Source organism: Microcaecilia unicolor, chromosome 1, assembly GCF_901765095.1.
Source record: "Microcaecilia unicolor chromosome 1, aMicUni1.1, whole genome shotgun sequence".
NCBI lineage: Eukaryota > Metazoa > Chordata > Amphibia > Gymnophiona > Siphonopidae > Microcaecilia > Microcaecilia unicolor.
Genome location: NC_044031.1, coordinates 225,699,701 through 225,843,879, shown reverse-complemented (window position 1 = coordinate 225,843,879; position 144,179 = coordinate 225,699,701).

The following is a 144,179-nucleotide window of genomic DNA, read 5'->3' as shown; positions in this document are numbered from 1 at the left end:
AAAATACAGGACAGCAAGCAGTCATGCCATGGGTGTAATAAAAGAAAGTGCAATAAGAGAGGGGAGAAGGGGAAAGGAAGGTGGGCAAACCTAAACCTATATAGCTGGTAATTGAGTCACACTGTTGTCCGTAAGCTATTTGAAAAAGTCAAGTTTTAAGTTCTTAAAATTCCTGAAAAAGAAATCACTATGGAGAGTTAGAGGGAGAGTATTCCAAGTGTGGGATGCTATTAAAAAAAGGCACTATGATGTGTAGATTCCAAGTAAGTGAGCCTCAGGTTAGGCAGAACTAGATGATGGTCATTTAGAGTATGTAAAGATCTTGAGGGACAGTAGGGAATAGTAAGTGATGAAAGGTACATGCACTAAGAGGGGAAGTTCTCAAGATGTGGTAAAAGCAAGCTTTCGCACACCTATATTTACCATAGAAGTCACCAACCTGTGGTATCTCAGGGCCAGATGTACTAAACTTAACAAGCCTTTAACGAGCCATTAACGAGCAAGTAGTAAACCCTGGCATGCACTAAAGGCTTCTCCGAGCGGGGGCGGGGCTGCGGGAAGCTGTAATTTCAATGTAGGGGGGAGGGGGGAGCGACAGCTATCATGGGGAAGGGACGAAGGACGTCCATAAATGATGTCCATAGGCATAGCTCATCTTTTTTAAAAATATATAGTGAAGGACGTCCATAAAGGACGTCAATAGGCACAACTCATCTTTTTTTATATATATAGTGAAGGGCGTCCATAAAGGATGTCTTTAGCATGCACAGAGCAGCCAGCAAATCGCTTGGCTGCTCTGCACATGCTCGACCGGCCAACTGGCTGACTGTTTAACGATGGAATAGAGAATGCAAGTGAGCTACAACGAGCAGCTCATTTGCATTCCTATCCCTTGATGCATGCCCGTTCCTTACCGATTCGCTAAGGAATCGGTAAGGAAAGGGCTTTAACGAGTCTTTAGTGCATCTTGCCCTCAGTACCATAAGTTGCTGAGTCCTGTGGTAGATGAATAACTCTGCTTGTGAGCCACTTCACAAGGAGCATTTTTCCAGCAGCCTGGGAGCATTGGGTCCTATAGCCACAGCCCAGTGCTTCCGGGTCAGAGCCTAAAGTGGTAATGGTGCCATCCACCCTCCCCCAATCACAACCCCCATCCCACAATCACTCCTTACTCCCGGATCACAACTCTCCAGCTTCTGATCACAGTCCCCACCCAGATCACTTCCCCCACCCTCCAAAGAACCCATCTCCATCATCAGGGGCCTACTGGCCATAGGCATCCCATACAAGAGGATTGGGAGACTACTTTCCCTTCCTTGTGGCCACTTGTGCTCCTGCCATGTAGCCGTCTTCTCAAGTCTGAATGCACAGTGCTTTCGAAGCTTGCAAGTGGTATATAAGAAATTAAAATAAATAAAACAAATTCCTTCTTGCACTCAGATCCTCCAATACTCCCCTGGCCTAGTGGTCAGTTCAGTGACCTAAAAATCTGGGGAACCAAGTTCAATTCCCACTGCAGCTCATTGTGACTCTGAGCAGGTTACATAACTATCCATTGCTCCAGGTACAAAAGAATATCTGTAATATGTAAACCATTTTGTATCCACAGAAAGGCAGTATATCAAATTCCATTCCCTTACCTAGGATATCCCTGATGGCATTACAGGATAAGAAGAATCCCTGGGTGCTACTGCCCCAACAGCACCACTTTCTAAACTGGCTCTGTTTGCCACCTAGCAATAAAAGTACCATGGGACCACTCCTTATGAACCCCATGCCATTTGAGATTCAATAAGAACTGGTTTATGATTGAAAAAGAAAAAATGTATTTTACACTGGACTTTGTTGCAGTATGATAAGGACTCTCATGTTCCTGGAATTTCTCTTTACTATTTGTTATGCAATATCGGTGCATGTTTTAATGTTGTGTCAATGTGAAGTGTGCTCATTTGTTTTATTTTTTATGTCTGATGTATAGTTTTAATTATTTTGTAAATGGAAGTGAGCAAGTACTTAACACTGGTGGGTTATAAATCCACTAAACAAATAGCACTGCATTTTGTCCCATTTTCTAGATAGGGAGGAATTTTATGAAGCCTTTTCTGCATGTTAAGCCTGTTTAACATGCAGAACAGGATTTTTAGAAATTGCATGACAGCATATATATGAAAAGAAATAGGCATGCAAAAAGAGTGAAACTAGTAGGTGAAAATTTGCTGGAATGGAGTCATGGTTGCAATATTTGTGCATACTGCATAACGTAGGTACACATGTGCAGTACATATTTGCATCTGTTTTGGAGCAGCTGTAAATTGATGCATGGGCATTTGTGTGCTGTTGCAGATGATTCTGGAACCCTATTTTATAAAGGCACATAGGAATCTTGTTGCCTTTTTAAAATTGGTTTAAAATAGATGCCTCTTTGAATATTGACGTATTCTCCTCGTGATAAAAACAAATCCACTTACACCATCCTAAGGGGTCCTTTTACAAAGGTGCAGGAAAAGGTGGGCTTAGCGTGACCTTATGTGGGTCTTTCCCACGCACTTACACTGTTTGTTTCCACAACCAGGAAATGGCCGAATTCCAATTTCCAGCAGTAATGGCCGTGCGTTAATGGTGTCATTAGCATGTGACCATTAAAAAAGATTAGCACGTGAGCCCTTACTGCCACCTCTTTTGTGGGAGGTAAGGGCTCATGTGCTAATCAGCACATCGGCATTGCTGACACGCGAACTGATTAGCATGGAAACACCCACTCTCTACCCCCAAACACACTCCCACCGTGAAAAATATAAAATATATTTTTCAGCATGTGGTGTGCATGCATATATTGCAAAATTGCCATGGGACACCTCAGCAGGTCCCGTGGTAAGCCCTTTCAAGCTGTGGTAAGCACACACTAGCGCTGACCACAGTTGGTAAAAGGATCCCTATATGATTGTAAGTTGCTGAAACACATGTCAGAAACAACTAAACATTCATGGTAATGCTTATTTAATTTAAAGCTAACCTCAGCCTTTATTGATCTAGAGTCTACAGTTATTTCATGTATTTTAATGACTTCCACAATTAAATTATGAACAATTTCCTGCTCGTTCTCTGCTTACAATTCAGTCGATTACCAGCATGTGCTCTAGGACTTAGATGTAACAGAATTAGAAAGACAAGTCTAGCCCATGACAAGATGGTTTTTAAAATATAGGTTGGAATCAAATAAGATGTCTTTAACTATCTAAAGGCATTATACTGAGCAGATGAAAGGTCTACCATGTTTATTTATTTATTAAGATATTGTTTTTTTTTCTTTCCATTAGTCATACGCTTGGGCCCTGATAGGCTGATAAACATGATAGCACATGCCCTGCCAGCTCCAATTGGACTGTTTGCTAATAAAAAGGAAGTGAAACAATCTGATTTCTTCAGGTTCTAAGGAACATTGCCCTTACTACAGTAGAAATCAGAATTATGTGCAGTTATTTCCCACAGTTACACCCTACAGACAGATGAACTCCTTACCTCGCAGTCCAAGTTACACAGGACGCTTTCCCCTCAAGGTTAGCCGGATACACCCTGGACTTGGGTCCTACCTCCTTTGGAATACTTTTTTTGTATGGCATTTTGTTTTTACAGAAGTTGCAGGGAAATAAAACTCTGTGAAAACAAAACAAAACTCACCTATGGGCTTTATGCATCTTGTCTCCCAAGGTATAACTCTTGAGTCTAGGGTCCAGGATCACATTGGTATCAACAACTGTCTTTCACTCAAGGACAAAATCACAGTTAGAATGTTAGTGTTAATACTGCAGTCTGCAGTTCCTCAGATCAATAAATCTGCCAGAGTCCCCCGCTCTCCTGTCAGTAAAACACAGCACTTTCCCATCATATTCCCAGCTCTAGGGGGACAGGGGGAATGACAGAAGAAATAAGGTTGTACAGCTTTTGGTTGTTGAACAGCTTTTGGTTAATTATTTGTGTGGCTAGACTATTAATCTGCTAAACCTCTCCTTCCCACTGCTTTCAAGTAACAGCCTCCTGACTGTCCTTCAGCTTTTAATAAGCAAAGTACAGCCACGGGAATTGATGCTGGCAATGCAAATCTAATTCATCATATGAGCTGGATCGGAACCAGCTTGGCAAATAGGACAGAAATCTGTTTTACAAACACCTGATTTGAGCTGGGATATGAACTGTGACACATCAGCCTTGCTGATCCCTACCTCAAACTAAGAAAGATGGAAAAGAGCCAGATATAAATAATGGCAGTGGAATAAAACATTAATAATGAGTCTCGCTTGATCGGTTGCATAGTCTGTACTTCTGCTTTCATAAAGAATGCTTAAATTTGTTTTTGTTTTTTTTAAATCATATATTACAGTAAAGAAATATAAGAAATAAAACAGAAGCACCATTCTACTCACCCCATTACAGAAAAATTGTTCCCACCCAAAATCATTTAAATACATCAATTACCAGGTCTACTCCACAATATAATATGGAAAGAAAATATAAAACTGTTATTTGGCCAGTTTATCTGACAGAAAAGCTTCAAGGTGAACAGGATCGTAGGAAGCATTACTCTGGTTCTGATAGCTAATATAACATTTACAAGGATACTTTAAAAAAGAAAGATGCCCCTATTGACAATGCTTGAGATTTCAATTGAAGAAATGAATGCCTTCAGGCCTGTGTTGCTCTAAAAACATGAGGAAAAACTAAGATCTTTTGTCCACAGTACAGAACATCTTTTTTTTTTTTTTTTAGAGAAATAAGCTTTCAAAACTTTCATTTTATGAGCTACAAGAAACTACGAAGGTTGCTCCAGAGGAGCCTCCAGAAAAACAGTTAAGTAGGATTTTCACTCTCCAGAACAACTCCCTCTTTTACGTTTTGGGAGTGCAAAATCTATAATGGCATCTGAGCACCCCGATTCCTTTACAGAATGCTAGCATATGTTGGTATTTATGCACTAACCTTTAGACATGCCCACTTATGCCATGTCTATAGTAGGTGTGAACACACACACTTACTGTACCTGCGGCACTTTCGCACATAAATGGCAATACATAAATGACAAACACGAAAGTACCTAAATCTGCACTACCCAAGCTGCAAAGGACTCAAATACAAATCAACCTACGCATCCAGTTTTTCCTACGTAAGCACACAACTGTGGAACGCACTACCAAGAACCTTGAAATCTACAGACGACCACCTAAACTTCCGGAAAACACTAAAAACCATCCTGTTTAAAAAGGCATACCCTACCGATCCAACATAAATGTCTGATCTCTGCAACACAACAAAACTAAAGAACGTAATGGACATAACACAAATCTTCCATTAGACGATGCCCTAATGTGATTGTGCCACATGAACTTATACCACAACATCACATTGTATTTGTTCACACCGGAGTCTGCAAACGCCTGTCCAGTACTATGTAAGCCACATTGAGCCTACAAATAGGTGGAAAAATGTGGGATACAAATGTAACAAATAAATAATAAATAAATAAATATTCTATAACCTATGCCCTGCCCATGCGCCTCCCTCTGTGCACGCCCCCTATGCTACTTGAGCACTTAGGAGCCCTTTTACTAAGGTGCATCTAAAAGTGGCCTGCGCTGGTGTAGGCACGTGTTTTGGATGCGCGCTGGTCCATTTCCTCAGTGCGCCTGGGCAAGAAGGCATTTTCTTTTGTGCTGGAAAATGGACGTGTGGCAAAATTAAAACCAGTGCGCATTCATTTTCGGCCTGAGATCTTACCGCCACCCATTGACTTAGCGGTAAGGTCTCATGTGATAACCAGGCTGTAAGTGTCCAATGAGCGTCAACTGCCGATTACCGCCAGGTAAGCGCCACGCGATAGAAAATATTTTTTTTACTACGTGTTTTGGGCATGCGCCAAAAATGGAATTACCGCCAGGGGCACACGGTAGCTGGACGGTAGTGCCAATTTTATGCATGTTGGACATGCGTAGGCACCTACGTGCCTTTGTAAAAGGGCCCCTAAAGTTCTAGAATACCACTAAGTGTTCACCTAGAACCCTAGAACGTACGTGTGTGAATGCTAGTATTGGCTCTTTACATTTAGATGCTAAGGTTCTAGAATTGAGATGTTTGTGGATTAGCAACAGAAGAAACACTTTATGATCTCAATGGAATCAAAATTAGGCAACTCCACCACGTCCTTAAAATAATTTTGTTACAGAACAAGTGGAGAAAGGTAGCGAGTCTCTGGAAAATTAAGAAATTTGGAGGTTGATATTCAAAGCAATTTAATCAGCCAGAAATGGTTCCTGGCCAGTTAAATCACCTGTATGGGACTAACTGCTAATTTTCAGCAGCACTTAACCAGTTAGACATGATCTGCATCCACAAAAATTCTATCTCTGCCCAACATCAGATGCAGATCAGAACGAAAACATTTCTCCATGTCATCTGAGCAATAGCAATATAAATCTATCCTCTACCAGGCACATTGTGAAAGAAAACAAAACTAGAAAAAAATACTCCAAGTCAACATACATAATACAACAGTAGCACTAGCCCTATGAGTCAAACAGCAAGAACCTTACCTATAAATAGGCAGCACTACAAATATTACAACAGGTAAAACAGAACAAGCGGGTCTGCTACATATCTCTACACAGAAACTACATGCAAACAGAATACTGTATCTCAGTCACATACAAAACACAGACCCTCACCAAATACAGACCAAAGGATCACAGATAGGAATATGAAGACAAAACAATTGAAATTGGAACCCCAAGAAATCAAACTTGCCATGTACTGCAACACTGGGTAATAAAAGCAGATATGCATTACCTTTTGTACTGAACACAATACCTTGCATCTACTAGTTAATGCTGAACCAGTGGCACTGAATCCCCTGGGAGTTTGCTGTTCTAGGAGCTCTACTCTAAATATAGCTAACAGTAACATGGGCAGGAGGTGAATTAAAGTAAGACCTGTGCACTAGTGGCTTAGCTTGTGTGTTAATCTAGTCTGACAAGAAATTAGTATGTCTATATTAAAATAAATGAGGTAGATTTTCAGCCATTACCAGCATTTAGCTTAATCAGATACTCAGCATCTCTATACATTACAGCAGTAGTACTGAATATCAGGATAGTACAATCACCATGCTGGCACTATCCATTTACCCCCAATAGTGAGCCTTCAGTGATCAGCAAATCCAAAGGCAATGTCCACCATGGCTTGAACCTCACCCAGATATTCAATGGCAGGCCCCCCCCATCCCACCCCAGACACAAGAGGTTGAAGGTCCGGTGGATTTCCAAAGCCCCCCCTCCCACCCCGGGCAGAAAGGACTAGAGGGCTGGAGGTCCAGGGGACCTCTAGCTCCCCCAGTGGTCTAGTGTTCTTCGAACTCCCCTGTACCTTGAAGACAGAGAAGGGAATACCACTCCCTCCTTCCAGCGCTGCCTCCAAAATGGCAGTGCCCGGCCCTGATGCGCTGGGTGGAGCTTCCCTACCATATAAGAGAGAAATTCTCTTCAGCCCTCTAGCCCTCTCTGTCAAGGGGGGGGGGGGGGGGTATGTTTGACAGGTCCGGGCTTTTTTCTAGTTTTTGACAGCCCAGATCTGTCAAACAACTTCTGTTGGAGAATTGTGCCTTGGGCGCATACCCAGGTTTAGTCTTCCCATAGAAGTACTCCCATTATCAACGATAATAGCGCATATAAATTTCCATTGCTGTTAGCTTCAGTCGTAGTGGTGTTATTTCCCTGCGCTGTTCCTGCACTAATTTTACAGCGCTGTTTGGAACAGCGCAGTGAAATTGATCATCAGGGCCTGAATATTGCTGCTAATGTGGTGGAGTCCATCTCTGTCCTCAGATTACCCCAGCACTAACTGGCTAGTGCTGCAGTGGTCAGAGGAGATATTCCTCAGTACTGCCTGATTAATTGCCGCTGAATATCCCCTCCCAGCCTACTCAGCATGGTTTAACTAGTCATTTGAGGGACCTCTTGGGTGCAGTAGAGGAGTAGCTTAGTGGTTAATGTAGCAGACTTTGATCCTGGGGAAGTCTGTTCAATTCCCCCTACAGCTATTTTTTAATAAAAACAGCTTAAAATGTCTGTTTTAGTCTTGGACATCTTTGTTTTGTTCCATTATTGCTGAAAGATGTCCTTGTCTTAGGAACGCCCAAGTCCCACCTTGACCACACTCCTGACATGCCCCCTTAAGATTTGGATGTCCTTCTGACGGACGTCTGAGAAAGACGTCCAAAAAGAGGTTTTGATAATACTGATTTGGACGTTTCTGTGAGATAAACATCCAAATGCTGACTTATGTCACTTTTTGGATGTCTATCTCTTTTGAAAATGAGCCTGATAGGGTCCCTTTTACAAAGTGAGCCATGTCTGAGCACTGGCATTGAATATGTGGGTCAGCGCAGATACTAGGAAATTACCCAGGCATTGAGACTGGTGCCCAGATAGCTCAGTGGATAAAGCTAGGACAGTCTTTTACCATCCTAACTTCCCTTTCTAGCAAACTAATGTCCAATACGAGCTCACCACTCACTGCCACAGCAGCCCGGTGGTAGTTCCCACCCCCAGCAGCCGTACGCTGCATAGTTACTGCTGGGTTAGCACAGGAGCCTTTACCACCATCTCAATGGGTGGTGGTAAGGGCTCCCCCCCCCCCCCCCCCGAAATGGCCTCATGGCAAGTGCTTCACTTGCCACTTGACTATTTCTTTAAAAAAACAAAGATCTACCTTTTACCCGCTACAGTAAAAGGGGGCCTCGGCACTCGTCAAAACATGCGCCGACACCAGCGTAGGCCTCTTTTTGGCTGTTGTAGTTGGTGATTCGATTATTAGGCATGTAGATAGCTGGGTGGCTGGTGGACATGAGGATCGCCTGGTCACTTGCCTGCCTGGTGCAAAGGTGGCAGACGTCACGCGTCACCTAGATAGGATTTTAGATAGTGTGGGAAAGAGCTGGCTGTCTTGGTACATATAGGTACCAATGATATACCAAAATATGGGAGAGCGGTTTTGGAAGCCAAATTTAGGCTCCTAGGTAGAAAGCTGAAATCCAGATCCTCCAGGGTAGCATTTTCAGAAATGCTCCCTGTTCGATGCATGGGGCCCAAGAGACAGGCAGAGCTCCAGAGTCTCAATGCATGGATGAGGTGATGGTGCAGGAATAGGGTTACCATACGTCTGGATTTACCCGGACATGTCCTCTTTTTGAGGACATGTCCGGGCGTCCGGACGGGTTATGGCCAGCCCGCCCATTTGTCTGGATTTCTGGGCTGACTCTGATGTGCGGGCGGGCGGCGGACCTCCCCTCCCCTTACTCATGATCTTCCCTGGTGGTCTAGTGAATTTGGGGCAGGAAAGAGCCCCCTTTTTCCTGCCCGGCATGCTGCTCTGCATCCTGTATGCTGCCTGTGACGGTCTCGGCGAGATTCAAAATGGCCACCGAGAATTGAAGTCTTGCAGTTCCTTACGAGGCAATCCACTTTTACAGCGTTAGGAGGTCCCGCTGATCTTTCGACGCAGGGAGGCGCCGAGATCCAGGGAATTGACACATCGTTGTCTCCCCCGACACAACTCCCGCCTTTGCAGCCGGTGGTACTCGAATTTGCGGATGGATTGTCGACCTCGGAAGTCGGGGAAACGAATCTGCCACTGGGTCAGCAAATTGGAGTTCTTCCTGGATCTCCCACAACAACGGAGTCGAAGGGCCTTGAGCCCCTGCAAGGGAAGCCCCAAACATCTAAGGCTTCAACTGCAAAGGTTACGCTGGAGGCAATATGGGAGGTGCTCCAGCGTCTGGACAACTCTGTGAAGACTTCAACAGGCAAGATTGACAATTTATCTGAAAATTTACAGAATTTAAAAACTGCATTTACAACTATGAGTAACGAGTTGACTGAGAAAGTAAATCTTTTAGAAGCTGATTCTGTCAAAATGAAAGAGGTAACATCGAAATTGATTCAGGACAATACACAGATATATAATAGGTTGGAATACTTTGAAAATTACAACCGAAGATTAAATCTTCGATTGTTAAACTTTCCTTGTACTGAGGTGTATTCCCCCTTGGACACATTTAAGAGATATTTGATGGAAAATTTAAAATTTACCTCTGAGAATATTCCTCCTCTTAATAAAATATATTACCTACCCACAAAAAAACCAAGTGGATCTTCACAAACTCCTCAACAGCCTCAAGGAGATCTCAATGTCTCAGACCTGTTGGAAACATCTTTGTCTTCAATAACAAATAGGCAAACATTGTTGGTCTCATTTGTATTCCAGCAGGACTTGGAACTGGTTAGGAAACTAGCTTTAAGGAACTTACAACTTCCATTTTATGGACAAAAGATCTGGGTTTTCCCAGATGTTACTAAATCTACACAAATTAGAAGAAAAGATTTTCTAGCATTGAGACCAGCTACCTTGGCGCTGGGGGCTACCTTTAATTTAAGTTACCCATGTAAATGCAATATAAAATATTTGGGTGTAAAATACGTTTTCTTTAATCCTGTTCATTTGAAGCAATTTATAGAATTGAAAAAATTGTCATGAAGCCTGTTGGATAGTAGCAGTATTGACCTTATGGAGAAATGGAATAATTATAAGTGGATAAAACTGTTAAGCATTTCTTTAGTTTTTGTTGCATATAGACCTCCCGTGTGAAAACGGCTCTTGTCCCCTCTAATTTGTGGTCTAATATATGATGCATAATTATGTTTCTGGAACTAAAATATTTTCTGTAATTTTGTTTTATTTATATCTGATTTTCCTTTACAAGCGTCATGAAGGCTTGTAATTAAAAAATGATAAATAAAGAATTAAAAAAAAACATTTGGTGGGGTTGCTTGGGGAGGGGGTTAGAGTGGATGAAGAGATGCTGGATGAGGGGTGGGGTTCTTGTGCCTATCCATTTGGGCTCAGGCCTACCCCACGATTAATTGTGCGATTAAAAAAATGTTTAATATTAACATGTTCATTATGTGTTAAATGCCCACCTCTACTGTGTATCATTTACTTTGAGCTCTAAATGTTGAAGGAAATGTATAAACATAGAAAAAGAATGCAAAGGAATGCATTTCTCTTTTTTCTTTTTTAAAAAACTTAAAATCAAAATTACAGTTGAAGAAAATGCGATTTGCTTTCATGAAGCATGGAAATCTATTGTGCATTTTATGACAGGAGCCTCAAAAAATCTTTCAGTAAGCAGTTTTTTTGTGCTGGTCTGTTGTTCAAACAAACTGTTCATGTATTTACATCAAATTGTTATCAAGACAGATTTATTAATACTTATGCAGTACCACCAACTGCTGACTCAGTCATGTTGAGGATCATGAATAAACAAATCTTTGGTGTGTATTATCCACTGTACATACTGATTGTTGCCTGAAAAGATTTACAGTGAAAATTGGACAATGTTAGACCTTATAAAAATGCAGGAGCCAATCTGTCTGTTCATAAATGCACTAAAATAAAAACTGAATTTGATATGTGTTGTGTAGCTTACAAAGTTACAACAATGTTATCTCTAATGGGACTTACCATGAAACCTAATTTTGCTTTAATAATTGAGGGGCCCTTTTACTAAGCCGCATAAGCTTATACGTGTGCCCAACGTGCACCAAAATGGAGTTATTACATGGCTACTGTGTGGCTCTTGTGGTAATTTCATGTTTGGCACATGTCCCATACGCGTGGCTGAAAAAGTTATTTTCGGACACGTGTATCCGATGCGTGCCAAGTGACATTTGACGCGCATAGGTCATTACCACCCGGTTACCGCGTAAAGTCACAGATCCAAAATGGACATGCGGCAATTTTGATTTTACTTATTTATTTATTACATTTGTATCCCACATTTTCCCACATAGCAGTAGGCTCAATGTGGCTTACAGGTTCCGGAGAGGAGAGTACCAACTCCGGGAATATATACAGAGTGGAAAATAGAGTAACAAACAGTAGGTGCAAGGAAGCTGATAAGGTTCCGGAAAAGAGAATACAACTCTGGGACAAATATATAGTAACATATAGAGAGAAGAAATCCCAATGAGGCTGATAAGTCTCCGGGGATGGGAGTACAGCTTCTAGTCAGCAATACAGAGTGGGATAAGGGTAGAGGTACACTTAATTATAACTGGAGTGGTAAAATTCATGCAGTTTGAAGTAATAGGATTATGTGGAAGGGGTATTGTTCATTTCTCATCCATTTTCTGCAAAAATAAAAATAGCCTTTTCTACAGGCACGCTGAAAAATAGATTGGCGTGCGCGCCAAACCCATGCCTACACTACCAGAAGCCATTTTTCAGCGTACCTTAGTAAAAGGACCCCTGAGCATCCTAAGAACAGAACACTGGGAAAAATGTCACAAAGCGCTAAAATAGCCAGGTACTTTGACCCTGCCATACTATGAGTCTGTTATATATATCTACTGAGGGGTTAGAAAGGATAAACTATTCCAATTGCACTCCCTATCACATGAGTGCTAGATTTCCACCCAGTCAGGTTCTCTTCCTGGAACAGATATGCTGTGTCTGAAGTGCAGATTTGGAACAGCGTTTGCTCCACCCACCCCAGTGATGTCACTGGAATGTGTGGGTGAATATAAGCCCAGGCTCAGCACCCAAGAGAGAACTCTATACCAGTTTGAAGGCAATGCTCCAGTTGTGCGCCCTACCATCTGAGCGCTAGATTTACACCCAGTCAGGTTCTCCTCTTGGAACAGCTGTGCTGTGTCTGAAGCCAGACCTGGAACAGATCTTGCTCTGTCTCCCTCCCCCTCCCCCGTCCCCGGTGACTTCACTGAAATGTGGCATATAAGCCCAGGACCAGCACCGGAGGCATCTTTTGCTGAAGTAACGAGCACCTCCTTGTCCCACTGATGAAGGAGCACTTCTTCGTACATTTCTTTATGCGGATTTTGGGAGGACTTTGTGAGGTCTAGGATATTGCTTATAAGTAAGCTATACCTTTTAAATGTTTAAGTTGTGAAATTATTAGAATGACAATTTGCTCATTCCTGGTTTGGTCTGGATCAGGTTGTTACAGGGAGTTATGTAGACCAAGAGAGACGAGATGTTTAAGGAAAATACCTATTGATGATTTAAAAGTGATAACTCAATATCAATCTTTTAAATTCATTTTAGTTAACGTACGGTCAATGAGGAATAAGCTAGGTTTGTTGTCTGATGTAGTGAAAGATAGTAACACTGGATTTGTCTGTTTTAACAAATCATGGCTGATTCTGTTATTTTGAAGCAGCTCTGTTCACCAGGGTATATGATTATATCTCAACCATGTAACAAGAGGAGAGTTGTGTGTTTGTGGGGGGGGGGGGGGGGGGGGGGGGGGGAGTTACACTATTCAAATATTTGATTCTGTTTTCTAAAATTGAATCACTTGGATGGGCATTTTCAATATAAAATCTGAATCTGATTTTGGGCATTTTGATGATAATGTCCAAAAACCAACTGGCCATTTTCAAACCTGAAAAATGTCTATCTTTTTGTTTAAAAAATGTCCATTTCCTAGATGTTTTTAGACATCTTGTGCTTAGTGCATTTTTCTGTTGTAACTATTTGAAAGAAAAAAAAAAGTCTAAGTGAAAAACTCACAAAACCAAGCCATTGGGATGTAGCAGGAAACAGAATTTGTGGAGGGGCATAATCGAACGGAAATGCCTATCTCCATGGGCGTTTATCTCCGAGAACGGGTCCGTGAAGGGGCGAGCCGAACCGTATTTTCAAAAAAATGGACGTTTTTTTTAGCGATAATGGAAACTAAAAACGCCGAGCTCAAAAACGTCCTAATCCGAGCCATTTGGTCATGGGAGGGGCCACGATTCATAGTACACTCGCCCCCCTGATATGCCAGGACACCAACTGGGCACCCTAGGTCAGTGCGGTGGACTTCAGAAAAAGCTCCCACATGCATGGCTCCCTTACCATGGGTGCTGAGCTCCCAACCCCCCTCCCCCAAAACCCACTACCCACAAATGTACAACACTACCATAGCTCTTAGGGGTGAAGGGGGCACCTACATGTGGGTACAGTGGGTTTTGGAGGCCTCCCATTTACCAGCACAAGTGTTACAGGTAGGGGGGAGATGGGCCTGGGTCCACCTGGCTGAAGTGCACTGCGGTACACACTAAAAGTGCTCCAGGGACCTGCATACACGCAGGCCTCTAGGACTTGTTACTGCTGTATAACATTGGCACACCAGTTTACACCTGAAGACTAATCTCTCCGAAAACGTCCTTTATTGGAATAAGCACGCTTACTCACAGTTAACTGCAGATCAGAGGTTGTGCCCCACCACTGGCAACGAGTCTCCCTGGTACTGAGATTAGCAGGTCAGAGCTGGCAGAATGCTGTACAATGCCCTCTTTCAGCCACATTCAAGGTAAGAACTAAGTTCTCTAACGTGGCTAACACATGGAAGGGATCTAAAACTGGCTAACAAAAATGGCCACTACCTCATGGACTACCGGAAACACAACAGGGCACACTCTGACTCAGTAGGCAGGGGGAAAAGCACCATGGGAGAAGAGCCTACCAACTACCAACATCGTGAGACTGTAACACAAGCTAATGAAATCACGCAGCCCAATACCCTACACCCACCACAATGCAATGCTGATGTGACCCTGTAGTGCACCCGAGAGCCACATCTGACCCAGGGAAAGGCTGTGAGAGGATCGAACATATTCTGCTGTCATGGAGGTGGGTATGGCATTTGAGGGTGGCATATAGACTGGGAAAAAAGTTTGTAAAGTGGGTGTTTTTTGGTGGGAGGGGGTTAGTGACCACTGGGGGGAGTCCGTGGAGGTCATCCTCGATTCCCTCCAGTGGTCATCTGGTCAGTTGGGGCACTTTTTTGGGACTTGTTCGTGAAAAAAAAGGGTCCAAAAAAAGTGACCCAAAATCACGGTAAAAACGCCTTTTTTTTCGATTATCAGCTAAAGACGCCCATCTCTCCTCAGCTGCTATCCACACCCCAGTCCCACCTCCGACATGCCTCTGACACGCCCCCATCAACTTAATTCATTTCCACGATGGAGTGCAGTTTGAAACGCCCAAAATCGGCTTTCGATTATACCTATTTGGGCGCCTTTGCCAGAAAAATGCCAATCTCCCGATTTGGGTCGCAATATAGGCATTTTTCTCTTTCGATTATAAGCAGGATAGTGGACTGGTCACACAGTCATCCCAGCAGAGCAGTGGGGCACTGCAGTGGAATTCATATAAAAGGTCCCAGGTACACATTTCACCCTTACCCCATTATATTGTATGGTAAGCCCTCCAAAACCCACCAAAAACCTAGTGCATCCAACTTTACACCACTACAATAGCCCTTATGGCTGAAGGTGTCGCTTTTATGTGGGTACAAAAGGTTTTTGGTGGGGTTTGGAGGGCTCACACTTTCCACCACAAGTGTAACAGTTAGAGTGGGATATGGGCCTTGGTCCCCTTCTCCTTACTGCACTGCACCACTAGGCTGCTCCAGGGACTTGCTTGCTGCTCTAGTAGGAATGGCCATAACATCTGACAAAGTCATAGAAGCTGGAATGTACTGTTTCTTTCACATCTTTGGGGGTGGAGGTTGGGAGAGGGTCAGTGAAGACTGAGAGAGTTATAGGAGGGGGTTATGCCTTAATCCTCCAGTGGTTATCTGGTTACTTAGGGCACCTTTCTATGATTTAGTCATGGTGGAAACAGGTCCAGACCAAAATGTCCAACTTTTAGCCCTGGACATTTTTGCTTTATTCTATTATGGCATAAAAATGTCCAAGTTGTTGGAACGCCCAGATTCCACCCCTGACATGCCTCCTTGTGATTTGGATGCACTGCAGATGAACTGCATAGAAAACGTCTAAAAAATGGACTTCGAGAATAGCAGTTTGGATGTTTTGGAAGAAAAACCTCCATGTGCTGCTTTGTGCCACTTTTTGGATGTGTTCTCTTTCAACAATAAGCCCACAAATATAATAGGAATTGAAACTTCAAATCTAACATCAACTGTGAATCTGATACTGTTTTATTGCGTTCCTGGAATTTTAAATAATAATATTTCTTGTATAATTGAATTGCTTTTGGAACTTAATTTGGAACCAATTAATACAGTTATTATTGGAGATTTTAATCTTCATGTTGATAATTACAATAAAGATGAAACTATATCTGATTGTTTTTTGTTTGTTTTGCTTTTAACTTGCTGGGCTGGCAACAAATTGTGCAGCAGCCTACCATAAGGATAATCATATTTTAGATCTTTTCTTTGTTGATAAAGAGATTTTCTACAGAGGGAGCAGTTGTGCATGAGATTAAACCCATTATTTGGTCTGATAACTTTTTGAATGATTTTAATGTGAAATTTATACAGACTAAAACTGAATGGAAGAATTTTGACTGTATATGAAAAGCATGATCCTTATGGAATTGAAGCTTTATAAAAGATTGTAGGATCAAAATTATATTGTATTAAGTCAATGAATGTACAGTGTTCTAATTCAGAAACCACTACTACTACTACTTAACATTTCTAAAGCGCTACTGGGGTTACGCAGCGCTGTACAATTTAACATGGAAGGACAGTCCCTGCTCAAGGAGCTTACAATCTAAAGACAATCTAAACAATCTAAAGACAAGTGTAGAGTCCATCTGATAGGGCATACTATATTTCTCGAAAGGTTAGGTGCTGAAAGCAGCATTGAAGAGGTGAGTTTTAAGCAGAGATTTGAAGATGGGTAGGGAGGGGGCTTGGCGTAGGGGTTGAGGAAGATTATTCCAAGCATAGGGTGAGGCAAGGCAGAATGAGCGGAGCCTGGAGTTGGCAGTGGTGGAGAAGGGAACTGAAAGGAGGGATTTGTCCTGTGAGCGGAGGTTACGGGCGGGAACATAGGGGGAGATGAGGGTAGAGAGGTAGTGAGGAGCCGCAGACCGGGTGCATTTGTAGGTAAGGAGGAGAATCTTGAATTGTATGCAGTATCTGATCGGAAGCCAGTGAAGTGACTTGAGGAGAGGGGTGATATGAGTATATCAGTTCTGGTGGAATATAAGACGTGCGGCAGCGTTCTGAACGGATTGAAGGGGGGATAGATGGCTAAGTGGGAGGCCGGTGAGGAGTAAGTTGCAGTAGTCAAGGCGAGAGGTAATGAGAGTGTGGACGAGAGTTCGTGTGGTGTGCTCAGATAGGAAAAACCCTCTCTCAGATGGTGTTCACAACAAGGTCTTTATTCAAATCGATAAACTGAACTCATAGATCACATTACAATAATCAACACATGCAAGATTAAGTGTCTGAACAATTAACTTTATAAGCATATTAAATGAGCTCCTCACTAGCTTGTTTGCTTGCTATTGCATTGTGAGTTGACTATCAATCAAGACTCCCAATACTCTAGTAAAGGTTTCAAACTTAAACTCTTTCCCATAAGGAAACAACAACTCATTTCTCACATTTGCTAATGGAGCAAACCACAAAAATGTTTTTCCTTATTCAGTTTGAGTTTACGAGAGCAAACCCAATCTTCACTAAAGTCATGCAACCTATCCTAATCATTGTCTCCCAAAGGAAGTAAAATGCAGATATCATCTGCGTAAATAAAACAATCTGCTTTAATTTGTTCTAAAACCTTTTCCAAAGACTGCATCGCAACATTAATTAATATGGGAGACAGTAGTGAACCCTGCAGTACACCACACTCTGCATACCAGAGAACAGACAAAACTCCATCCTTTATAAGTGCATTTGGTAAAAAGCTCAGAAAACCACTTTAAAATGAATCCAGAGATACCTATTTCCTCCAACTCATTAAATAGCATTCTATAATCAACCAGGTCAAACGTGGTTGACAGATCGAATTACACAAGCACAGAATTTTGTCTCATAGCAAGCATGCGTTTGGTTCGGTTGATCAAAGAATAAACTGCTGTCTCTGTACTGTATCCCTTCTGGAAACATGATTATGAAAAATGTAAAATATTAAAATCTTCCATAAACCCAACCTATTGAATACTGACCCATCCCTCCAAAATGTTTGTAAATAGTGGTATGGATACCACTGGGTGATAATTAACAACATCCTGTGCACTCCCACATTTATTTTTCAGAATTGGGGTAAAAAAACAAATTACCCTCTAGTGTATGAAAATTTCCTTTTGATAGCTCAGTATTCAACCATAATCATATTATCTCTAAAATTGAGGGTGGACTATTCACCATAAGATGTCTTAGACACTTATCAAGACAGCTATGTTTCTGTACAAACCTTTTAAATAACCTCAAAATTGTTTCTAATGATGCTTTCTGAACTTGAACCAAGTTCTATCTGCTGGTATATCATTATCTAACAAACAAATATCTAATAGTAAAATCTTCTCTTCAACAAAACCCTTCCTTAATTTCTGTATCTTAGAGTGAAAATAACATGCCAATTCATCTGCAGCAGGTGTATCTAAACTATATACAGTTAACAGATCCTCAAAATTAATAAAGTGCTTCACCACAGTAAATAGCCTTTTACTATCTATGTTCTCTTTACCAATTAATTTAGTTTAATATTCCTTCTTAGTAATTGTTAATTTAACTTTGTAATCCTGAAGGTTTTTTTTCTCCATTCTAATTTATAGTCATCACTATTCACTTTCTTCCACTTCTTTTCCAACTGTCTAAACTCCCTTTTTATTTGCAATAATTTGTTGATCTATCAACGGTCTGATTTCCTCACAAATCGCTTTTTTTCTAAACATGGGTGATATATCATTCAATATATCATCACTGAGTGTTCCATTATCTTATCAAATCTACACTCAGGGTGGTAACATTTACCAATTTTTCATTCCCATATTTCCCAAAATTATCCTGATCAATTTTATCCCATTTCTTTATTAATCTTTTTATGTTAGAATTCTCACAACAACTCATCTCCTGCCAATGGAGTGTAAAATCCAACATGTAATGATCCAACTAAGGAATCTGATTTAAAGAATTGAATTGCATGGAAATATTACCTAATTGAATCTTTGTAAAGGTTAAAATATCTAATTGATGCCCCTTATGATGACTAATATAAGCATGTGGCCAACTATAACCTAACGGCTCCAACGTTTGATAAAAAATCTTTCACTTTGGGGTCTTGAACTTTATCCAGATGTCCCCCAACAATAATCTCTATTTGTGATGAAAGGAGTTATTTTAATTATGACTTCTAGAAATTGCAACTGAACATCATCTCACTACCTTGTGGACAATAAAATAAAAACAACATAGATTTTCCCATTGACCTCCATGCAGAGCAGTCCTTTTCCCTTTTTGTGCCCTTCTCAAAACCCACTTGTTCTCTCAGGCCTTTCCCGCCCTGGTCTCAGCACAATAAGGTTTGGCCATCTGCCCTGGTACGTGGTGTTTTGTTTTGTTTTTTCTCTTTGCTTTCCTATGATTTTTGGAGTTCAATTCCATGCTGAATAATTTGCTCTTTGTAATTGTACACTGCTCTGGTATGACTGAAGGGTGATATATCAAGTTCTAATAAACTATACTAAACTAACCTCCAGGGGTGGAGAAAAGTTTGAAAGGTACACGAGGGTGGGAGGGGTTGACAGATGGGACAAGATTCTGGGTCATGGGCAGGAGGGAGGGTTGGGGGTTGGGAGTTCAAGAGTGAGGAAAAGATGCCAGTTTATAGGTGGGAGGGAGAGATGCTGGACCTGGTGGAGAAAGTGGGAGAGATACATGCTCAATAGTGTGTAGAGGGGGGGGGGGAGAGGTTGAAACCCAGAGGGAGGACAACAAGGAAGATAGAGGGATAGAGGTTGGATTTGGGGGAAGAGGACAGCAGGGGATGATGGGATAAATGCAAGATCATAGGAGGGGAAGAGAGGGAGAGATGCTGGACTATGGGGGGGGGGGGAGAGATCCTGGAAAGGGAAGTGAGGGGAAATAAGATAAGGGAAGGAGAGAGATGGGATACTGGACATGGAATTGGACAGAGTGGGGAGATGCTAACTATGGGAGAAAAGGGCAAGATGGAAAGAAGATTACTGTGGTGTGAAGGGAAACATGGGGAGGGGAGATGCTGGGCATAGAGAGAGTGGAAGATGTTAACTATGGAGGGGGAATAGAAAAAGAGAGATAGGAGATGCTGGGCTACCTAGATAGAGGGAGGGAGAGGAAGGGGAGATGCTGGACATGATGGAACAATGAGAGAGGCACCATAGATGTTGTGAAGTTGATGAATGAGAAGAATATTGTTAATACAGATAGTAGAAGTGTGTTAAAGGGGAGTAAATAACAGAAGGAAAAGAAGGCTGGAGAAGGAGTGAGACAGTAAATGGGAGAGCTATGGACTAAGCAAAGGATGTGGAAAGTTGATAGGTAGGTCAAAAATGAAAAGAAGAAGGTAGAAAATTAGGGGGGGGGAGAAAGAGTGAAATTTGAGAGGTCAGAGAGGCAGAAAAGAAAGGGAGGGAAGAGTTAAAAGGGAAAGACCAATAATTCTAATTCTGTGTATATTTCACTGAATCTCATGTTGGTTTGAAGTGGATTACAAAAGAGCAGATGTGAGGGAATGGAAGAAGACAGGAAGAGGGAGGTGAGAGGACAAATGGACAACAGCCACCTGAAAGACTTGGCAAAAAGACAGGAAAGCAAGAGAGAGAGATGGAGACCAACATGATTGGAAAACTATAACGCCCAGAAAAAAGTGTTTTATTTTGAATTTAGTTTTGGGAAGTGTGCATCACGGATGTCTTTGTATTTTGTCCAGTAGAAGAGAAAATTAATTTCTGTTTTTATTTCTTCAGTATTGTGGTATTTGCCATGTTTGACTTTTTAGGGTTCCCAATTCAATTTTTGTTTTTATATTTCTATTTCTAATTTGTTATATTTATTTGGTGAGGATTTACCTGTGCATAGGCACTTACATTTTATAGGGAGGTAATGTCGGACTATGGAAAGATAGAAGGAAAGGGGAGGGGAAATGCTAGGGTCGGGGTTGGAACTTGGGTGAGGTTTGGGGCACAGCTTGCCCCCCCAAACAAAAAGGTCCTTGGCTGATACAGAATATAGTCAATATATATGGGGGCTGCTGGTGGAGATAGGGAGTTTGGGAACCAGTCTTAGCAGATGACTGCTTCTACAAACGTCTCCTTAAGGCCAAAAGTACCTAAGACCTCTTATTCTCAGCATCCTGGTTCTCTTCCTTTTTTCATCCTTTTCTAGTTAGTTCTTCATTTCCCCAGTTTGTATGGTGGTTGGCTTTCTCCTACTTGAGTTATTGCCAGCTCAAATGCCTGGTTCCTCTGATCTCAGGCCTGAACAAGCACTCAGAAACCAATCGTGGATTTTTTGAAAAGTCTCATTAGCAGTCCTATTTTAAAACAAACTGAGGTAGGCTTCAAACTTTAGTCAAGATGGAATGTATGTGACATTAGAGAAGGAAGGAGGATGTAGAAGGGAGAGGATGTTCTGAGAAAATGTAATTGAATTTTGTATTAACTTGTTTTTCTGCTAAAAGTTTCTTTGTAAGACTGATAAGGAGGTGCCTGTTGTGTGGCTGATAAAGAAAACAGCTTACTGTATATAACAAGAAATAACTATATAAACCCTTGCTTTGTTGCTGTGAAGAGCTCTCTCTCTCCCCTCCCCCTCCCCCTCCCCCCCTCTCTCTCTCTCTACTGCATGAGGAAATTCCTGTTAAGTCTGAGAGATTTTCTCTCCTCAGATTCCAATATGCAAAGAGAAATATCTGGATAACTGTGACAGCTATCTAGATATGCCCTTTAGTTGTGAATATCTTTGTAGACCACCTTGGCACGATCTGGATAGTGCCAGGATGGTGCATAGGCAGGGCATGGATGGTACCCAAAGTTATCTGGGGCCTCCCCCTTAAATCGCCTGGGCAGGGCCAGCTTGACCTATGGACCAGGTGAGGCTCTGGCCCAGGATGCTTGAGATAAAGGGTGCCAAATGCCTGAGGCTGTGATGTCACTAGCCTTGCAGGTTAAGCTGGCCCAGAGTTTACCTGGTGGCAATGCGTGTGCAAGGAAAAAGGAAGAGCTGGCAACCCCCTTCTTTCTATTTCAGGTCGCCTTTCCCCACCTATCTTTAAAGACAGTTTTCCCTTCCCAAAGACAGACAGCATTTCACCTAACACTACCTGCATCAGCCCCAGTGTCTTCCTTCTGCCGTGCCCTGCCCCTCCTTTAACATAACATCTTGTTTCCAAGAAGTTATGTTAAAGGAGGGGCAGTAGAGGGAAGATATAGTGGCGCAGTAGGGAAGATATAGGGGCTGATGCGGGTAGAATTAGATGAAACGCTGCCAGTATTCAGGAGAGTGAAATATCCTTTAAAGGTAGACCAGGAGGGAAGATGGCCTAGGAGGAGGGGCATGCCAATGGGAGGGTGCCAAACCAAAAGCTGGCCCAGGGCACCACAGTTCCTGGAGCTGGCTCTGCCCCTGGGGCTGCCTAACCCCCAATATTCAGCTGCATTAAATCAGGTAATGTCGCTGAATATTGCCTCTGACCGCCACCAAAAAAAATGGGCAGCTCGGGGTGGAACAGGGAGTGGCATTTCGGAGCAATATTCAGTGCATGCACTCCCATGGCTAAGCAGGTTAATTTAGGACAACTCAAAAGCTGTCCTAAATTAAACCGCTTAGACTATCCACCTTATTTTCGAAAGAGAAAGACGCCCATATTTCGACCCAAATCGGGAGATGGGCGTCTTTCTCCCGTGGGCGTCCAAATCGGTATAATCGAAAGCCGATTTTGGGCGTCTTCAACTGCAATCTGTCACGGAAACGGCCAAAGTTGATGGGGGCGTGTCGGAGGCGTGGTGAAGGCGGGACTGGGGTGTGTTTATCAGCTGAGGAGAGTTGGGCGTCCTCGGCCTATAATCGAAAAAAGAAAGGCGTTTTTAGCGCGAATTTGGGTCACTTTTTTGGACCCTTTTTTTCACGAACAAGTCTCAAAAAAGTGCCCTAAATGACCAGATGACCACCGGAGGAAATCGGGGATGACCACCACTGACTCCCCCAGTGGTCACTAACCCCCTCCCTCCCAAAAACAACAACTTTAAAACCTTTTTTTTTTTTCCAGCCTATATGCCAACCTCAAATGTCATTCCCAGCTCCATCACAGCAGAATGCAGGTCCCTGGAGCAGTTGTTAGTGGGTGCAGTGGACTTCAGCCAGGTGGACCCAGGTCCATCCCCCCCCCCCCCCCACCTGTCACACTTGTGGTGGTAAATGGGAGCGCTCCGAACCGCCCCCAAAACCCACTGTACCCACATCTAGGTGCTCCCCTTCAGCCATAAGTGCTAAGGTAATGGTGTAGAGTTGTGGGGAGTGGGTTTTGGGGGGGATTTGGGGGGGCTCAGTACCCAAGGGAAGGGAGCTATGGACTTCAAAGGTAGTTAACTTTTTTTTTAATTGTTACAAGTGCCCCCTAGGGTGCCCGGTTGGTGTCCTGGCATGTGAGGGTGACCAGTGCACTATGAATCCTGGCCCCTCCCACGACCCAATGCCTTGGATTTGTTCATTTTTGAGCTGGGCGCCTTTGGCTTCCATTATTGCTGAAAAATGATACCGCCCAGCTCAAATCCGCACAAATCCGATGCATTTGGCTGGCACAAACCATATTATCGGAAAAAAGATGGACGCCCATTTTTTTCGAAAGTACGGTTTGTCCCGCCCCTTCACGTACCCGTTCTCGGAGATACACGCCCATGGAGATGGGTGTTCGCATTCGATTATGCCCCTCTATGTAGCCCCGGCACTGAATATGAGCCAGGACCCACATCAAATTAAAAAATGTCCTTTCTCTCTGATCTCTTCACCCTAACAAGTTCCACAGGCCACTCTCATCCCCTCACGTGCTGCACACCTCCCTCAACACCCCCCACCTACTAGTCAGAGGAGGTTCCCCTGGGGCCTACCTGACTTCCCTGGTGGTCCAGTGGAGTGACGAGGGCAGGAGTGAACCCTCCCTCGAACCTGCCCTTAGCGGCAGTTTCCTGAACATGGCTGCCTGCAGTGGCGTTCCTAGGGTGGCTGACACCCGGGGCGGATCACTGATGTGCCCCCCCCGGGTGCAGCGCGACCCCCCCACCCCCGGCGAAAGGACACCCCCCCCGGGTGCATTTTTACCTGCTGGGGGGGGGGGGGGTGCCGTGCGCCTGTCAGCTTCGCTCGTTCCCTGCTCCATCTGCCCCAGAAGTAACCTGTTCCGGGGCAGAGGGAGCAGAGAACGAGCAGAGCCGACAGGCGCGCAGCACCCCCCCAGCGGCGTGCACCCGGGGCGGACCGCCCCCCCCCCCTTGGTATGCCACTGCTGCCCTGACCTCTCACAGCAGCCCAGCAAGTACTACAAGCACTGAATCAGGATGGACTGGAGGGAGATGGAACCCTAGACAAATTTGGCAGGCAAGCAGAAGGCTTATAACACTTAGGGGGAGGCTACTGATGTCACCAGATCCTTCTCCCTATTTCCACAAATCCTCCTACTGTTCCACAAGCTTCCAGAGGCTTCTCCACTATCTTTTTAGTTCTCTATCTCTCTAGAAATTCCTAGTGCCAGAACATCTTTACCTTTATCTTTATTAAAAATTTCTATACCTCTTATACTGATAACAAAATATCTGTTCAAAGCAGTTCACAATTTAAATATGTTAATAATCAAATTATAGAAAAACAAATTCTTATTTCCTGACAGTTGCAGGAAACAGCAAGTTCACAGAAGGCTACAGAGGAACACACTATCTGCTGAGTGATAGGGTCCTAGACAAATTTACTACTGCAAAATGCAGGCAGCCTCTTCCTAATACCCAGTGTACCTGAATGTAACTCACCTTGAGCTACTACTGAAAAAGATGTGAGCAAAATCCAAATAAAGAAATAGTGACTGGCAGGATTACATAGCCAACAATGGCAACTCTGAAGCTATGTAATCCTGCCAGCTACTATTTCTTTATTTATTTTAGAAAAGAACTAAAGACTTTCTTGTTCAAGAAATGTTATGCTTAATTCTTTTCTAGTAATGCTTTTTGTTAACTGCTTTGAACTACTATTTGTTGGGAGTTGGCGGTATAGAAACAACATATCATATCAAATTTATTTAATAACTTGCATGCTGTGCAGAGGCATCAGCAGGAGAAAAATAAAGGGAGCTCAAAATGGCACCACCCAAAATAAGAAATATACTAGATTCCACAGAATCCTCAAATCGTTCCTATTCAAACAAACCCTCAGAAAGAACGACCATATCTCAAACAATTAATTATTACCTGAATTGGTTATTACTCTATTTACCATTAACTTTCTCTTTGCTTCATGTACAATTTCTCATTCATGATAGATTTTCTAAATGTTAAATATCCATAGCTATCCCAGTGTGTTTATAATACTGTATTGTAATACTGGATTCTTATAACAAATTACTTTCTTATACATTATTCTTTGTTTTGTTTTGTATCCTATACTGTTTTTTTGTAAGCTACATTGAACTCAAACTTGTTTGGGATAATGTGGGATATAAATGTCACAATAAAATAAATAAATAAATAAAGGAAGGAAGGACCGCATAAATAGCAGTCCGGTTGAACCTAACTTATTAAGGGCTGAATATTGGCACTCATCCAGTTCAGTGCTGGCTGGTTGCACATACCTGAAGATTTAATGCCTGTACACAGACATAGCCTGGCACTGAATGTCAGGACATAGTTCGGTGATGGTGCTCAGTGTTGAAAAACCTGCTAACTGTTCCTGGTGAATATTAACCCCTTAATATCAAAATCCACTTGATCAATATTCAAGTGCCATGTTCCATATTTCATTACAATGCCATCCACTGTGTTTGAAGTTATATCTGAATATTACACTTTGGTCGATGTCTGGATATTAGCATTGACTATCTGGGTATATCAGCAACTGCAACTCTTATCCAGATAATGCTGGTATACAGCACTGCATCTGGCTAGTGAACCAGATAATTTAGGATAGCCTACAATGAATTCCAGAGCTTAATTGTTGGTTGAGGAAAAGTTCATAGGGGGTCTTTTACAAAGTGGTGGTAAGCCCAATGCGGGCTTACCGCATGCTAAAATGGATCTACTGCTGGCCCAGCGCCTAAAATTTACTCACAATCTGAAAAATGGGACATGGAAATGGGAGGGTCAAGAACATAATGGGGGTGTACCTACAATTAACACACTTTGTTATAGATTAATAGGGACACGTGCCTATTTAGGCACATATTTTTGCATCATGTTTTAGCTGGTATGCAAATGGCTGCACCTAAAGTTAGCGTATGCATGTTCTATAAACCGCACCTAACTTTAAGTGTGGCTTATAGAATAGCACTTTTTTGGCACTGATGTTTTTGGCGTCATATATAGAATCTAGCCCTAAGTGTAGCTTAGCTATTTGCTTTGGTTTAGTGTTGATTTTTTTTTTTTGCACTATGGGCCCCTTTACCAAGCTGTGGCAAAAGGGGTCCTGTGCTGGAGTCCCCCTTTTACCGCAGCTGGTAAAAGGTAGGTCTTTCTTTTCTTCAGGAAACGGCCATGCGGCAAGTACAGCACTTGCCATGCAGCCATTTCAGGGGGGAGCCCTTACCGCCACTCATCGAGGTGGTGGTAAAGGCTCCCATGCATACTGGGCAGCATGTAGCACTGCCCAATTACCACCGGGTACTACTACTACTACTTAACATTTCGGGTACACACCGGCACTACAAAAATGAAAATATTTTTGTAGCGCCGGATATGACGGGGGTGGGAACTACTGCTGGGCTGCTGAGGTAGCCCGGCGGTGCTTCCTTTCTAAAAGGAGCCCTATGATTCTTGCTACATCAGAAGTAATCATTGCACATATACAAATTCAGTGCTAAATTGTAAGTAAACCACTGTACGACTAGTGTTATTTATTAAATCAGGGTCATATGTTCAAAAAATTCAACTGTATTCATGTAAATTAACCCTGGATGTTTATGCATGCTGAAGAGCATGATGTGTGCATAATTTCCCTGTGGTAACGTTCAAAGCAGGTTACATGCGTATTTTTGAAAATCTGGTCAAGCCGACACAGAGAATATGATGTGCAGAGTTATGTTTGCACTTCATGACAAAGCATGCAAATGCTTGGACCTCACTGTATGTACTTTTTCCTAGACATTGGAGGAATGGTCCCAGCATAAGCATTTGCATCAAGGGTGTCCAACCTTGGCCCTCACCAGGTCGAGTTTTCAGGATTTCCCCAATGAATATGCATAAGGTCTATTTGCATACAATGGAGGCAGTGCATGCAAATCGATTTCTTTTTTTATTTTATTTTATTTATCATTTTACTTAATTACATTCACATTTATCACATAAATGTAAGGAAATACAGAAATTAATATAAAAAGGAAATCATTTTCTCTCAACAATATATATTTACATAATTGTCCACAATTGGAAGATCCAAGATCAGGAAAACAATCTTAAAGAAAATAAGAAAAACTCAAAATGGTTAATCTTACACTTCACATTTTCTGAGGGAGGAAGGTTAATCGGTTATTGCAGCCGGTACAGTGGAAACTGAAGGAAGGTGCTGCAGAGGATTCTTCATCTGTTTCCACAAACTCTTATAATTTCTTAGGTTCAAACAAATAAGTAATAAGGAAAATAAAACACTTACAAGGGAATCGTGCTAGGAAGGTCCCACCTAGGGCAATGATTCCTGGCTTAAAAGCCAAGACTTCACAGCTCCCAGTCTACGGTTCACTTGATGTGTCAGGAAATATATTAATCTTTAAACCCAAAAAACTATCAACCATGTATCGGAAATACAATTTCAAAACGTTGTTCCTACCTAATCAAAGACGAAAGTCACTAATAATATAACTCTATCTATAACTTCTGAATTTTCCAAAATGTCAGTTAAACTTACATTTTCTCTGATAAAGAAGATTTTAAAGGAAATATAATTTTAGTCACCAAAAGGTGGCTATCAGAAGGTATTAGCAAAGTATCAGAGAAATATTTTTTCAAGAATTCAGTAGCTGATATATAGGATATTATAGGTAAATTTATCATTCTCAAGTTATTTTCCCTGAATTGGTTCTCCAGAAATTCCAATTTTTACAAGAAAGATAACTATTCTTCATTACCAAATTATCTAATTTTCATAGAGAAGCCATTTCCGTAATCAAAGTCTCTATTTTTATATCTTGGACTTCCACTTTGTTAGATAAGTATTAATATAAATTCTTTAACTCACAAATAGTGAAAATTTTTAAACATCTGAAGAAGACAGTTATTCACATTCTGCTGCAGTTCCTATAGTACGTCCTTTATGACATTATTGGCTTCACCAAGTCCAATTTCTCTACAGAAACCGCTCCAGATATCTTCAGGGGGAAGAGCTCACTCTCCAATCCCCCAGTTGGTTTATTATCTGGAGTTGATGCTGCGTGAGGACCTCCTCAGGTCACATGAAAATCCTAACCCACTTCGGGCGTTTCCATTATTGACCTCCATAGCGAAGTATTACTATTTCCGGGTCTTGGAGAGGTCGTGCCAACAGGGGGACTCAAAGTCACTCCCTCCACTGAGATTCGGCAATAAAGCCTTACTGTTCCCTGAAGCAAGAACCGATATACCCGATGTTATGACCCCGAATGTGTCCAAAATAGACTGAGAAGTGGTGGGAACCCCAGCCGTGTTCGAGGAGGACAGCACTACGGCTTTGCCTTTTCTCTTCCCCATTCCCTGGGGAGCGCGCCCTCTTCTTCAGGCATTCTGGTGTAAAACGGGAACTCAACTAGTGTACGTCCTCCCTCAGCGCCATCTTGGATCCTCCAGGTTGGGACACTCTTTGTCTGGTTTCTCCTCAGAGGCCTGTCTGATATGGGTAACCCTACAGCATAGCCCTCTGAGTCATTGAAACACAGAAGCCCCTCCACCACTTGCAAGGTGGTGTCCCTTCGGAGGGGCAAATCGATTTCTGCAGCAAATAAAAGCCTAGTTTTTACTCAGAACCTTTTTTCTGTAGACCTATTTGTTTCTGTGTTCTAAGTTGGCTGCCATAAAAGCCCCTTGTATCTCCCTTTCATTAAAACCTGCTGCCTTGCTTTCTGCTGCTCTTTCTCAATTGTTAATTGCTAACAGCATGCCACAAACCATTGCTAAGTTTAAATTTTTTAAAATATGCAACCCCATTTTTGCTAAATTTACAGGAATTACTCAAATTCCCAGTAGTATATTCAAAGCAAATAGCTTGCTACTGAAACAGCCCTATTTTGCTTCCTCCTGCTTGTTTTCTCCTGGTTTGCAATATTGTGCTGCTATCTTGAAAAATGACAATGTCACTTTCCAATGTTTTTTTCCCCCAGTTCCTCACTATTCAGAAAATGGCTTCAGAATAAAGAAAAATAGTTTTACAAATGAAAGCATTGCATTTTTGGTTGCCAGTCAAGCACATGATTAGTCAAGACAGGACATTTCAGTCAATATTTAATGATATATTGAAGGGCATTTTCGATATGACATCTAAATCCAATTTTGGACATTTTGCGAAAAATGTCCAAAAATCCAGTATCAAGCATGGCTGTGTTTAAGCCACTAAAAGTCAAATGTTTTGTTTTGAAAATGGCCATTTTTCTAGATGTATTTCTGTTCAGTGCATCTATCAAGTAGAATCATTTTTGAAAAAAAAAGTCCAAGGTTAAAATGCACCTAAACAAACCATTGGGATGTATGGGGGCATTCTTAGCAGACTGGCCACACTGACATCCCAGCAGAGCAATGGAGCACCCTAGGGGGCACTATAGTGGACTTTACATAAAAGGTCTCATGCACAACTCACCGTTACCCCCTTATATTGTATGGTGAGCCCTCCAAAACCCACAAAAAACCTGTTGTACCCAACTGTACACCACTACAATAGCCCTTATACCTGCCTTTGTCACCTATATGTGGGTAGAATAGGTTTTTCGTGGCTTTTGAAGGGCTCATACTTTCCACCACAAGTGTAACAGTTAGAGTAGGATATGGGCCTTTTGCACCCTTCCCTATAGTGTACTGCACTGACAACTGGGCTACTCCAGGGACCTGCTTGCTGCTTTAATAGGACTGGCCATAACATCTGAAGTTTTCATAGAGACTGGCATATACTGTTTATTTCACATATTTGAGGGGTGAGAGGGAGTCAGTGACCACTGGGGGAGTGAGGGGGTCATGCCTTAATCCCTCCAGTTTTCATCTCATCATTTACGGCACCTTTTTGTGACTTAACATAAATTAACCAGGGGTAGGAAAACAAGTAGAAAAAAAAGAGTTTTGAGAACTTTTTTAAAGGCAGAGCGAGAGGGTTGATTTCTGTTGTGTAGTGGTAGATTATTCCAGAGCTTAGGGCCAACATAGAGGAATGCAGTGTGATGGGAGGTGGAGAGACAGAGTTGGGATGAGGAGGGCAGAACCAAGATATTATTGTCAGCTGATTGGTGAAGAGGGGCGTAATGGATGAAGTGGTTACTAAGGTAGGCGGATGATGAGAGAAGCCTGGATTGGTAAACTAGAAGAAGGATCTTAAATGTTATATGGGCAGAGACTTGCATCCAGTGTTCAGAAAAGAGAAGGAGGGTTACACGGTCAATTCAATGAGCATTATGAAGTAATTTCACTGCTATGGACTGGACTAATCGAAGGCGTTTGAGAGAGGAGAAAGGAAAGCCAGTACAGAAAGAATTACAGTAGTCCAGATGAGAGATGACAAGCACCAGGATGAGAGGATGAAGGGCAGCAGAAAGGAATAGTGAAAGAAGAGCGAAGGACAGAATCAATCTGTGGCTTGAAAGAAAAATGCGAGTCAAAGGTATCACCAAGAACCTTGACAGAGTCCTTAAAAGGAAGAGGAGTGCCATTAACTGAAGGAAAGGGAGATGAAGTGTTGCTAGCACATGGGAAGAAAATAGATTCACATTTGGCAGTGTTCAAGTAGAGAAGATTGTTTGTGAGCCAAGAGGAGACCTGTGATAAACATTTGTTCAGACGTAAGATTGAGGAGGCATTTAGGGCACCTTTTTGTGCCTTAGTCATCATTCAAACAGGTCTACACCAAAATATTTAACTATTAGCCCTGGATGTTTTTGCTTTGTTCTATTATGGCAGAAAAACATCCACGGTTTGGGAACACCAAACATGCCCAACATGCCCTGTCACACCCCTTTTTGATTTGGACGCACTGCAGGTGAACTGCATAGAAAAACATCTTTAAAATGTGTTTCCAAAATAGTGATTTGGATGTTTTGGACAAAAAACGTCTATCTGCCACTTTGTGCCGCTGTTTGGACATTTTTCTGTTTCGAAAATGAGCCCCGTTTTTGTTAAAATACTGGTACATTTATTTACTGTCACTGTTTCCAAAGATATACTTTGCATTTTGTTGGCAAAAGTCGTCAACATCTTTTAGTTTTGAATGTATTATTCAACTAGAAAGTCAGCAAAAAGAGTATATTTAATTGCACAATTAACCTGGCTTTTACAAAACCTCAGGGATTAACAATCAAGCAAGAACACTGTTATTCTATTGCCTTCCATGGCTTTTCAAGACTTCACTCACAGTCTGTGACAAGATAATCATTAAAGCAAACTACAGCTTGCACTGGAATAATTATGAGTGTTATGTATACCTTTACTAGGAAAAATAGCAGATGTGCTGCATACATTTATTGATGTGGAGAGTAATTTTTAATAGGTCAGGTGATGAAAATATGGTCCCCTAGAATTTCATTGGGATTTTATTAGCTTTGTGGCAGAGGGCCTTTTACAAAGGCATGCTGAAAAATGACCAGCGGTAGTGTAGACGTGTGTTTTGGGCAGGTACAGAATCATTTTTCAGCACACCTGTAAAAAATGCCTTTCAAATTTTGCCGAAAATGGATGTGTGGCAAGATGAAAATTGCCGTGCATCCATTTTGGGTCTGAGACCTTACCTCCAGCCATTGATCTAGTGGTAAGGTCTCACGCGGTAACCAGGCGGTAATGGTTTACGTGCATAAAATGCCGATTACCGCCCGTGCGCCAGAGAATACAAATATTTTCTGGTGCGCTTAGCAGATGCACGTCAAAAATGAAATTACCGCATGGGCCATGCGGTAGCTTGGCAGTAACTCAAAATTGATTCATGTTGGGTGCACGTAGGCACCTACAATGGGCCACTTAGTTTATAAAGTATCCAAATCTTTACCCTTTGATGTGTGCATGTAAGATTAATGCACACAGATTTGTGTGTGCACATTAGTATTTAATATGCATGCTCATGAGCATGTACTAGGGCATTAACAATATGGCAGCCAGAACAACTGATACCCTCCTTCTGGCACAGCATATGGTGGGGTGGCAACACTGGCTGTTCCCATCCAGGAACAGAAAACGGATCCAGAGAGGCAGAATGAAGCCTGGGCATACCTACTCTGCATTTTTAACAGAAGATCATCGTATCCCAGAGAGGTAAAAATCTACAAGTGGGTGCATTCAGGAGCCACACGTAGCCTTAGAAAATGGAAGGGAGAGGATGGACAGTAACTGGAAGGAAAAGGCAATGTGGCATGGACAAAGATGCTATACTATCAAGTACTCAGAAGAAACCACTTTCCCTGCGTATATGTGGAGCTGGCAGATGGGAATTCTCTGCCCTTGGTATCATCCTGGTGCCTTCCCCACTAGGAAAACTGCAAAGGCTTTTCTTCTAGAACAGCTAATACCTTTATCTACTGTAAATTTTTCTTATGATGCTTTCATTCTTCTGTCTCTTAATATGGATGGTAAATAAGACCAAAATTATTATAATGCCTCTGTATTGCTCCTTGGTGCGACCTCACCTTGAGTATTGGTTAGGGCTCTTCAGCTTGGAAAAGAGACAAATGAGGGGAGTTATGATTGAGGTCTACAACATCCTGAGTGGAGTAGAACAGGTGGAAGTAAATAGATTTTTTACTCATTCCAAAAGTACAAAGACTAGGGGACACTCAAGGAAGTTACAAGGAAATACTTTTACAACAAATAGGAGAAAATATTTTTTCACTCAATGAATAGTTAAGCTCTGGAACTCTTTGCCAGAGGGTGTGGTAACACCAGTTAGTATATCTGGGTTTAAAAAAGGTTTGTACAAATTCCTGGAAGAAACGTCCATAGTCTATTGAGACAGATATGGGGAAGTAACTGCTTGCCCCAGGATTGGTAGCATGGAATATTTCTAATTGGGTTTCTGACAGGTACTTGTTACCTGGCTTGGCCACTGTTCGGAAAACAGGATACTGGGCTAGATGGACCATTGGTCCGACCCAGTATGGCTACTTTTATATTCTTATGTAACATAAATCTCTCCACTATCAAGAACATTGTGAAAGAAACAAAAACTGGAAAAAAATATCCTACATGTATAATTTATTTATTGCATAAACATGTCATACAACAGTAGAACTCATTTCTATGAGTAGAACAAGAAGAACTCTACCTATGAATAGGCAACATTATAAATATCACACTTGGCCCTAGAACACCAATACACCACCTACTACTGGTACAGCAGAACAAGTGGGACAGCTACAGATATCTACACATAAGCTAAATGCCCACAGAATACTGCATCTGTGTCATACACAAAACAAAGACAGACCCTCACCGAATACAGTACAAAGGATCACAAATTAGAAATAGAAATACAAAGACTAAAATAGAACTGGGAACCCCGAGAAGTCAATTTAGGCATGGAAGAAATAAAACAGAAATGCATTTTCTCTTATTCTGAATATAATACAAAGACATCAACAATGCACATTTCCCAAACTAATATAATCTAGTTAATAAATTCAAAATAAAACACTTTTTTCTACCTTTGTTGTCTGGATATTTTATTTTTCCATCACGATGAACCTATTTTTCATTTCTGCTTTCTTGTCTGTCTTCTGCTAACTCTTTTTTCTAGGTGCTGCTGTCCATTTGTAATTTCTCTTATCTCCTCCTGTCTTATTCCTTTTCCTTATTACCTCTGTCTCTGTCTGACATATTGATCTTTCCCTTTTAGCTCTTTTCTTTTTTTCTTTCAACTCAAATTTTACCTGCTTTCTCATCCTCTCACCCCCTAGCTCTCCCAGTTCCTGTCTCACTCCTTCCCTGGCCTCCTAATCCCTTCTATATTTTCTCTACTTCACATTACTGCAATTTTGTCCTCTGTACTTACTATCATCCTGTCACTCTTCTCCATGACAACCCCACCATGACCTCTTGCACATGGTTCCACCATTCCAAGTTTCTTCTCTCCCTCCCTACCTCTCTCCACCTACCCACCCTTGTAGACCAGCATCTTCCTCCCTCTCCCCTACCCTTGTAGCCTGGCATCTGCCTGTTTCTTTCTTCCACCCTCCAGCATTTCCCTGTACTATCTCTCTCTAGTGCATTTCTTCTAGCAAAAAAGGTGCTGGTACTTAAATGTTAGGACACCCTTCAGGAGTGGGGTGATCACTGAGGGACCCACCCCATAATAGCCAGACCCCCTGCAACCTGTCACAGAATCTATGACAAGACTGAATTGGTGTGTAGAGCCTGAGCTCTTTCATTAAAACTTGGAGTCCATGGGTCAATTTTCGCAGACAATGGAACAGGTGCCGGTACTCAGTACCCCCAAGTACCTCCTCAAAAAAACCCTGTCTCTCTCCCTCTCTCATCTCTCCCTTCCTTCCCATATTGGCCAACATCTGTTCTTCCCTCTTCTCTCCTCGCACCCATGCATGTGTGCATGAAAGATTGTTTACTGTTCTTCCATGCTGGACCTTATAAGATGTGTAACCCTACCTGAATATGGGGGCTACTAAGGGGCTCAATGCCACCAAAATATATAATTCAATAAATGTACAAATTAGTGAGCCTCTTTTACAGAGGAAAAGGACCTCAAACACCTTTAAGCCACTGCTCAAATTTATCCATGTCTTTTAACCAGGTTCCAAACGTCAGTCATCGATCCTCAAAAAAACTTCCTTTTTTATACAATTATGCAATGCTCTACTTATATATTATCAAAATTATATTCAAAAATATTCTTAATCTTCTCTCAATAATCAAACCAGCCCATATTTCAAAACAACTGATTATAAAAACTACAGCACTCATCTCAATCCACCTGTCACCCATGTCCTGGCTTCATCAGGGGTGTACACTTCAAAACGGGTGTACTCTTAATTTTTTTAAAGAGTTTTCCTGAACATTCAGCTTCTAGCGGGCTGTGTAATAAACATGACGACACTCACTCTGCAGTTTGGACTGGAGTCTGCCACAGGAGATAAATAAATCCTTTGAGGATCTGCTGCTTTCCTAGGATACACTGCATGATGTCATCCTGGACACAGAGGTTGTAAGGCTGCCTTATTTTCTTGTTTGTTTTTAGGCTGGGTTCGTTAGTGAAAGACCTCTGGAAGTGAGCCAGGCTGTGACACTCTGCTTGTTAGGAAAGTTGTTCTAATTTTGATAATATACTGGTTGGTATTCAAAGAGGGGCATTTTTGAAAGGTCGTCCAAGTCTGAATTAGGATGTCCTCACGAAGTCGTCCAAAATCAGGTAGTTATAATCGAAAAATAGCATGGATGTCCTTAGACATTTTATTATCGCAGTGCGAAACGTCCAAATCAGGGACGCCCAAAGTATAGTAAAAAAAGAACGCCCACCTTCCAGAACCGCCAAAGGACGTTCCCCAAGACAAATGACATTCACTGTACTTGTCAACATTTGTCATCCTTTGGCGGTTCTACGAAAAAGACGTCCTTATTACTATACTTTGGACTTCTCTGATGTACCTGGTTGTTCCGCAAGTACAGTGCATGTAGTTGCGGACAGCCAGATACGGGAAATATAAGGAACATTCATAGTGCAAAGTACAGTAACAAGGATGTGTTTCTCACAGAACTGCCGAAGGACGGCGGGCCTGTAAGATGGATGTCCTTCGGCAGTTCTGTGAGAAACACGTCCTTGTTACTGTACTTTGCACTATGAATGTTTCTTATATTTCCCATATCTGGATGTCCGCACTGTACTTGCGGAACATGCAGCTATGGAAAATATAAGGAACATACATACTTTATTGTGTATATATGAAGAGGTTCGCACACTTGATAATGATCCATATAAGGAAGGCTCCGCACACGTGAACACGTACTCATCCAGACAAGGCCCCGCACGCGTGATGACAGTCCATGCACGTCATGCACATCCATGCATGATGGCTGTCCACGTGCAGACCAATTATATATGCCAGGACGTCCACGTACTGACCCGTCCATATATGGTATGGTCATCCATATATGGAACTGTGCATGTATGGACGTCCATCACCCATGGACATCCATATAAGGCGATACACATTTTCCAATGGTTATTCATTGAGATGGCCCTCCGAAGAGAGCCAAATTTCAGCACCGCTGAAACCCTGCTTTGGTGCACCTCTGTCTGTGGCACCGTCGCAGTTTATTTCTGCACATCACCACCTGCCCCCCAGGACTATCTCTATACGAGCCTGGAGTCATATAAGAGACAGGTAGCAAAGGTAACTGTTTGTTTTCCCCCTCCCCATGGTCCTGGCCTATCAGGTCCCCCTCCTGATAAGAGCTCCCTCAGCAATGTAAGCATTAACTGCAGTCTGCATTCAAGGGTAATCAGTATGTGCACACACACATTCATTAATAGAATCAATGTACTAGATAGGAAAAACATTCTCACTTCTGAACAATACTGCACACAAACGGTACTCTCTGTCCTCATGTCCACCTCAATGACATCACCTGTACCAATGTCATGTCCCCCCCCCCCCCCATCATCAATGTTGTCTGTCTCTACAATTTGGCTGCCAAATGATTTTATTGTTGTGAAGGCAAGAAGGGCCATCCCCTGTCTCCTGGTGTACAAACTTGTATCTTACAGACGTTTTGGCATTAGGAGGGACCTGGAGTCCCTGAGGAGAAGGTTCCACTGCGTACGGCGGGACCACCCCGATATAATCAGGAGTGTGCGATGGCGCCTTAGGGCTCGATGTATTATAAACAGGGCACCTGTACTTCTTTGTAAATGTATTTATTTAATAATGCAAATTTCATGTTCAGTTTCCATGTGGCTAACAGGCAAATAGTAAGTCATAACACCTCTGTCCCAGATCAAGGCCTGAGGTTGCAGCTGCCCTCCCAAGAGTGTGGCTGTAACTTCCAACTAACCGCCTCTGAGATGAATGAGATGACATACCTCACTTCTGTATCCCCCTTTCTTGGGTGGACACTGTTTCATGGTATTCTTGCCTGATGTCCTGCTCTTAGTGGATGTCATAGCATGATTTGAAAGTAATTTAAAGAAATAGTGCTTCCACCCCCCTCCAAAAAAAATGGCCATCCAACCATAGTCACAACTCAAAATGCTAACATTCTGCTGAGGAATGAGTGTGCCCTGCCACACATCTTGTGTACTCCTTTTTCAGACCAGCTGAAAGGAGTAGCCTAGTGGTTAGTGCAGTGGACTTTGATCCTGGGGAACTGAGTTCAATTCCCACTGCATCTCCTTGTGATTCTGGGCAAGTCACTTAACCCTCCATTGCCACTGGTACAAAATAAGTACCTGAATGTATGTAAACGGCTTTGAATGTAGTTGCAAAAACCTCAGAAAGGCAGTATATCAAGTCCCATTTCCCTATTTGAGATTCTACATGGAATGTTGCTACTATTGGAGATTATGTTGCTACTGCTTGAGATTCTACATGGAATGTTGCTATTCCACTAGCAACATTCCATGTAGAAGCCTGCCCTTGCAGATCAGCGGTGCGGACGCGCAGGCTTCTGTTTCTGTGAGTCTGACGTCCTGCACGTAGGTGCAGGACGTCAGACTCACAGAAACAGAAGCCTGCGCGTCTGCAAGGGCAGGCTTCTGCATGGAATGCTGCTAGTGGAGGAGTAGCCTAGTGGTTAGTTTAGTGGACTTTGATCCTGGGGAACTGAGTTCAATTCCCACTGCAGCTCCTTGTGACTCTGGGCAACTCACTTAACCCTCCATTGCCCCTGGTACAAAATAAGTACCTGAATGTATGTAAACGGCTTTGAATGTAGTTGCAAAAACCTCAGAAAGGCTGTATATCAAGTCCCATTTCCTTCCCTGTGCACCCAAGCATCCTTCTGGATTTTGCGTTCACCTTTTCTACTTGTTTAGCCATCTCAAGATCATCAGATATGATCACCCCCAGGTCCTGTTCTTCTTTCATGTACATAAGTGCTTCACCTCCTTTACTGTACTTTTCCCTTGACCATAAATTTTATTTGTACAGAAAAAAAGGCCCAGTGCTAATATAAACATTTCTTCTCAAATCTTTAATTCTTTTTTACAAATCTTTCTGGAAGTATCACAGACAGATACATGTGATACTTCCAGAAAGATTTGTAATAAAGCATTAAAGATTCAAGGAGAAATGTTTTTGTTAGTGCTGGTCCTTTTTTCTGTACATTACTAAGGAGCTCCTGTTATTGAGACCACCTCTACTGATTTCAATTGCATAAATTTTATTTAGCATGAAATCTTAGCTGCCAAATTCTAAACCATTCTTAAAGCTTTTCTAGATCTACCCTCTTGTTAGCCACACCATCAAAGGTGTCTACCTTGTTACAAATTTTATCATTTGCATAGAGGCAAACCTTTTCCAACAGCTCTTCTACAATATCATTTATAAAAATATTTAAAAGTGCTAAAAAATACAAATCACTGTAATGGCCCTAGAATCTGAGTGAATTCTATTTGCCCTCTGTCACCTCCCACTCAACCAGTTTATAACCCAGTCAGTCACTTTTGAGTCCATAGTAGCAGCATTCAGTTTATTTATGCCACCGATGCAGAACAATGGCAACGACCTTGCAGAAATCTAAGCCCTCTATATCTAGTGCTCCCTTCCCCTATCCAACCTTTTGGTTACCTAGTGTAACCCGGGTCTCACCACCTGCAGCACAGCATCTTGGGGTTCTGACTAGCTCTTGGGGTCAGGCACCCCTTGACCCAGACCACAAAACAAAATTTATACTTTACAGACACACAGTTCTGTCTTTCTTACTCAAGCTTGGGTGCAGGCCGGGCTGGACTTACTCCAATAGGCTGTATGGTGTTAATTCAGTGGTTTTTTTCTGAATTTCCTTTATCAGTCCGAGAACAAACACTTCACTCTCACTTCAAAGGACACTCGCCATGCCAAGGATTGGATTTTTTAATGCAAACAATACTTTACTGAACTTCTGCAACAGGCAGTATATCCAACTTCATAACTCCTTATGTACAGTTAGTATCTGGTTTAAGAGGTTTCCTGTCCATTCAAGACTATTGGTTACAGTCTCATTCACCTGATAAATGGTTTCTCTTAGCAGTCTTAAAGTAAGTACATATTTACAACTCCTCCAGTCCTTTACCCATCCCTTTGGGCATAATAATCCAAGGCTGTGCTTTTAGCACTGGTTGTCACATGCAGACTCCTCCAGGACCATACCTCCCTGTCTGTCCTCACTTCCAGAAGCTGCACCCTCTTGCCTTGAACAAGCTCTTTCCTGCTCATGCTCCTGGGCTGGTTTCCTCTTCACCCACCCAGGGCACTCCAATCTAACAGTTACTGTCTTTAGCTGACAATAACTCCCCTTTTGACTGAGCTTTAGGTTATCTGGCATTTCCAGGATACCACCTCTCCTGGCGGGGGTGAAGGCAACCAAAGACCATGTGTTCAGTACAACAATAACTTTTATAAACTCACAACTCTACCCCTACTGTCATCCAACAACCAGAAACATTTTCCTGTGCAACTTCCCAAGAACTTACCCCCCTTGGGCTGGATCCTTTACCACCCACAACTTCAGAACCATCCCCCTGTAACTCTGGAGAGTTCTACATTTCTTTAGTGATCCCCATTATAATTGGACATTACACAAGTCAAAGAAATTCTATCAGATTCATATGAGAAAAATATACCTTGCTGCCTCAGATATTGTAATCCATTGGATTCCAGAAACTGTACTATCCTATCAACATTTCTATTAGTATACTCACCAGAGGTCAGACTAATTGGCCTATAATTCCCAACCTCCTCCTTTTTTCTGTCTTTGTGCAAAGGAACTACATCGTCCCTTATTCTCCAGTCCTTTGGGGCCACTCTTGACTCTAAAGAAGCCCTAAAGAGGTCACAAAGTGTAGCTGCTAAATCCTCAATACCATTGGTTGCATCTCATGTGGCCCAATGAATTTGTCTACTTTTAGTTTAGCTAGGTCCTCATGAGCATGGTCTTCTGAAAATCTTTCAAGGTCTACCTCACTTCCATTCTTATTTGTGTTTGTTGTCTGAGGACATACCCCAAGCCCTTTATTTGTAAATACAAAGCAGAAATATTTTGTTAAGCAGAGGTGGATTGATCATTCGGGCAACTGGGCAGTGCCTGAGGGCCCAGAGGCCCTCCCCCCACCACTGCCACCACCATCACCACATACTGCAGCACCCCAAGCCTCAGTGGGCCCTCCCTGGTCGTCTAGTGGCCTCTGCAGGGACAGAAAAGAACAACACTCTTTCCTGCCCACTGCCACTATTCTGCCTGGTCCTACGCCACAGTTTAAAAAAATGGCTGCCAAGACACCCTGCTGCAGTCTCGTGAGACGGTCAAGACCAGTGATACTACCATGGAAAGTCTCAGCATTCATTTTGAAAACATGGCGATGCTGGGCAGCATAGCAGTAGTGGAGCAGGAAAGAGTGGGAGTGCTTTCCTGCCCCCAAAGAAGCCACTAGACCACCAAGGCTCTTCAAGATAGGACCAGGAAGGGACCACTGAGGCTTGGGGGACTGTAGTGTGTGGGAGGAGAACAGCAGCTGTGGCAGTAGGGGGGGGGGCTGTATGTGGGGGGGGGGCAGTGGCCAGGGGGATGGGTCCAATGATGTTTACTGTCTGGGGGCCCAGATCACTGTCAGTCTGCCCCTGTTTTTTTCTGTTTTATCCACATCAGCATCTATACATTCCTCCCCTTTACGCTTCAGTCTCAAAATTCCACTTTTAGTTTAAATCATTTTTATTGGTTGTAACAGACAAATAAAACAATTCTTTATCCAGAATAAAATTAATACATAAAATTGTCCACCAACAAGCTGAGTCAGCCTATCAAGTTATAGTATAGTATTTGCATTTTCTCCCCTTCCTTCCCTTCTTAATGACCCTTAGTGCTCCCTATGTCTTATCACATTCTAGTATTACAAATATAACAAAAAACAATAATTGACAAACATCTGGCTCCATTATTCCAGAATAAACTCCTTCGTTCGGCTTCGATTTATGTGAGTTATTGAATTGTATGAATCTTGGGGAGTACCCTTCCCTACCCCCCTGCCCTGTCCAACCCTCCCTTTACCCGACCCCACCCCCCCCCCCTTTTTGCTCCATTACATAGTCAACTGTATTTGCAATATAGTTCACACAAAGGTCAGTATTTAAGGCAGTGGCATCTCTCATTGTACACTGCCTGTCCATCTATCAATAGATACTGTACCATCTTTACCGCCATCAACAGCCCCTCTATTTATTGGCTGAGCCCATAAAGCATAGGGGAAGCTTCAAAAATTCAGCAGCAAACTTCGTGCCTTAGCCGGTAGAGTAATCCAAAGCATTTCCCACTGAGCCCTGAACCTGAGACCCGCGGGGCTTTCCAAATCAGTCACCCACACCTATCTATTCTCATTTGTCGCACCATCTGCGCACGCCATGCCTGTAAAGGGGATGTTTCTCTTGCCCTCCGGAATTGCAGAATTGTGGTTATTCCAAAATATATAGCCATCTTGGCAAATGCCCTAAAGCCCTCTGGGGGCTCTGCAGTTAGCTTAAAGCAGTTAAATAAGATTAGGGGATCCCAGATGAGGGTGCAGTTCCATAATTGGTCTATTCCCGCTATAATCTGCCTCCAGAACTGCCCCACAGAGGGACAACTCCAGAACATATGCCCCAGAGAAGCCGCCCCTTGGCTACATTTGGGGCAGGTTCCTTCGGCAGTAAACCCCGCTCTCTGTGCTCTGTGAGGAGATATGTGCGTTCTCAACAGCCATCTATATAATCTCTCTCTCTGGGGTATGGAGAGTCGTTGTTTATAAATGGATTTCAAATATGATTTACATTCTTCCTCTGTGAGTGTGCAGCCCAGATCCCCTGAGCATTCCCGTGCAATCTGTCTGAAATCTAGCTCTGCTGTTGTGTCCTTCAGTTGCCGATGATGGAATCTCAATGGTATTGAGAGTTGTGCTCCCAAAGTAAACTCCTCAGAAAGAACCTCCACCACATCTTCCGTGAGGTCTGTCCACTCTAGGGAAGCAACATAGTGGCTCAGCTGGCGGTATGCAAATTGGTGTGTCGGGGGGATCCCATACCGGGTCTGAAGCTCTAGGTATGAGAGGATTTGTCCCTGTTCTGTGACTATGTGTGCCAGGTATACCATCCCCTTCCGTGCCCATTTGTTAAATATGCTAACCCCTTGGCCAGGCGGAAACGCTGGGTTATCACATATGGACAGCCATGGGGATGAACGGGCAGAAAAGTGATAGCGTCTACACATCCACCTCCACGTCTCCCTGAGAGATTTCAAAAGGGGATGCCTTCGGAATGCTGCAGTGGGCAGGGGCGTCCCAGAGTGGAGCAGATGACTAAAGTGTGTGCCTGGGAACATCGACGTCTCCACTGGTGTAATAGAAAAATCAGACGTCCCTCGATACCAATCATTTATGTGTCTCATGGAACTTGCGATTGCCAGGAATTTGATGTTTATGAGTCCCATGCCTCCCCCCTCCCTTGGGGCAGTCATCAGGTGATAGGGAATTCTAGGTTTCTTCCCCTGCCAAAGGTACTTTTGTATTAGACGCTGTAAGAGCTTTTCATCTTTACGTTTCAAAAACAGTGGTAATTGTTGAAAGACGTATAACCATTTGGGGGCAACCATCATATTAAACAGCGCTATTCTACCCCAGATTGTAAGTGGTAGCTCCCGCCACATAAGCAGCTTATTTCTAGTCATCTCCATCAGTGGGCCTATATTCTCTCTGTATAGGGAGGCCCCATCTCTAGTTATGTACACTCCTAGGTATTTCATTTTAGTTGTCTCCCGCCTGAGTAAAGCCTCTCCTTGCCAGCATAATTTAATGTCACTATCCATGGACATCGCACAGGACTTAGAGAGGTTAAGGCCAAACCCTGATAGCTGCCCATACTCCCTAATCAATGCTAGGGCGTTCTTAAAGGACTCCTGCGGGTTAGTTAAAACCAGGAGGACGTCATCGGCGTAAGCCAAAGCTCGGACCTCTTGTTCCCCCAATCGTACCCCCCCAATTCCCGGATCTGAATTTAGGAGACGTAATAGTGGTTCTAGTGTAAGATCAAACAAAAGTGGGGATAAAGGGCAGCCTTGACGCGTTCCCCTGCCTATCTGAAACCCTTCCGAGATCTCCCCATTTGCTGTAACATAAGCTTCCATACCAGAATATAGAGCCCCAATTGCTTGTCTCATTTCTGCAGGGATTCCTATCCAGTCTAGCATGTAAAACAAGAAGGTCCACTCGACCCTGTCAAAAGCCTTTGTGGCATCGAGGCTCACCAACATCCCAGTGATTTCCTCATGTCGGCACTTTGCCATTGTCAGTAAGACTCTCCGAATATGTGATACCGAGTGCCTTTTGGGGATAAATCCCACCTGTGTAGGCTCAATCACACTCGGCAAACATGAGTTGAGCCGAGTGGCCAGGATCTTCGCTAGCAATTTAATATCGACATTAATCAACGAGATAGGCCTATAGGATTCGGGCTCCTCCCCACATTTCCCCGGTTTCAACAATAGTGATATGCAAGCAGTGTTTTCATGCAGTGGGAATCTCCCTTCCCGTATTACAGCCTGATGGTATTCAAATAATGGGCATAGCAACTGGGGCTGAAGCAATTTGTAAAATTCTCCTGAGTACCCATCCACCCCGGGAGCTGAGAAAGACTTTAGTCCTTTTATTGCTTCAGATAGCTCCTTAAGTTGAATAGGGGCCTCTAGGCATGCTATCTCTGACTCTCCTAATTTTGGCATTTTCGCCCTACCGAGAAAGTCACTCATGTGGGCCACCGTGGCAGGCAGATTGGCCCTGTAAAGGCAACTGAAATGATCCTGTAATATTTGAAGGATCCTACCTGGGTCATTAGTAAGGCCTCCTGTCTTTTCCTTCAGGGCCGATATGGCTCTATTTCCTTCCCGTTTCCGAACTAGCCGGGCCAGCATACCCCCTGCTCTGTTTCCAAAGCGATGAAACTTATATTTTTGAAAGGTTCTATTCTGTAGTATTCTTTCATGCAATAGGGAATTTACAGCAGCCTGTATAGACAGATAAGCCTCTCTGGCGGCCACGGACTGCCGCTCGATATATTGACGTCGAGCATTCCGCAGCCGCCTGTTCAGCTGCAAAAGGCTAGCTGCATTCTTTTTCCGTTTATTTGCTACGTATGCTATCAGATCCCCCCGCAATACCGCCTTTCCAGCGCACCAAAATAGTTGTGGGTTCGATTTGTGTTCTTTATTAAACAATTCATATTCTTCCCACTTTTTTACTAAGAATTTTTGAAAAGATTTATCCTTCACCAGGTGGCCAGGGAACCTCCACCGTCTGGCCGGTTGGAAGCCATCTGGGGCCTCCAGCTCCAACCAGACGGGGCTATGGTCAGATATCAAAACTTCCTCAAATTTCGTGTCCCGGACACAATGGAACAAGGCTGCTGAAATAAATATGTAGTCTAATCTTCCCCATGTCCCGTGGGCCCTGGACCGATGTGTATAATCTCTTTGATCAGGGTGTAAGTTTCGCCATGCATCCACTACAGAGAGGGAGTTGGCGAACTCACTTAGCATCTGTGACCCCCTCCGACCCTCCACTCCTCTGCCGCCCTCCCCTAAATAATCCATCTTGGGGTCTATTGATATATTCATGTCCCCTGTTACAATCAAATGTTTGTCTTCATATGGTAGCAGCCGTCTCAACAACCCTGGGAAGAAGGAGCTGTCAGGAGGGGTAGGCGCATAAATATTCAGCAAGTATAATTCCCTCCCTTGTAGCCATAATTTAACCAAGAGGAATCGCCCTTTGGGATCATGGAGGATCGTTTCTACCTTACAGGCCAATCGGCGATGAATACATATTGCCACTCCTCCCCTCCGCCCGTCCGGGGATGCATGTATCACCTGTCCTACCCACCCCTGCTTGAGTTTTTCATGTTCTGCTGCCGTCAGCTTTGTTTCCTGCAAACACGCTATGTCTACATTGAGGTGTTTTAAATGTGCCAGTATCTTTTTCCTTTTAATGGGAGACGTGATGCCACCCACATTCCAAGTGACTAATTTACAGTGTGTAGTCGTGTGGATTTGCTATCTTCCAGTATATAAACTCAGAGAACTTAGCCCCTGGGTCCCAGCCCTTCCCCAGTAGCTGTATACATAGTCCTGTTCCCGCCACCATGAGCATGTAATTCCAATGCGTTCCTTCTTTATACTTGGCCCGTGTGTAAGACCCTATTCTTTTAGCTCTGGAGCACCCTCCCTCCCTGAGACATTGATTCTTTCCAAGTCTCCGTCTTCCCCTCCCTTTACCCTTCCCATTACCTAGACCCCCCTCCCTTCCAACCCTAACCATTACTTCTCTCCTTCCAGGTGACATGTTACCGCTATGAGGTTCCCCCTCTCCCCCCTCCTCCTCTGCTCTCCCCCCCGGCTCTAGCGGGAGCTCTCCCCCCCTTTTTGGATCAGGTCGGATCTAATATGACCCTTAAATATGCAAACTCCCTCCACCATTATTCTTATCAATGAAACATATAACATATTATCACTTTATCAATGTTGCACCAACAAATGCCTTACATAACCTTAGTAGGCCACACCATCGTCTCTTTCTCATATGCTTGAAAAAGTTGCATGAGCCTTCAACAAGAGTCCTCTGGTCTTATAGTCAGGTTGGTGCAGCGTCTGGCGCCTGCAGTTCAACGTCAATAAATTGTTGGGCCTCTTGGACTGACTGGAAGGAGCGCCATCTATTTTCGTGCTGGATCTTCAAAACAGCTGGGTAAAGCAGCAAGAATCTTGTTTTTCTGTTGACCAGTGTTGTGCAAAGCGGGTGAAATCTGCGCCTTTGTTCTTGTACTCCTGCTGAGTAATCTTGGAAGATTTTTATCTGGGTTCCGTCATATCTCAGAGTGTCTCTTTTTAAACGGAAGCCCCTCATAATTTCTTCTTTATGCAAGTAGTTGTGGACTTTAATTATCACCAATCTGGGTCTTTGCTGTCCCTGCTGCCACCGGCCCAGTCTGTGAGCCCTTTCTATGCACAATTCTCCATAACTATCAGATAGAGCCAGTTCTTTTTTAAGCCATTGCTCCAACACGTGTCCCAGGGATTTCTCTGGAATTGCCTCTGGTAGGCCAACAATTCTCAAGTTGCATCTTCTTGCTCTGTTCTCCATATCTTCGAGCTTATCTTGTTGTGCCTTGAGTTGCTCCATCATCCGAGTAACCTCTTGGGTGTTCTGTGCCCTGGTATCCTCCAGAGCTGAGATTCTGCTTTCCGCTTCCCCCAGCCTCTTCACTGTATCTGCCATGTTAGCTTCCATGTTGCTCATTTGACGTTCTAGCAAGTCAAATCTTGGGTTAAGTGCAGCACTTACTGCCATAGTGATCTGAGCCAGTTGCTTTTCAGAGAAGTCCCCAAGCTTTTCAAGCTTGCCTTCCGCCATTTGTGCCCCTGTGGATGAAGGAGTACCCTTCCCCTTATCGTAATTGGTGCCGCTTCTAGTTGTACCAGCAGACTTAGGCCTCAAATATTGCTCCATACAGTCCGTGTATCGCCCTGCGTTGTGCTTTGTGCACCAACGCAGTGGTGCTGGCACCCTTATCTGAGAATGTCGGAGGAACAGAATATCCTACAACCAATGTGCACTGCTACTTCGCTTTCTGTGATAGTTTAATTATTATGAGCAGGGCAACGCTCTCCTTGATTCATTTCTTTGTCCAGAATGTATGATAATATCGATCTGGGCACAATTCCTCTCCTTTATTTGCAGTTATCTTATCTGTGAAGTTCCAAGGGACTGCTGCAGCCGACTTCTTAAGGTACACGAGTCACCATTGCGTCGCTTGCCTTTCTATTACAGTGAGTTTTACTTGTTTTTCCCCCCGGCTATGGGGACTATTAAAGACCGGGCAAGTACCCTCTTCGAGGCGGGGGGGGGGGGGGAGCAGCAGGGAGGAACTATCGCTAAATCGCTCCTGTTTTATCGCCCTTCCTTGTTTCTGAGCCCAGTTCCTTACCATGCCGCCACTTGCCGCTTATTCATGCTGCCGATCGTTCCTCTGCCCGTTCCGGGATTCTTCCGGCCGCCATCTTGGATTGCGGCGCACGCGGTGCAATAAACTTCGGCCACGGCTCTGTGGGGCACGTCGGCGAGGACCCGTGTGTATCTTCTTGTTCTCGGGGCCTTTAGGCAGCGTTGTTTGCCGCAGGTGAGCCCCACCAGGCGGGGGGAGATGGAAGTCCCTCGTGCGGTGTTGCGGAGCCCTCTAATCGGCGGCCATCTTCCCGCTCGGCTCCACCGGAACTCAAAATTCCACTTTTAAATATTCATGTGTCACTAGCTTTTTTTTTTAATATCTACCAACTTCACTGTAATGGCTGCTTATTTTTTTCTTCCATTTGCGTCTTTGCTTTCTTGACAATTTTAACAGTTTCTCTTAGCTTCCACAAGTTTTAATTGTTTTCTTCTGTCTGTATCTCTTGTAGTTTATAAAAGCTAAGCTCTTTTTCCGTACCTTTTTCAGAAACCATAGCAGTCTCTTTTTCCTGTCACCTTTATTTACTTTCCTAACCAAATGATTTCTAGCCCTTAAAATACCTCCTTTCAGTTTTTCCCTCTGCTTTTGTACTCCCACCAGATGTTCCATCGCCTAAAGATTCCTTGAAATACGCCCTGTTTTGGCAAAGTCAATTTTATTGAAGTCTAAGACCATCACTTTTGAATGAACCATCTAAATTCTGTCTTAATACTGAACCACACCATCTGGGGATAACTGCATGTCAGATGATCACCTATTATGATGTCAAAAATACTGTCCTCATTCTTAAGCACCAGGTCCAGTATCGCCCCCTCCCACATAAGTTCCATTATCAGTTGCCAGTACTGTTCTCTCCCAGAATGAACAAAACACCCTAGAGGAAACGAGAGAGAGGCAAGACTGCTAATTGCTTTGAGCAGTAGCAATTATAGTGGCATGAACAGGTAAAGAGACAAGGGGTGCTTTTACCAAGCTGCGGTAAAAAAGGGCCCTTTGGTAGTGATGGGGGCCGTTTTTCCTGCACGGGCCCTTTTTACCACTGCAGGAAAAAAGCACCTAATCTTGCGGTAACTCAGTGGTAACTGGGCAGCGCACGGTGCTGCCCGATAACCGCTGGATTAGCGCTGCAGTGAAAATGACAAAAATATTTTATGACATGCCAGAAATGGCGCGTGCTCGAGGCGGAAATACTGCCGATGGCCTCATTGGGACTGTGATAGCTCTGGGTTGCCGCGCAGCAACCCTTTCATAAAAGGACCCCTAAAGTAGGCACTAATATTTAGGTGCCAGTTACTTGTGTACATATTTAGAATACTAGCATGCATGAGCATATTAGGGATGATCATCCCAAAACGACAGAAAAGAAATGATTGGTCAGGTTGTTTTTTCCTCAGTGCTGTTAAATTTCTGGGTTTTTCCCCCCTAGAATTGATAATAGGTGCCAGTCATAAACCAGCGACTCTTGGGTTAGAGGGCACCTGCCTTCTAGGAAGAGCTATTCTGCCTCTTGCAATTTTGGCTGTAGCTAGCCCATTCCTAGCTGTGTCTTGTACATCTGGTAATCTTTATTCCTGTTTCCTGATTTGGCCTAAGACTGGCTTTGAGATTTCTGCCCTTCATCTGAGCTTGTTTCCTTGGATGCACTTCTTGAAGATACATTGACAGTAAGACTTACTTTAAGCAATCCTAGCTCTCATTTTGCTCTAGTCTAGTATACGTGCCTTAGGAGTCTCTGACTAGTAGCATCCCACAGCTTAGCTAGGGACTGTGACAGAATTAACCAGCCCAAGTAAAGGTATTGATAGATTGACTCAGAGGGGCATTTTGGATATGACGTCTAAGTCCGACTTTGGACTTTTTGCACAAAATATCCAAAATCTGAATATGTCTTTTTTTTCCTCAAAAATACTGTTTCAAACAAGGTTTTATGCTTTGGACATTTTGTTTTTTGGTCCATTTTCAAAGAAAAAAAAATGAATAAGTGCAAAATGTAGAAAATCAAGTCATTGGGATGTAGGAAGAGCCAGCATTTTTAGCAGACTGGTCCCCCAGACATCCCTAGGGGGCACTTCTGTGCACTTCATGAAAATGTTCCCAGGTACACATCTCACCTTTACTCCCTCATTTTGTCCCCTGAGCCCTCCAAAACCCACCCAAAACTTACTGCCCCCCACTGTACATCACTACAATAGCACTTATGGATGAAGGGGGTACCTATATGTGGGTACAGTAGGGTTTTGGTGGCTTTGGGAGGGGTCACAGTTTCCACCACAAGTCTAATAGGTAGAGGGAGATAGGGACCCGAGTTCCCCAGTCCATAGTGCAGCGATCACTACACCACTCCACGAATTTGCATGCTGCTGTAATAGACCTGACTATAACATCTGAGGCTGTAATAGAGACTGATAAGTCATATTTGTATTCACATTTTTGGGCAGTGAGAGGGATCAGTGACCACTGGGGGTCATTCCTGATTCCCTCCAGTAGTCATCTGGTCATTTAGGGCAACGTTTTGTGCCTTATTTGTTATAAAAACAGGTCCAGCTCAAAATGTCTTAGTTTTAGTTTAGTTTTGTTCCACTATGGCTGAAAAATGTCTAAGTCTTACGAATGCCCAAATCCCACGCACTGCAGATGAACAACATAGAAAAACGTCTGAAAAATAGGTTTCAAAAATACTGATTTGGACGTTTTTGTGAGAAAAACATCCAAATGCTGCTTTATGCTTCTTTTCAAAATGAGCCCCTCAGCCACCTAAATATTAAAAAACAAACTGATTGAAGAACTCAGAATTTGGGTGCCTATACCAGTGTAAAAGTAATAAGCAGAAATAATACAAACCAAAAATTAAAAAGTTATCTTCTCTTTCTTTTCTTTTTTTATTGTGTTGTTTTATTTCTGTGTATTACTATTAAAGTGGACTAATGCAGCAACCACAGAAGCTTAGCAGAACTGCAAAGTTTCACAGTTCCACGAGGGAGATTTTAGGCCAGTCTTGGCTTTCTGACAAGCCTGTCATGATGCATTATGGAACCTGCAGTGTGGATTTCAAAGGGTAAAAGCATGTTCTAATCCCACACTGTTTTGGGGAGTGAACTCAGGAGCAGGGTGGGCCAAAAGTCTTCCTCCTGGAACTGGGTAACTTGGCAGTTCTGCATTAGAAAGGCTTCCTATAATGCATTCTCAGTGATTCCTGGCACACCCACAGGAGATTTTTATAGAAGATGCCAAGGTGGGCTTCATTTGTTTGCTTATCAAAGGAACAACTTTCTTCTGGGTTACTTCCTTGTTGGATTAGAACAGCCCACTTCTGTGCAATCTGAACGACTTTGGAACTGCCATGATCCTAAAAGCCACCTACTTGCAAGACTCCAAGTCCTGGTATTCCCTCTCAGGTTATTTTCTGTGCTTGCTGTGAATCGCCTTTGGATCCTTTTACTAAGGTGTGCTGAAAAATGGCCTGCACTGCTGTAGACATGTGTATTGGATGTGAGCAGGACATTTAGAGTTTCCGTCCTGGTACTCCCAAGGATACTGTCATTCTCACCAAGGAGAAGTCACTTAGAAGTCAATGTTCAAAAACACTTTTACCACAGCTGAATTTTCTTTTTGAGTGTGAAGCTGAAATGTACATATTGCCCAACATGTCTGCAAGTTAACAACTATAAACACAATGGGGAAGGCAATTATTGTAACTGAATTCCTAAAATACTATACCATGAGCACAATTGAGCATCACTGCAAAAAGCAAGTAACCTGCCTCCAACCATTCATTATCGTATCCCACTCACTTGTACTACCTGTCCCAGAGATTGTAGATCTGGGAAACCTTGACTGTACTAAGAAGGCAGAACTCTCTGTTAGAAAGAAGAAGTGGGAGTTGAGTGCACAAATTCAATCTAGATAAAGTAGTCCTGAGAAGAATGCTTGCAGGAATAAAATATCATTTTTTTATATATTGCTGGAAACTGCAAGGGAATCGTAAAGCTTAAACCTGTAGAGGAAAGGCACTCTTTGATAGAACCTTGCAGGAATTATTACAACCCCTAATTTTGGGGTTATATGTAAAAATGGAAAATTTAAAATTGCTGAGTGATTATAAAACATAAGATACATAAGAATAGCAATACTGGGTCAGACCAATGGTCCATCCAGCCCAGTATCCTGCTTCCAACAGTGGCCAAGTCAGGTCACAATACTGACACAATCTGAAATAGTAGCAAGATACCACATTCTCTGTCAATTTTTTACTCTTTCAAAAAAGTTCAAAGACTAGAGGACACTCAATGAAGTTAACACGGAAATATTTTTAAAACAAATAGGAGGAAATATTTTTCACTCAACGAATAGTTAAGCTCATTTACTCATTTATTATTGAGACAGACATGGGGAAGCCACTGCTTGCCCTGGGATTAGTAGCATGGAATGTTGCTACTATTTGGGTTTCTGTCAGGTACTTGTTACCTGGATTGGCCACTTTTGGAAGCAGGATACTGGGCTAGATAGACCATTGGTCTGACCAGTATGGCTATTTTTTTGATTTTATAACAAATATATGGATATCACAAAACAGAGAGGATTGTAACCTGCAAGGAGCGACAGGTACAACCCTAAACTAAGGTGTAGAGGGATACAACCTGCAAGAAGCAATAGGTACAACTCTAACCACCTTACTGGGCAGACTAGATGGACCATATAGGCCTTTTTCTGCCATTATTACTATGAATAAAATACATACCATTCTTTCACATCCTTCAAAAAAGTTAATTCTTTTGTTGCAAAATGAAAACAAATCACCACACTGCTGAGGATGGGACTGATAATCACCAATTGGTCCCTTAAATCATAGTGAATATGAGGAGCAAAGGGGCCCCTGAAATGGAGTATGACACAGTGACACACACAGAATCAACTTGCATCAACACAGCACAACTCATTCTTCCTTGGTACAGGAAAAAGGACTTTGAATACATTTGGGCAAATGTTTTAGATTGAAAGGTTCAGTTGTTTTCCATGATTATTTTTGAACTGATCTGCAGACAAAAATCAGGAAAAGAAAAGGGACGGCCACACACTTATAGAAAAAACACTATTGTGCTTATTTTCAATGCATATGGACATCCCAAAATGCCAAAATGAGTGGCCCTATACTTGAAACTTTCAAATCCTGATTTTACAAAGGCAGGATTTGGATGTCTGACAGTGCCGTACGTTCAAAAAGCATTGGGGAGTGTTGTGGGCCTTGTTTTATGAAGGACTAGGGAGGACCCAAAATCAGGATGTCCAACAGGATTACTGAAGGGAAGGAAAAATCTAAAAAGGATGTCCTTAGTTAGACCTGTTTCAATCACGTCTAGGGTACAAAAATGTTCTGATTGAGCAGCTGGCCAATGGAGGGATTAAGGCTTGACAAGTCCTTAAACCTCTAGTAACTGCTGTCCCCATTCCTCTCCCCTAAAAGTGAAAATCTATACTCTCCAGGAACATATATCCTGTTCGAATATACATGTGAGATGAATGTCAGTTTGGGATGTCCCTATTCTGACTTAGACTTCCTTTTGAAATTGTCCATCCATGTGTCACAGTGCAGGGGTTTTATAGTGCAATGGACTAATGGATAGGAGACTTACAGACAATAATAAAAAATAGAAGAAAAAAATACACTCACAAAACAACACATTTCTCCAGTGCTGCAACGGCAGCACATTTGCAGGGCTTGTACTATTATGCACACATATTGGTCCTCCTGATTTTATGGATCAGGATCAGGAACATCAAACAGGAAAAACCTCTACGTCAAATCATCCAATCAAACAAGCGTAGAGGCTGACCAAAGGACGAATCCAGCACTGGAGATAGTGCTTACAAGATGCTTCATTTGTCGCTTGGACAAAAGGTCTCAACACGGTCTGTGTTTCGGCGTCACAAAACGCCTGCCTCAGGGGTCACAATAGTATTCAAACTTTGTTATTGAGATGGACATGGGGAAGCCACTGCTGAGCAAACAAAGCTGCCCGAAGGCATCCGCTCAAGAGAAAATACTGGACAATCAGCATTTCCCGAAGTAGTCTGCTCAATGTTTGAAACATTGAATTCATCCTTTGGTCAGCCTCGCCTCCTCATTTTATAACAAGATGCCTATATGAAAGAGCAAAATATTGCCTGTTTTAAGCTTATTTTATAAAGGCAACATAGATGCCAATGTGCTTGACTGCGGTGGTGAATGCCTTGAGACTCCCCGCAATACACAAGTTATTTCCCACGTTGTTTAGATCTACTAAATGTCTTCTTTTTTTCCCAATAATGTGGCTATTGAGAACTCTTTGTAAAGATCTGTTACAGCCCCCACCACCCCATCTGTTTCTAGTAACTGTCACAATAAAACATATGTTCTCACTCATGTGTATTTCTCTGAAGCTCTGCTGAAAATTACTGACCTGATCTAAGAGATGCCCTGCCTCACTCCCTCCCTTTCGGTGACTTCTAGAATACAAGAAATTATATAAACCCCCAGGCATAAATCTTATTTGTAAGTAATCCTCTAGTGATGCTGTACTATTTATGATATCTAAAGCTTGTTGGATACCTTGTCATATAGCGTTTTGAACATATCTGAACGATCTTATAGTGTCTATATTAACAAAACAAAAATGGTCAGAGAAGCTCACACCATTAAACCTCGGTGAGTTTCTAGTCCACCTGTTCATAAATTCTACATATCTCACCAGTTCAGGGTCCGCTGTAACATTGTCAGTCACATTGTCTATAACCAGGGCTTTTTTTGAGGGGGTACTGAGTACCGGCATCTTTTTCATTGTCTGCTAAAATTGACCCATGGTCCCCGGGTTTTAATGAACGATCTCAGGCTCTACACACCAATTCTGCCTTGTCATAGATTCTGTGACTGGGTCTCTCAGTGATCACCCCACCCCTGAAGGGTGGCCTGGCATTTGAGTACTGGCACCTTTTTCGCTAGAAAAAACGCACTGTCTATAACAGACCTGACCACCATTTCAGAATCATTACTGGCCTCATAATTGCTACTGGCAGTGTCCAAGTACAAATATCCACTCTTGGTTCTGGTGTCACGGTGCACCCTCTTTCTCCCTCGTTCTGTGGGAGGGTTTGTGCTCCTCGGTCGTTTTTCTAAATGTTTGGATTTATCTCTAGGTTTGATGTACCGATTTGGCGGCACCGCTTGATCATGATTGGGCTGCCGGGTGTCCGGCTGTTGATGTTTCATCAGCCGTCTCTTTTTCTTAATCTGTGGGGGAAGGGTTCATCAAGATGGCCGACAAGGTAGGAAACAGATACAATTGCTATTTTGTACGACTCTCAAGAACTGCAAGAAAAAAAGATATGACATCTATAGGTAAATAACCTAAAAATAGAATGCAAAACCTGCTCTTTTAAAAACATGAGTGCCCCCTCTGAAGGGACACCACCTTGTAGTGGTGGAGGGGCTTCCGTGTTTCAATGACTCAGAGGGCTATGCTGAAGGGCTACCCAAATCAGACAGGCCTCTGAGGAGAAACCAGACAAAGAGTGTCCCAAACTGGAGGAGTGGTGAGATGGTGACCTGGAGTTCGTATGCCCAACGGCCCAGCTGCCCTCTGAGGTTCTGTCTTCTTTATGTACATTTCCTTTCTGCAATTGCATTTTCCTTAACTGAGAGGAAGGGAACAACCGGCGGCCAGCCGCTGATGGCCAGCGTTTTGTCCCCTGAGCAGCGAGTGCGGGACTGCTGCGCATCGAACTGCCCACAGATGAAAGGGTTGGCGAGTCCTTTGATTAGCGCCAGCGAAGGAGCATCAACGCTCTTGGACCTGGAAAAACAACTCCATTGCTCCCGAATTATTCAACCACCATGTCCAAAGGAGTGGAGGAGTGAGTTAGAGGCATATGCTGAAACGGAGGACGTTTACAGCAGAACCCGAATCAGCGGAACCACTCCTAAACACCTCAAGAGAAATCATCTTGGAGTTTTTGGCTTCCGTGGAGGTTACATTGAATACCATCTGGAAGGTGCTTCGGGACCTAACGGCGGTAGTAAATAACTTTGTTTCAGATATGATCTTATTGGAGAGTTGCATGGACAATTTGGTTGAACCCTCTGAGAGTGAAAAAATTGATATGATAGATGAAGTTCTGTACAAGCAAGAAGTGGTTATTATCTTGAAAATGATAATGGACCAGAAACTTTGAATAATAATGTGGATGTTTTTGTGGATGATTAATGTCGAGATTATTGTTTTTCCCAGAGTTCCAGGTATGACTCCTAAAGTTTTCCTCAGAAATATTTCCTTAATTATTACTTCGAAAGGAGTGAAGCCTGTGAAAACTGCGATTGCTTTAATCAGTGGGATTTGAATTAGAGACTTGAGTATATGTATTGTTAGTTCTAACTAAAACCTGGACAATAAGTATGTTCTCAATGAAATGAATTGACTATACACCATATTTGGTCTTGAGGAAGCCAACCAGATGATCAATGTGGAATAATGTATTAAATGAGTAATGTCTGGGGATAATCAGGTTAATACCATGTTTTCTTTTTTCTGTTTACTGTTTAATTGATCTCCTTGTCTTATTTCACTCTCCCTATTTTTCTTCACTTTGTGGTCTAAGAAAGAGAAAGATTGTATATCTATATATCTAGTTGGGATTGTTTTCTTCTTATATTGTATTAATGTGCAATCATCTCTGTATTACTGTTTTGCAAGTGACCCTTGTAAAATGAAAAATTATAAAAAACATGAGTGCTTACTTTTATGGCTTGCTGACCCGCGAGAACCACCATTCTGATTGTGATGTCACTTCGAATAGTAGGGGTGATTGGTGGTCACAATGCTGTAAGGAGGAGGCTGTCCTTTTCGAAACAGAGCTGAGATTAGGCTGTAAATTGATCTCACAGAGCAAACACCAGATTTTTTTTTCTTTTGTACTGCCAAGAAAAGAAAGCAAAACAGAAAAAGCATTTATTCTTCCATTCCACCTTGGCTTTTTAAGTTCATCTGTCTTAAGCCTGAGCTTTGATTCTCCCTGTAAGTTTTGTTGCTAACTAGGGGGGGGGGGGGTCACAAAGCAGCGGCATTCTGACTTTCGAAGAGTCTGCAGAGAAAACTGCTAGCTCTTACAGAAGTAGACCCCCTGGCATTTTTTCTGTCTCACTTCAGCCTTTTAGGGCACGATCTCTCTTGAAAACAGGTGGGGGTCAGCTCATTCTTATGTAAGCTAAAAGCAAAGAGGAGGAGGACGGTCGGTCTATTTTTTTTTTGTTTTGTTTTAAAACCTAAAACGGCTGTCATTCAGTGAAAACAGTTTTACAAATAAGCATAAGCATGGTATCCTTTTTTGAAAGAAAAAAAATAAGAAAAAGAAAACAAAATGTCTATTTTCTTTCCTGTGTGAAAAAAAGGTTAAGGTGTGCATGTGCAACTAAGTTCTATCAAGGCTGTAGGGGGCAGTGTCAGGGTTTTTTTATGTCACTTTCTATCACATGACCCAAGTCAAATTGGCAGCTAGTAATGGAAACAGGAAGTAATGTGATGCATATGGAGGTGGCTGCTATCATGAAAAAGAGTTATGGCTATGGCATCACTTCCCATGACATCACCAAAAGGGGTGGGGTTTGGGGTGGAACTATACAAAAGGGTGGGCTTTGTGGAGGGGCTCTGCAAATAAGGCAGGACCCCCCAAAACCCACTGTACCCACATGTAGGTGCCCCCTTCATCCCTAAGGGCTATGGTAGTGGTGTACAGTTGTGGGGAGTGGGTTTTGGGGGGGCTCAGCACACAAGGTAAGAGAGGTATGCACCTGGCAGCAATTTTTGAAGTCCACTGCAGTGCCCCCTAGGGTGCCCGGTTGGCGTCCTGGCATGTAAGGGGGACCAGTGCACTACAAATGCTGGCCCCTCCCATGACCAAATGCCTTGGATTTGGCCGGGTTTGAGATGGCCGGCATCGGTTTCCATTATCGGTGAAAACCGATGCCGGCCATCTCAAACCCAGCTATCTCTGACATTTGGCCAGCCCCAACCGTATTATCGAAACGAAAGATGGTCGACCATCTTTTTCGATAATATGGTTCGGGACCGCTCTTTGCGGCGCCGGCCATCTAGCGCCGTTCAATTATGCCCCTCTTTGTTGCTTTGAACTTTTTTTTTTTGGGGGGGGGAGGGTAATATATTATTTCACCACATCTACAGGATAGGATGGATCCTGGCCTTGAAGTATTTTAGAAACCCAAGTAATGATTTTAAACTCTAGTCTTTAAGATACAAGGAGCCAATGCAAAGCTTTATAAACAGGCTAAATAGGATCAAATACTTACTTGTCCACCAAAATGTGAGCAGCTGTATTTTGGACTTTTTGGCAGGATGAAATTACTGTACAAATCGGATTACAGTAATCCAGTTACAAGGTTACTAACGCTCGAATAACTGTAGATAAGTTATTGGTATTCAATAGAAGCACAGATGATTTATTATTCTAATTTTAAAATTTATAGACCACATTATCCTAAATGGTCAATTTAAAACATACATAATCCATAATACAAACCCACATACACTCCACAAATAACAAGCAAATACAATAATAAAATGTTACATAACTGTGAATAACATTATTTCACAACAGATCCTATTTTCTTATGCAAATCAAGTGTATGCAGGTCTAGTATTGACTCCAACCAGATGCTGAGCTTTCTGATCTTGGGATTCAGCTGCAGCCCAATTGGGCTTTGTTTAATGGAAAGACAGAACAGATTTTATGCAGTTGAACTTCAGTTTATTAATAGCCAGGTATGCCTCAACAGCAGCCAAACAATGATTTAAAAAAAAAAAAAAAAAAACAATATCATCCCTGGAATCATAAGTTCACAAAATAATTATGGTGTCTTTTTATTAAGGTGCGCTGAAAAATGGCCTGCTGTAGTGTAGGAGCAGGTTTTGGGCGCACGCAGAATCATTTCTCAATGCACCTGTAAAAAAGGCCTTTTATAAAATGTTTTGTCGAAAATGGACCTAGCAGTAAAGTCTCATGCGGTAACCGGGCAGTAATGACCTACGTGCCCCAAATCCCACTTGGTGCACGTCCGATACGTGCGTCAGAAAATAAATAGTATTTTTCGGCCGTGCATAGCGGCCACGTGTCAAAAATGAAATTACCATAAGAGCCACGCGGTAGCTGTGCTGTAACTCCATTTTGGTGCATATTGGGCATGCGTAGACCAGGGGCGTATCTGCGTGGACCCCCCTGCCGACGACCCTCTCCACCCCCCTTCCCGCCGCCAACCCGCTGTCGCCTATCTTTGCTGGCGGGGGACCCCAACCCCTGCCAGCCGAGGTCCTCTCTTCCGTTGCAGCAAAGCTTCCTGTTCTGAGTCTGACGTCCTGCACGTACAACGTGCAGGACGTCAGACTCAGAATTTGAAACTGAAGGAAGCTTTGCTGCAATGGAAGAGAGGACCTCGGCTGGCGGGGGTTGGGGTCCCCCGCCAGCTTTGCAATGGAAGGACCTCGGCTGGCAGGGTTTGGGGTCCCCCACCAGCAAAGGTAGGCGATGGCGGAGGGGGAGGGTTGGCGGTGGGAAGGGGGTGGAGAGGGTCTTCGGCGGGGGGCAGTTGGCGGCGGAGGGGTCCGGCAATGGTGGGGGGGGTCAGCGGCGCCAGGGGGGTGGCTAAAATGTGCCCCCTCACTCTGGCTCTGCCCCCCCTCCTGCCGATGTCCAGATACGCCCCTGGCATAGACGCTTACACAGCTTAGTAAAAGGGCCCCTGAGTATTGTCTCCATGCATAGTGCATTCTATCTCTGCTTCCTGATTGAGACCTGCTAATGAATGAATTTGTAGATTAAATAAAATGGGTAAAGTTATAAACCTTGCAAAGCTTTGCAAGCAGTGATCCAGGTATTTAAACCAAAACAAACCAAATGAAACAAACAAAAAAAAACCAACAACAAGACCTCCAATGGACCTTCTGAGAGCGGCCATCTAATAAAGACCGGAACCAAGCCGGTACCCCACATATGACACTGTAGGCCTCCAACAGAGACAGCAAGATGTCATGGTCCAAAGAGTCATAGGTGGCCATCAAATTCAAGGATAATCACTACACAATCATCTCCCCTGTCCGTTCCCTGGAGTAAGAAATTCATTATATACAGAAGCACTGATTCATAGCTGTAACTCATCAGAAATCCCTATTGCCTCACAGTTAATAAGTGATATTCTTCAACAAAATTATTCAACTGACAACATACAGCTTTCTCAATTAATTTGTCCAGAAACAAGAGAGAAATTGGTCTATAGCAACATTTTAATTAAATCCGGCATCATTTCTTCCCATTATTGTAGGTTCCTTTAAACAACTTGATTTGGTTACAGTGATATTCTGTTATGTGTTCACCTTCAGCTGGTGAGCATGCTGCAGCATAACTTGCTTTATTCATAGATTTTTAAATGATGTGCAATTAGTACTAGATTGAAAATATCACTGTAAAGCTCAATATTATCTTCATAAGAAAAGAATAGAAGGAGGGTGGAGCAAAATTGGGCCAATAAATTTCCTGAATAGTGGCAATATTCAGTTATAAGATTTATATTTAGTTTAAGCCTGATAAATAACAGGTCAACACAGTGACCACATTGTCCCCCAGATTCTACCTATGCAGTCGGATTCTATATATCACACCAAGCGTTCCGTGCCTAAATCTAAGAGTATTCCATAACAATGCACGTAACTTAGGGGTCCTTTTACTAAGGTGCGCTGAAAAATGGCAGCGGTAGTGTAGGCATGGGTTTTGGGTGCGCGCAAAATCATTTTTCAGCACACCAGTAAAAAAGGCCTTTTAAATCAAAATTGCTGCATGTCCATTTTGGGTTTGCGACCTTACCACCAGCCACTGACCTAGTGGTAAAGTCTCAGGCGGTAACTGGGCGGTAATGACCTAGGAGCGCCATATGGCACTTGGCGCGCATCCGTTATGTGCGGCTGAAAATAAAAGTTATTTTTCAGCCATCCGTATTGGATGTGTGCCAAAAATGAAATTAACACAAGATCCACAGGGTAACCATGTAGTAACTCCATTTTGGCGCACGTTTGGTACGTGCAGAGCCTTATGTGGCTTAGTAAAAGGGCCCCTCAATTGGCTTAACAAGCCAATTGGGGTTAACAGCACTTAAGGAATAATGAGCACTAATTGACAATAATTAGAATTTACGTGCATAACTCGCTAAGCATATGCTGTAATGAACTGTGCCTAAATTCTAAAGCATACAGTTCAAAAGCAGCTTGGCTACGGGCAGGGAAATGGGTGTTTCGCGGGCGTTCCTAAATTTACGCATGTTATAGAATATGACCCAGTGCACATAAATCTATGTTTAGGGATTTACGCCACGCTTTCATTGGTGTAAATGGATGCACGTAGTTTTAGGCACTTAGATATCAACTAAGCATATTCTATATACCACAACACCTAACCTAAATCTTATAGAATATTCTTAGGCAAAAATAATTTTTGCCTGGATTTTCCAGGCATCATATAAAGAATCTCCCCCATGGTGACTAAAGTTACACGTGCAATTTTAAATTAACAAGCCAATCAGCACAGATAATTGACCACTAACAAGCAAGTATCAGCACTAATAGGCAGTAATTAGAATTTGTTCACACATCTTGCTAAGCGTATTCTATAAAGTGGTGAGCGCAAATTCTACTGTGCGGATCTCAAAAGAGGGTGTGGCCATGAGCGGGTCATGGGTGTGCAGTGTCATAGAATACGCCTGATCTACGCCTAAGTTAGCCATGGGCATTTATACCAGGTTTAAGTTGGTATAAATGGCCATGCCTAAATTGTAGTCATGGGTCTGGGCACTGGGCATACTTTATAAACCACGAATATCTTTAGGCAAGGTTTATAGAATAGCACTAAGAATGTTTTTTTTTCAGTGTCAAATTTTTAGCCACCATATATAGAATTCCCCCCTGTATGCATATTCATCTCTGCTGCTTAAACATATTCCGCTGGATTCTATATATCGTGACTAGTGTTCTGTGCCAAAATCCAAGTGTATTCTATAACAAGCAGTAATTGATAATAATTAGAATTTACGCGCATACCTCGCTAAGCGTATTCTGTAATGCAGAGCTCCTAAATTCTAATGTGTAGAGCCAAAAAGGGGCGTGGTTATAGGCAGGGACATGGGCATTCCAAAATTTACGCACACTGTTATAGAATATACCCCTCTGTGCCTAAATCAATGCACTGGTATTTACACCACATTTCCCTTGGTGTAATGGATGTGCGTAGTTCTAGGTGCTTGGATATCAACTAAGCGTATTCTGTATACTGCACCTAAATCTAGGCACTGCTTATAGAAGACGCTTAGGTGGAAATTTATTCTGTGCAGATTTTTCGGGTGCCATATATAGAATCTAGCCTGTAATGGTATTGAATATATGTATTAATTTAAGTGCTGGTGCATTTAAATTAATACTGTTGTAGCACCAGTCTATTGTCAGGCCCAATGTTTTTAGCATTTAGGGTCATTAGCCAACTATGTTCCTCCATCTCCCATAGTCCTTTGGACAATCAGTTTATGATTTTGTTGCATTGAGGATATTTACATAGAAAAAAATGAACAACTTATATTTGGAGAAATAAAATGAACCACTGAACAATTAAATTCAAACTGTTTCTCTAGAAAAAGAATTTGCAGGGTACCACTAGATGTCTCTAGTGCACAGCCTATGCAAACCAATACAGTAATGAAACATTATCTGAATTAATTCACTTTACCGTGCAATTCCTTCCATTTAAACTTAAAACATACTTTTTGCTTCAGATTAGCCATTAGTAATACTTAGTGGAACTCAGCATTTTGGATAGTACTCAGCATTGTCATTAGCAATATGGTCTTGAGTACGTGAAAGGAGATAGTGGATCTTCAAAACCCTCCCAGTTCCTTTTTTTTTTTTCCTGTGGATATGGTTTGTAATTTGGCATTGGAATTTTTTCTGGAAATATAAATTTATTGGTGTATTTATCTTTATTTTCCTTTCTGAGACATACGTCAGAAATATCATATCTTTATTGGCAGGTGTAGTTGCACTGTTCCCTTAGGGCGTCTTTTACTAAGGCGCACTCACATTTTTAGCGCGCACTAAAATTGTGGGTGTGCTAAATGTTAGAGACGCCAATGCATTCCTATGGGCAACTCTAATGTTTAGCGCATCCACCTTAGAAAGTACAGAATGGAAAACCGTCTTGATATAAAACATTTGTAAAATTGCTGGGTCCCCTCCCCCCATTTTCTTTATTTTCAGTGTTAGAACTAAAATAATAATACCAATCTTTGTTTTTCTCATATCAACAAGTATTTAGTTCTCATTGTAGAGAGCACTGCTTCCTTTCTTAGTTTATTATTTATATCCACTCTATAACCATTACATTGGAACATAAACATACATGCAAAGTTAAAAAGAAAGTATGGGGTAAATGAAAAATAGAAATCACTATTCAATAATCAAACATAAAACATGGAAATCTTAAAATTTGACCATAAATACTCAAATCAGTCACTATAAAATAAAATTATCAGGTTATAAAAATTCAAAATTAGAGAAATAATAAGTGTCAATTGTAGGTCCCAGCTGAATATTGGCCGGGACCCTCCTAAGACTCGGTGGCTAGCAGATTTTGAATTAGCACTAGATATTCAATTTCAGTGCCCAGACATGGCCCAGAATTGAATATCTGGGCCTAATTCTGTCTGTAGTGGTCAGCATTTGAAAAAAATGATGACCACCACAGGCAAAACATTGATCAGAAAACAAACAGCATTTAGTTCATCTTTTAGATCAAACACATTTTCTTAGATATTTGACTTCATCCTTACATAGTCAACAGAAGTCAACAGAAGTCAACAGAAACGGACCGAGGTTCATTTAGAGGGAAGTTATCAAGGTGTGGTAAAAAGCAAGCCTTTACCTTGCTTTGATTTAACATTGAAATCATCAACCTCTGATATCTCTGTATTTATTTGTTTATAAAATTGTATATCCCACTCATCTACAAATCTGAGCACCTAACAAAGTAACATATATAACCCCAAAGCATATTGTATAAAATAGAAAGTGCCGCAGGTTGCTGACTCCTGGGTTGACTGTGGCCTTGGAGGAGGGAGGCTGGGGAGAGAGTAGGGGATGGAAGGGGGCAATCTTGTTGGAAGTGTAAGTTTCAACAGTTAACATTTGTATTGTTACTAAAGATACATCTCAGTGAGGTTTGGTGAACAATGAAGTGGTTATATATTGCTCTGTTCGAGAATGTTTTGTACTTGATCCTTGAATTCACCCAGAAAATTAATAAAAATAGATTAAAATAAATAGAGTTGCTCAGGGACAAAGAAACATAGTTAACATCCATATATTATTCAAAACATCTCCCAATATGGACAGAAATAACTTACATAGGTGCTCTGTTACTAAGGCGCGCTCAACGTTTTTGGTGTGCGCTAAAATTGGGTGCATGCTAAATGTTAGAGATGCCCATAGGAATGCATTGGTGTCTCTAACATTTAGCGCGTGCCAAAACATGAGCGCACCTTAGTAAAAGACATATATTTCAGCCAAATCAGGATATATCCAAACCTTTTGTCCCAATATAATGTCTGGAGGTTCTGGAAGTACAAGAGTATAACCATATTTAGATCTTGTTCAAAACCTAAGCTGGTCAGCAAAATGGCCACCAGGTCCAAGGATTCCTATACTGCAATTAGATTGGTAGCTTAAGAAGCTGACTGTATCATCAGCCCTTCAACATATTGTTCCAGTTGGCAACTCACACTGACATCATAAGCTTTAGCAAATGATGGTAGAGAATAAGAAGGTATCTTCAGAATTTCTATCATATTTAGTTATGACATTTATACCTCACATTATCTCAAACAGCCTCAGGTTCAATGTGGCTTAAAAACACAGTGAGATCAAGCAGATAAGTAAAACAATGTATAACACAATACACTTAATATCCAAAAGTACAATATCATTCCAAAGATAATTATCGCTCAGATACCACAAACTTGTATAGAACTATAATCCTAAACTAAGCCCGGTGAAGATCACCTTCAGAAAGAAATTTCCTGAAGAGGAATAACTTTAGTAATTTACAGAATAACTGGTAATTATCTTGATATTTAATGGTATTTGATAGAAAATTCCACCATTTGACACTAGAGAAATCAATGGAAAGCACTGATTTATAAGTGATTTTCTTTAATTAGGGAGATGAAGTAGAAGATATCTTTTAAGCATCTCAATAGTGGCCATCCCCTCAGCCTTTGGTAAATTAAGGGCCCTGTTTACTAAGTCGCACTGTAGGCAACCAAACTTGTTAGAGCGCCTACAGCACGGCTTAGTAAACAGGACCCTAAGTGTTCTAAGCTTCAGGTACCTAGCTATGTTTTCCAAATGCTCCAGTTTCCTATCACAATCTAACTTGCAAAAAAAGATATAGTGGAATTAGAAAAGGTACAGAGAAGGGTGACGAAAATGGTAAAGGGGATGGGACGACTTCCCTATGAGGAAAGGCTGAAGCGGCTAGGGCTCTTCAGCTTGGAGAAGAGACAGCTGAGGGGAGATATGATAGAGGTCTATAAAATAATGAGTGGAGTTGAACAGGTGGATGTGAATCGTTTGTTTACTCTTTCCAAAAATACTAGGATTGGGGGGCATATGATGAAGCTACAAAGTAGTAAATTTAAAATGAAGCAGAGAAACCTTTTCTTCACTCAATGTGTAATTAAACTCAGGAATTCATTGCCAGAGAATGTGGTAAAGGCGGTTAGATTAGTGGAGTTTAAAAAGGGTCTGGACGGCTTCCTAAAGGAAAAGTCCATAGACCATTATTAAATTGACTTGTGGAAAATCCACTGCTTATTTCTGGGCTAAGCATCATAAAATGTATTGAGCTTTTCTGGGATCTTGCCAGGTATTTGTGACCTGGATTGGCCACTGTTGGAAACAGGATACTGGGCTTGATGGACTTTTGATCTGTTCCAGTATGGCAATACTTACGTACTAATTAATGGTTTTAGGTTCCTCTACTCCTATCTCTAAGCGGGCCTTCTACTAAGGTATGATAGCAGTTTTAGCTCGTGCTAAAAACCAGCTGGCGCTAAACACTGAGCCCCCCCATTATATTCCTATGGGCGTCTCAACATTTAGCACCAGGTGATTTTTAACATGAGCTAACAATGCTAGTACACCTTAGTGATAGACCCCCCCCCCCCTGAATCCACAATCTTTCCCTTCTGATTTTCTAATACTGGCCTTCACATTATGCACTTTCCCCTTCAACTCTGAGGACAGAACCTAAGGAGCCCTTATACTAAGCAACGTAAGCATCTACGTGCGCCCAACGCATGCCAAAAAGGAGTTACCACAAGGCTACCGTGTGGCTCTTGCGGTAATTTCATTTTAGGTGCGCATCTGATACACGTGGCTGAAAAATTATTTACTGCAGCGCCTATCAGACGTGCGTCAAGTGGCATTTGGGGCTCACAGGTCATTACCACCCGGTTACCCTGTGATACTTTATCACTAGGTCAATGGCTGGTGGTAAGGTCGCAGGCCCAAAATGGACGCGCGGCAATTTTGATTTTGCCACACCCCAATTTTCGGCAAAATGTAAAAAGGCCTTTTTTTACGGGCATGCTGAAAAATGGTTTGGCACATGCTTGCGCCTACACTACCACAAGCCATTTTTCAGTGCACCTTAGTAAAAGGTCCCCTTAATCTGAAATAGACAAGCATTAATACAATCATCCAGTCTCACTAGAATAGCAAAAAATAACCCTTCCAGTGTTACAAGAGTTGACTTTACTAAAGGGGATCTTGCTGGAACATCCATAATAAAGATTCCAGGAGCTCTTATACATGTTCCTTCACCCCACAGTCTGAAAGTTGTGGTGCTGAAAACTGGTGGGTCCTGATTGTGGCCATGACACTATCTGCCTCCAAACCAGGCCTCGTAGGTCTGGCCAATCTCAGTTCTAGCAGCAGGTGAGGATATGGGCTGAGAGATATCTCATTCTACTTGGAGTTTGGCTCCCTCTCAGCTGAATCTTTAGCTGGAGAAACTGGTTCAGCATCAGCAGCTTGCTTTGATGCAAACTTTTCAATCTTGTGCTGAAAGGTAAGTCAGCACCTGAAGAGGGACAAACCAAAGCCTTTCCCTTCCTCCACAGAGGCATTTCAAAGAAGACAACAGATAAAACAGGATAACTCCAACAGGTTAGAGCGTGCAAGTATTCATGCCATCATATTAGCTCTTTCCCTACAAAGAGAACAATTTTCAAAACTTTTTGTTGATATGAATCCAACAAGCATTTTTCCTCAGAGATTTTGCTCCAGTTTTCAAAGGGGAAATGTATATATCCATTCCCTTAAATTGTCCTAAGAAAAGTACCAACTGTTGCTGATACCAACTGTCTATCAACCAGAGTGGTATATTTATTTATTTGTTAAATTTGTATCCCACATTTTCCCACCTATTTGCAGGCTCAATGTGGCTTACATAGTGCCGGAAAGGCATCTGCCGTTTCAGATGTGAACAAATACAATGTGATGTTGTGATACGATGAAGTTTAAATGGCAAAGTCACATTAATAGTCGTAAAGTGGGAGAGTAGTGTTGTGTTCATACATGCTTCGGTCTTCTTGTGTAGCCAAGGTCAGACCTTTAAATTGAATCGGAAGGGTATGCTTTTTTGAACAGGGTGGTTTTTAGTATTTTCAGGAAGTTTAGGTGGTTGTAGGTCGCTTTTAAGGCTTTTGGTAGTGCATTCCACAATCGAGTGCTTATATAGGAAAAGCTGGATGCATAGGTAGACTTGTATTTTAGACTTTTACAGTTGGGTAGTGAAGGTTTAGATATGATCATGTTGAATTGGAGGCGTTTCTGGTTGGTAATTCTGTCATGTACCCAGGCGCTTCGCCATAGAGAATTTTGTGGACCATGGTGCAGATTTTAAAGGCAATGCGTTCTTTGATTGGGAGCCAGTGTAGTTTTTTGCGGAGGGGTTTTGCGCTTTCAGATCGCGTTCTTCCAAATATGAGCCTAGCTGCCGTGTTTTGAGCAGTCTGAAGTTTCTTTAAGGTTTGTTCTTTGCATCCTGCATAGATTCCATTGCAGTAGTCTAGGTGGCTTATTACCATTGGACTTTATCTAGTTACGAAAGGTATCCCTCGTTAAGTATTGTTTCACGCGTTTGAGCTTCCACATTGAGGGGAACATTTTCTTTGTGGTGGATTTTGCTTGGCTCTCCAGTGTGAGGTTGCGGTCTATTATGACGCCAAGGATTTTCAGGCTGTCTGAAATAGGGAGGGTGTGACCTGGGGTGTCGATGCTTGTGGGGTTGTCCGTGTGGTGTTGGGACGAGAGGACAAGACAATGTGTTTTTTCTTTATTGAGTTTTAGTTGAAATGCATTGGTTCACGAGTCCATGACGTTCAAACTTAGCTCGATTTCATTGGTGATTTCTGTCAGTTTGGTTTTGTAAGGAATGTATATTATGACATCGTCTGCGTAGATGAAAGGGTTGAGGCCATGGTTGGATAGGGACTTGGCTAGTGGGATCATCATTAAGTTGAAGAGAGTCGGTGATAGCGGTGATCCTTGTGGTACTCCACAGTCAGCTTTCCACAGTGACGATATGTATGAGTTTGACTTTACTTAATATGTTCTTGTGGTTAAGAAGCCCTTGATCCAGCTGAGTATGTTTCCACTAATCCTGAACTTGTCTAGTAGCCTTATTAGTATATTGTGGTTTACCATGTCGAACACACTTGACATGTCAAATTGGAGGAGGAGGATGCTTTTGCCTATTGCTATTTCTTGTTTGAATTTGGGTAGAAGAGTGAGTAATACTGTTTCGGTGCTATGGAGAGGGCGAAATCCTGACTGTGATTCGTGTAGTATTGAGAACTTGATTAAATAGTCTGTAAGTTGTTTGGTTACCATGCTTTCCATCAGTTTGACTGCCAGCAGGATGGACGCTACTGTCGGTAGTTGGTGATATCATCTATTTTTTTCTTGGTGTCTTTTGGTATAGGGGTGAGTAGAATGTTGTCGTTTTCCTTGGGGAAGCGACCTTGTTGTAGCATGTAGTTCAGGTGTGATGTGAGGTCTGTTGTGAAACGTTCCGGGGCAGATTTCAATAGGTAGCTTGGACAGGTATCAAGTTTGCAGTGAGAGTTGGAGAACTTCTTGATCGCTTGGGTAACTGTTTCGGCAGTCAGGGGGGCAAAGTTTGACCAGGTTCGGTCAGCCGGGTATTCACCAGGGGTTGGGTCCAGCTCGTTGAGGAAGTTTTCAGTGTTGACTTGAGGTAGCGTGTTGCGTAGGTTTATGATTTTTTCATTAAAATATTTGGCGAGTTTATCTGCAGTTGTGAAGTCTGTATTCGATGTAGTGACCATGTTGGTATCTAGGAGTTTGTTCACGAGTTGGTATAGTTTTTTCGTATCTTTGTGATCTGTTCCTATTTTGGTTTTATAGTATAATCTTTTGGTCTGTCTTATTGCATATTTGTATTGTGATTGTATGTCCTTGTTCCAAGATGTATGTGGGACATTCTGGACAGGCCATTCGCCAATGTTTGAGTGAACATCGGAGCAGATTAAAGAATAAAGTCGTGACTGCCCCTATGTTGAATCACTGCATGGAATTGGGCCACACGTTTGAGAACATGAAATGGTTTATTATAGAACAGATTAATTTGAACTTTCAAGGAGACTGGGAGAGCTATCTGTCGACGAGGAAGCAATATTGGATTTTTGAACTTGATTCAGTGGTTCCAAAAGGATTGAATGAGAGTGTGGAATGGACTGCAACTCTGTGAATGGGTCCATTCATGATTAGAGTGGAGGCGTTGGTCTATATATCTTTACATAATCTTCAAAGTTAACTCCTGCAGTGCCTTCTAGTGGAGGTGCAGAGGATCAAGAGTGATGTATTCACATAATTGACATATTCTGAACTTCTTTTTAAAGGGAACCTTTGCCGTTTGCTGGGAAACACAAAATGGAGGACTAACATAGAAGCACACTGACATCCCTGAGGAAGAGCTTGTTTTGAAACAGAAATTTCTGTTGGACGCGGACGAACCTCTCAGTGAACATCATAATTTCATGCAGCCCAGATAAGTTGGCTCCTGCGGGGTCCTTTATATTCAGTGTCGCTAGTTTTTTGAGTTAAAAGAGTTTTGCTAACAGTCAAGCTCTGCTCACGGTATCTCTAGCAATTTTTGCTTTTAGTTTTTTCTCCTCCAGGTGAACTTAAGGGACACAGGATGTTCAGGGAGAACTTATAATTTGATTTTCGCTCAAAGAGTATTCACTTTATGCAAAACATTAAAAAATCCTGCAAAAGAGTGTGAACTTTTGGAGGACAAGTCATGATGTATAGAGCTGTTCAGGTGAACCGCTTTTTAGCGGTGTGACTCACTGAAATTAAGCTCCGGCTGCAGCTGCAGCCTATACTGAGTCCTCCTGTTCTTCTCTTTAGATCAAATTTTAAGTATATGGAATTTTGTAGCGAGTCCTCTGTGAACATCTCGTTATTTCCCTTAGTGTTTCACCAGTGAATTTAAGGTTTGACTTATTAGTATCAGATCTACGAAAAGTGCCAGACATTTATATCAGCTTTTTTGATGGGTATGTTTTTGTGAAAAATAATGTTTACGTTTTGAAGATACAAATCTATGCCAATAAATATCTCCACAAAAAATTGTTCTGTCCAGTTACTAATAAGGATCTAACCTTTCAAAATCTCAGAAAATAATATTTCCCCATACAAACTGTGGGATCCTTTTACAAAGGTGTGCTAGCGTTTTTAACACGTGCTAAATGCTAGACATCCCATACATTCCTATGGGCGTCTCTAGTGTTTAGTGCACTCTAATGATTAGCATGTGCTAAAAACACTAGTGCGTCTTTGTAAAAGGACCCCTGTGTGTTTTGCAAACTAGTCAGAGCATGTGCTGGAAACTGGATTGATCCTATTCAAAATTAATTTAAATCTACCAGACATTGGGTTTGTAAAACCAGTTTCATGAATCCTGAAAGATAGGCTAATCAATTTCTATTTAATAAACAGCAGAGGATGTAAGCACACGCATCAAATTATCAAACTAAAACAACATTCCCAAGTTTTTAAAAGAGTTTGCAAAAGTCTTTATAATGTGGCATTTAAGAAGGAGAGGATATGTCCTACTGAATTGTTGTACCAAAATTCTCATGTTTTCATTGCTGTCCTTGTTCCATTACTGAAATCAAGGCCTTTCACTACAAATCTAATGCTGCCTGAAGTGACAGAACGCGAACATAGATAAGTAGACTACAGAAACTGCAAGTGTAGATTCTTAATCCTGTATTCGCAGCAGTTTACCTTGTGTCTTCTGCCAAACTAAATTAATAGTGACTTGGGAAAAGGCAATTTAGTCAAAGCATGCATTACATCTCCAATCTAAGCACAGGCAAGTACACATAAGAATTTGATTATATAATTTAAGCGGTAATGAGATCATTGTTATTTCAGAGCTTAAGCAGCTATAAAGTATAAATCCAGTTATTAAACTTTCTAAATAAGATGAGATAATCAATGCGTATGGAACAAGGGTATGATGAATAAGTACTAATCTCTGTAGAAAAAAAGATATTCAGCAATGAACCTTCTGTACTTGCATACAAGCTTATTACTAGCTAGAAAAAATGTCAGATGTTATCACTTTTTATTGGTTAGTAACGTTTAAATTTCATTTAAAATTGCTGGATTACATAGGCACAGGCAACATATGCTTATGCAGACAGCTGCTGACTGAGGTCTGTTCAGACATCAGTTACTGACAACTCCAGGAACTAGTTGTTGGTTCCAGAAGGTGGGAGGACGATGCCTGAACCCTCCCGCAGCCTGCTGATGCTAGCAGGATGGATGGAGGGCTGGCCTAACTTTAAACGAGACTAGGTGGTTACATAGGGTGGCAGTTTCCGGGGGAGGGGGGCTTGCAAAAAGCAGCTATAGTAAAAGCAAAACAATAAGTTCTGACAGCCACCTAAACTCAAAAAAACCATCAGTGCATACTTTTACCTGTGAAACAAAGTTTAATATTTAATGGTATAAAGGAAAAGGGAACTTGATATACTGCCTTTTTGAGGTTTTTGCAACTACATTCAAAGTGGTTTGCATATATTCAGGTACTTATTTTGTACCAGGGGCAATGGAAGGTTAAGTGACTTGCCCAGAGTCACAAGGAGCTGCAGTGAGAATTGAACCCAGTACCTCAGGATCAGAGTCCACTGCACTAACCACTAGGCTACTCCTCCACTCCCAACTATGACTATTTTATAGAACAGTAGGCTGATCTTGATTGTAGAGTCTAATTATCAGAGGAGAAGCCAACAGGTAGGAGCCTGAAAATGAATTGAGAGGGGTGGTTGGCCTAAGGTGTCCAATACTCTTGCACTGGCCCAAGATGGATGGACCAATCACAGTGGTATGACAGCTGTGCAGCTATGAGTGCCAAATATGTGGCTGTATTTTGGCATGATTGTGTGGGAATGAAAGTGGAAAATCTTACTAGTCTTAGAGTGCCGTTGGATGATGAAGTCTGCACTCCCAGTGTGTTTCGTCTGATGTATATTTCCAGCCAAGACAGCCTGCCTGCATTGGGCTGCTGGGGATGAAGAGAGTGAGGGGGGAAAGCCCATTAGTCTTCTGAAAATGATGGGTTGACTCCTTTGTTCAAAATTCCTGTGCAGGTTGTCATTATTACCTGCAACAGTAGCAAAACAGATAAAAAGAAAAGAAATCTTATTTTGTGACCAGCCATGTTTGCTCCCCTGCCTTGTCTGTTTCCCACTTGCAGAAGGAAACAAGTTAATGGAACTGCTGGACTTAAGCCTCACCCGAGGAAGCTCCTTGGGTGCAGATAATGCTCTATTTGTCTGAACTGGCAGCCCCTAAGTGTTATACATACCCTAGAACTACAGCTTGGCCAGAGATCATGCTGACCACCCGTGGCTGACATCTGCCTCGTAAGAGTACATTGCTGCTGCAGCCTTCACATCTAGAAAAATAAACACATTTGACAGGATGAGGAGACATCAGTGAGGAGGTAAGGCAGGACCTCAAGCCTACTGCCCTTGATATGGACCTATAGGAACTGTAGGCTAGGAAGCGGAAGCTGGTGGCTACACCCATTTGACATGACCTTGTTAGTGGCTCGTGCATCACAAGAACATTTGGTGCTTGCGTGTAAAAGCAGCAGGGGTAGGAGAAAATCTTGGGTCTGGGGTAGAGACCCTGCCCACCGGCCTGCTCTGGATACACCAGTCCTTTTATTTGGGAATAGATATGACTGGTTTTAATGGCTTTATAAAACTGTTTCTATCCTAGCATTAACATAGCTATTTAGGTATTACCAGACCCAGACTAGTTTCTGGACCATGGATACAGGGTGTTGGTTGTTTTAGTCCCAGATACAGAGTCATGTGCTGCCTGACACTGGCTGAATATTGAGGGGATTGTTTATTATGATAAAAAAAGACCTACATAAAACAAATCTCCAAAAGAAGGTGGAAATTCAGAAGATAGATTCGGACTCAACACCGTGCCGTGTTTTAGCGCTAAGCACCTGCATCAGGAGTCAACAACAATCTAAAGCCACAAATAAAAACATAGTCACAATGCGGAAACTTACACACACACATTTGTAAAAAAAAGAAATTAAGAACATATGCTAAAAATGATACCTAAAATTGTAACTTAGAAATGGGACTTGATATACCCCCTTTTTGAGGTTTTTGCAACTACATTCAAAGCAGTTTACATATATTCAGGCAAAAATGATGTTGAAACAATAAAAGGGGAGCTCCATATATAACATTTAGATAATAAATGCCTGTCTTTGTATATCAAAATTACAAAGATTCTTATAAATTATGTGGAACTTTGTAAGTCTAAGTGCTTTGAAAATGAGTCCCATAATCCCTTTCACATATGATAAATATCAAAAACAATAATAAAGGGACCATAATATCTTCTAAACATTAGTGTACATACCTGAATGACTAAAGCACAAGTGACTGTGATTGTGGGTTAGGTAATCTCTGAAGGGAAATAATCTGAGGAGAAATTGTTACATCAGAAACTTCAAAACTGTGAATGAAGGAATAGGGCTAAAATCACATTGAATAGAATGTGGGAATGAACTACTCCTGTGTTGACTCCTGATGCAGGTGCCTAGTGCCGAAACACAGCACCGTTTTGAGTCCGAATCTATCTTCTGAATTTCTACCATCCTTTATAAAAAGTAGAAGGTTCTACAATTTATTTAGCTAGACCACCTCCTTGTATGTAAATGATCACCATAACAGGGAGAAAACTGTAGAGAGGGTTGCTATGTTCCCTCATGCAGTGTATCAAGTGGCAACAATACATTGATTTATTCAAAAACATGTCTCTTAGCATGAGTAAGACGGTCTCCCGACACATAATCATTTGGGTCCACCTTTGAGCTGGGTTGGCCACCCTAGTTAGCAGAATGGATCCTGCTCAGATCCCTGCAGTGTAGTTCTGCTTGGAAACAATTATTAATGTGACCTTCTCCTGTGAAGGTTTCACTTGGTTGTATTATGACCAGGCCTTCAGAGAGCAAATGGTTTCCATGACATGGATAGAAACAGAGAAAATGAAGGCAGATATAGACCACATGGCCTATCCTGTCTGTCTGTCCATATCATCTACTATCCCTTCCTCACCCTTACAAGGTAGTGCCTAAGTGCCCTAGGGGAGAATTCTTTAAATGGCACTTAAAAATTGGCACCAAAAAAGATCAATGCTAAATGCTATTCTATGTCCGTATTTATTTATTTCATTTATATCCCACATTATCCCAATAGATCAGGTTCAATGCGGCTAACAACGTATTGTGATTAACAGTTCAAAAAGTGATGCGGGGTAGAATACATTAAATAGTAATAACAAAACAAATGAGGATTGAGTAATTATAATATGTAATATGGAAATGAATGCTAGACACAAAAAGGTAACAATTTATAGTCATCCATGTATAATAAGAATTAGAATGGAACTGAGAAATTTAACAATTGTACAATTATGGGTTTAAATGAATTATGATCATCCCTGAGAAGTTACTTAAACAGAGAAGCTTTAAGGTATTTCCGGAATATCAAATAATTAAGTTCCCATATGATGAATTTTGGGAGGGAAACCCACCATTTGGTACAGAGGTAAGAGATTCCACACATGTAGATTGACTTGTAGATCACATTTTTGCAACTGGGATAGTGAAGGGTTAGATAATCTTCTGAACCAGGGAGAGCGTTGCGAAGGGGGAGAGCAACTAAAGTTTGCAAATAATCAGGGGTTAAGCCATATAGAGTTTTGAAAACAAAAGTACATAGTTTGAATGTTATTCTGGCTTTGATTGGGAGCCAATGTAACTTTATAAGCAAAGGGGCTGCACTTTCAAATCTCGTAGCCTTGTAGAGTAATCTGGCTGCTTTTTCAAGGAAGATTCCTTACAGTCAGCATAAATGGCATCGCAGTAATCGAAGTGTGACAATACTAATGTTTGTACTAAGGTTCTAAACATATCATTAGGGAAGAGATGCCTGGTTCTTGTTAGTTTCCACATTGCTTTAAAGGTTTTTGTGATGACTGCTTGGACTTGGATGTCAAATAAAATGTAGTAATCAATTACTATACCAAGTATCTTTAGATAAATTACACTACTGGTCCAAATGCTAATCCAACCACATCTGGATTACTCTAATGTCCTATTTCTAAGTATTAAGACACAATACCAGAAAAAACTGCAGATCATGCAGAACACTGCGATAAGAATAATTTTCAAAATGAGCAGATACACAAGCACTTCACCATATCTCGCTAAACTACATTGGTTGCCCATAGCTGAAAGAATCAGGTTTAAAGCTACCTGTCTATTCTTTCAAATAATACAAGGTGCCACCTCCGAACTGCTGATTCACTTCTCAGCTGTCTGCATTGTTCACGCCAACAGAGTGAAGAACAATTAATCTTAGCCCCACTGTTCTACAAGGGAATCCGATTCTGAAAGATCTTCAGTTTGCTCTTTCCTGTATTAGGTATCTCTCTATGGAACTCACTTCCCCTGGCTACTAGAACACAGCCTAACTACCTAAGGGGCTCTTTTAATAAGCCGCGTAGGCATCTATGTGCGCCCAACTCGTGCCAAAATGGAGTGACCACCCGGTTACTGCATGGCTCTTGCAGTAATTTCAAAAATAAAAAGGCCTTTTTACAGGCGTGCTGAAAAATGGATCGGCACGCACCCAAAGCCCGTGCCTACACTACCGTAAGCCATTTTTCAGCGCACCTTAGTAAAAGGACCCCTTAGTTTCCAGAAGAGGTTAAAAACTTAGCTCTTTCCAATGACTACTACATAACACCATCGCATTATATCCCAGTCTGCCTACAGGACTAAGGAGCCTTTTATAAAGGTGCGTTGAAAAATGGCCTGTGGTAGTGTAGACGCATGTTTTGGGCGTGTGCAGAATCATTTTTCAGCACACCTGTAAAAAATGCCTTTTTAAAACTGGCCCACTTCCATTTCGGGTCTGAGATCTTACCACCAATCATTGACCTAGCGGTAAAGTCTCATGTGGTAAACGGGTGGTAATGACCTGTGTCAAATGCCACTTGGCGCGTGCCCAGTATGTGAGTCCGAAAATAATTTTTCAGATGCACATATCGGACACACGCCAAAAATTATATTACCGCAAAAGCCACATGGCAGCTGGGCAGTAACTACATTTTGGCGCACAAAGGGCCCCTAAGTAAATATTATACTTCCACCATGCCTTCTAAGATCACTTAACATGGCATTCAACCAGCAAAACTGTATACAACCAATATCCTATCTATAAAATTTTACCCAACCTAGACCCATCTATAATGTAAACTGCACTGAACCCTGAATAGGGGATATTAGTGGTATATAAGATTTGAATTGAATTGAATTGATTGTGAAGTTGTGAAAGTTTATGACATGGAGAGGGTTAGATGATAACAGAAATTACTTATGTCAAGCTTTCTTGAATTCAGATGTAGTCTTCAACTTCACCAGGAGGCCATTCCATGTTTGGCAGTTACTGCAGGATGCCTGAGCATGTAGCCATTTTAAGCTGCATTAGGAACACATTAGCACCTAACACAGCTTAGTAAAAGGTTTCTAAAGTTAGGAACAATAAAATACCCAGTTCAAAGCATGAGTGAAAAAACATGCTCTCTCATGCTTTTAAGTTTCAGGTATTATTTTCAAGATAATTTCATTACACAGGAGTACAGGAAAGCTATTTATTGAGTTAACGATAGTCTTATAATTGGATATCCATGAAGTCAGTAGATCTTTTTGCAACAATCACAAGAACCAAGTGATATGATAGGGAAAAAAGAAGGTAGGATAGATATTGAGGTTTTCCCATCCATGATACTTTATATAGATTTAGATTTATTATTTATAACCCACCCTTATCCAGGGGAGGTACCAAAAAAAAAAACCCCACACATACAAATATACAAAACATGCAAGCATCATAAATACTACAACAAAACAAATCCATACTGTAAACCTCCTTTGCAACCCATATGAGAGAAAAAAATGTGGCGATGAATGCGCTAATTATTTATCATGATTATAAAAATCATGATTAATAATCAAGTACTGTACACCTTCTCCTTCCCTCCTGCCCCCATCCCCCTGTGCATGGCCAAGCATCTCTCCCTCCCCTCCCAGCCCTGCAGCTCTCTCACAGTTCTCTCTCCTTCTCCCTCCCCCCTCCCCGGTGTACCTATTCAAAGGCAATTCTTTGGTCCTACAGTGGTAATAGCAACGGCAGCCATAGTCACAAGATGCCCGTGGCTTTCACTAGGTCTTTCCCTCTGACCTATCCTGACCCTTCTGCCACAACTTCCTGTTTTTGGAAGTGCAGGATGAGTCAAAGGGAGAGGCCCGATGCAGGCCATAGGCAGATTGTGAATATGGCTAGCATTGGCTCTGCAGGACTGAAGACTTGCTTGCATTTGAACATATACACATTGGGGGGGGGGGGGGGGGGAGGGGAATTGAAAGAGAACTACAGGCAGGGCTGGGAGAGGAGGAAGATACATCAGACCATACATGGAGGGGGTGGAGGGAATTGAGAAAGAACTATGGGCAGAGCTGGGAGGGAAGGGAGAGATGCCAGGCCTTGCATGGGGGGGGGGGGGGGGGGGAGGAATTGAGAGAGAGCCACAGGCAGTACAAGGAAGGGAGAGAGAGAGATGCTGGATTGTGCCCGGGGGGGGGGGGGAGAGAGGAAAAGAGGGAGAGATGATGAACTGAAGGAGAAAAGAATAAAGGGAGAAGAAGAGAGAGAGGGAAGAAAGAGAGAGAGATAAACTAGGGGTAGAGAGGGTGGAGGGAAGGAAGAAAGAGAGAGACAGGTGTTGGACTGGGGGCAGAATGGGAGGGGGAAGAAGGAGAGATATTGGACCTAGGGTTAGAGGGGAGGGAGGGAGAAATGCTGTATAATGGGAAGGAGGGAGAGTTGAACCAGAGGGCGGGAGAGAGGGAGATATTGGGGCTTTAATTAGTGGTATAGCCATGAGGGGGGACCTTGGGGACCTGGGTCCCCTACTTTGGGCTCAGGCCTCCTCCAAAGATGCAGTGCCCTGATCAATGGCTGGTGGGGTAGCTGAAGCCCCACCAGCTGAAGAAATCTACTGCCCAAGTTGCCCCGTTCTTCCTCATACTGCCTCAGGAGCAAGGAAGTCAGTTGCATACCTCCAACCGCTGATGCTGGCACTCCCTGATTTTGGAAGCAGATTTCTTTGACTGGAGGGGCTTCAGCATGCCCGCCAGCAAAGGTGTGATTCCTAATGTGGGGGAGGGGGTGGAGAAGAAATGTGTGGCCCCCTTTCTACCCCCATGCCTCCTTAATGAACTGCCAGCTATGCCAGTGCCAAAATTTTTAATTGCATGATTAATTGCGATTAAAAATGTTAATCAAAATGCAGCCCTAGTTATTTTATAAATATGTTTTAAAAAGGAGTGATTGAGCCAAACACTTTTTTAAAGACCTGTTTATTTAGAGGTGTTTATTTTTGTGACCTTTTGTTATATTCCATCTGTTTTTTTCTGAGTTTGTATATTATTGTGTTTTTGTTTATTGTAAATATTTGATTGTACCTTACCTTGACCCATGGTGATTTGACAGATTATAAACTTTGTAAATACATAAATAAATTAATTACTAAGTAATACATTTTTTTGGCCCACCCTCATCCTCTCCTAAACCTGGCCACTTGTATGGATAATATTAGGCCATTTAGGGGGGAATTCATCAAGCAGCATTAGGGCTGTAACACACATTATTTGGCCTATAATGTGCGTTATGTGGCTCTAACGCTGGTGTTCAAAAAAAAACCGTGGTGATATTTAAGTCGCCATGGGTTACCAATTAATGAGATGCAAAATATACAAATGCATGTTTTGCATCTCATTAATATATAAATGCCCTAATGCAACTTGCAGTGATACACGGCAAGTCAAGTTAGGGCCACAGAACCATGGTAAGATAACCCTAGCTTTTAGATGGGGTTATTTTACGGTTTGGGAGCATCGGACTGCCAAGCTGTGGCCCGATGCTCCCGGGCCTGCGATCCATGGGCCAGTCCATCCCCCAGCCTCAGAGATCCCCACCACCTCAAGGAGCTCATCTCTGAAGACCCTCCCCACACGAGCCACCTGATGAGCTCATTGGTGGTCTGGGGGGGGGCTCAGGAATCTGATGGTAGTCTGGGGGGTCATTCTGGTCTTTCAGGGATTCCGGGGAGTCTTCGGCAGGCATGATGCCCAGTAGCGTCTGCCTTCTCCTATGGCTCCATCAAAACGGTTCTCCTAGTGGTAGAAATGTTTCCTTAAATGGACATATGACTTTAATAGTAGTAGCAGTATACGAGGCTGCCATGAGACGTTGTGGCAGCCATTTTCAGAAAGCTTCCATTAGGGGCAGGAGTGACGGGTATTCACTTCTGCTCTTGATGCCCTGCTGGATCACCAGGGAGGTCAGGTAGACCTGGGGGGAGTGTCCTATTTTGACCTCCCTGGTGATCCAGCGGGGCATCAGGAGCATGAGATAGGGCTTTTGTTGGGGAGGGGGAATGGGTGGGGGAGAGCAGAGCTACCTGAGGGGTGGTACAGAATGGAGTGGAGCTGAGCTGCCTGGGGGGGGGGGGGGGGGGGGCGATGTCAGCATCTGTGCCACCATAGCAGGGAGAAAATAAATGTTTTATGTGGGTTGCCCGATATTTAGCTGGGACCTGCATAAGCTCCAGCAGCCTGCCCATCCAAAATTATGCCTAGTATTCAATGATGGTGTTCAGACATGGTCCGGCACTGAATATCGGGGCATAATTTAGCCAGCGATGATCAGCGTTTAAAAAAATGCTAACCGCCACTGGATGAATATTGGGGGGGAATGTGTTTAGACAGTTTTAATATTGATCCTTATTCAGTTACCTGTTATTGCTTGCTGCACTTTTTCACCTGTTTTTCAAGCATTCACTGTTGTACTGTGATAATAAACCTGTTCAGTTTATTTTCTCTGATGTCCTGGACTGACTAAGAATCCTGGTGATTTGTGTATTGGGTCTGTGGGTGCTTTCCAGGAACTGTGGGACCTCTGAGAGTGTGGCCCCAATAACCTAGAAATCACCAGGACCTAATCTGAGAGTGGGAGACTCACCCAGAGGCAAGTGGGACCCAGTCGGTGGGAGAAGGGTGCTAGTATAGAGCACATGCCCAGGTGCAGGCGGGCTTGATCAGTGCTGGAGACAGACACTCTAAGTGGCCACAGGGTTAGCCCCAGGTGAGTGCTAGGTGTTCTGTTACATCCCCTTTTGCCATCTCCAGCCTTGCATCAGTCTCCTGTCCCCTTCTGCAAGATCCAGCTCCCTTCTCCCAATTGTCCCCTTCTCAGTCCCCCTTTCCCATTCCCAGCATCAGACATCTCCCAGCCATGTTCCCAGCTCTGGCCCCCTTCTCCTATCTGTACATTAGCTTTAAATCACCTGCAGAGTGACAGGAAGTAGTTGCTCTTTGATTTTAAAAGCTGGGCAGTGCCAGTAGTCAGAGCTGGCCAAGGACAGAGGCAGTAGAAAGACAAGCTTCCATTACTCTGCAGATACAAGAAGGGGGCAGCTGGTGAGAAATTTTGGTGGGGTCAGTGCTTACATGTCCTCCCCCCCTGCCTCACCATTTTAAATGTGCTTCATAAAAAGGTGTCCTTCCTAGTTTTCATACTTTAAGTTTCCTGTAAAGAGCTGAAGACTTTACTGAAAATTTTCCATTGATTAATGTTTTTATTATCCCAGTTAAAGAATAGTAGGTGATAACAAAAAGGCCAGATGACCTATTCAAAACATGATCAGATTGCTTTACATATAATATTGTTAGATTTCAGTAGATTATCACAGGAGTCTGAAAATTTAAGCAGCCAATGCTGTATGTAACAAACTAACAACTTATAGTTGACAACTCAATGACTTTTGCATTCCCTATGAATTGAAGTTCACATTGTATATGACGGCAGGCTTTACCTTAGATCCAATGCCTATTTCCTCTGAAACCTTGAACTTGGCAAGTGCTGAACTATTTGGATAAGCTAACATTCCTTGCCATGTGCTGGATAAAACTATGCTTACTCTATGCTTCAGTAAACATTCATATTTCAGATTCATTTAATTGTCTAACTCTTGTCCAAATTCAAATAAGGCATTTAGCAAGCTGACCCTCTGAGTTAATCAAAACATTCAACAATACCATCTGTTTATGAAACATTAGGTAAACAAAATATTTTTGAGAGTCTATGTTGGTAAAACACAGTTTATTTTTTCTTTTGGATTTTCTAATTGCAATACTTACCATGTTTAGAACTGGACATATAAAAACTGTGTAATATGGACAAGTATTCAGGTACAATACAGAATGTCCCTTCCCCCCCTCAGATTTACAGACTAAGTGGTACTTGAGGCAATGAGAAATAAAATGATGCACAAGGTCAGGTGGAGGGGCATAATTGAAAGGTACGCCCAAGTTTTGCTGAGGACGTCCTCACAAAACGTCCCGGTGGAGGGGCGGGGAAACCCGTATTATCGAAACAAGATGGGCGTCCATCTTTCATTTCGATAATACAATCGAGGACACCCAAATCTTCACATTTAGGTCGTCTTTAGAGATGGTCGTCCCTAGACTTGGTCGTTTCTGATTTTCGGTGATAATGGAAACTAAGGATGCCCATCTCAGAAATGGCGAAATGCAAGCCCTTTGGTCATGGGAGGAGCCAGCATTCGTAGTGCACTGGTCCCCCTGACATGCCAGGACACCAACCGGGCACCGTAGGGGGCACTGAAGTGGGCTTCATAAATTGCTCCCAAGTACATAGCTCCCTTACCTTGTGTTCTGAGCCCACCAAAACCCTCCTAAAACCCACTACCACAACTGTACACCACTACCATAGCCCTTAGGGGTGAAGGGGGGCACCTAAATGTGGGTACAGTGGATTTCTGGTGGGTTTTGGAGGGCTCACATTTACCACCACAAGTGTAACAAGGAAGGGGGAAAATGGGCCTGGGTCTGCCTGCCTGAAGTGCACTGCACCCACTAAAACTGCTCAAGGGACCTGCATACTGCTGTGATGGACCTGAGTATGACATTTGAGGCTGTCACAAAATATTTTTAAAGATGTTTTTTGAGGGTGGGAGGGGGTTAGTGGCCACTGGGGGAGTAAGGGGAAGTGATCCCCGATTGTCTCCGGTGGTCATCTGGTCAGTTCGGGCACCTTTTTGTGGCTTGGTCATAAGAAAAACAGGACCAGGTAAAGTCGTCCAAGCGCTCGTCAGGGACGCCCTTTTTTTTCCATTACGGGTCGAGGACGCGTGTTAAGCATGCCCAAGACCCGCGTTCGCTATGCCTCCAACACGCCCCTGTGAACTTTGGTCGTCCTCGCGATGGAAAGCAGCTAGGGACGCCCAAAATCGGCTTTCGATTATACCGATTTGGGTGACCCTGTGAGAAGGACACCCATCTTCCGATTTGTGCCGAAAAATGGGCATCTTTCACTTTCGAAAATTAGCCTGATAGTATGATAATAACAGAAGTAGGAATTGAAAACCTTTTTCTAGCTGTCAACCCATTGCTGTAACCACTAGGCCACTTCTTCTTGGTAAAGTGTCTGAGATTATTTTGGAAAATGTAGGGCACCTTTTACAAAGCAATGTTACAGATTAGCGTGAGCTGAATGCGAAGAAGTCCATTCAATTCCAATGAGCTTTAAGCATTCAGCACACGCTAATCGGTAGTGCCACTTTCTACAAGGAGCCCATAGTAACAACATACTTCAAACATGCATAGAAATAGAAAAGGAGTAATTCTGATGACTTTTAGGAGCAAATACCATTGACTATGCTAGATCTGTAAAAAAAATGTATAAACTCTTTTTTATTTAGTAATTTTCCATAGAATACTGTATAACACAGGCAAAGATGGTTCACAACTCGACTGGTTTCATATCAAAGCATTTTAATTATTTCCATATTCTTCTCCCTATACCATGCTTAAGTCACAATCAGCCAGCCACCAATATTCAGTGGCACTTAACTGGGCAGTGCCACTGAATATTGGCTCTGATTGGTCATTTCAAAACTGGGCAGGAGAAGCGCATTCCAAAGCTGGAGTCAGGGAGGAGCCGGGAGCTATGCAGGTGCCAGCAATTCAATGCCAGCACCCACATAGCTAAGGGGCCCTTTTACTAAGCCGTGTGTCTACACCTGCCTAACATGCGCCAAAATAGAGTTACCGCCCAGCTACCTCATGGCTCTTGCAGTAATTCCATTTTTGGCTCGTGTCCAATATGCTCATCTGAAAAATAATTTTTATTTTCGGACGTTCATATCAAACGCGTGCCAAGTGGCATTTGATGTGCGTAGGTTATTACCACCTGGTTACCGCATGAGACTTTACCAGTAGGTCAATGGCTGGTGGTAAGGTCTCAGACCCAAAATGGACGGGGACCAATTTTGATTTTGCCACACATCTATTTTCGGCAAAAATTTTTAAAAAGGCATTTTTTGCAAGGTGCGCTGAAAAATGGATCTGCGTGTGCCCAAAATACTGCCTACACTACTGCAGGTCATTTTTCAGCACACCTTAGTAAAAGGGCCCCAGTGTGACCACATAGGACAATATGAAAACTAGTCCTAACTTTGGTTGCTTAGCTATATATGTGCTGGCACTGAATATCAGTCAGCACCCATATAGCTTTTGGGCAGCGGCTGACATTATTGCCTGTGCTCCCCTTCCTTCCAAACCCACCCAACAATTGAGATCCACCTAATCTCCCTTTTCCCTAAGATCAAGCCCCCCCCCCCTTGATTAGCCCCTTCCTGAGATGCTGAGCACTGGTTGCCCATTTCTGCCTGTATTAAATTTAAAATTTTTACTCTTGTATTCAAGGGTCATTTCCCCAGCTCCTGATTACATCAACTGGATACTCGTTCCATAGAACCTCTCAGAACCCTTCACTCTACAAATTCGGGACAGCTAGAATTACCCTTCTCCTTTCCATGATTCACCTTGACCTGACTCATTCTAGAGCCCTCAGGTATGCAGAGCCCAAACTTTGGAAGCAAAGAGAACCAGTTTTTTCCCACAGTAGAACAACAGAAACCAAAAGGGGGGTGGGAATGACCACAGGACAATGAACCAGGATGACGAAGCCAATTTTTTAAAATTCAAAACGGTGAATAACAAGTTCAGAAAGGAACCACTTCTATGGACCCAACACGGGTGGTATTTTGGCGGTGAAGCTTTCCTCAGGGGTCCTCAATTAATAACAATAAAAGGAATGACACAAAAATGTTAAATTAAAAAAAAAAATATATATATATATCTAAAAGCAATGCATCTAAGCTAAAAATGAAAGAAATGTATGTGTTGAAATCTAAGCAGAACCAGAGAGAAGTGCACACAAGAGATAATAAATATAGGGATATAAAAATGTATTTTTACAAAGTAACCGCAATGGACAAAGTGATGAAACGTGTCAGAGGGTGAGTGATAATGGTGATAGGGAGACAACTAGAAAATGACTAGAAAATAAATGATGTGAGACCATCAAAAGAAAAAGATATGAGACCATAAAGAGTGCCACTGCTCAAAGCACAGCTAGTGATCCAAAGAAATGCAAGCAGACCTGCTGAGACATAGTTCATGTGGGGAACCAAAATCACAAGTAAAAATTAATTCAAGAAACAACAGCGCTAAGGGAAGCCTGAAACAAATGCAGGTGGGAAAGTGAATGAAAATGTATGTGTAAACAAATTAGACTAATAAGGGCAATAAACATAACTAAAAAAAAAAAAAGAGTATACCTGCAACATAAACTTGACTGAAGTGAATGCATGCCAAAATGAAAATGAAACCCAAGGACAACAAAAACTTTAAATATGTACATATCTATGAGATGGAAAAATAAAAATAAGTGCAAAAAGGAAATATCTACAAACACCTATTTGGAAGGGGTTATCTGATGTTGGGACAAACCATTCAGCATCACTGGTAACAGAACACACAGACGCAAAATCTACCATGTATATATGGAAGCATTCGAACTGTGGCGGTAATTGCCTGCACATGGATAAATAGAAAGCTGCTTGGAAAACCCCAGTGTTGCGCCAAGAGTGCTGCATGTCTAAAAACTACTGAATAAATACCATAAGAACAATTATGTGAAAGTAGAATAAAATAAAATAAATAATACCCCAACTTATAAGGGATACTCACAGTAAAGTTCCTCTTGTTCAGAACAACCATGCTTGGCCCAAATGCATGGTATAAAGAACTGTCAGACTGCTAAAAACTCAATTAAAAGTGTGCCAGCCTAGCTGAGACACCAACAGGCTATGCAATGTACTTATATAACTAAAAAAAGGCAGATGATGGAACTAATATGAGGGAGGAAACATCAGGATGCAAAGCAACAATGAAAAGATAAATATAAAAAATAAAAATGTTTAAAAATAGGGAAAAATGTGCTGCGTGGCTGAATGCAAACATGCAAAACCAAAACAGAAATGTGTATGAAACCAGAGATCACTAGTGCAGTGAGACAAAAGATAAAAATAAAGAAATGTGCTACAGGGTTAAATGTAAACCATGTCAAACTAAAACAATTCATATGAAAGAAGAAACAGCTAGTACAGTGAAAGAAATAAAAAATAAAGAATAAAAAAAATTAAAAATCCCTGTAAGAGAAAAAAACCGATGAATGCTGCCAAAAGGTCAGCCATAAATCATAAAAAATAACAAAACTGTAAAAACAGCAAAAGAAATATATAAAAACATATATTGAAATATACTTAGGGCCCTGTTTACTAAGCCATGCTGTAGGCACACTATCATTTTTACCGCATGATAAAATTAGCATGTGCTAACGCTGGAGACACCTATATATTCCTATGGGTGTCTCTAGCATTAGCGTGTGCTTTTAGTGTGCGCTAAAAAACACTAGTGCACCTTAGTAAACAGGGCCTTTAATATGTATGTAACTCCCCCTTACTGAGTTTTCTTGGTCTAACCTGGCTGGAGCCTTCCAAATGCAGTCTCCATCGGTCCCTTACTTGGCGCTTGGTGCATCCACCTGGGGAAGAAAAGTGCTGATGGGTTGGAATTACTCTCTTCTCCCCCAGGAACAATAATAAAAAAGTCTGTGAACTGGGCTGGCTAATAACTTAAGCTTTATTTAACTATTTACACAAATATATATAAATATATACTATTATTCAGTCCTGGTACACCATAGTCCTAGAACCTGTTGCTCAGGGCTTTCTTTAGCAAACCTAATAAACCAAATATGACGACAGCTAACCTTGTAAGCCAAATACTATTTCAACATATGCCCTCTGGCATCAACAGTCAATCTTGGGCTCCGATATTCAGAATCAATGATCTGGTCTTTCTCCCACTGTTCAGTTACTGCCAGTCTATAAGCTCTTCCCTGCTGCCTAATCAGATTAGTGTATGGGCTTGGCTGAGTGGTCTAGGTTCTTCCCTTCCTTCCCTACCAGTCCACCCACTCCCCTCAGATCTCACCCCTCCCGCAAACGGCTTCAGAGGCTGGTGGCTGCTGGGCTGGACTGGGCTTCCAGGCTTGAATCATCATATTTATGTGTGGATTATGTTAATTTGCTCTTTATATAACTCTTGTGTGATTGAATCTTGTTGAATGGCAAAGGCAGTTAGGTCTTTCCTATCTTAAACTGGCGTTCTTTTCCAATTTCTTGTTTTTATTGTTATTTTATCTGTAAATCGCTTTAATTTGCTTGCAATGAAAGTGGTATAGCAAATTTTAACAAACAATAAATGATTAGAACTTGCTATACTGCCATGACTAACTAGCAACTCACAGCAGTTTAAAAAACAGGAGGAGTGGCCTGGTGGTTAGAGTGGTGGACTTTGGTCCTGGGGAACAGCGTTCGATTCCCACTGCAGGTACAGGCAGCTCCTTGTGACTCTGGGCAAGTCACTTAACCTTCCATTGCCCCAGGTACAAATAAATACCTAAGCCGCATTGAGCCTGCTATGAGTGGGAAAGCGTGGGGTAGAAATTGAAGAAAAGGATGCCGCCACTTTTGTAGAGAAGGCCAGACGAATTTCATATTTAATATAAACAGTTTACTCATTTGTTTAGTGTACAAGCTGATTACCATCAATAGGGGTAGTCAGGAAGCATTTCTATACTCAAAGCATATCTACACACACAAGCAATTTACAGCAAGCTTAAGGCAAATCAAAATGCTATAGACAGACAAAGAAAAATTCAAAATGCTTACTTATTTCTTTGTTCCCTCTCCTTATAATCTTCTCCTGATATCACGTGCTTGCAGGCTGTATGCAGGCAGGCTGTAACATACCATAAATCCTTAATGTATAGCAGAACATATGCTGCATCTGGTTCCCATTATCCACAGACTTTCTGGAGCCTGCCTTTGGCTAATGTGGGCCCCATCATGTCCCAGGAGGTTTTAGTGTTGAAACAGCTAGCTCTGCATGTTTTTTGAAGCATTCCACTTCAATTTTTTATGCTTTTATTCAACATTTTTATGCTTTTATTCAACATCCTTCCTTTTGAGGACTGATTGTTTCAGGCCTCAAACATCTGTTTTAGCTCCAGTCTGTTTCCTTTCCTCCCTTCTAAATCTCCTCCCCCTTGTTATTTATGATATGCTGTGCCTGCAAGCTCTGTCTTTTCATCATCTTTATCATATATCTTTCAATCTGTTGACATATTAAAGTTCTATTCATTCTGGATTTCAGTTACCATTATCATTTTAAAAGCATCCTGGCACATCTTTGCAAACATGCTAATACATGTTGCATTAAACAGATTCAATTGTACTAGGGTACAAAATTTATATCTCTTGAGGTATATAATTTATAGGACAGTGAGCTTCATCACAGGGGAATACACTGTCATTCATTCTTACTTTTCATTAGCTGATGTGGCATTAAAAATTACACAAATTAAAAGCATAACATTCATTGAATCAGTTGTTACAACATTCTGCATGTAAGTGCACTTTATCGGGGGAATGTGTTCAGTTGTCATACTATTAATCAGACACCAACATGATGTCTGTGGGTATTTGTCCATAAGCAAGGCTTGCTTATAAATAGTCTCATTTGTCCAATGAAGGTTTTCATCATCTCTTACACAGGTATTATTGGGATCACAGTCATGGTGCCCACTCAATTTTATCATTGTAGTCCCATACATCATAGCTGGCAAGGACAAGGATGATGTCAATCAGTGGGCACATATGATACAATCAGTCAAATTCAACATCTTGGCCACTGTAACAAGTCTATTCTCATATGTGTTCATTGTCCATTAACAAACAACAACAGTCCAATACCATCATGTTTAGGGACATGATGTTTGTTTATTCTTTGTCCATTTCAATATTATTAATTCGTCGAATATCTGCTAAATGTATCCAAGAAGTATGACCTTCCAGACGGGCAGAGGTCTGAGTAAGGGCCGTGATAGCAAAAGGCCCTACATACACAGGATCCTTCCATGTTTTATGTGTAAAGTTCTTTCGCAGTACTAGATCACCTACTTTAAAAGCACAAACATCATTAGTAGTCCCTGCCTGTGATGCTACATTTGTTCGGATCATATCACTTGTCAGGTTCAACATAGGTTGTAGCTTTTGCCAGTACTGAGCTGTGCTATCAGTACTTGCTGTCTGCATCGGGAAGAAATGACGTCCTGTCTGAATTTGGAATGGGGTCAATTTAGTACGCCCATTAGGTTGGGCCCTTATAACCATCAAAGCTAATGGTAACAAATCAAGCCAGGTATATGGTTTACCTGCTGTTTCCTTGTTTAAAGCCTTCAGTAATACTCTCAATTTAGTTTTTAAAATACCATTGTAGCGCTCCACCAAACCATTAGAGGTGGGGCGATACACTGATACTTTTCTGTGTGTTAAACCCATAATCGTTTCCATTTCTTTCAAAACACTGTTATTAAAATGTGTCCCGTTATCAGAAATTATTCTAGACGGACACCCATGTCTTGGCATAATATGAGTTACCAGGCATTGTACCACTTCATGTGCTGTCTCCCTTTTACATGGAAATGCTTCTATCCACCTTGAAAAAGCATCCACCCAAACTAACAAATACCTTTTTCCCTGCACTGGAACAATCATATCAGTGAAATCGATATACCATTCTTTTGCTGGGCCTTCTGGTATTGGAAGTGTCCCAGGCGATATTTTAGGACCTCTTTTAGGTATGTTAATATTACATACCATGCAATTTTGCACAACCTGTTGAATCAAGTTATCAATTTTCAAGGTCCAAAACCTTTGTTCAAACTGTTGTCTCATTGTTTCCTTATTCCAATGCATGGTTGCATGCCAACCAGCCAATACCTTAATCGCCTGGCTCATTGGCATACAAGGTAATCCTTCTTCTGCATTAAACCATTCACTTCCCAATTTCATACATCCTCTCTTCAACCATTTTTCACTTTCCTGTCCCTCTGGCTGCCACATTTCAATCTTATCTACATTCGTAAGTGGCCCTTCCTGTGTCTGTCTAGTATTATACAAAATCTTTTCACTTTGCTTAACCACCTCCGTTGCTGCTGCATCAGCCATTGCATTACCTAGTGCTTCAAAGGTTGGCTTTTCAGTGTGGGCCGGGGTCCACACAACTGCAGTTTTTCTACCTTCACGTTCCCTTTTTGCCAAAATTTCAAACAGCAATTTCCAATATGTGTAATGTTGTAAATTTTTACCTGCACTGGTTATCATCCCCCTACGTTGCCATTTTAATATATGATACTGTAGTGAACTTGCAACGTAACCACTATCAGTATATATAGTGACATTTTGAGTCATATCAGTGTGTTGTAAGGCCGTAATAATGGCTAAAAGTTCAGCATGCTGTGCAGTCTGGTTAGGAGGGGTTTTATATTGTACTTGCATTATCTTTCTTAGATTCTCATCTACCTGCACGCAGGCAAAGCCTGCAACAGTCCTTTCACAAGCTCCATCTGTAAACCATATTAACCCATCAGATAAGGGTTCAAAAGTAAGACAGTGAAATGTAGGGATTTCTATAGTATCAATCTCAATCTCTTGATCGACAGGAAAAAGCAGATCTATCTTATTTCTCTGTTCTTTAGTTAATGGTATTATTCTTATATCTTGTCCTAAAAGTACTGCTTGATATTTTCCAAATCTAGTGGCTGTCAATGCTGTTTGGCTAGGGCTCAACAGGTTTTAATCGTGTGGTTGGTATGTATTACAATAGGAACAAAAGGCATTTGTGCTCTCCACTTGCCTACTGCAGCCACTATAGCTGTCAGTAACTTTGGTATTTCTTTCATTCCTTTTTCCACATGATTAAAAGAGCCTGACAAAAAAGCTACTGGTGCATTTACTTCATTGTTTTGATTAATCATAGCTGCCCAACTATTTCCCATGTCTTTTACCCACAAATGCACAGGTGATTGGATATCTATTACTGCTAATGGTCCTGGAGATAACAAATCCCTCACAATCTTAGCCAGTACCATCTTATCCTGCTCTTCCAATACAATGAGTGTATTCTTTGGTGTAGCTGCGGGCAGTTTCAAATGTTTATACAGTCTCATTACTTTTTGTGTATAATTTGGTATCCATTGTCTGCAGTAATTTAACATTCCCAAAACAGCACGTAACTGGGTAACTGTTTGCGGTACCGGAGTCTCATTTAAAATAGATATAACTTCCGGTATAATGACCTTATGTTCTGCTGAAACATTTTGTCCTAAAAAGGTGACAGTAGACTGAGCTATAACACATTTTTCCCTGTTACATTTATATCCTAACTCTCCTAATAACAAAAATAATTTTGTAGTCCAATCTAGGCATTCTGCTTCAGTCTCAGCAGACAGTAGAATATCATCTACATAGACAAACAATGACACCGTGTCAGGCAATTGACTCCTGAAATCCTTTAAATCCATCATTAGTTGTTTTGAGAATACCGATGGACTATCAGTAAAGCCTTGAGGCATCCTAGTCCACCTGTATGCCTCATTCTGTACTATAAATGACGTCAAATCCCTAGACTCTGGATGAAGAGGTATTGAAAAGAATGCATTAGACAAGTCAATAACAGTGTTATATGCATATATATTCTGAGTGTGCAAAAGTGTAGCAGGATTTGCACAAATCGGAAATTGATTTTTTGTAACCTCATTTAGCTCTCTTAAATCATGTACTATCCTTACATTGTTTTCCCCTTTCGGGACAGGAAACAATGGGGTATTATACGGGGATACTGAAGGTTCAATAATACCACATTTCAATAATTTACCAATGTGTTCCAGGGTTTTGGATACTAATTTAGGTCGTATGGGGTAAGGGTCTTGCTTCGGCCCCTTTGCCCCTTCTATTAATTCTATCTTATGGGGTTTTGCATTTATGGCTAGTCCATATGGTGAATCACTTGTACTCCAAATATGTTGTGGTAATTCTTCCATAACCCTTACTTTATTTTCATTATTCAACTGTTGAACCATGGTGAGCAAACTTGGTATTTCTTTATTTCCAAAATCTAAACACAATCCTAATTGAGACAATAAGTCTCTACCACACAAATTTACTGGGCAATCAGGTGCCACTAAAAAGGGTACCACAGCCTCCCTTGAACCGTGCGGTTGGCATTCCAAGCGCACCAGAGTGGGTTCTGTTAGCCTTTTTCTTTGTTCTATCCCCGTAAATCCCACTGTTGTTCTATACTGATTTGAAAGTTTAACTCCCTGTGGTTTTGCACACAACACAGAGGTACTCGCCCCTGTATCTATCAAAAATCTCACAGGAGTTCCATATTTGCCAATTGTCAATGTAATAAAGGGTTCCCTTGTGTCTAACCTGAAAATCATTCCCTCTTCCTGACACGGGTTTGCTTCCAGTCAATAGCATTGGTCTGGAGTATTCTGCCAAGTTGGAAAAGCATTTACAGTACCCTGTCTCTGTACTGCAGCCCCTGGTCCCTGTGACTGCGTCGCCGGCTGCTGTATTGCAGTCTGCGGGGCACTCGCAGGTATCCCTACTACTTGTGGCATTAATCCTTGCTGCGTCTGCATTTGTACTTGGGGCATTCCTGCATTCTGATAACATTCTGAAGCATAGTGACCAAATTGCTGACATCCCCAACATTGTACATGTGCCCTCCTGTTAGGTGATAGTCCTGATCCTTGCATCCCTCGACCTCTACCCCTGCCTCTAACCATACCTCGTCCCCTTGGTTGGTACGGCCGGCTATATCCCGGTTGTACATAGTAAATGACCTGTGGAGGTGAGGCAGAGGGCATTACCATTGTTTCCTGTTTTTTATTTCTATCCTGTTCCTTGCTTTCCAAATCCTTTAACTGCATAGTCATTAACTTAGAGGTTAATTTTGCCTGTTCTTTCTGTGGGGTCTCTATCAGTTTACGATGCACATTACTAAAATGCATCAATGTCTCTCTTATTTCTGGCCATGGCTTTGAGGACAGGGCAATGACAGCGTCTAAATTTTTACGCATATTATCAGGCAGTGTGGACATAAATAGGTGTAAAAATACTGCTACATTATGATCCACATCTGCATCTTGCCCTGTTTGAGCCTTATACAAATTTATACATTTTGTCAAATGTGCCGAAAAATCAATTTTAGGGTCCCATTTATTTGCCGTTATGGCTGAAAAATCAATCGGGGTTGGATACATCACATGCAGAGCTGCAGAAAGAGCAGCCTTAATATTCCCTACATATACATCCCCATCTGCAGTATGTGACGGCAGACGCCGATATCCACACTGCACTGCCAGTTGAGAAATACTAATACCTGATGCTGCACACAGGGCTTTAAAATCTCCAATAGTCAATTGAGTCCCTGCAGTTGCCTGTTCTATCCCATCTAACCACATACGAGCTCCTTTCACTATACTGGGAATTTTTGCAACTAAAGTTGTCACATCTACAGGGGTGTATGGTTTGTACTGTTGTATTCGATTGCCAGCTGCGTCTAAGCGCGTCATAACTGGCATGTGTAAAGCACTACTATCTAAAGCGCTGCAAATCTCCTGTTTACCTTCCTCTTCCACCTCTTCTTCCAAATCACGTTTTATTTTGTGGAACCAATTATCCCAGAATTCCAATCCCTCTTTTACAAATGTTCCAGTCCCTATACCCGGGCAATTTTTGTGGACAGCCTTTAATAATTCCTGAATGTCCTCATGTGTACTAGGACCATTTTCATCGCACGGCAAGGGGAGCCGTTTTACATCTAACAAGTGTCTAGTAGCCCCCCACCATTCCTCACCATATCTAGTATTATTCAGTCTCATAAGCTCTGCAGCCACATGCGTGCCTCGAAAAATTGGCCTGGGGGGCCCTGGGGTTAAAGATGTTGGCATAGTTTTTGTTCGCTTATGAGTTGGGGTTGACATGGTCATGGGAGGCTCGGAGTACATCCGCAGTCGTCCCTCAATTTCAAATTGAGTTGCCAGGTCATATTGTTCTGATGTAATTAGGGTTTTCAAATCAGGGTAAGTGCCTGATTCTGCACTAGATTTTCCTTTTTCTTTCTGTCTCACTCGTTTTTTCTCCTTTTTCTGTTCCCTAGTCCCCACATCACTGTCCTCATTATCCCCTCCCTTTTCACTTTCTGACTCACTGGGGGGGTCATCAAGAGCCGAATACCCAGCGCATGGCACAGGGCGCTTTGACTTTGATTTCTTCATTTTATCAGTCGCCCTTATGGGGCACAACGTGTCCCTGCTAGATTCATACGACGGGGGATTATTTCTTTCTGCCTCTTTTTGTATCCTATCTACATCAGCATGAAACAGATCTGCTGCTAAAGAAAATAAATTCCAAATTGTAAGATGCTTTTCTAAGCTTTTCTTCTTTTTCTTATTTTCTTGTATATATGTCAGGAGAGATAATAATTTTGGATGATCAAACGACCCATCCTGAGACCAGCTCAAAACAGAATCTTTTCCTTCATATTTGACCCATTTCTCATGTATTTTTTCAATCTGTTTTTTTTCTAATGGGAATAATTCTATGACATGCTGCAAAGGGGAGCATTTTTTTGAACTATCTAAATCTAAATACATAGCATACACAGGAGGCTTTTCTTTCTTATCTGCCCCTTTCCCTTTCATTTTATTCTGACTATTACAATTTCTCCTATAGAGCCACAATCTACAAAAATATACTAATGCACTTAAACAAAGAAAATATACAAAACAGAAAACTACAAAGCTAAACAAATATATCGGTAATAAGGCCACAGTGTAAGCTTACTCACGCGTCTTCTTATTTCTCTTTTTAGCAAGCCCAGGAGTTATCACCTGTATGTCCACGTCAGTAGTTTGATCAATCCCACATCAGTGGAGCACAGAAATCATCAGGTTTAAACAACGCTTGCTTTACTTTCAATCCTGTAAAAAACTTCATTAACAACAACTTAATCTCGCCTTCTCTTTTCCGTGTGCGGCCTACTCCTACTCCTACTCCTACTCCTGGCTGGCTCGCCACTTTGAAGAAAAGGATGCCGCCACTTTTGTAGAGAAGGCCAGACGAATTTCATATTTAATATAAACAGTTTACTCATTTGTTTAGTGTACAAGCTGATTACCATCAATAGGGGTAGTCAGGAAGCATTTCTATACTCAAAGCATATCTACACACACAAGCAATTTACAGCAAGCTTAAGGCAAATCAAAATGCTATAGACAGACAAAGAAAAATTCAAAATGCTTACTTATTTCTTTGTTCCCTCTCCTTATAATCTTCTCCTGATATCACGTGCTTGCAGGCTGTATGCAGGCAGGCTGTAACATACCATAAATCCTTAATGTATAGCAGAACATATGCTGCATCTGGTTCCCATTATCCACAGACTTTCTGGAGCCTGCCTTTGGCTAATGTGGGCCCCATCATGTCCCAGGAGGTTTTAGTGTTGAAACAGCTAGCTCTGCATGTTTTTTGAAGCATTCCACTTCAATTTTTTATGCTTTTATTCAACATTTTTATGCTTTTATTCAACAAAATAAAAAAAAAAAGGAAAGGAATTACAAAATTTGACAGGAAAGTTGATAGAGCAGAGATGCAGAGGGGTAGGAATACAAGAAGGATTGAAGTAACTGCTCACACCTAGGGTTATGCATCAAATGTAGACTTAGCTAGGATTCTGTAACAGCAAGGTGCTTACTCTTAAAGGAGTTCTTCATTCAAAAACTCTGTTAAGATTCTGGGGATTACGTTAGACAAAGAGCTTATCTTCTGCACTCATATTTCCCACGTTGTGCCATCTTGCTTTTTCACTCTTAGGTTTGATCAATATGCTCTATGCTCAAACCCTATTTTCCTTACCCTACTTCTTGCCTTAGTCACCCACAAATTAGATTATTGCAATTCCCTCTTTCTAAAGCTTCCTAATAGTCAACTACATAGATTACAATTTATGCAAAACACTGCCATTAAGTTACCCTTTGGTCAGAGGAAATTTAACCAAGTCACCCTTCTCTTCCAACCTTATCATTGGCTGCCGGTAAACCTATAGAATCCTCAAAAAGGTTCTGATACTAAGTCTTCAGGTCTCCCTTTATTCTTAGCTAGTCTTCTCATACCCTATACACTTCAGAGGATGCTTTGATCCTCACAACATTTGTTGGGTCTACTTTCTTTCCATCAGATCCATTTGGATACCATTGGACACTCTTGTTTTAGGAGCATGTTTACTAAGGTGCGTTTGCGTTTTTAACATGCCTGTAAATTTAAGGCACATTAAATGCTAACACGCCTATGCATTTCTATGGGTGTGTTAGCATTTAATGCCTGTAAACCATTTACGTGCATTAAAAACACTAATGCACCCATAGTGTTGCTTAGTAAACCTAGCCCTTATTGTCTTTGTTCAAATCCTATGGAATAGCCCTCCCCTTTACCTCAGCTTGAAACTTTTTTTTTTTTACATTTGTATCCCGCGCTTTCCTACTCATGGCATGCTCAATGCAGCAGGCAATGGAGGGTTAAGTGACTTGCCTAGAGTCACAAGGAGCTGCCTGTGCTGGGAATTGAACTCAGTTCCTCAGTTCCCCAGGACCAAAGTCCACCACCCTAACCACTAGGCCACTCCTACCTTCAATTAACAAATTTAAATCGTTGCTTAAAGCTTTTTTTGTTTTCCTCTGCAGCCTTCCTGAATGCATTGAATAAATGATTCCTTGGACCTTTATCTTCCCCAACCATATTTAGTTGAACTTGCAATTGAATAATGAATAACAGATTTTTTTAAACTTCCTTTTGTGATTTTGCTCACTTATGCATTCCTCTTGTAAAATATTGTCCCCCAGATTCTATAAAGGCCACCCAAATTTGGGTGTGGATCCCAGATTAGTGCCCGAAATAATTAGTTAATAGGCTTCAATGATTTAAATATTGGAATTAACAAGCAGTTCATTGGCACTATTTATGATTTGGGTGCCAATCTGGCTACATGCTATTCTGTAACAGTGAGCACCTCATCTGGATCACCCGCAAATCAAAAGGGAGCATGGCCATGGGAGGGGCATGGGTGGGTCAGGGGGATTCACAAAAGATGTGAGCAGTGTTACAGAATAGCGGGGATCCATGCCCAACCTGCATGCCAGGATTTACACCAGGTTCCAGTTGGTGTAAGTCTTCGTTCACAAAGTTGAGTATGGAATTCAGCACTCAATGCTATTCTATAAAGAGCGCTCATCCCGGAGTGCCATTTATAGAATAGTGTTGAGTGTCAAATTTTATCAGTATCTAATTTTCAGTGCCATTTATAGAATTTCTCCCTGTTTCCTTACCTTCTCTTTATTTCCCTCATATAAAAGTTGGCATCATTCCTTCTGTGTTGTGTATGTTTACTTCTCATCCTTTATTAGAGAAAGGTGTAAGCTGCTTAGATTTTTGCAATATAGGCAGTATATCAAATAAAATTGAACTTGAACTATGTGTACTGACGTGATGGTGCGTACTTTGCCAGTAGGTGTGTAGCAAGGGTAGAGCGTACAAGTATGCATGTAGATTATAAAATTTGCTAATGCTGAAATAATCTGGGTGTGGATATTGATATCTGCTCTTGAGCAAGTCTTAAGATGGGCATTTTCAATTTGACATCCAAATCCAATTTAGGACGTTTTGATGAAAACATCCAAAAATCAAATGGTGGATATGGCCATTTTCGAACCTGAAAAACATCTATCTTTTTGTTTTGAAAATGGCCATTTCCAAGATGTTTTAAGATGTTTGTGCTCATAGAGGAGGTCAGTGACCAATGGGGGAATAAGGGGAGGATAATGCCTTAATCCCTTCAGTGGTCATCTGATCATTTAGGGCACCTTTTTATTACTTAGTCATTATTGAAACAGATCCAGACCAAAACATCTTTGATGGTTTGGGGGGGGGGGGGGTCATTGGGGCAGGGGTGAACCCCACTTACTCCTGCCTATGCTGCCTCTGGTCTCAAAATGTCTGCTATAGTCTTTAGCAGTGATCTATTGGCACTGCTGTGAAAATACTTTTGAAAACTTCCTTAGGAATGTTTGTGTATGGCTTCTGTTTCATTGATAAACTATCACATTTTTAAACTTTTCATTTTTATTTCCTTATAACTTTCCATTATGTATTAAAAAGTAGAACTTTAGATGGATAACTTTGTAGCTTAGAAACTATTTTACTTATTTGGTAAACATATATCAGCAAACCTGGCTGGTTTATATAACCTCATTCCCAGTATGATACAATTTATAAACATGTTTTTCAGTATATACAAATAGTAATTACTTTGGCTGCTAGAAAACTGCCTACAGTAAATAAGCATCTTTTGGTAGAGGAACACAGGATTTTTGCCATCTTTTATATTATTTATACATTACCATGGCCTTGGTAATTGGAAGAGGGTTGAATTTGAAGTAGATCATGTCATATTTCAACTGTACTAATTAGTACCTCTGAGATATGTCTAGCTGGAATTTTGTCTGACCCAGAAGCGATAGTCACAGAAATGCAAACAGCCGGTGTGAACGACTAATGTCTTCAGAAATGAGATCAATTGTCAATGGAAGTTTTCCAAGCAGTAACTTTCTTCAAAATGTGCTCTTCTGATGAGGATAAAGTCTAAACCTTCTCTAGGAGACACATCTCTCAAAGCTGATGACTAACTTTTCATCCTGATTGACACTCAAGGAGTTCAGGTGTGGAAAAATGATAGCACTTAACACCAGTTATATATAGTAATTGATTAGAAACAGAATCTGCTCATTCCCAGCAGTGACTTGGAATTAAGTGGTGCGGTGTATGAAAGTACTTACATTGAATTTCTTCTTCTGTTCTTTGAAGTGCATGTTAACATTCATATGAAACTATCCTAATTGCAGTGTATGTGTAAATGTTTCCTGTTGGAACACAATGCATGACAAAAAAAATATTTAGTATTTTCAAACATGTGTGCAGTTACTTTGCATTTTATATGCTATGTATTATAAAGTGGGAAATATTGTTAGGCATCAAAACTTCTCTCCCCATCACCTACATATGCACATAGGCAAATAAATACCATGGTATCACTCTCCCTTCATAAACCAGTGCATCCTCAATTGTGATCAACCCATTCCACAAACACGGGTATGAAGCACACTCAGGGGCATCATTCACCAGCAACATCTAGTGAGATTCTGAAGTCCCGAAGTCCATGAAGATCCAGGCTTCCTGGAGTAGTAAGGTATGTTTTCTGGTGTGTGGATCATTATGGGGTTTTTGAACCATTGGGAATGATATGCCTGTTGGAGGAGTTCTTGTCTCTTCTGCTGAAAGATGTACATTGGAGAGGAGCTATTTTCTATTCAAGGGGGGGGGGGAGGATGATAAATATCTGGGAGATTATTCGGTTCCTGCTTATTGGGGAGTTATGATATACCTTCCAACATCTATCAAAGCAGTGTACATTCAGGTACAGTGTTTTTTCTGTCCTTGGAGGGCTCATAATCTGAGGCAAGGGAGGATTAAGTGACTTGTCCAAGATCACAAGGATCTATAGCAGGATTTGAACAAGGCTCCCGTTTCTTAGCCTGCTGCTCTAACCATTAGGATACAGATGCATCACTGCTAATGCAGTGGGTAGTTACTTGTTATTAGAGCAGCTAACATGTAATAGTGCTCAGGGATAGTTTGGGAGGGCACCTTGGTGTTCATTTTCAAAGCAGATGGATCCTTCACAATGCCTAAGGAAAAGGTCCATCTTCTAAAAACATCCAAATCCCAATTTTGGAAAGTCAGAATCTGGACGTTTCACATTTCAGTTCATCCAAATAGCAAGGGGGCATGTTGTGGGCTTGTTTTGGGCAGGACTAGAGACAGCCCAAAAGTAGGACATCCAACTACAATTCTAGACAATGATTCAGTCAACACAGCCTGAGGTGGGTTAACTCGTCCTCCCCTCACCCCTTCCCTAACAATGCCAGAGGAGTTGAATAGCATAGCATGCGGAGCAAACCACCACCGACACAAGCGTTGATGTGGTGGCATCCGGCCTTGAGAACAGTGACTTGCCATTTCAGGGTCACAATAAACAGGACTCACCTGCACAAACTAGAGGATGGCAGTGCAGTGCTGTGTGGCCGCCACATGAGCAAGACTCACCAGCAGGATATCCAAGAACAACTGGACTCCCATCAGGCCCCCCTCGAGGAAGTGGCAGATTGAACAAGGCAGACCACTGCAGGGATTGCCAACAGGAAGAGACCAGATGGACCGTCTACCTGAGCGGAGACCTTGAGACACCAGGACCCAAGGAGGAGTGATCCGAATACCCACACAGGAGGTGTGCTGCAATTTTGGATGACGATTCAGTCAACACAGCATGAGGTGGATTAACTTGTTCTCCCCGCACCCCTTCCCTAACAATGGGTTAACTCATCCTCCCCTCACCCCTTCCCTAACAACGGCAAAGGAGTTGCATAGCATAGCATGTGGAGCGAACCACCACCAATAACCCCAACAGAGAGAAACCCAACAAGGAGGGACCAGCTGGGACAAGCGGATTGGTCAGAGCAGCCTGAGGTGGGCACAATTCATCCTTCACTCACTTCTGTAATGGAAGGATTTTAAAGATTGCTTTTCAACTCTGTCTTGAGTGACCGACAGTGGACTCTAGGTCTGTATTAAAAGTAATTCTGTTTGTGTGAAAATGATTTGGAATGTGGAAGAAGATAAGACATGGCTCTAATTAATTTGGTATGTGCAGGGGGAGGTGGATCATGTTTCGAGTTCAGGCTGGCCACCTGGACACAGAAACATGTGACCATATTCCCACATTCTCAAACATATTTTGTATGGCTTGTTTAGCAAAACAGAGAAATTCTCAAGCATTCTGTAATTTTCTTTAACTCTGAAAATGAGTTCTAAGCCTAATAAAAAGGGAAATCTCTGCCAGTGAAATTGGGAGCTCATCTATGAGTAAACACATGTACTGCACAGAGAACTGTATTTCCTGGTCTAGAGAATCCTGGCTATCGCTGTAAGCAGGGCCCCCTAGCTGATGACAAGAGCGTGGATGTAGTGATACATGACCAGTGATGTATATATATTATGATGTATAGTTTATTATTGCTTCTTCTCCTGGTCAAAAGACTTCTGGCTTGGCTTGGATGTAGTAATGCATGACCAGTGATATAATGATTGTTTATTTTCTACTATAGATAGGTATTATTGTTTCTCTTCAGTTATATAGCTTAATCATTGTTTATATTCTTAATCATTGTGTATCTTAAACAATAATGACTTACACACTCTCCATTTGAAGTGAAACTCTAATAAAAGTCTCATTTACCTAATACGAATCCAAAAGAATCCACAGTAAGTAGTGAGCAGTCTGTGTCAGTGATTGATTAGGCGGGCTGTAAAATTAGAGCAGTACAACTTCCCTTCTCTAAAGCGCGCAAAGTGGTTCCCCATCGACACCGCCATCAGGGAGGAACTGGCTGAGCCACCATGCTCCGCTGAAACCTCCAACAAGGAAAGACCAGTTGGGCCCATTCAAGTGCCAATATAGGCCAGCAGCCTAGATATCATGAAAGAGTTAAAGGAAAGCTGCAATGTATTTTGCAACACTGAACGGCAACCATCTTAATATAATGGAAAGAGAGTTAATTGGTTTCAAGAGTTAACAGAATCTCTGAGCTCCATTTTAACACAGCATTTTGAATGGTCTTATTCATCTAGGCCAGCAAAAGAATTTTAAGGGAAACTAAAACTTGGATAAATTTTGAGCACTATTCACTCCACTCTTGGGTTTATAAATCTATTACCGACTCCAAATAAAATTGCCAAGAGAGAGAATCTGGAACACTGAACTATCCAAATACTCTCTACCACCTTTCTTAATTAATCATTTTCAGTTATGGCTCCAGATCTGCATTTAGTTCTCCTCACAAGATCCGAATTTTGCTCCCTTCACAAGTAGAGTTATTCTGTTGATTGTGAACTCTTAATTGTTTCTAAGGTGTGGCTCCAACCTGAATTTGTTCTTATCACATGTAATCATTCTCAGCTGTGACTCTAGGTTTGAATGTTCTCTTCACAAGTAGACTTATTTTGCTGATTGTGCAACTCATATTTTATCATTTTCAGGGTTGGCTCCATGTCTGAATTGTTCTTATCACCAGTTTTAGACTTACATTGCTGACTGTGGAACCCTATACACATCTCCTCCTACATCCTCAAAATATCTCTTGATATCTCTTGCCTGTTTGGCTATAAGGCCTCTTTCAGTCAATGTCATTAGCCTGACAACAAATCCCTCAACACAAGGATATCACTACAAGGAAATCTCTCTTGAATTACAAAGCATGCCTGTTCAGCTATAAAGCCCCTTTCAGGTAATGTCATTAGCCCAACAATAAATCTCTCAGCATAAGGATATCACCACAAGAAAATCTCTAAACATCACAGAAAAAACTACCAACCCCAGAACTAGCAAACACAGATATCTCAAAATTATCCTACTCACTCTACTCCTCCTTACCACCATCTACAGTACCCTAAACCTTCACACAAACAAAATCCACAATACCCCTATCATCTCCCATTCATACTATAACAATATGTCAGGACACACCAACATCAACAACCATACTCCACTCCTCAACAACATCTACAACCTGAACACACAGAAACAAAAAGACACACATAGCAGAAAGACCAAACCAAACACAACCATCAACAACAACCTCATCAAAATTCATTGCAATAACGAGTCAACCCCCAACTACATTCCAATTCAGCTCGCATATATAAATGCCAGATCAGTGGTAAATAAAAAAGAAATCATCAGAAACTGGATAGAGGATAAAAACTTAAGTGCACTATTCATTGCAGAAACCTGGATTCGATTCGAAGATGACTCCATCCTAAACGAACTATGACCCTCAGGATACAAAAATCCTATACACTACAAAAGGCACAAAAAAAGGAGGCAGAATAGCAGTGATCTTCAAATCCTTCCTCAAAACAGAACTTATCTCCAAATTTAGCTGCCCCCAACTTGAAATACTATCATGCTCATTACAAGCCGAAACCCTTAAAGATAAACTGTGCTGCATCCTCTTCTACAGACCACCGGGAAAATGATCAGAAACCCAGCTGGATAAACTGACTTTATCTCCAAAACATGCATATTCTACTCAAACATAGTGCTACTTGGTGATCTAAACCTACACCCAGAAAACACAAACGACGTAAGCACCAGTGATTGTCAAAACTTCTCTGACAATGGAACTTCCAGTACCACCTCTTCAAACTACCCACAACAAAGGCCACACAATCAATCTAATAACCTACAAATTCACAGAAACACACTCATAACACACAACAGTATAAAATGGGAAGACGTACCGTGGTCAGACCACTTCAAACTACTAGCAACCCTCAATTGGAAAGAGGCTGCACCCCCTCCAAACCAAAGCCACCTATACAACCTATGAATGCCGAGGTAAAATTGACAACAAAACCTTCTGGACCAACATATATTCAGGCTCTTGGTCACCTCACCACAATAACACACAATTCCTAACATCCTGGGAGGACAGCTGCCTGACTATCCTCAACAACATAGCACCACTGAAAACGAAGAGAAATACCAGAATCAAAATGAACCCATGGTACAACAATGAACTAAAGGAAACCAAAAGAGAATGTAGAAAATTAGAACGTTTATGGCAGAAAAACAAAACAGAAGACAACAAAACAAAATGGAAATCAGAAATCAGACAATATAGATCTAAATTAAGGAAAATCAAATTTAACTACTACAAACAACTAAGTGGGAATGACTATAAGAACACAAAAAAAAAACTCTACAGCATAATCAACACTCTTCCATCCACAGCCCAACATACATGCTAAACAGAAAACTCAGTGGGAGCTCAAGAACTAGCTAACTATTTCAAAGACAAAATAACATCACTAAGAGCTGGCTTCCAAAATGATGACCCAAACCTAAAAATGTTGCTGGATGAGCTCACCAGAAAGAATGAGCCATTCGACATCGATAGATCATGGACCTCATTCTTTCCCCCAACCATGACCTTAGTTCAACAATTACTGTTCAAAACCATCAAATCCCACAACTCACTGGACACATGCCCAAGTTACCTACTAAAAGAACCTCCTGACCAATTCTTAGTATCACAGCCTACCTAGCCAACCTGACCCTATTCAACATCATGATGGTCCCATCAGCTAAAACACTCACCAACCAAGACCTAAACCCATTCATCTATGCTGACGATGTGACCAGCTATATCCCCTTCGAAAGCGACATCACAGACATCTCAGAAAAGAATCAAAAGAGGCCTAAACACATTAGAAAATTGGGCCACTGCATTTAAGATCAAACTCAACCGATTCCTGGTAGTACCAGCACCCCACAAACAAACAACCATACCCAACATAACCATATATTGGACTACATACCTCCTCAAAAATAACCTGAAAGTCTTTGGCATAATCATTGATCAAAAACTGATGTTTGAACCCCAAGTCTCAAAGGTGGTAATGAACTCATCTACACAATGTGGAAACTGAGGAAAATAAGAAACAATTTTCCCACGAAAGTATTCCGACTCATAGTACAATCCACAGTTCTCACACATCTCGACTACTGCAACACAATCTACTCCGGCTGTAAAGAGCATCTCACTAAGAGACTACAAACAGTTCAAAACATAGCAGCCAGACTCATCTTCAGAAAGTCTTCATATGAAAAGGTCACCACTCTACTACAAACTCTCCACTAGCTCCCAATCAAAGCCCGTATAACCTTCAAACTCTGTACCACGGTCTGACTCATAATCCACAGTGAATCACCGACATACCTATCAGACATAATCATCTTACCTCTTAAGAACACATTGAAGGAGGCAAGGAACTATCTGACCTTTCTCTATACTAGATGTCACAAACTCATCTACAAGACCGTTCACTCAGCGAATTTCCCATACCAAAAGCTCCAAGCCATGGAACGCCCTGCCCAAGGCACTAAGGTCCATAACACCCTACACCAACTTTCAGAAACACCTCAAGACCTACCTGTTTAAAAAGTTCTTACCAACAGACAGCAAAAACTTAACTATTTGCACCCTACCACACATTGCAGACCCCCCCCATAACCTCTCTTCTCACCACATCCCTTCTCCTTTCTATCTTCTACTCCCCCATCCTTCCTATCAAAATGTAATTCACTACCTCCACTAACCAACACTGTAAGCCACATTGAACTAAACATGTTTGGAGAATGTGGGGTATAATTGCTGCCATAAATAAATAAATGTATGTTTAAAAAGAAGGATGTTTTATCTAGACCTATTTCAGTCATGCCAAAGTTACAAAAAGGTGCGCTGATTGAGCATCTAACTATTAGAGGGATTAAGGCATGATCCTTCCTTAATCCCCCCCCCCCCCCCCCCCCCATGGTTATTGTCCCTCTCTCTCTCTCCACTAAAAGTGAACTGGAAAGTAAAGCCAGGACCTATGACAGAGTATTGGGTATTATGGGCATTCTGAACAAAATAGCAAGTAGGTCTGAGAAATAGCCTAGTGGTTAATGCAATAGACTGTAACCGAAAGAATGCAAGTTCAAAGCCAGCTTTTGTTTCCCCTGTGGATCCCTCCAGGTACAGAAAAATAAATAGCAACACCTAAAGATACAATACACCTACAAGCCTGAAGGCTATTGAAGTGGTGAGAATTCAGGTACATTAAGAACAAATACTGCCAGACAGATGTCCCTGTGCCTTGTTTTCCCCTGTTAGTAATTTATACATTTCTATTTGTAAAATGATTGTTCAGGAATTGATGTCTTCAGTGTAAGAAGGGGGAGGGGAGGGCTACTGCTAGAGCTCTGACCCTCTTAAGATAGTGCCTGGGAGCATCAGCCCCTGTGTTAGCAGCCCGATGCTCCCTGCTAGTGTTGATCTAGCATTATTTTCCCAGGAATAGAGCAGCTTGCAGTCTTCAGTGCAGGCTGAGTTTTTGATTTGCAAATTAAACAGGTGTTTTGCATAAATTTACTTGCTTTGCATCTCATTATTATGCACCTTATGTTAACTTAATCTAATATGTGTTACAGTATAATAACATATAGTTTTTCTGTTTAGCACATGTTAAGGGGAAAAATCATACAATATTTCCTTAATGCACATTAGTAACTTTCCCCTGCCCACAAGTGATAGGATGTGATTACACCCCCCTCCTTGCTACAATACTACTTAGGAGGACTTCTCACACTTGGTGCCATCTGTAAAAAGCCTATTCCAGCCACACATTCAAAGTTATTCCAGTATCTCTGGAGTTAAATTTTAATCTTGTATAGCAGGATGAGGAATTCAGCAGTGATGTGTGCTTGCCCAAATTCTCAGTGCTTCTACTGTAAACCACTAATAGAATGTCAGGCTAGCTGTAAAATAGTGAGTCCCTATGCCAAACAATGTTTGGCGGGTGAACAACCCTGGCCTTACCTGCGGAAGGAGATGGAGAGCAGGGCACTGGAACCACCACCGGGCGACAGTAAGCAAAAGCAAAAGTAAGTTCCAGGCAAAGTCTCTAGGCAGGCGGCAAGCAAAAGCAGTAGTCAAGTCCAGGCAAAGTCTCTAGGCAGGCGGTAAGCAAAAGCAGTAGTCACGTCCAGGCAAAGTCTCTAAGCAGGCGGCAAGCAAAAGCAGTAGTCACGTCCAGGCAAAGTCTCTAGGCAGGCGGAAAGCAGAAGCAGTAGTCAGATCCAGGCAAAGTCTCTAGGCAGGCGGCAAGCAGAAGCAGTAGTCAGGTCCAAGCAAAGGTCAGAACAGGTCAAGCAGTAAGTAGAAATAAGCAAGTCACACAGACGCACAGGCAGGTCTACAAAAGTAGAAGCCGAAGCAAGTTTGTGGATGAGAGCTGCTCCTTAAATAGCCTCCTCCATCGGGGCAACAAGCATCAGCTGGCAAGAGGAAGCAAGACAAGAATCAGCTGGTAGAGAAGGCTCGCATAGGTTGGCCCGCAGGAGAAGGCGGAGTCTAGCCAAGAGCGGCCAATCAGGACACCGAAGGCGTGGCCAGAGTTCCCGGGCTCCGCACCTGGAAGAGAAGAGCTTTCCCCTGGAATGCCAGCACGGACAACATGGCCGGCATTCCGAATGACAGCAAGGGCAGGGCACCGGTCCTACCCCGACGGCCTGAGGAGCCAGCAGAACGGGAAGAGGAACGTCGAAGCATCGGCCCGGCCAACAAGGCCGACGCTCGCCTTCACTGAGGCAGGGCCAGAGAGCGGACCGGCCGCAAGGAGCACAGAACAGGTGATGGATGCGACATAGAAGAACCTTTTTGAGCTGACCTCATCTGTAGGCAGGCAGACTGGTGGGTGATATGTGCAAGCTTTGACTTTCTCCAGGGAAGACTGGAAATTTCAAGAAATTGGTAGTCCAAGAGCAGTGTCCAGTATAATCAGTGACAAGCTCTGGTGGCAGCAGAGTCCACCTCTGACTATAAAACAGGGACTCCACATAGAATGTCTTAGGTTTTACATCTCCCAGCTTCTGACCTTGTATCAGCTAGGGAGAGCCTTCATACCAAGCCATATCATCATAGATCCCAGAGATATATCAAGCTTGGTGCTGTGTCATCCAGACCAGTACATCATTAGGCATAAAGACTGACAGAAGTTGCAGGAACCAGAACCTATAAAGTTTTTGACCTGTGCTGGATGCCTGCGGGTGTGGAGGCATTTCTATACAACACAGAAGAGAAAATGAGGCTGAGCTGCAAACCTCTGTGGTTCAGAACTCTTAAGGCTAAAAGATAACAATATCTGTCATCTCTGGGGGGTTCTGAGGATCCCACTACAGCAACTTGAGATTCTGGGTAAGTCACTTAACCCTTCATTGCCCCGGGTATACAATAAGTACCTGTATATAATATGTAAACCATTTTGATTGTAACCTCAGAGAAGCATTATATCAAGTCCCCCCCCCCCCCTTTCCCTCCTATCATCTTTAACAGGTCCAAATCAGAGACAACACCAGAGTGCAAAGTTCCTGGGACTCATCATTGTTTTACTGCAGAACTGTTAAATTAATCTAATCAAAAAATGAACACCCCTGTTTGCTATCAGAGCAGGAGGGAGCAAGAGAGCTGTGGCTATTGCTCTCATGCCCTGATGTTCAAAACTCTGGCACTGTAACGGAACAGTGCCGAAAAATACTGTCAGAAGAGTGCCAAAAAAAATCCTTCTGAATGCTCAACACTAATAGTATGCAAATATAGGCATGCTGTTAGCGTTGAGCATTGGGAAGGGGAAGTAACATGCCTGGCACATACGCAGAACAGTTGTGCATTAAGCCCAGTCAAATTGGGGGGCAGGAAGCATATTGCCAGGGGGAAGAGGCACCAATGTGGATGTCAAACTCTTTTTTAACATTCCTCCAGAAAATGCAATAGCGTATGATATTTCTGTATTATCCTCTCTAGCTATAATTGACACCTATAAGCTCAGGAATTCTAAGGGACATTTATCAGATACTAGTACTGAATTTATTTTTCTCATCACCCTCAGTTTTTTTTTTTTAGCTGCCTAAGGCTCGAGTTTTAGTTAAAAAAAAAAAAGATACCAGATACAAATAGAAGATATCCACGTGCTCTTCCAAGCTTGTCTGTATTTTATGCCCTGTTCAGCAGGGCCGTGCCTAGGGTCTCTGGCGCCCCCCTGCAGACTATCAGTTGGCGGCGGCGGTGGCCCTCCCCCCCCCCCCCCGTGAAAATGATCGCTCACCACTTGCCACACTGACAGGAATTGTCAGCAATATTCTTAGAAACAAATTGCTATACATTGCAAAATAAGATAGCAGATGTAAATTCTCAAAGTGGACATATTCCAAACACTAAAATGAAAATAAAATGATTTTTTTCTACCTTTGTTGTCTGGTGACTTTCTTTTTCTGATCATGCTGGCCCAGTATCTGATTCTGCTGCTATCTGTCCTCTTAACTCCGTTTCCAGGGCTTCTTTTCCATTTATTTCTTTCCTTTCCTCCTTTCTTCTTCATTTCTGGTCCTCAACTTCTGCCTATTTTCTTCATCCATGTGCAGTTTTTCTCCTCTCTTCCTTTTCCCTCATTTCATCTCCTTCATCTCTCTTCCCTCCCCTCTATGTTCAGCAATTTCCCCTCTCTCCCTGAGCCCTGTCCTCCCAATCCATGCTCCTCTGTCCCCTGCCCCCTCCATTCATCCTTTTCCAGCAATTCCCCTCTCTCCCTGAGCCCTGCCCTGCAATCCATGCCCATCCATGCTCCTGTGTCCCCTGCCCCCTCCATTCATCCTTTTTCAGCAATTCCCCTCTCTCCCTGAGCCCTGCCCTGCAATCCATGCCCATCCATGCTCCTCTGTCCCCTGCCCCCTCCATTCATCCTTTTTCAGCAATTCCCCTCTCTCCCTGAGCTCTGCCCTGCAATCCATGCCCATCCATGCTCCTCTGTCCCCTGCCCCCTCCATTCATCCTTTTCCAGCAATTCCCCTCTCTCCCTGAGCCCTGCCCTCCCAATCCATGCCCATCCATGCTCCTCTGTCCCCTGCCCCCTCCATTCATCCTTTTCCAGCAATTCCCCTCTCTCCCTGAGCCCTGCCCTGCAATCCATGCCCATCCATGCTCCTGTGTCCCCTGCCCCCTCCATTCATCCTTTTCCAGCAATTCCCCTCTCTCCCTGCCCCTCACATCCATGCTCCTCTGTCACCCTCCATTAATCCCTATCCAGCAATTCCCCTCTCTCCCTTCCATGACCCCCCCTCGCATCCATGCTCCTCTCTCTCCTCTCGCTCCCATGTCCCATCATGTCCCAGTTGGCCTGGCCTGGCCCACCCTTTCCTCCCCTCCCCCTTCGCATCCATGCTCTCGTCTCTCCCCTGCCCTCCCACTCCCATTGTTCAACTGCCCGCCCTCTTCTCTCCCCCCAACATCACTTTTCTTTTTAAATTTACCTCCATGGCAGTTCCGGCAGCGCAGCGTCAGTGAAGGAGGTGGCGCTCCCGACGTCTCTAGCCTTCCCTTCGCTGTGTTCCGCCTTCTTCTGACGTCAAGGAAATGACATCAGAAGAAGGCGGAACACAGCAAAGGGAAGGCTAGAGACGTCGGGAGCGCCACCTCCTTCACTGACGCTGCGCTGCCGGAACCGCCACGGAGGTAAATTTAAAAAGGAAAAAAAAAAAGAAAAGGGATGTTGGGGGGGGGGGGAGGAGAAGAGGGTGGGAAGTTGAACAATGGGAGCGGGAGGGCGAGTGAGGTGAGCATGGTGCGGCGGCGCCCCCCAGAGGGAAGCGCCGCCCTGCCATGCTTACCTCGTTTACCGTGTTGGCACGGCCCTGCTGTTCAGACACCCTAACTGTAGCTCCAAGGGCGCCTTTGTGAAGTGTGCTCTTATCAGAGCATTGGAGGTAATAGGAAATGAGCTTATTTACATCATTTCAACTACATTAGCATGCTATTTGCGCCGTTGTTTTGTGAGCTCGTTGTTTCCCGCAGTAAAGGCATTTGAGCATTATGCACTGGTAAATGCTGGCTCTAGTCCAGTGCTAATGGTCTCTAGCACCCACGTTTCCTTCTGCATATCGGGACATCAGAGGTAAAACTTAGCAAAAGGAGAGAAAACGTTGCAGAGAACAGAAGTGAACAAGTGGTACCAGTTGTACATAGTTTCAGTACAGTTGCTATCTGCCTCAGCCACATTTGAACTTTCTTGGTTGTTATACCACTGACTTGATTTATTATGTAAAATCCATTGGTTCAGAATAACATGATTGGAGTTGACTGATATATTCAGTGGAGGTTATCAACAATCTGAACTTTTTATTCAGTCTCCTGGAGTAATCTGGTCCCGATAACCTATAAATTTGTTTGTCTATCCTGATCCTTTACACAGGGCATGCACTAGACAGCTGCCTAGGCACATACACCACACTGGGGTTACATTTGTAACAGAAAACTATGCTGCAGCTACCTCCAGATATCAATCCATTATAGAAAATGTCTTAACCTAATGTCTGGATGTCATTTGCAGATTAGTAACATGACACTCCAAAATACTTAATTACCTGCACCAACGGACACACATAAAGTTAAAAAGCAATGGAGATAATATCAAACCCTTGGGTATCCTACAACTGAGTGGTACTGAAATGATATTTTTGACCTTCTCAAACCACTCTTTAGTTTATCCTAAAAAAAAACCCCCAAAACAAACATATTCTGAGAGATAGCCATGCAAATACAGCACCCATTAAGCCTGATGCCAATAAAATCTGCAAGATCAGACCATGGTCGATCCCATCAAAAGCTATGGCTGTGTCTAAAAAATCAAGAATATAAATCTGGAGATAACAAAAACCAAGCTCTATCCCAATTAGTAGCAATGATAACTTAGTAAATGTAATTAGATGTCCTCAGAAAATAATAATACATGTGCACAATATATAGTGCAGAAATCACTATATGGATGGACTTGCTTTTTCTTCAATCATCGCAGATCAAGGGGACATCAACATAACAGCATATAGCAAAGAGACAAATACTTGTCTCAATCAATTCCTTTTCATGCCTCTTGGTGCAGCCACACATCACCTATGCATAACAAATATCTTCAAATGTGATAGTAAATTCAGTAGTAGTATCAGCAGTCATGATAACTTGTGCTTGGTACCGATCCGTGCACTAGCTGTCACCTCTGCTTGCCCATGTTAAGCCCACATCCCATCCACTCCCGTGTGATGTAGCTAATGCGGCCTTTTTACCGCATGATGCATGGTAAAAGCCAGGTTAGCTGCGCTGGTAAAAGAGCCCCCAAGTGTCCTAGTAGGTAAATGGGTTCTTAGTTAAGGTGCAGGGATCTAAGACATACAAATTGCCATACTGAGTCAGAACAAAGATGTAAACAAAGATCTATGTAGCCTAATATCTAGTTTCTCACAGTGGCCAAACCAGGTCACAAGTATCTGGCAAAATCCCAGAAAGCAGCAGGATTCCATGTTACCTATTCCCAGAAATAAGCAGTGGTTCCCCCCCCCCCCCCTCCCGGTCTACCTTAATAATAGCTTATGAACTTTCCAGGAGTTTTGACTTAATCTTTTTTTAAACCCAGCTATGCAAGTTGCTTTTACCATATCCTCTGGCATTGAATTCTAGAGCATAACTATGTGGTGAATGAAAAAATAGTTTTTCTTATTTGTTTTAGAAGTGTTGTTATGTAACTTCATGGTGCATCCCCTAGTCGTTGGTGTATTTCATAAGGAAGCTCTGGGGAGTATGTTCCCTAGGATTTGGTGTATATTATAAAATAGCTATGTGGAGCCTCACTCCCTGTATAATGGTATAACTAAGAAATTTTCTTGTTGGCTTCTGAAACACAGTCACAATTTCCACCTTTGCCATCCAGGAGCCAGGCCCTGACTGCCTCCAAAGGTCCACTGTCAAACTGAAAGAAGCGCACTTCACTGAACAAAGCACCAGATTGATAAAATAATGCACACTCTTCCCCAGTAGGTACGACAAGTTATGAATTAGGTGAATTTACCTGGCCATTTCTTTGGAACAATACCTAATTGTGACACTACGGAATTCAGAAAAGGCAGACATTTTAAAAAGCTCAATAATTCTGTTTAGGATCAGCTCCTTCTGAAGCTTCCACATCACTATTTCCTTCCCAATATTGACAGAATATTCTTGACTCTTTGACTCAACTGCAAACTCAAAAAAGGAACAGACCCCCCCCCCCCAAAAAACAAACAAACAAACAAAAATGATTTGACACCATCTCACAATAACTAAGCTGTCACCCAGTCAGGGCATTCTTGTAGCTATAACTCAAGCAAAGGCAAGTTAAACTGGATGAGTCTTGGAAAGGAAGCCATGCTGAGGTTTGACTGTCTGCCATCTACCAAATCCCAAGCCTGAAAACAACACATATGAATGCAGGATGGATTCCTCCACATAAGCTACATTTGTGGTGAAAATTTCATTGTCACTCATATCATCATGCATTAAAATGAAAACATGAGTTGACCATCCTGCTTGTGCAGACCTTTCATGGGATCAGTGATGACACCAACTAAAAGTATGAAGAATTCGAAGGTCCAACCTGAAATGACCAAGACTGACCTGGGGTCATGTCATTTAGCCAAATGTCAACATCTCAAAAAGCAGATACCTAGAAAATGACAGCAGATAAACACTATACAGGCTGTAAAGTCTGTCAGTCCATACCAACTACTAAGCTCGACTATCATTTCCTCTTTTTAAAGATCCTAGATGCTTGTCCTATGATTTCTTAAATTCAGATACAGTCCTCGTAACCCCCAAATATCAGATTTTCTTCTCTGGCAAAACCTTTCTGAAACTGCTCATCATAGTTTATCCAAATCTAACCTCCCCATAATTTTTGTAAGCTTTCAAAATAGTTCCTCAGCAAACCTAGCCTCTGACAGGGTTCTAGAGAAAACATGAAAGATCAAAATCTAAGTGTAAATGGTTTTAGCCACTTTGGGAGCAATTCTATAACTAGGCACCCCCTTTTAGGCATCCCAAAACTGCACAGTGAGCATCTATTCTGTAATGGCATCAAAGTACCTGGATTCTGTTATAGAGTACTAGTATAAGCCTGCATTATTATCAAAAACAAGTAGAAATGGATATGCCTAAGTGTGGCATGCAATGTGCACAACGGTAAGTTGCGTGTGTAAGTGGCAGCCCTTCCCATGTTCCTCTTATGCGAACAACCCTTTGCACTTATGCACTTACTTGTGTTCTTATAGAATAGTGTGTGGTGCACTTACTTATGTAAACAATACCCAGAAAAGCAGAGGATAAATGGCTACCTTCAAAACAATGTGTCAATAAAAAACAAAAACTGAAGACTGTCAGGCTTATTTTTGAAAGGGAAGGACGCCCATCTTCCAACACAAATCGGACTTTTCCTCCAAGAGTTTGTCCAAACCTTTTTAAAATCCGGATACACTAACTGCTGTTACCACATCCTTCGGCAAAGAGTTCCAGAGCTTAACTATTTTTACTTTTGGAATGAGTAAGAAATTGATTTACTTCTATTCGTTCTACACCATTCAGGATTTTGTAGATTTTGTAGACCTCAGTCATATCTCCCCTCATCTGTCTCTTTTCCAAGGTGAAGAGCCCTAACCTCTTTAGCCTTTCTTCACATGAGAGGAATTCCATCCCCTTTATCATTTTGGTCGCTCTTCTTTGAACCTTTTCTAATTCCGCTATATCTTTTTTTGAGATATGGTGACCAGAACTGAATGCAATATTCAAGGTGCGGACGCACGATGGAGTGATACATAGTAACATAGTAACATAGTAGATGACGGCAGAAAAAGACCTGCACGGTCCATCCAGTCTGCCCAACAAGATAAACTCATATGTGCTACTTTTTGTGTATACCTTACCTTGATTTGTACCTGTCCTTTTCAGGCACAAACCGTATAAGACTGCCCAGCACTATCCCCGCCTCCCAACCACCAGCCCCGCCTCCCACCACCGGTTCTGGCACAGACCGTATAAGTCTGCCCAGCACTATCCCCGCCTCCAAACCACCAGTCCCGCCTCCCACCACCGGCTCTGGCACAGACTGTATAAGTCTGCCCAGCACCATCTCCGTCTCCGCCACCGGCTTTGCCACCCAATCTTGTCTAAGCTCTTTAGGATCCATTCCTTCTGAGCAGGCATTATAGTATTTTTGGTCTTATTTGCCATCCCTTTCCTAATAATTCCTAGCATCCTGTTTGCTTTTTTGGCCACCGCACACTGAGCAGAAGATTTCAGCGTATTATCTACAACAACACCCAGATCTTTTTCTTGAGTGCTGACCCCCAAGGTGGACCCTAGCATCAGATAACTATGATTTGGATTATTCTTTGCAATGTGTATCACCTTGCATTTGTCCATATTAAATTTCATCTGCTATTTGGATGCCCAGTCTTCCAAGTTCCTAAGGTCTTGCTACAATACTTCACAGTCTGCACGTGTTTTAACAAACCTTGAACAGTTTTGTATCATCTGCAAATGTAATCACCTCACTCATAGTTCTGATTTCCATATCATTTATAGATATGTTAAATAGCACTGGTCCCAGTACACCCTCCTCCTTTGAGAGAAATGACCATTTAGCCCTACCCTCTGTTTTCTGTCCAATAACCAGTTCCTAATCCACACCAGAACCTTGCCTCCTATCCCATGACTCTTACATTTTCTCAGGAGTCTCTCAGGAGTCTCTCATGAGGAACTTTATCAAAAGTTTTCTGAAAACCTAGATACTCTACATCAAGCGGCTCACCTTTATCCACATGTATATTCACGCCTTCAAAGAAATGAAGAACTACATCATACTTTATAACCTTACAATTTGACTTCATTTCCAATGTTCTTATAAAAATAGCTCTTTAAGTTTTTCTAGAAGTCTAAAGTCCCCCACCAAAAAAGATTCCCTGCCACTGAGAATGCTGTAGCACATGTCTTATTGTGTGTGCTATCAATAACACAGGGAATTGCTTATTTCTAGGTATGGCTGTCTATGAGAATGGAAGTAAAGTTGTAAATGCAAAGAAAGATAGACTTAGATTATGAGATCTTGTTTAATAAGATGTCTTCCTAACCACAGAATAAAAAAATAAATAAGTTAGTCCATGTGTGCTGTAAAAGGTCTAATGGTGCTAATGAAATCATAGGCAGCAGTAGAAGTAGTAATGATTAGATAGAAGAGGTTCATGCTATGAACAATGAAGCCATTAGTATATGGGCAAGTGGATTTTCAAAAGAAGAGTATGCCCATTCTCAGTGGAAAAGGTTTAAGGGATCCTTTTACGAAGCTGAGGCTAAAGGGGGCCTGCGCTGGCGTCAGCATGTGTTTTTGACGTGCGCTGAGCCCCCCTTTTACCACAGTGGGTAAAAGGTAATTAAAAAAAAAAGAAATGGATCTGCGGCAAGTGAAGCACTTGCCAGGGACTCATTTTGGGTGGGAGCACTTACCAACACCCACTGAGGTGGTGGCAAGGGCTCCCACGCTAATATTTTTGTAGCACCGGAAATGGCGCGTGCTGGGGGTAGGAACTAGCGCCAGGCTGTTGCTGTAGCCCGGCGGTACTTCCCTTTTAGTGTGCGGTAGGCCCGCATTGGGCTTACCGCTGCTTTGAAAAAGGGCCCTTAAATTAGGTATTACCACCTTCGCATTTCTTACTGGAGAAATTCCTGATTACATGTTGAATTTAGCATCCCTGTTATAAGGGTCTTCTTCCAGATACAATGTTCGTAATCTTTCTCAGTTAAAGTTTCCAGTGTATAAGATTTTTAAATCAATCAAGCATCTTGCATTGTCTCTTCACTCTCAGCTAGCTAATTTGTGGAACCAGCTCCTATTGTTTTTGTGATCTTGCACTCATTATCTTCAATTTAGAAAACATTTAAAAGCTTTTTTATTTTGTAAGGCGGGTCTATCTAATGTCCAGCTATGTTATTAGTGAGTCTTAATTATTTGTTAGCTCCTGGATTGATTGGTCCAGCTCTTGATTATTACTACTACTTAACATTTCTAAAGCGCTACTAGGGTTACACAGCGCTGTACAATTTAATATAGAGGGACAGTCCCTGCTCAAGGAGCTTACAGTCTAACAGTCAGTCCGATAGGGGCAGTCAAATTGGGGCAGATTATTGTAATCCATCCTTGAACTGAATAGGTATAGGCAGAATACAAGATCTGGCATAACATAACATCCTTCAAATGTATGTTTTGTATAATAAATTTTAGTTAGTATTTAAAATGAAGACAACTTGCAAAAAGTATTTTTAAGTGATATGTTTGCTTCAACAAGTTTTTCTATTTGTCACTAAAAGTATGTAAGTTTTAAATTGTCAAAATTTCTTCCACAGAAAATAATTAGAGCTGTGTTGCCAAGTAAGCAGTCCACTCCAGACTGAAACAGCCTGGAACAAGAGTAAATGCATTAATGTCTGAGGGATACTGGAGGCATAAGTAAATGTGCAATCAATTATAGATCCAGATAATCTGTATTATACTATACATTTTTAAATGAATTTTTCATTCTAGTAGTGTTCTATTCTTGGCATCTGATTCCATGTTAGCTTGACAGCAGAATTATGATGAGCAGGGATGTGCACACAGGCCAAAATTCTTTGGTTCATTTTCAGTTTATTTGGCTTTCTTGTATTAATTTTTGGACAATTTTTCAATCCATTTCATGCAGTCAATTTAATAAGTTTTTAAAGACAAGTTAGAGGGGTTTTTAAATTTTTTTTTAACAAGTATGATTGTATGTACATTAATTCATGGATTCAAGCTTGTTAAATCAATTTTGCATGCACTAAATTATGTGCAGCCCCATTTTAGATAGAATGTAGAAATCAGGTCAGGACATGTACAACTGAATTTTAAAAATAGATCTGCCAAAGTAGACCTTTTTAAAAATACATGCAGAAATGCAGATGTATGTATCCACTATATATGGTGAGAGCAACCATTTTAAAGTATTACAAATTACATGCCTCAGGGATGTAGTTATAAACATGGGCTACCATTAAGCCATGCTATTTTACCACTACCTTACAGGTCCCATTTTATGCAATAAAATCTATGGGTCCTTTTACTAAGGTATACTAATGGATTTAAGCATGTGCTAATGATTAGCATGTGCTAAATGATAAGAAGCCCATTATATTCCTACGAGCATCTTATCATTAAGTTCACACTAAGGGGCTCTTTTACTAAGATGTTCATAAAAGTAGCCTGCGCTGGTGTAGGCATGTGTTTTGGATGCACACAGGTCAAAGTCAATTTTTCAGCATGCCTGGAAAAAAGGCATATTTGTTTTGTGGTCGAAAATGGACGTGTGGCAATATTAAAACCAATACAGACAGAGAGGGCACTACAGTATACAAGCAGACAAATCCAAAGAAAAAAGCAACACTGGGCCTTCAGAACTAGGACAACAGGAGTACTTTATTGATCAATGACCCGACACAGGCCGTGTTTCGGCGCTAACAAAGGCGCCTGCTTCAGGGGTCTAAATAAACATATAAATACATATATAAAAATTAATAATTAATATAATAAGACATAATGGACGCATCGTATTAAATTTAAAACATAGACAATGTGTCAAAGTGAAAATGATATCAATAAAATATCAAAGATATATCATATAAAGAGTAGAATAACAACAACCAGAGAAAACAATATTCATAATGCAAATAATTAGAAATTAAACATCATATAGATAAAAATGAATTTCATTTTATAATTCAAAGTGTACACTTAATTTTCAATGAAAAAAAATATATATATTTTAAATTATAGAATGTGAATTGCCCTGATGGGCTTTTTATGTGCGTATAACTAAAAAAATCTTTACATGTATATACATCCACATATATAAATAAATATAAATTTATAAATATATACTGTACCTCTCTCAGATCATTACTAGAGATGTATGTGTCCAAAGGTGTAGCGGAAACTTTTAGTGTTAGTATATTCACTGTGTCGAATACAATATATGTGTCTTTAAATAAAAAGCCATGTATATGGTTTTAAAGGTAAATCAACAGTCTTACCGATATGTTGACGCAATAGCGTGCAGATGACAAGGCACGATTGCCTATGTGATAAAAAATATAATAATAAAGGTAAGAAATAGTGAAATGTATAGATGGGACAATAAATATATTTAGGTTGGCTCACCTTGGAGGCTTTAGTTATTGAAACGGAGATATATAAATAAAGGGCTGAACTAGCGTTACAGAAATGTAAAAAAATGTGACTGAGAGGCATTCGGAGCCATATTGGATATACAAAGTATGTAGGGGAAAAAAAAGCCATCGAGAGTAAGTGAAAACCTCTTACCTTGAGCCACTGGGAAATGGTCTGCAATCGTTTGTGATGGCGAAAAAAACGCTGATAGCGCTGGCTTCGGCAGAAGCAATTTCTCCTGTGTTCTGGTTAATCTTATGTCGTTGCGCCGGAAAGCGCTGAGAGGCGCTAACTCCGATTGAAGATTAGTTCTCTATAGCAAAAAGGTTAAAAAACCGAAAAGGGACACACGGATATCCTGTCCTATATATTTGAAATGAAAAAAACGCGCCAAGAGGTCAATGACGTAATGACGCTGTCACGCAAATGTGAATGATGGTTAGAGCAGAACGCTTGTGTAATGACATCATGTATTGTTAGTGGAGAGATTTAAAGGGGACAAGAAACACAATTCGACATAATGAGTATCGATATATGTGGTATTGGTGGATGTATTGAATATAATATACATATAGGAAACATATAACAAAGATTATTCAAAGATATTGCATTTGCTAATCTAAGGATAAGTTATAAACAGACATTCAAAATTATTGTAAGATAATATAAACATTGTATGTTTCTAAATACAGATGTTGATTGTGAATTAATAACAAATTTAAAGAATGGAATGAATTAGGTCATGATTCGATAAGAAAGACAACCAATAAATTAAAGTAACAGAGAAAAGTTTCTTACTTTGAAATGTGGATAGATTTAGTTTAAACATAATAAAATGGTTGTTGATAAAATAAAGTCAGTTAAAGATATAGCTTCTAAAATCAAACATAGTTTAATGCTTATTTGTTAAATATTATTTAATGATCAAAAAAATATATATAATAATTAAAAAAAATTAAAAAATTTTTTTTTAAATTTAAAATTTATTGTGTATTTTGCTCCTTCTTTAATTTGTTTTATATAATTCGATGCTCCATCAAGAGCAATTATATATGAATTGAAGCTCCAAAAAGAGTTATGTGGTAGATATATAAGGATATACAGTATGATGATATGTGCTTATGTCTAAATATTGACACTCCTTATTAGGGGATGACAACAGAAATGAGGAAAACAAGAGGAGGGAAAAAAAGGGGGGAAGATTGGAAAATATATATAATATACAATCAGGAGAAGACCGCTAAATCCAATTCTGCATTTAGTCCTGCTGGGTATAATGTGTTCAGCTCAAAAATGGCTCTTTGCTCTTGTTTGAGCAAAATTGAGTCCAGGTTTCCACCTCTCCATGGTTTGGAGACTACCTTAAAAACACAGAAAAGAAGTTCACCAAAATCGTGAGATTGCTCTATACAATGATTTACCAATGGTGCAGAAAGATCCTTGCGCCTGATACTGCTTCTGTGTTCTATCATTCTGGTTTTAACTTTGCGAATTGTTTTTCCTATGTATATTAAATGACAGGGACACATAATTAGGTATACAACACCCTCTGTGTTGCAATCTGATGAATGATTGAGTGGATAGTGTTTCATTGTAATTGGATGTATAAAGGTACTAGTGCTCATGGAGGATGCACATACCGAACATGCACCACAGGGTCTGTGTCCAGTTGAGAGCTGTGATGTTGATCCTGTAGTGGGTAGGGCAGAGGGAGCCACTATCTCCTTGATATTTCTATTTCGTGTATGTGCTACAGTGAGATGTTTGTTCTTGAAGCAGTCCAAATTCTCCAGAATATGCCAATGTTTCTTCATTATTCTTTGTATATCAGATGACAAATTTGAGAATCTGAGGCTACATACTATGTCAGGGTTCTTTTTTTGTACTTGCTTTTGTAACAGTGTCTCTCTATTTGCCATTCTTGCCTTTATCAATCCTCTGTTAACGCTTTCCTTGGAGTAGCCTCTTGAAAAAAATCTTGTTGCCATAGGTATAGCTTGATTCTCAAAATCGTTGTAATTGCTGCATAGTTTTCTTAAACGAAGGAATTGTGAATATGGTAGGTTCTGTTTTAAACTTCTGTTGTGAAAACTCTGGAAATGCAGGAAGTGATTCTTATCAGTGGGTTTTCTATATATCGTAGTGGTAAAGTGATATGTTTCCTTTTTAATAAGGATGTCTAGAAACGATATTTCGTCTTTGTTGTGTTTCATGGAAAATTTCAGATGTGGATTAAGATTCCTCAAGTCTGGTGACATTCCCTTTCCATAAGATCAATATGTCGTCAATATAGCTAAAATTTTGGAAACGCTATATTGACGACATATTGATCTTATGGAAAGGGAATGTCACCAGACTTGAGGAATTCCATGAATGGCTGAACAATCTTAATCCACATCTGAAATTTTCCATGAAAAACAAATTATCGATCACAATATTAAGAAATCAGATCAAGATGTAAGATTACTTAAATAATCTAAAGGAAATAATTATATATATATAACTTTTACCCATGAAGCACATGCCCCGGATTCTTCACTCAAAAGCTGTTAAACAGTGTACATATGGGACTATACCACCACCTTAACTCCCTCTCTACTAACTAGAAATTCCTCTAATTGTTTGGGGTCAAAGAACTGAAATTGTTTGGATTGAAATACATTTCTACAAATACAAGGAAATTTCAATAGGAAACTGGCTCCTATTGCCACAATTCTTGGGCGCAGGGTCAAAAAGGCCTTGCGCCTCTTTTGAGTCTCTCTTGATAAGTCCGGATAAATCCTTATTTTTGACCCCAAAAACAAAGAATCTAAATGTCTTAGAGAAAGTCTCAAAACTGCATCCCTATCCATCTCTAAGGCAAAAGAGACCAATAAAGTTGCTCTTTTGGTAATAATCTCCAAAGAGGACTCCAAAAAGGTTGTCAGATTCATCACTTCACCACCTTGAGTAAATTTAGATTCAGTTTGCAAATAATAAGCTCTAGTTATTGGTGGTAGTGAGTTGTCTGGCATACCCAATATTTTGACAAGATATTTCTTAACCATTTGTACCGGGGTAACCAATGGTGAACTTGGAAAATTTATTAGTCTCAAATTTAATCGTTTAGGCTGATTTTCAAGATATTCCAACCGCCTTTGAGTAAAATTCTTATCTTTAACCAAAGTTTGTCCCACAAGTTCCATTTTTTGAGTTCTTTCCGTAAGAGATTTTACTGCGGCAGTTTGAGATTCAGTCAATTGCAATTGGGATAATGCAGTTTCTGACAAAGTTTTAATAGTTACAGCATTCTTAGTAATTGCAGCTTGTAGAGAGGTATGGGCAGTAAAGGTCAAGTCCCATAGTGACTCTAGCGTCACTATGGCTGGTTTTTCCATTTTCTCCAAATTCAGCTCAGGAAGGGGTGCTTTAACAGCATTTTCCAGGATACTCACAGTCTGTAACGACAGCACAGGAGCAGAAATCACCTCTGCCCGCACTCCGTTCTCCCACAATCTCCAGACGGCTCCCTCCCTGCTCGTTCTGTAATCCACTTCGGGTCAGAGCATCAGGGCTCATCGGTAGACATCCACTTCCCGGTTATGGAGGAGCCGCACGTTCAACGGGGCTAAGGGAAGCCCCGTCTACACTGTCGGCCAACGTCACAATGCTAGCCTCAGCTACCGGAGTAGAAGCTTGTCCAGGACCTAGCGCAACTCCAAAATCCTCCATTTTTGCCTGGCAAAGTTGGCTTGACCCGCCAGGGAGAGAGGGACTCTCCCTGACCTTGCCTCTCCTTTTCCCCATCTTGAGGATCGGGTAAGGAGCGAACCTGCGTGGCGTTTTAGGGAGAAGAGTGGGTCGTGTCTAGCTGTGCTTCTCATACAGCCGCAGTCAGTATTTTTTTTAAACACTTACTGTTGCTGGCTAGATTAGCCCCAGATATTCAGTGCCAGGCCATGTCCGGGCACTGGCACTGAAAATTGGGGGCAAAATCTGGTGGGGCCAGCCACTGGAACTTATGCGACTGATATTCAGCTGGGACCCACATTAAGAAAAAGTAGCAATTGCCTTCAACCCCCCTTCCCACCCCGTGACATTGTGCATAGATGCCCTCAAAATCCCCCAACAGGTCAACACCCCCTTCCATCTCCCAGTCAGGACAGGCTCCCCACCCTGGGTCTATCTGACTTCCCTCTTTCTACTAATGTGAGGCTGCTGTGAGATGTCCCGGCAGCCATTTTTGGAAGCTGCTGCTAGGGGTAGGAGTGAGGGAGCTCTGTTTCTGCCCCCATTGCCCCATTTGACCACCAGGGAGATCAGGTAGGAGTGGGGGAGACCTATCCAGATTTGGAGGTGGGGGAGTGGGTGGGGGCTGTTGACTTGTTGGCGGGGTTGTGACGGGGTTTGATTTGGGAGAAAAATCGCTGCTGAAAGCTATCTAAAGTTAAGTGCTATGAGCATTATATATTATGCTTACTGGAAGAAACTGTTTTATGAAGATAGTTTTAGGAATAAGTGCAATATAGACTCTTGAAAAAAATAGATTGCTATAAAAAAGAAAAAAATAAACGGGTGGCTTGATGACGACGTGATTAACAACACTAAAATGCTGGAACAAGTTTCCTAGAAGGTGTATGTTGTCTACTAAACTCTGAGGATCCCCGTTCATCACATAATGTGGATTTATGAATGCATATATTCCTATGGGCATCTCTAGCATTTAGAGTGCACTAATTATTAGCGTGCACTAAAAACGCTAATGTGTCTTTATAAAAAAGACCCCCTTAGCAACCTAAAAGTTAGATTTACTAAGGGGAGAAAGCTATAGATTGCTCAAGTTAGTCAACGTGATGATCTGAACTAAGCTAGTATTCTATAAAGGTTGTTCCAAGCAGAAAGGTCTCAATAGAACACTAGCTTAGCATGTATTTTCCCCCAGATTCTGTACAGCGTGCCTAGCATTCCGCACCAAAATCCAATCATACTCTGTAATAGTGCGCACAACTTAATTGGTTTAAGAAGCCAATCAACATTGTTAACAGCACTTAACAAGCAATACGTACATAAGCATCGCCATGCTGGGACAGACCAAGGGTCCATCGAGCACAGCACCCTGTCACTGACAACAGCCAAAAGAACAAGCAATTTGTCCCGCCCAACCTAGAAATAGTGTATTATTCCCTCGTCCATTCAATAACATTCTATGGCCTTTTCCTCCAGGAAGCCGTCCAACCATTTTTTGATGTCCGCTAAGTTAACCGCCTAAACCACTTTTTCCGGCAGCGAATTCCAGAATTTAACTGCGCGTTGAGTGAAGAAAAATTTCCTCTGATTTGTTTTAAATTTACCACACTGCAGCTTCATCACATGCCCTCTTGTCCTAGTATTTTTGGAAAGCATAAACAGAAGCTCCACATCGACCCGTTCCACTCATTATCTTATAGACCTCTATCATATCTCCCCTCAGCCGCCTTTTCCAAGCTGAAGAGCCCCAACCTCTTCGGCCTTTCCTCATAGGGAAGCCATCCCATCCCCTGTATCATCTTTGTCGCCCTTCTCTGCATCTTTTCCAATTCCACTATATCTTTTTTGAGATGCGGCGACCAGAATTGAACCCAATACTCGAGATGCGGTCACACCATGGAGCGATACAATGGCAGAATAACATCCTTATTTTTGTTTTCAATCCCTTTCCTAAAGATACCCAACATTCTATTTGCTTTCCTAGCCGCAGCAGCACATTGAGCAGAAGTTTTCAAAGTATCATCAACGATGACACCTAGATCCCTTTCTTGGTCCGTGACTCCCAATGCTGAACCTTGTATGACGTAGTTATAGTTTGGGTTCCTCTTTCCCACATGCATCACTTTGCACTTGTTAACATTAAATGTCATCTGCCATTTAGATGCCCAGTCTCGTAATGTCCTCTTGTAGTTTTTCACAATCTTCCTGCGATTTGACAACTTTGAATAACTTTGTGTCATCAGCAAATTTGATTACCTCACTAGTTACCGCCATCTCTAGGTCATTTATGAATATGTTAAAAAGCAGAGGTCCCAGCACAGATCCCTGAGGGACCCCACTAACTATCCTTCTCCATTGCGAATATTGACCTTTTAATCCTACTCTCTGTTTCCTATCTTTCAACCAATTGGCAATAATTAGAATTTATGTGCACAACTCCATAAGCTTATTCTGTAACACACTGCGCCTAAATTTTAATATGATTAGGCAAAAAGGGACATGGTTATGGGCAGGGAAATGGGCGTTTCGTGGGCATTCCAAAATTTACACGTGCAGTTATTTAAAATGGCTTTCTGCACCTAAATCTAAGTGCCGGGATTTACGCCATGTTTTCAATGGTGTAAATGGAGGCATGTAATTTTAGGCGATAGGATATCAACTAAGTGTATTCTATAAACAGCACCTAAATCTAGGCACTGCTTATAGAATACACTTAGGTGGAAATGTTTTCCGTGCGAATTTTCTAGGTGCCTTAGATAGAATCTGGCCTTTTGTGCCTAATTTTAGGCATAAGCATTTACATCTTCCAAAGACTCATACTCAAATAATAGCAGCTAGGCACAGAAACGTAGGTATTTTATAACACCTTGCCTAATTTCTGGGAACGCCCTGACCGTCCCATGGCCACACTCACTTTGGAGTTGCGCCCTATATAAATTAGGCACACATGTTATAGAATAGGGCACAGGGCAAACCAGCGCGTAACGCATAATGACTGCCAATTCAGTGCTTGTTAACCCTAATTATTGATTGTTATCACTAATTAAGCCAATTACTTTATGTGTGGATCCAAGATCCATGTGCAAAATTGAGTGCTACTACTGCCACTAACACCATTAAGGCATGCCATTAGTAAATATATCCCATTGCATCAAATGAAATCTGCCAAAATGATGTGCATTAGCAAGGGAAGCTATTCTGTAAATCTAGCCCTGAGTTTCATTGCATAGCTAAATTTATTGGGCCAAATTCTCAGTTTAAGTGGAATTTGGTCAAGAGAAAATGTTAGAAAACTAGCGCTGACTTTAAGTGCTATCTACCAAACTACCAATAGTAGGCCTAAATCTGACTTACAAGGTTTCACCCGCCCGAACCTACAGACATAAACTTTTTCTCTCAGATGTTCTAAATACAGGTGTCTTGTAAACCTTGATTTGCCTGCAGCCAGCCCCAACCTCCTGACATATCAAAAATTTTAGTCCCATGCCCTGATCACCCACTGGCCACTACCTCAAACTCCTGATAGTGAAAATACCTGCAGCAGGTATTCGCCTTCCATTAGCCCCATTCAATTCCCAATAGCGAAAACATTATAAAGCAATTATATTATAACCTATCTGCAGGCCCCTTACCCCTTTCACCATCTCCTTCCAGGTTTCTATAAGAACTAATATTGCCCCCGGTGTTCCTGATAAACTCTGTGTACTCCCAGAACTGGATGATTGCAGTCGGGCCAGGTTCTGGAACCACACTGTGGAACACCGGGAGTGACGCAGAGACACTAGCCACGTCTCCCACTCTCAAAGAATGGGAGAGGAAAAATAAACTAATTTTGGAATTCTTTCCCAAATTTTATTTAGTAAAAAGAAGCAATACTTTAGATTTTCTTTAAGTACGATAACAAATTTATTGTATTAGATTTACTTGTAATACCTTTCCAATTTTCTTATATGCAAATAAACAACATTAAACTTTTCTTATAACAGATACCAAATTTATTTAACAATTAACTCAATGAATAACTCTGTAATTCATTCTTTTTCAGATACTCTTCCCTCAACCCGAAAATAAATCAGATAAGTATCATCCTTTCTGTTTTCAATTTTTCATAAAACAATCTTGTAAAGCTTTTTCTCTCTTTTATTAATATATCACAAGAATTTGATTCTTTGTGTCTATTTTTTTTTCCAGGTTTCCTTTTCCAACAACGTTCACCTCTCAGGATCAGGTAAGTATATAGTTCTTTCCCTTTTTCTCTAACCCCCTTGTCTTTCCCTTATTTAGAATACCCCTTCACACACAGTCACTTATCTACAAAAGATCTTCTTTTCTCCGGGATGTGATGCCGTCTTTCTTGCGGTGGGGCCCTTGTTGTTTACAGCGAGCTGCCAATCACTCCTCCGTAGATCTTCCCCCTAAACCTACTCTTAAATAAACTAAAGGTAGGCAAAACCCTAGCTACCTGAATCGAAGGAACAGTTTTCTTTTCTGGGGAGAGTTTTAAATAAAGACTGTAGCCCAAGTAAACTATTAAAATAAAGTAATAAAATATTTTCCCTATCTTCCACGCCTATCTATTTTTTTTTCTTCCCTATTCTACTCAGAGTGGCTAGCCAGCACTCCCTTACTGCATCTAGTCACAACATACCACTTTCAGCACTAAATGATAAAATTCCAACTTACCCCTTAACCTTACATGCACTCAAATCCCACAGCTCCTTTTCCCCTAAACTAAGATTTTATTTCCCAAAATCACCCGCTTTCTGTTCCCAAGCTTTTCACTATTCATACATACAAAACTCTAACTCTGCTTCCCTTTTCCACCCCACCACACACATAATGGAAACCCAAACACAATTAAATTTTAAATAAACCACCTCTCAATCATACATTCACTTTCACCTTCACTTCAGTCAGACACTGTCACTCAAAAACCCCTCTTTATACCAACTTTCTTTCTTTTAGCCCTCTTTTCCTCCTCACACCCTCCACAACACATCCAGTCACTCCTGCTGCTTAACCAACTCTGCCAACTGTCTCCCAGCAGGGTTGCCAGGTGGAAAATTTTTTTCCAGCCTAAAGGAGCCCAAAATCCAGCCCAAAACCCGCCCAAACTCAAACCCCGCCCCTGACACCCCCGCCCCCGCGTCATCACCCCCGCCCCCGCGTCATCACCCCCGCCCCCGCCGTCATCAACCCCGCCCCCGCCGTCATCGGCCCCGCCTCCCCCGTCATCGGCCCCGCCTCCCCGTCACTAACCCCGCCTCCCCCGTCACTAACCCCGCCTCCCACGTCACTAACCCCGCCCAGAAATGTCATTAACCCCGCCCACCGCGGCCGAAAAAAGCCGGCGAAAAAACCGCCCCGAAGCCAAAAAGGAGCCCAAAAAACCGCAACCCGTCGCGGGCAAAAATTTCCCGCGGCGGGTCGCGGAAAACCGCCCAATTGGGCGGTAAAACCGCCCACCTGGCAACACTGTCTCCCAGCCCTGTCACCTAGGATACCTGACTTTGGCTTGGGTTCTAAACCCCATCTGACCAATCAAATGTCCCTTTTAACATTCTGCTGACCAGCAGAATTCTAGCCAGCTCTGCTTCATCTCCATTTTAATTCCCTTTTTTCCATTGAATTCAATGGAAAAAATCAATAATTTCACTTAAACACCCCAAAATTTCACCCAAATCACCCCAAAAGTTTACAATAAAACAATTTCCCACCTGCCTTCTTAACCATATTTTTTTAAATTTTGAAATACCCCTATTTAGAGCCCATCTACACCTATTCTTCCAAAAAGCCCCCCCCCCCAAAATTCTAAAATTAATTTAAAACTACATCAAAAATTCAAACTCTTTCCCCGCTACCAGCCACGTCGAAATTTAAAATTTAACCTCTAATTAACCCCTTAAAATCAGCCCCTTCCCAAAGCACACCTCAAAAATATTAAAATTCAAAAACTAAATCACCCGAAAAATCACAAAAAATTCTCCGACCCCAAAACTGAAAACAGAATTTAAATTCAATAAAATCCTGATTTTTTAAAAATAAAAGTTCCAATCTTCACATTTAAAAAAAAAACACATTAAAATTTTGGGCCCAACGACCCCTTACCTGAAAGAAGAATTTTTGTACACGTTTCCACTCCCCTCCATTCTAGTCCCGATGCTCGCCCGACGAAAACGGAGCTAAAATAAAAAAACTTCCATGCCCGGGCCCCAAATTTAGGCCCCGGCTTCGGCCTAAATGGGAAACGCGCGATCCCGATTCGTGCATGCGCCCGCACGATTTCAACGAACCACCGGCCATTTTTTTCTTTCCCTCCACAGCCTCACTCCACGCTGTCGGCCTCAGGGACTTGTTCCGACGTCCCCAAAGCCAGAAAATCACAACGCTGCCTCTGCAGCACCGGACCCTCATGATGCTGCAGCATTGTAGCGTCTCCCAAGCCCCCCAAAACACCGCCACGGAAACGGCCCACACTTTCCCCGGAGCACTCCTCCAGCTCCGATTCCTCTCTTCAGGCCTGGGAACGTACTCCATCGTTCCCAGGCCCTGAAAACTCCCGGAACTGCCCAGAACGGGCCCAAACATCCCCACAGCTACCCCAAACAAGCCCAAAAACGGGGCCAACTATGCCGGAGCCCCTCCACGCCCCTCAAAAACAGCGCTGCCGGTTCCTGCTGCCCTCCTGAACCCTCAAAACCCCAGAACGGCCCCAGATACTCCCGGAGCTCCGGAACGGACCCCAGGTAAGTATATATTTTTTTTTAATATTTTCCTTTTAACCCTCTGGTTACACATGCCCTGATCACCCACTGGCCACTACCTCAAACTCCTGATAGTGAAAATACCTGCAGCAGGTATTTGCCTTCCATTAGCCCCATTCAATTCCCAATAGCGAAAACATTATAAAGCAATCATATTATAACCTATCTGCAGGCCCCTTACCCCTTTCACCATCTCCTTCCAGGTTTCTATAAGAACTAATATTGCCCCATTTTTTTTCTTCCCTATGGAGGCTGGAACTACCAAGCTGCCCTAGTGGGATGACTGGAATATATGAATCATCTGGACTAGTGGGGTGGTGGGAAGGAGATGGAAAATATGGGTAATCTTTGTTTTTCTTTCAGCTATCATAACAAATAATGGAATGGTGAAAGGGTTGGGAGTAGCAAAAGACAGATTGGAGCTGTCAGTTCTTTTCATTACTGGAAGATGGAGAAGGTAGTGAGAACAAAATTGGGGCAGTGGGGTATTTTCCTATTGTATACAATGAATCTGGAGAAAGGTGGTGGGAACTGAGAAAGATCAAGGCACGGGGTTCCTGGAGAGAACTTCGTTGGCCAGCATTGATTTTTCAGTGTTCACGTTTCAGCAGCCATAACTGAGCACCCTTAATCTCTCTGGCTGATTCTTAACTGGTAAGAGTTAGGAAATTGTTACTAAATATAGCTGGTTGTTTCCGCATATTAACTGGTTACTTTGACTAATCAGCAAGATTTATTTTTTAATATATTTACCTCTTTGTGAATTTGACCTTTAGTTGCGTATGATCCTTGTGGGAATTAGGTGAAAAAACTATTCTTGTTTTATTAGGTTATTAAATAGTTGTCACTATATACCATTTGCACCCAAAACTGCTATAGTTGTTACAGCTTTTGACATGAAAAGTATCTTGTCAATAGTTCAGAAATATGACATTTTAGCTGTTGTAAACTAACCAGCAAAGAAAAAGTTGACATTGCACAGTTTTACCAACATCATAACTGTACAGTAATATCAATAAGCCACCTGGACTACTGCAATGCACTGTATGCTGGCTGCAAAGAACAGACTATCAAAAAACTCCAAACAGCCCAGAATACTGCCGCCAGGCTCATATTTGGAAAAACTAAATATGAAAGTGCAAAACCCCTAAGAGAGAAACTTCATTGACTCCCACTTAAGGAACACAATGAGGGGCATAATCAAATGGAAACGCCTATCTCCATGGGCGTTTATCTACGAGAACGGGTCCGTGAAGGGGTGGGCCGAACCGTATTTTCGATAAAATGGACGTATTTGAGCTGGGCGGTTTTTTTTTTTTAGTGATAATGGAAAGTAAAAACGCCCAGCTCAAAAACGTCCTAATCCAAGCCATTTGGTCGTGGGAGGGGCCACGATTCGTAGTACACTCGCCCCCCATGACATGCCAGGACACCAACTGGGCACCCTAGAGGTCAGTGCGGTGGACTTCAGACAATGCTCCCACATGCATAGCTCCCTTACCATGGGTGCTGAGCCCCCAACCCCCTCCCCCAAAACCCACTACCCACAAATGTACAACACTACCATAGCTCTTAGGGGTGAAGGGGGCACCTACATGTGGGTACAGTGGGTTTTGGAGGCCTCCCATTTACCAGCACAAGTATTTCAGGTAGAGGGGGATGGGCCTGGGTCCACCTGGCTGAAGTGCACTGCAGTACCCACTAAAAGTGCTCCAGGGACCTGCATACATGCAGGCCTCTAGGACTTGTTGCTGCTGTATAACATTGGCACACCAGTTGACACCTGAAGACTAATCTCTCCGAAAATGTCCTTTATTGGAATAACCACCTTTACTCACAGTTAACTGCAGATCAGAGGTTGTGCCCCACTGGCAACGAGTCTCCCTGGTACTGAGATTAGCAGTAGGTCAGAGCTGGCAGAATGCTGTACAATGCCCTCTTTCAGCCACATTCAAGGTAAGAACTAAGTTCTGTAACGTGGCTAACACAGGAAAGGGAACTAAAACTGGCTTACAAAAATGGCCACTACTGCATGGACTACAACAGGAAACACAACAGGGCACACTCTGACCCAGTAGGCAGGGGGAAAAGCACCATGGGAGAAGAGCCTACCAACTACCAACATCGTGAGACTGTAACACAAGCTAATGAAATCACGGAGCCCAATACCCTACACCCACCACAATGCAATGCTGATGTGACCCTGTAGTGCACCCGAGAGCCACATTTGACCCAGGGAAAGGCTGTGAGAGGATCGAACACATTCTGCTGTCATGGAGGTGGGTACGGCATTTGAGGCTGGCATAGAGGCTGCAAAAAAAGTTTTTAAAGTGGGTTTTTTTTGGTGGGAGGGGGTTCGTGACCACTGGGGGAGTCCGGGGAGGTGATCCCCGATTCCCTCCAGTGGTCATCTGGTCAGTTGGGGCACTTTTTTGGGACCTGTTCGTGAAAAAAAAGGGTCCAAAAAAAGTGACCCAAAATCGCGGTAAAAACGCCTTTTTTTTTTCAATTATCAGCTAAAGACGCCCATCTCTCCTTGGCCGATAACCACGCCCCAGTTCCGCCTTCACCACGCCTCTAACACGCCTCCATCAACTTTACCCATTTCCGCGATGGATTGCAGTTGGAAACGCCCAAAATCGGCTTTCGATTATACCGATTTGGGCGCCCACGGGAGAAAGATGCCCATCTACCGATTTGGGTGGCAATATAGGCGTTTTTCTCTTTTGAAAATAAGCTGGATGGTGTTCAAGATCTGCACGATTGTACACAAAATCATTCACGCAGACGCCCCAATCTACATGCTAAACCTTGTGGACCTACCTCCCAGAAACGCCACAAAATTGTCCCGCAAATTTCTCAATCTGCTCTTCCCCAGCTGTAAAGGTCTAAAATACAATCTGATGTATGCCAGTGCCTTCTTTTACATGAGCACGCAGTTATGGAATGCATTACCCACAGACCTGAAAACAATTGAGGAAATAACTAACTTTCGTAAATCTCTGAAGACATATTTCTTCAACAAGGCCTACAAAGAGAACCTATAGCCCAACAATCCACCTCACCAATCCATCCAGTTATGAAAGTCCACCTTCTAAACTTACCCACCCAATCACTTCCTTCTTCTTCCCCTTACTTAATCTCTACATATTACTAATTGTATCTGATATTCTGGAATGACAATATCATTACTAAACTATGTAAGCCACATTGAGCCTGCAAATAGGTGGGAAAATGTGGGATACAAATGCAATAAATATATAAATAACCAGCAAAGAAAAAGTTGACATTGCACAGTTTTATCAATATCATAACTATACAGTAATATCAATACCCTATTTGTAAGTTTCAAGTACAGAGCTTGGTTCTGAATTTCATTCAGCTAAACTCTTTTTTGGCTAAATATTTCTTTCAACCTTTTTCCTGTTTCTCGTTGGCATTGTGGTGTAGATTCTCTTTGAATGGAATACAGGCAACATCTTTTGTTATCCAAATATAATTGAACATCAGTCAACTTATGTTTAGAAAGCATGTGGGGACAGAAAGTTCAAAAGTAAGTTGCTAAACATACAAACATATTATTTGCACAAGGTGAGTTTCAATATCATGGCAAAAATCATCCAGTTAAACAAAGTATTTCATTCTGCTCCATTACACATACCCACTGCTTTATTATGCATGAGACATTTGGCTGGTTATCATCACCTAGCAGAAAAATAGAATACCATATGGCCAGATTTTATGTAGAAGCATTCATAATTTCAGACAAAACTTTACTAGTATGAGTTACATAATACAGCATATATTATACTTTAACCCCCTTATTTATTTAGATTTTTCTCACACCTTTTTCAGTAGTACCTCAAGGTGAATTACATTCAGGTACTCTGGATGTTTCTATGTCCCAGGAGGGCTCACAGTCTTAGTTTGTACCTGAGGCAATGGAGGATTAAGTGACTTGCCCAAGATCACAAGGAGCAGCAGTGGGATTTGCACTGGCCACCTCTAGATTGTGAGACCGGTGCTCTAACCACTAAGCCACTCCTCCACTAACCTGCAACTAGGTCTGCATGGAAAACCTGGCAATTATCAGTTCATTTTCTTCAGAATCTCTGATTTCAGACCTTCAGTTTACAGAGCAACTTCATCATAATAGCCTCCTAGTCTCCTAGTATCCAGGCTAAAACACCAGGCACTGTTTCCTTTGTTCTGTCCACATATGCCAACACAGATCCCGTTCCTGCAACTTTTCTGTTCTGAGCTCCTCTGACAGAAAAGTGTTTGTGAAAAAGAGCTTATAAATGTAGATACTGGTGATAATCACTGTTCCCTCTAAGCTGAGCATGTGTCCTCCAACTGCATTGCTACCAGCTGGGGGTAGTGCTTCAATATTGTGCTTTCAATTACTAGTGACAGTCAGGTTCCCTGGAGTTCTGTAGAGCTTGCCTGTCCCTCACTATTGAAAATGCGATAGTGAAACAGTGCCCCCATTGGCAGGTCTGTAGATGAAGGACTCCTGCTCAGCTTAGAGGGAACGGTGGTGATAATAAGGACTGATAGGAACATAGAAACATGATGGCAGATAAAGGCCATATGACCCATCCAGTCTGCCCATCCTCTGTAACCCCTAACTCTTCCTTTTCCTAAGCGATCCCACATGCTTATCCCATGACTTTTTAAATTCTGGAACAGTCCTCGACTCCACAACCTCCACCGGGAGGCCATTCTATACCTCCACCACCCTTTCTGGGAAATAATACTTCCTTAGATTACTCCTAAGCCTGTTCCCTCTTAACTTCGTCATATGCCCCCTCATTCCAGAGCTCTTGTTAGTCTGGTTGTGAGCCCTTGAGCCTAGGCCGAGGCCTAGAATAGGTGTTAGGCCAAGGCCAGGGTGGACCGAGCAGGTGCTACACACTACCCCAGCTACCAAGTCCTGCACACACATGCAGCAACAACTTGCTCCTCCAGAAAAGGGAAGATAGGGATTCAGGCAGGCTTCATGGCCGATTGGGAACCCATTTACTCAGAATTCAAGCATGCGGGCCTCACGGCCTAACCGGAACCGACTCATACATAGGGAGGGGAGAAAGAGGAAAAAACGAGGAGGTCTCCATGGGAACTAGAGTACCAGCACACCTACGGTGCTGGCTAAGGACACATAGGAAAAGGAACTGACAGACGTATCTACAAGAAACACAAGGCAGTGCCCTAGGCAATCAAGGAGAAAAGGAAGCACACATAGAAACACGTCAAGCAGTACCCCACGGCACACAAGGGAAATGAGGGACTGCGAAATAAAGATACTGTAAGCAGAGACCCTCAGCGGACAGGAGAGGGAAAAGTCAGCAAAATGGAGTGCGGTGCCTAACACACCCCCAGCACAGAAAGGAACAGTGCTCAGCAATACAGAAGATAATTATAGCAAAGAAAGGACTGACAGTCACAAGGGAAAACTGCACCAAGCAGACAACTGCCAGAAGCAGGGAAACTCTGCAGAGAAAGGGTTAAACCAAGCTCAAACACACAGCTGCCAGAGGCAGGGAACACTGCAGACAATGGCTTAATTGGAGTATAGGTAAAGAGCTAACAAACAACCCCCATGGGGAGAAACGAAGGGTCCCTAGCCTGCTACAAGGGCAGGATATACAAATCAGAATACAAACACAGCATTAAAGGGTAACTCCGAAGGAAGGGGAACCAAAAGAAAAACTGGAACAGAACGAGGTAGGAACTCACTACACAGCACCACAGCCAAACAGAGAGAATCCCAGGTGTAGTATACAGAGGTAATTAAACACACGCTAGAAGCAGCCGGCAAACAGAGACAGAGGAACAGAAACTGCAAGCAAGGTAAGGAGTAATCAAACCCCACAAAAGCACAGAGCTAATAGCTCAGACAGAGTGCTTGTAAGGCTTCAGCAGAATAGGAATAACGCCAAAGCAGGGGTTGTAGGGAAAGGTAAGCTTAAGTAGATCAGACTGACATCAGCTCAGCCCCTGACGGACCAATCAGGAGTGATTCCAAGCATTCCCCTCTCTGACTAGCAGAATTCTAACAGAATCATAACAGCTCTCCTTCATTTGAAAAAGGCTCTCTTCCTGTACATAAATGCCCTTGAGATATTTAAACATCTCTATCATGTCTCCTCTCTCCCTCCTCTCTTCTAGCATATACATGTTGAGGTTCATAAGCCTGCCCCTATAATTTTTGCGTTCAAGACCGCTTACTAATTTCGTAGCCGCCCTCTGGACCGACTACATCCTGTTTATATCTTTCCGTAGGTGCGGTCTCCAGAACTGCACGCAGTACTCCAAATGGGGCCTCACTAGAGACTTATACAACGGCACTATCACCTCCGTTTTCCTGCTGGTCATGCCTCTCTTTATGCACCCAAGCATCCTTCTGGCTTTGACCATCCCTTTTTCTACCTGTTTGGAAGCTTTAAGGTCATCAGACAAAATCACCCCCAAGTCCCGCTCTTCCTTCATACACTGAAGCAAAATGTGCACCCAGTTATAGAGTAGGGTCAGTTAAGGGGAGCTGGGGAAATTGCAACAAAGGGAGTAGTGGTAAACCAACAAACGGAACAAATGGGAAATTAAAGGTAGAAGTTACATAACATACATTGTGCTGAAGTGCCCTGCTGTGTGGAATCGACCTGTTCAGGGATTAGGCAGCCACCTAACGGCAAGAAAGACAGAGGGAGTAACAGAACATCAATGGCAGGATGGCAAACGGCAGAAATGTGAGGCAATTGTTACCTTCGCTTGCTGTAGATAGTAGCGGAACACCGCGCACATGCAGGTTTGAAACAGGAGCACTGCTCCATGTTTCATGGGAACCTGTACAAAAGAAAATAAATTCTAGAGACAGACACTTACACACATGCATTGAGCCTAGCGAAAATGAGAGACAACAGTTACCTTGTGTCAATGGTGTGCGGGACACAGGATAGGGAGAATAACGTAGAAAGCCCCACATTTTACGAGCACCTGCAAATATATAACCATAGTGTTGGTTGCATCCACGCTTCTATGTTTTCTGCTCTGCAATGGAAACTATGAGACTCTACCTACCGGGACTGCTGGGGGTCCAGTGTGACTGTTGGTCCAGGCCTGTGAGTTCTTGACAGGGAAAGAGCATTTTTAATACAGCACAACCATTAGAAATGATTAAGTAAGCAACACATAGAAAGACATGAACCTTGTCCCAAAGAACTTTGAGGTGAGCAAAATGGTACAGGAACACTGCTATAGGGCCCATAGGTCCCTCTTGCTGGGTTCCCTGTGCAAAGTAGAAGCACAAATTCAACGTTGCAGATACATACAAAAGGTTGATGGAAAAGATTACAAGTGAAAAGGGGCTCACCTTCAAAAGTATGTACAGTTCAGGGAGCATTCGAGCACATGATGTCAGCCATCCTATGAATCTCGTTAATGATGTCCCGCAGTCCAGAACACATCTCACTTCGCATCTCCCGCATCTCATTTCGTATCTCCCTTTGCATGTCCAGCATTTCGTTTCACATCACACTTCCGACATGATCGACAGAAGTACACACGAAGCACATCTGTCGTGACATGGTCCTGAGAAGCCTATGTGTAACACGGTTCCAGTCTCTCTGGTTTTCCAACATACTGTCAATAGGCAAGGCACACTGTTCCCCTGCATCTTGGGATAGCTATACAGGGGGATCAACAGTGTCGGTTCTCAGTGTTTCCCTCGCAACACATGGCCCACATGTGAATGACTCTCTACTGCTACTGTCCTCTGTCTGCTGTACGTTGTCAGACACACATTCTGACAACACAGAGCTCAATCCCATGTAACATGGAGAGGAGGGTTCTGTGCCAGTACTGCCTTGTGTTGGCTGTACGTCATCAGACTCATTGTGAGAACGGGAAACTGCCTTGGCAAGATTTGGGAGAGGGTGAATACGCAAATTCTTCCTCTGCTCTCTCCTGTTCTCAACCTTCACCTGCTACAGGGACATTGGGCACCACCTCTGGACATGGAAGAAAATAGGGGAAAGAAACTGCATACTCAAAAATGCATACTTAACTATGTCAAAAACCCACATCAGTACAGAAACACATCCACTTACCGACATCAGGCTCAGCACTTGTATCATACCACCCTGGCACCCCGAACACAGCCTCAACGAGCAGAGTGGTGATCACCAGCTCTTCAGCAGGTGTCAGCTGGATATCGATTGGCGGACCACCACCTGTCTGTCGCTGTGAAGCCCTGATCTTTGCCACTTTGCTTTTCACCCTACTGCTCATATCGCGCCAACGGTGTTTCACCTGTTCCGCAGTGCGTTGTGCCCTTCCCAGCTATTTGCGTTTACTTCCATTACTATTTGCGCCCACACTTTATTTTTGGCACTAACAGTGCTCCGTGCCCGGGAATTGGACTGGGGGTTCAAACGCGCAAACTCCTCTGCCATGCGTCTCATAATCAGGTCATTTTCTACTATCGTGAAGTAACAGGAACGTGTTCTTTTGGCATGCTCACCAGACAGCGGGACAGTCTCCATATCTACCCAGACACAAGCAAAGAGATGGAATTATGAAAGTCATGCAAACCTCCATGACTGCTCCATGACTAGTTAGATATAAGCAAACATACAAACACGCCTACTGAGCGCAGATGCACACACACACAGACATAAACACACTCAAAAAGGAACGTCATAAATAAAAATGACAAATACCAACTAGTAGCTGGAACAGTAGCAGAAGATGAAATGGTAAATGCTGTGGCTTTGGTACAGAGAAAGAGAAAAATCAGCTGTCACAATCTGTAACAGTGTTATAACACAAACCCTTAGCACTTCATTGAAAACATCCTTGTGGTGTAACAGTTAAAATCTAAATTCTTCTCAATATTTTCTTTGGATGCAATAGAAGCATTGATATGACTCCATACAGGATTATTTAACATATTTAAATACGTTATCTTTAGCCATCAAAGTCAAGACTTTTCTTTACACTGACAAAGTTTGATTGCCTGTAAAAGAAGTACACCACGAGGTTAGATGTAGCTTAAGGTCTCTATTCTTTTGATTTTCTGTTATCAATTTAAATAAGTATTATGCTCATTGCAGGATATTCTGTTATGGTTATGCTTTTTGATAGCTTTTCCCCCTGTATTGTTATTAAATGAATTCAAGAAATTATCATGAAATTAGCATAACTCTTCAACTGCAACACGGACCCCTTTTCTACCGTGCGGCCTTTTGTTAAAAGAGAAAAAGCTGATGCTTACCAGCACAAGTGTGAAAAAACACGGGTTACAGGAGGAACCAACAACTACCTGTGCTATCTTGAAAAATCAGAAAAGGAAAATGATAAATAAAAATACACGATTGTAAATTAAATTGTAAATAAAATACAGCCCCTACAAAAGAACAAAAAAATTCATAGCCACCTTGATCAATGGCCAAACGATGTTTTACGGCACCATGCTTAAACCCGCGGTTAGACCCGCTTTACGACAGGACGCATTTTATGACAAAACGACAAGCACCCCCTATGCACATGCGTACTGTTTGTAGCCTAGTGCGTCTGATTAGTGCGCATGCGTCCCGACTACTTAGCTTAATTTTACTACGCTGTCTACAGGGATTAGCGCCGCTACACCGCTGCATATATTAACTTCTGATCATGCCATACTGCTACACCATGCTACTACGGTGTTGGAAGAGCGGTATTTCCAGAGCGCTATCTAAAATAGCGCCGGAGTTTGATCATGAGCACATCAGAGTCTTGTATTCAAAGTCTTCTTGAGATAGTTCCTCTTATCTGGTTAAAGATATATTAGCTGGTTAAAGTTATATTAGCCGATCTTTTTATAGATGCAAGGGTGTTCCATCACGTTAGTTCAAAATCTCTCTTCTTATTTGAGAAAAGACTCTCTCACTTTAGCATCTATGCTCTGTTCTCTCTGTGGTGTCTGTGCTGCTTATTTTCGCCAAGAGGTTGACTTTCTTAAATTGTTGCTGTAATCACTCGAGCCCTACGAATTTCGCCATTAGGCGTCTTCAGGGGCTTTGATTCTAAATAGAAAGCTAAGGCATACAAACACTATATTCCCTCAATATTTCCCTTGATTTTTCTCTATACCAATTTCATTCAGTATAAACGCCTACCTTATGGTTCGCTGTACTTTATTTCATGGCTTCTGCTGGACTAGTCTCCTCTTTGGTGTTCAGGAAATGGCACCTGCCATCTCAGTAATGCTACACATGTGCAGTAATGTCAATGTTCTATCATAGGAGCTGCCCTACTTTATAGATCTGCCCATTCTACTTCCTTGTTCAAGCCCATAGGGGTCACTGTTCTGCCTGCATCATCCTTTGTAACACATTCCCGCCTCTTTCCAAATCCATCTGTTTTAAAAACTACAAATTTTAATTCTTCTACTGTGTGATTCATGCTAAGCCAGTGTTTTACTAATGGAGGTATCCACTTTTTGAAGTCTAATGTTGCTGAGGTGTTGGGCTATTCTATATTTCATTTTTTTTTTACAGTCTGACCTATATAGAATAAGCCACAGGGGCATTGTATGTCATAGATTACAAATGCTGACTCACAGTTAGTGGAAGCAAGTAACAAACTTCTTCAAACGTTTCTGATTAGGAATCTTTATACTTTGTGTTTCAATCACCTGTGCACAGTAGGTGCAACCTTTGCACTTACGATGTCCTCTTTGAGTTGTATTTTGTGTGTAAAGGGAAAGGGGACTTTATATACTGCCTTCCTGAGGTTTTTGCAACTACGTTCAAAGTGGTTTACATATATTCAGGTACTTATTTTGTACCAGGGGCAATGGAGGGTTAAGTGACTTGCCCAGAGTCACAAGGAGCTGCAGTGGGAATTGAACTCAGTTTCCAAGGATCAACATCCACTGCAGTAACCACTAGGCTACTCCTCTAGGAGGTTCTTTGAAGGTAGAATGTATCCCTAACATGAACCAATGCTTGCGTATAATGTGTGATACTTGTTGGGAATGTGAAACAAAAGGAAGTATGCATGTCAACCGAGAACCTGTTGTTTCAGTGCCCTTATGTAATAACCACTGTCTTTGTGCATTGAAGGCCCTCTTGAAGGCTTTACGAATCACCTTCCCCGAGTATCTACGATCTTTAAATCTTTTTTTCATTTGTGCTGCCTGATTTATGTATTCCAGTTTCTGAGAGCATATTCTTCTAATACGAAGGAATTGTCCTGCTGGGATTCCATTTTTTAAAGGAGCAGGGTGGTGGCTAGTGTAGTGCAGCAGTGTATTCCTGTCCATAGGTTTATGATACACTTTAGTGACAAATTCCCTTTCACTCCACATTATCTTAACATCCAGGAATTCCACTTCGCTACTTCCTATATGAACAGTGAATACTATGTTGGTGTCACATTTATTCAAATATTCTAGAAATTCCTCTAAAGATTGTATGTCGTCGTTCTATATCTGCAGAATGTCATCTATGTATCTCAACCATTGTTGGATGTGTGGCATGAACTCGCTTTGATATACAAACCTGGTCTCAAATTGTGCCATATACAGATTGGCTATTGTGGGGGCTACCATTGCCCCCATAGTTACACCTTTGGTTTGCAAAAAATAATCTTGTTCAAATGCAAAGTAATTATTGATGATCACTTTTTCAGCAATGTTGTTCAAAAATATGTTTTTTTTCCTGAGAATAATCCATCTGATTTAATTGATTATGGACTAGTTCTAATGCTGCTTTGTGTGGGATGTTAGTGTATAGCGCAGCCACGTTTAAGGTCACTAATATTATCTCCTTATCGCTACACACATCTGCGATCTTTAATTTTTGTAACAAATGGGAAGAATCTCTAATAAATGACTTGATTTTTGGAACAGCTTTATTTAGATGAAAATCTAAATATTGGGAGAAGGGTTCCAAAGCCGAACCTCTCCCATTTACGACTGGGCATCCTGGGGGATTTGTGATGCTTTTATGGATTTTTGGCACAAAGTATATATTGGGTACTCTGGGAAATTGTCTGCCCAAATATTTTAATTCTTTATGATTTATGATGCCCTTATGACTAGCCTCTATTAACATAGAGTGTATGTTTGCTACATATTCCCATGTGGGATCTCTAGTCAAAGGTTGATACACCGTTGCGTCTTGTAGCTGTCTCTGTGCTTCTCTCCTGCAATCTTGTGTATTTTGCACCACTGTCGCCCCTCCCTTATCTGCACGGGTGTTAACAATGTTTTCATTACCCTGAAGTTGTTTTAATGCTACTGTGTTAATGGGAAAAACATTACTTAATTTTTTTTTGTTATTAGTGGGGCTTTACATTTTCATTTTTACACATTGCCAATCAGAACCTCTTCCATGTGGCTCCCCTGAGCAATGGGCAAAAATATTGTGTAGGAAGCAGCCAGCACTGGCAAGCTGTGCTGTCTTATTTATTTTCACTTTATTTCGTGTTGAATCTGTCATTACTTTTTTTCCCCGAGACATCAAATCTTTGTTCCATTTTCTTGTGTGCAACCTCTTGCCTTAAGGTAACACTGACAGTGGAATTATCTTTATTTTTATCATTATACAGCTTGTATTACTAACCACACAATGCAGAAAACAGAACTCTGCTTTAGTGTTAGGCAGTAAGCAGCAAACATGCATCCCTTTCCCCTTACATTCAACTGTTTCCTATCTGTCCTTAGGTTCAGAGCTTGTAAACCTGAACTCCTGTATGTGCTGGGGGGGGGGGGGGGGGGGGGGGGGAGGGGGAGAAGTGAAGGGAGAGAATAGAAAATGGCCTGTGGTAGACCCAGTGTGGGGATTTCCTGAATGCTAAGGCTACTTTTAGCGTGTTGGTAAATTAGTCCTATTTTTCATTTTCCCTATTAATGGCCACACACTAATTTCTCCATTGACACATGGCCATTAGTGCGTGAGCACTTACCAACACCTATTTTCTAGGTGGTTAGGGTTCATGCGCTAATCCTGCACTAATTGGTTAGCGAGCGCCGATATAGCTGCACTAACCAATTAGCACAGAACACACCTACTTTGCTAGAGAGTGACGCAGGGCAAAGATTTTTATCCCATTCCTACCCCATTTCAGCAGTCAAGCAGATTTCGTAACCCCATCCCCTCACCGTACATGCATTTTCCATCCCTGTCCCCTTACCATGCCTGTAGTCTTAATTTTCTACTCCGCATCTCCCCGCTGAAAGCAGAAAGGAAGATTTTATGCAATTTTATGGCACTGCAAATAAACATTTTAGGCCCACGGAAGTTTCCCATGCACTTTCACGCAGACCTCCACCCTATTCCCATGGCAGATGCACACATACCTCATGCACCTTCTTCAAGCCTCCTCTCATACTCCATGCACCTTTTCTAGCCCCCCACACCCCATCCATCTTTATTCCAGACCCCCTCCCTGTACACACACACACACCATGCATATTTTTTCTAGCCCCCTTCCCTGCACCCATACTCCATCCATCTTTGTTTCCAGCCCCACCCTACACACATACACCATCCATCTTTTTCCAGCCCCCCTCCCTTCACACCCTCCATCCATATTTTCTCCAGCCCCTTTCCCTGCACCCATACTCGAGTCCCCCTCCCTGCTCTCACACTCCATCCACCTTTTTTCATCTCCGATCCCTGTACCCATACTCTATCTACATTTTTCCAGACCCCCACTCCTTCACATTAAAGGCCCCCTCCGAGCCTCAGTGAGCTCTCCTTGGGCCTTATAAGACTGGGAGACTCAGAGACTGGGCATCTAAAAGGCAGATGACGTTTAATGTGAGCAAGTGCAAAGTGATGCACATGGAAAAGAGGAACCCGAATTCTAGTTATGTAATGCAAGGTTCCACATTAGAAGTCACCGACCAGGAAAGGAATCTAGGTGTCATCGTTAATGAAACGTTGAAACCCTCGGTTCAGTGTGCGGTGACAGCTAAGAAAGCAAATAGATTGTTAGGTATTATTAGGAAAGGAATGGAAAACAAAAATGAGGACGTTATAATGCTTTTGTATTGCTCCATGGTGGAACCACATCTCGAATACTGTGTTCAATTCTATTTATTTATTTATTACATTTGTATCCCACATTTTCCCACCTATTTGCAGGCTCAATGTGGCTTACATAATACCGTAGCGGCGTTCGCCATTTCCGGTCTGAACAAATACAAAGTGTGCACAAGTACAAGTTGTGATTGTGGTAGAATATGGTTCATATACGGTAGATACATTGGGGAAACATTAGGTAGGAAGAGGGAGAGTTGGGGTGAGTCCGTTACGTTCTTGGTGTTGTTGTGTAGCAGGTATTCTGGTTCTTATGTTGGGTTGGTGGGGTATGCTTTTTGGAACAGGTTTGTCTTTATTTTTTTCCGGAACTTTAGGTGGTCGTACGTTGTTTTTACTGTTTTTGGCAGTGCATTCCATAGTTGTGCGCTTAAATAGGAGACGCTGGATGCATATGTTGTTTTGTATTTGAGTCCTTTTTTGTTTGGGTAGTGGAGATTAAGATATGTTCGAGCTGATCTTGTTGTGTTTCTGGTTGGCAGGTCTATGAGATCTTTCATATATCCTGGGGCTTTGCCGTAGATAATTTTATGGACCAGAGAGCAGATTTTGAAAGCAATACGTTCTTTGATTGGGAGCGAGTGCAGTTTTTCTCGGAGGGGTTTGGTGCTGTTACTTTGATCACTAGCTCCTAGGGTTACCATATGGCTCCAGAAAAAGGAGGACGGATTAAGCCAGCCGGGTTTTACTTCCATTGCTTTCAATGGAAAGCAATTGCTTTCAATGGAAGTAATTGAGCCAGCCGGGTTTTACTTCCATTGCTTTCAATGGAAAACAATGGAAGTAAAACCCGGCTGGCTCAATCCGTCCTCCTTTTTCTGGAGCCATATGGTAACCCTACTAGCTCCCAGATCATGAGCCCTTGGGCCCAGGTTGTGAACAGGAGGGGAATCTAAGAACAGCCTGGGGTGGACCGAACCACATCTAGGGAAAAAATTAATAAACCACATGGTACTCACCCAGAACACCAGGCTCCCAAGGAGAGGTGCAAAACTCCTCAAAGGTAGAGAACTTCAGGACACGTTCGGCCTGCACCAGCAGGCTAGGCTGCAGCCAACTCCCGGAAGTGGAGCCACAAGAACCGGCTGGCAACAACAGGACTTCACGGGGTAAAGCAGGGACAACGATACCGGA